Source organism: Calypte anna, chromosome 5A (genome assembly GCF_003957555.1).
Source record: "Calypte anna isolate BGI_N300 chromosome 5A, bCalAnn1_v1.p, whole genome shotgun sequence".
In the NCBI taxonomy this organism is placed as follows: Eukaryota; Metazoa; Chordata; class Aves; order Apodiformes; family Trochilidae; genus Calypte; species Calypte anna.
In genome coordinates this window covers 1,635,469-1,756,478 of record NC_044251.1, presented here as the reverse complement: position 1 = coordinate 1,756,478, position 121,010 = coordinate 1,635,469, and the positions used below count along the sequence as shown (strand labels likewise).

Sequence of the window (121,010 nt, the reverse complement as noted above, 5' to 3'; positions counted from 1 at the left end):
TGAAGAGAAAAAATGCAGAGATGCATTGAAGTGCTACTAATAGCACTGGAACTCTGGAACTGGCACACTAAACTCCATCTGGGATTGCTGCAAATACACACTGTTTCATAAGAATTTCAACAAAAGGAACATTTACCAACAATGCAGTCCGTGCTGTTAGTGACTATTCTCAAACACAGGGTTTGAAACAGTGTTCTAGCAAAATGATTTGCAAGAGCACAAAGAGTAAGTCCTGAAATTGTTTTTTAATGTCGTTTATTAACCTTTTAGAACCCAGGATCCAAATTAGGACCTTATGATTCACTAATGCCAAATTATTCAGTCCAAGTTGAAGTAGCTACACAAACGGGAGCAGGCGTACAGAAGGTGCACTCCATGCTTGAGAATACAAAGTATTAAAACTGAGAAGAGCTTTAGGTCCAGTGTGAGAAAAAAAAAAATAAAAAAGGCTTTTAAATTTACTAAACCAAGCACACTCAGGCACAGAGGCTATGAAGTGGTGGAGCACTCTCAGAGTGACAGTATTTTCTCCCTTTGTCAAACTGCTACAAAGTCCTTTTTCATCACACAAAGCAGAGTCAGGACCCTGCTGTCAAAATGTCACTGCTGAAGAAGTTTGAATTGGGTTCTCTCTCCTCAAGCAGCTACAGGGACAAGTTCCATGTGTTAACATCAAGGAAGTCCTGAGCACCCTTAATGCAGAAACAATCAACCTGTGGTAAGAGATCACATTGCTGGTGGAAGCCTTAGCAATTTTCACTCAGGTGGTCCTTACCAGAGATATTGGTATCAGATTACCTCTGATATAACAGCACCTGGTTCAGACCAGTCATCAGGAAGAAGCCACTTTCACACAGAAAAACTCAGGTGGTGCCCAGTGCAGCACTTGTCTCAGGAAAAAACAAAAACCAAAACACCGGAGGAAGTTGTAATGATTCAGGATTAGAATCTTGAGCATTAAACTTCAGCCTCACTTGAGAACTCCAGGAAAAACATTTTTCCTCCTCCCAAATTTGCTACAAATATCCACAGAATACCAGCATGAAGGGTGCTAGATATAAAACTGATGGAATGCTAGCTGGTCCATAAAGGGTTGCACCAAGTTGTCTGTAGCAAAGTAAAAGACTAGCCCAAAGGTTATGGAGATGGGAAGCGCAGGTAAGGCCTTCTTAAAGATGGCAAGAAGTAGAAGTGTAAGGCACAGACCCTGAGGGAAAGAAAAGAAAAAACACAAAACAAAAACATAAGGGAAAATTAGGAAACTCCAACAAGCACAAGATTATATATATATATAAAAACACTAACCCTAGAGAAATAAAAGCTACAGTTTATACAGTCCTACACCAAAGGCGTAAGTGATGGGTGTACAGTCAATGAAAATCAAAGCTTTAAGTCAGGTCACCAAATAAATGAATTCCAAAGAAAAAATGTGGCAGTTATGACTTTGTCCCTGATGCTGGGTCCTGCACTTTGGCCACAACAACCCCATGGGGAGCTCCAGACTGGGCACAGAGTGGCAGAAAGGGACCTGGGAGTCTGGATTGCCAGGAAGCTGAACATGAGCCAGCAGTGTGCCCAGGTGGCCAAGAAGGCCAATGGCATCCTGGGCTGGATCAGGACCAGCGTGGCCAGCAGGTCCAGGGAAGGGATTCTGCCCCTGTGCTCAGCCCTGGGGAGGCCACAGCTTGAGTCCTGTGTCCAGTTCTGGGCCCCTCAGCTCAGGAAGGAGATTGAGGTGCTGGAGCAGGTCCAGAGAAGAGCAAGGAGGCTGTGAAGGGATCCAGCACAAGTCCTGTGAGGAAGGGCTGAGGGAGCTGGGGGTGTTGAGGCTGGAGAAGAGGAGGCTCAGGGGAGACCTCATCACTCTCTGCAACTCCCTGAAAGGAGGTTGGAGCCAGGGGGGGGTTGGGCTCTTTTCCCAGGCAACTCTCAGCAAGACAAGAGGGCAGGGTCTCAAGTTGTGCCAGGGGAGGTTTAGGTTGGAGATGAGAAAGAATTTCTTTCTGGAGAGGGTGATCAGCCATTGGAATGGGCTGCCCAGGGAAGTAGTGGATTCTCTGTGTCTGGAGATCTTTCCAAAGAGCCTGGATGTGGCACTCAGTGCCATGGGCTGGGAACCACGGGGGGAGTGGATCAAGGGTTGGACTTGATGATCTCTGAGGTCCCTTCCAACCCAGCCAATTCTATGATTCTATGAACAACAGAAACTACTCCTGTTATCATATTACATTATACTCACAATTAATATGGCTACAAAGCATGCTAAAGTTGTATTCCAGTCCCCGCTTGCTGTTGCAGAGGCTTTGCCAACAAGAACACTGTAGAAAATGAAGTCTCCTAAACCTAGCTTTACTCCTCCTGCAAAAGTGAATACAAGGCAGTATTAAGCATCAGACAGTCAGTAATTGACAGAAAATAATGCAGTTTTACATTGGGTATCAACAAGTCTTGCTAATAAGAGCATTTTATTTTCAAAACTAGTAGCATTCCTTAATTAAGTGATAAAGTCTTGAGAAATAAAATGGCTTAGGGACATTACAGCACTTGATTAAGTCATGGTATAACTAGAATTTTTCTATATTCCTTGTCTCCTGTACATACAAAATCAATATATTCAATCTCAGATATAATTATGTTGGTTGGGGGGTGAGGTGTCCACTTTTGGTTGTTATGTTATATTCAACCAAATATTGAAGTACAATTTCTTTAAACAGGTAGAGGGGGAAAACAAGTAAGCTACTTCCAAATCATCTTTTATTTCTAACTAGAATCCTATGCCCCAAAAAACATTCCACTACTTTCCCAATTTTCCTATAGAATTCTTACTAAGTTAGTTCTATAAAAAGCACTTGTGTGTAACTACAGAGCCTATCTCTAAGCCTAATAATAAATAAGCCCAACTTATTTATTGCAAGATGTGAGGTTTAGGAAAACTCATGGGTTAAAGTCTTAACCTTTTAAATAGTAATGACCATCCTAGCAACAAATCTGGTAGCATAATACTCAATTATTTCTGCAAACAAAGTAACAAGGATTTTCTGAACACCAGTTCACTTTCTGAGCTTTTAGTCCAAGATATTAAGCCAAAGAAGCCAACATCAGGTCACCATCTGTTTTCATTTGGCCTATTGTTTACTTTGTCACTTGATTACAGTCCAGCTCACAACTCATTTTAGAGTTTTAAGAGGGACTTACAGAGCATCAAAACAGAGCTGTATGTCTGGTTGATCGCTGAGATAAAAAAGAAAGTACAAAAAAGGAAAAAAGGCAAAAAGAAAAGAAAAAAAGGCAACCCTACTCTCTTTCAGCAGGCCTCCAGTATATGGTTCTAGAGCAGTGCAGTCATGGGAAGTTCTTAAGCATTCAAAACTCTTTAACTGCTGAACAGATTTGGATGCTTGATTTTAATGTGACAGAACAATAGGCAAAGACAACTGCAAGAACTCTTTCCAAACAAGTGAACTCTCCAAGTGTCTACTAAGCTACTCCAGACCTCTAGTAAGCTAACAGTGGCTGACAAGTCTGACTGGATCACTGCACATCTGTCATTACTATTTGCTGTAGGAATACAGGAAGGAGACAATTCTTTGGCCAGACAAGAAGTTTAGTTACACAGTTAAAATAGCCAGAATTCCCAATGTTATTTTTTTGAGCTCTGTAATTGCAAATGGATTTGCACCACACTTTGCATTTGGAATTTTAGTGACAAACTAAATTTTAAAATCACTCTTTCAGTAGAAGGCTCTGTACTTTTAAACAGAGGGAGCACCTGAGGATCAGAGGAAGCAGTTGTACCTCCTAAATATGGCAGCATCAAACAATTTTAGAGAGGCAAATTCTAATTTATTTAGAGCTTTGCAAATCTAATACCAGCTTAAACTCCAACTGGAAATCATGAGTCAGTTAAACATCTAAGTACTGATGTCATGTGCTCTCCAAAGATACTGCACCTCAGCAAGGTGCTGGAGGAAAATAAGCAAGTCCCTGGCATTCTGCACTCATTTCAGTCTCCAATCAGGTTTTAAACATTGCTTTGTGCAGAGTGGATTACAGTAATTGAATCATGAGGCATAAAAAGGTTAAAGACTGCATTTACAGGGCCTCGAATTCCACAAGCAGAACATTGTGTGAAGCAGCCAATGCAATGGTTTGAAAGCAACTTGTGCTACTAAACTTCTGAGTCTGGTATCAAACTGAACATCAGTTTGGCCAACACTGCTCATTCCTGCAGCAAACCCAAAAGTTAAGAAAAAACCAAAACCCTCTATGAGGCATGTCAGAATTCATTACAAGCAAAAGCAGCTCTTCAGCTTGCATCAGCTCACAGCATGCTGTACCTGCAGAGTCAGAAAGACTAAGCTTCAGATTTCCTAAGTCTTACAGACACAGCAGTCTGTACTCACGTTCTTCAGGGTCCTCACTGGTTTGTGAGTTACTGGGTAAAGCCTGAACAGCAGCACGTGATTCAGGTGTTGATTCAATGGGTCCTATCCTGTTGTCCCTTTGTTGTTGCCATTCCTGACTGAAGCCACCATCATCTGCTCCAGCATCTTCATTCCGAGGCTGGTTTGCTGGAGCTCAAAGGAAGAAAGGCATTTAAGACCTGCTTCAAACACATGCCTGCTAAAGGGTGACAGTCTCTCCACAAGCAAGATCAGAAAAGGATGAGGAAAAAAAAGGTATTCCATAATATTTAGCAACACCCAATATTGGCACACACCATTACAAGACTTGGGATTTTGATACCTATTGAGACAATGAGGAGTCAATGTGAACTCTGCAGTGACAGCACCTCCACGTTGTGCTCAGATCCTAGTGTTTAGGAGTACTTGGATATAACAGAAGTTTGGGGCTGACCTGATTTAAAGATCACCATTTAAGAAAGAAACTCATCTAATATTTCATTAGCTTCTTCAGTTACTACTGACAGCTTAATCTTCCAGTAAAAAAGAAAAGTGAGTTATATGTACATTCACTCCTTTCAAGCATAAAAAACCCCAACAAAACAACAACAAAAGAAACTCTGCCCTAATAATACATGTAAATAAATCCCATGTTTTACACACCAGTTGCATAGCCAGGAGGGATAGGCATATTTCTGCTCAATGCAAATATAAATAAATTAGCATTATACTATATAATCCCAATTTGACAAGCAATTGAGCTCAGTCAGTATTTGTCTATTCAGTCACCTCACCACCAACATCCTGAATCCCAGACAAATTAATGCAAGAATAATAACTGCACAATAAGTGAGAAGTTTCTGAAGTCTGTTAAGACTGGTTAGGTCTGTTAAGACTCACCATTCTTAATGGGGCTTCCATGCTTTCACTCTTCCACAGCAACCAGAACACTTACAAAGCTCAAGAGCAAGTCTCCCTAAACACGTTTTCCAACAATACAACAATTTTAATGATTTTTTTAAAGAACAACTCACCTTGTTTATCATAAGTGGAGTTCTTGGAAGCTTTCCGCTGGGCTTCTGGATCCTCCTCAGCCATGTTCACAAGCCATATCATGGTTGCTGTTGTAAAAACAGACAAACAAACCAAAGCAGACCAGCACAGTTAATCACATTCTCAGATGTATGCAATTTTGAGATAGTGTTAGCATCAATCCCTTCTTTTTTCTTCTTCTTTTTTTTTTTTTTTTCCTTTTGATACAACTACCTTTTACAGCAGGCAATTTTATTCTCATTAAACTACAGCAATACCTGGAACACAGCCACAATGTGCATTTGCAGATTTTGATGGTTAAAAGATTTAGCTGTTGAAAAAAACTGCAGCATCTGTTGCCAGAGAAATTACTTCTATATATGGGGCCTGCTCTGAAAATCTGAATCAAGTATTTTTTTTTCCAATAATCAGTTATTTTATATGCATGTAAAAAGGCCTATTAGGACTGATACTGAGAAAACTTAAATTCAGATGCAGCATCTGCCCACAATATCACTCAGGATTCTAAAATCTTGAGGTAGTGAAACTTTGCCACACTTAAATGGTGCATTTTAAGTGAAGTATGTGGTTTTTCAGCATTAACCTCTCCTCTCACAGAACAGAACAGGCAGCATCACTAAAACACAGCAAGGGTGACAGATGAACAAACCCCTCATCTTCCTCTACTGTAAACCTGTCCCTGAAATAGCCAGTGAGTCTACAACACACTTCCTGCTTTACAAAGGTTTATGATTAACCTATTTCACTGTTTATCCATATGACTACGAGTAGCAACAAAGAACTCCAGAAAGACTGGAGTTATTATTAATTCTGCAAATATATTAGCACCAAAAGGAGGACTAAGAAGATGCAGGGGAAAACATTATTGACCAAGGATGAGAAGAAGGTGGTCAGTACCTTATGCAGTGAATGGAGTTAAAGCCAGCTATCAGCTGGTCACAAGTGGTGTTCCCCAGGACTCAGTACTGGGCCCAGTTCTCTTTAATGTCTTTATCAGTGATCTGGACAAGTGCATCCATAGGAAGTTAGCAGATGATACTAAGTTGAGAGGGAATGTTGATCTGCCTGAGGGTAGAAAGGCTCTACAGAGGGATCTGAATAATGCAAGTTCTGCACCTGGGTCACAACAATCCCATGCATCAATACAGACTTGGGGGAGAGTGGCTGGAAAGCTGCCCAGCAGAAAAGGACCTGGGAGTGTTGACCAACAACTGGCTGAACATGAGCCAGCAGTGTGCCCAGGTGGCCAAGAAGGCCACCAGCATCCTGGCTTGTATCAGAAATAGTGTGACTGGGGAAGTGATTCTTCCCCTGTACTCAACACAGGTGATGCCACACCTCAAATACTGTGTTCAGTTTTGGGCCAGACACTCTGGTGCTGGAGCAAGTCCAGAGGAGGGAAATGAAACTGGTGAAGGGTTTGGATAACAAGTTACATTAAAAGCATCTAAGGTTGTTTATTATGGAGAAAAGGAAGCTGAGGGGAGACATCATCACCTTCTACAACTACCTGAAGGGTGGCTGTAGTGAGGTGGGGGTCAGCCCCTTCTCCCTAGGAACAAGCAACTATTCATCCTAGCAAGAGCAAATGGCTTCAAGTTGTGCCAGGAGAGGTTTAGATTGGGTATCAGAAGAAACTTCTTCACTGAAAGGGTTATCAAAGACTGGAACGGGCTGCTCAAGGTGGTGGTTGAGTCACCATCCCTGGAGTTGTTCAGAAGATGAGTGGATGTGGTGCTTAGCAATTGGTTTAGCATTAAACTCAGAGGAGTGAGGTTAATGGTTGGACTCTATGATCTTAAAGGTCCTCTCCAACCAGAAGGATTCTGTGATTCTCTAGGTAATACACAGGTCATAACAGGAATTTGCATCCAGTATATTATTTTTTTGCTACTGCAGAGAGCAACAACATATTAAAAAAGACAAGCCCTGGACAAAATACTTCTGTAAATGAATCTCTACCTGGCAGTTTCTTTCCCTTCCCTTCCAATAATACACAAGTTATTAAAGCTCTGAAAGCTGATGACTATTTTTTAAAAACAAGTATTCCCCTTGACTGGGCTTGATTAATTAAAATGATATATTGCTTTGGCCAAAACAAGGTGGTTTACCATGTTTCCTGTTTGTATTTTGTAACAAAACACACTGGTTTTTATCCTTAAAGATCTTAGCCAAATGACATTCCACATCTTTTAGTCCAACAGTGAGAGGAAAACTGAGGGTCAAGTAAACTGACTAAGAATTCCAGCTAACAAGCATCACCTTAAAATGAAGAAAAATCAGAATAATCACTTCAGTTGAGTGGGTGATTGTCGGAATTTAATGAAATATACTTACAAGAGTAAATAAGTGCTGGGAAGAGAGTTTCATTTCTCTCTTGAGCTGTTTCAACTAGCATACGAAGAGGACCTTTAGGACACAGGACAGCAACCAAATCTGGAAGGATGAGCAGAGAGATGTTACATCACTGCTTGCATACTTTTAAGGTCTTTCTGTAACGCTGGCAGAGACTGGTAACAGGATAAAATGCTACCCTGAAAATAGACTTCTGAGAGAGCCACTAGCCACAAGTCAGTATACTACAGGAATACTTTTTAATAGTCTCAGTTGTACACTATAATTTACATATTACTGTAATATGTATATAAGTTTTTAAAATGTGATGTTCTTCATTAAGATAAAACACAACTGCAAATGCACCTGTGTCTGTATTTTGATTTGCAAGTTGAAAGCAAAGAATTCACAAAAGCCACTATTGAACTAACATCTTGGAAATACCCAGAAGCTTTTATCAAAGCTTTTCTTAAGCCAAGTTTAATGCTAAAACAAACTTCAGGCCAACACCTAAGTGGGGCTTACATAACTTTGATGAAGTAGGCATGACTGCTAATTTATTCCCATTTTAAGGAAAAAAAATGGATGTACATGAGAAGAGGAAAAAAACCCATGTTTATTAAGCATTGCAAAAAATGTTGTAGTTGCAAAGATTTGAGAGGTGTCAAAAGAACACTTAGAATAAGAAAAAAACAAGCAGCTTTCTGTTGCTTCTTTCAATTCTTGCTCATCAGACAGTGTAAGAAACTAGGTAAACAAGTAAAAATTAGCTGAAAAGAAGTAATTTACAAAAGAAGATGACTGTATGAGTTACTCATCCACAGCTGAAGAAGAATAACATGAAGAAAAATGTATTCCTGAGTGTGGATAATTTGTTCATGAAATCCTCAACTCCACCACCTCAGCTACTTTTCCCTTGCCTGGGTATTTGGACAGAAATCTGTAGCATTTACATATGAGTTTTGTTATTACCTTTTGCAGCTGTGCACTCACTGTGTGTCTTTAAATTCATTTCAAACAAAATCTGACTGGAAGTAGCAGCTTACTTGTCCTTCTGTGCCTGAGCTAACTGCACCCCTGCTGCTCCTGCTCCAGTGAAGAATTCTTAGCATGGGGTCAGGGCCTTTCAAACTTCCTTCCTTTTTGCTCAAAACAACAAAGTTATGGTCTTGGAATACAATCTGAAGGGTCATTCTGGTTTATAATCACTGAATGAATGCCGAATGCTTGGAATACTCAGATTTATTCCAGTGATTTGAAGTGGGGAGAAGGGATGGGCAGATCTTCTTAAGATCTATAAGCATACACACAAGGGACATTTTGCTTCCCTCTGAAGAAAAAGGACACTTAAAGAGTACACTGACCTACCAGAGCTAATTGCATTTTATTAATCCCTGCAGTTCTACAACTGGACAGATCCTTGGTCTTTATCATCATCAGTGACTTTCAGACTATCTATTTATCACACTTACATGCTTCCAAAAAAAAAAAAAAAAATCAAGTTATGAGCACATCTTCATGGATGCTCCTAATCTGCAATGATTGAATTATGTCTAAGTGACTGGATTTTTGTCTTGCATGGGAACTGAATCAGTACCTGGGGTACAGAATGATCTTCTTAGCAAAAGTATCCAGTGCCCTCTAAAGCTTTATGAAAAAATTACGTCTAGATATCTCAGTCATCTCTCTGAAAAAATGGGTAATGCAAATCAGTTTTCTTTTTATTAAAAAAAACAAACAAACAAACAAAAAAATCATCAGATCTTGCAACTATATCCTTCTAAACATAAAATGACATTGAGCAACAAAATCTGCCTTTAATCTTTCCTTGCTTCCTGCTTGTTATCTCATGAGGCATGGGTCAGGGTGTTCTTTCCATGGAGCAATTCACAGGTTGGGTGAATCTCTACCTGTATGGAACTGTACCCAAACAACACCTTGCTAAGTTCTGAACATACAATAGTTTCCAAAGATTCTTGTGGAAAATGGGAAACCAAAAGCTCTCCACCTTCACAGAAGAGAACAAAATGGTAGCATATGTCTCTTAACCCTCATGTCTTCAATCACTTCAACTGTCCTCCCCAAAGAATCTATAAAGTCCAGTAAACATACAAAAAAAGATGGCATCAAACAGTCACCCAAACCCCTCAGCTGCAGGGGACTGATCTCAATTTAGATAATTATCCTCATTTCTGCAGTCTACAATCATTTTATCCACTACTTTGGATGACACCTCCACCCCTCTCTTTCGCTTTTTGGCAAATGAAAAACAAGAAGTTAAGGAACAGAAAGGAGTTAAGGAACAGAAAGAGTTCCCACTGTGTTATCTGGTACCAGGCTTTACCCCAGATCTTACCATACACTGAAATGACAGCCAGGATAAGCCATGCAGTCCACTCAGGAAGGTACTTAATGAACACCAAGGCCATGAGAGCACTTATCATGATGAGATACGCCTGCTGGAGCCGCAGAGGACCCTTCCAGTGAATACAGATCATTCCCACAACACCAAAGTTCCAGATTATCAGTGCCACTGTAATGTAGTCCATGGCAACGTTGTACGTCTTAAAAACCTCACTAAAATAAAGCAAATACATGGGAATTAACACGGACTGCATCTGCTTAGAATAACAGAAACACATTACAGGTGCAAGCTTTGGAATATTTTTTTTGGTTTAATTAATTTTCATAGTCAGTGTAGTGGCAGAAATGTAAAACTGTATCTCAGATTAGTACTCAACAATTCTTCACAAAGGGGTCAATTTTATCAGGGCTTGCTTCACACCAACTCTTTCACCTTTCTGAAAGTTTTTGTTAATGTTCTATTTCCTCAAACAAGACAGAAAATGTCAGGAAATTACACTACTGAAAAAACAGTCATTTTGATTATGCTTATGATTTTTAAGGAATAAGAAGAGTAAGAACTTGTGAGGTTATAACAGATCTTTAAAGGCATGCTAACAGATCTCTTTCTACTTACCTGCTGCCTGTAGTATGGAAACATTTTGTTAAATTCAAAATAAGATATACATGGTTATTCTATTTTATTCTGCACTACAAACACTAAAGTAAAAGGCTTTTTTCTTTTTATCTGGAAGACCTATCCCACTCTGTTATACTAAATACTATAAACCAAGTAAGACCCTCAATAACTAATATGCCAAAACAGACAAATATGCTGTCACCAGATTTGACAGATGCTTGTAAATTCTGCTGCTACAAACACATCAAGCCACTAAGAACCTTGGAATGTGCTTGATGCTTTCCACAGGAAATGTCTTCCTTCCCTAGTTGTTAGCTAGCCTTCGGGCTGTACAGTGTTCATAGGATGCTCCTTCCTGCCATCACCTATAATTGGTCCACAACCCAGCTCCTCACTCACTGTACTTCTGCAAAATGAAGCCAACATTGCTGTGAGGCTGCAGGGACAGGTTAAGGAAAAGAGTGCCAGCTCCAACCCAAACCCAAAGAAAGTGAGCCTTGTGCAGGACACACTTTCTTGGAATTCAAAAGGTGTTACCAAGGTTAGAGACAATACTGATGCCAAACAAGGCATCACAGATAACTTTTGGCAAAAATCAGGGGCTGAAATAACACCATTTCCTTCCCCTAGAGACCAAATTAAACAATCTGCTTCGAAGAGAAGTGTGTATGCCATCAAGTGGAACAGAAACACACAGACTGTGACTGCATGGCATATCTCTAGTTAGAAACCATGGTCAGGTTGCTCATCCTGAGTATTATGTACAATTTTTCTTGATGTCTGGACAAAGGCACGCTTCTTCATTTGAAAAGAAAAACACTGAATATATTCCAGTGAGAGAGCTGGTAAATCTTTTCAGCCACTCCCATGCAAACAACCTTTGCACACACCAAAAGCCATGATATAAACAGCTGCCCTGGAATCATACTGTTGTGAAACTTTTGTCAGAAGATAGACCACCAGAATAAGCTACTCTCTGGAAGATAACTTATTCTGGTGATGCATATGTAATGGATATCTCCTGTACAGTATCAGCTGGAAGGCAGGAGGGCTCTGTAGAGGGACCTGGACAGACTGGAGAGTTGGGCTGATCCCAACGGGATGAGGTTCAACACAACAACCCCATGGGGAGCTCCAGGCTGGGGACAGAGTGGCAGAAAGGGACCTGGGAGTCTGGATTGCCAGGAAGCTGAACATGAGCCAGCAGTGTGCCCAGGTGGCCAAGAAGGCCAATGGCATCCTGGCCTGGATCAGGAACAGCGTGGCCAGCAGGTCCAGGGAAGGGATTCTGCCCCTGTGCTCAGCCCTGGGGAGGCCACAGCTTGAGTCCTGTGTCCAGTTCTGGGCCCCTCAGCTCAGGAAGGAGATTGAGGTGCTGGAGCAGGTCCAGAGAAGAGCAAGGAGGCTGTGAAGGGATCCAGCAGAATTGCTGTGAGGAAGGGCTGAGGGAGCTGGGGGTGTTGAGGCTGGAGAAGAGGAGGCTCAGGGGAGACCTCATCACTCTCTCCAACTCCCTGAAAGGAGGTTGGAGCCAGGGGGGGGTTGGGCTCTTTTCCCAGGCAACTCTCAGCAAGACAAGAGGGCAGGGTCTCAAGTTGTGCCAGGGGAGGTTTAGGTTGGAGATGAGAAAGAATTTCTTTCTGGAGAGGGTGATCAGACATTGGAATGGGCTGCCCAGGGAAGTAGTGGATTCTCCGTGTCTGGAGATCTTTCCAAAGAGCCTGGATGTGGCACTGAGTGCCATGGGCTGGGAACCACGGGGGGAGTGGATCAAGGGTTGGACTCGATGATCTCTGAGGTCCCTTCCAACCCAGCCCATTCTATGATTCTATGAGATGCAGTATAAACCCACAACATTTTCTTATGTATACTCTCATGAACCTATATAAGACAAACACAAGAAATTACAGCCATAGCTTACTCTATATCATTCTAAAGACTGAAAGGTTAGTTCTAAAAAAAATACATACACAAACTAATAAATGGAAGATAGCTTTAGTTCACTTACCCCAGGTAGATGAATGAGAAGAAGAAAAGCAGCAAAAGAGAAGAAATTATAAGCCAACCATGGATCACCTTGAAAAAAAATATCAAATATCAGTACAGGGTTTTTTTAGATTTGACATTTCAAAAATTAATAATCACTTTAAAAGGCTTTAAAGCCTATTTTCCCTTTTGATTAAAGCAAAAAATTGAGATCTATGTATTTGGTTGTATCTAGGTTCATATTTAGTCTATACATACCATATTTTAATTTAACTTACAAACTCCAAGTTCTTTGTGCTCTTTAAGCAGAGGTTCTATACAATGAAAACTACTGTTTGTGTATTTTTTGGCCATTTTGATCATAGTGGTATAACAATCTATAGCAGAAGTGACAAATATTAACACAGATGGAAAACAATTGATTTTTTGCCATTTTTTGTCTGCTCTGGTTGCAAATAATTTTCAGAAGTTAGAGAATTAATGCTGGAACTGAAAAATCTTCAGTGCTTATCTGCTGAAATTCAGACCTAGCATATCACTAATAAATGACTATATGAGGATTTCTATTTTCTTTATCAATCATCTATGCAAACAATACCTAATTTTGATATGACAGCAGATGCACAGGGCAAACAATTTAAGAAAAAGCAGTTCTGGTTGGACACAGATTTAAACTAAGAAGGACACAGCTTTAAACTCAGAACTGACAGCTACTCAGACTTTGCACTGATGAAAGTGCACAACACTCTTTGAATATACTGTGGAAAATTGAAAATTAAGATTGAAGAGCTCTGTTACATTGGTAATCTCTGAATGGGGAACGAAACATGTATTTGTCAGATTCCCAGCACAGAATCTTATCTACCAAACCAGACCAAATATTGCAAGTCAACAACCAGTTAGAAGCAATAATCTTGAAATTCAAGCTGCACAAGAAGCTCTGTTTTGAGCAGACAGGCTCAGTGGAAAATTAACTGCTTAATTAGCTATAATTGAACACCAATCACACGTACACCACATGTACATAGATCAAAGTACTCAGAAACTGGTTATCTATTTCTTTTTTGAGAGATGTGTGGTAGAGCATCCTCTGTTATAGTTTTAAAAGTATTTTGCAGAAGTGAATTTAAAAGTCAAGCCCATATGAACACAGACCAAAAGTTTACAAACACAGACTAAAAATGTTTACAAAAGGCATTCAGGACTTCCCAGCAAACTAAGAATCTTGTTACTACAGTTATAATTTAATATATTTAGCCTAATACTAGCTTTTTCATAAGCTCTTTTAATATTCTCAGCCATTTTTGAAGCATTCATTCTGCTCTTTCACACTGCCTCTTTCAAAACACTTCACAGTGTCTCTGAGTTAGAAGGATGCAGTTCCAATGGATGGGCCATTCAGGGAATAAGGAATTGGCTGAATGGTCAGATTTAAAGAGTTGTGGTCAATGGCTCAATGTCCAAATGGAGAAGTGATGAGTGCCATTCCTCAAGGGTAGGTACTGGGACCAGTGCTTAACATCTTTGTCAGAGACATGAATGGTGGGAATGAGCATACCCTGAGCAAGTTTGCTGATGACACCAAGCTCCATGGTGTGGTTGACATGCTGGAGGGAAGGGAGGCCATCCAGGGGACCATGAGAGGCTTGAGATGTGGGCCCATGCCCATTTCATCAAGGTCAATAAGGCCAAGCAGAAGGTCCTGCACCTGGGTCAGGGCAATCTTAAGCACAAATACAGGTTGGGTGGAGAATGGATTAAGAGTAGCTTTGAGGAGAAGGACTTAAGGATGCTGGCTGAAGAGAAGATCAACATGAGCCAGTAGTGTGTGCTTGGAGCCCAGAAAGCCAACTGTACCCTGGCTGCATCAAAAGAAGGGTGGGCAGCAGGTCAAGGGAGATGATTCTCCCCCTCTGCTCTGCTCGTGTGAGACCCCACCTGGAGTACTGCTCTGGAGCCCCCCAACAGACTAGAAGCACATGGAGTTGTTGGAACAAGACCAGAGGAGGGCCACAAAGATAATCAAAGGGCTGGAGCACCTCTCCTGTAAAGACAGGCTGAAAGAAGATACACTTCCAGGCCATTCACCTGACGAAGAGAGGGCTCTGGGGAGACCTTACAGTGGTCTTCCAGTACCTGAAGGGAGCTACAAGAAAAAAGCTGGGGAAGGACTGTTTACAAGGACATGTAGTGATAGGGAGAAGACCCTTAAACTGGAAGGGGTTAGATTTAGGCTAGACATTAGGAAGAAATGGTGGGGGTTGGGCTCTTTTGCCAAATGACTTTCAACAAGACAAGAGGGCAGGGTCTCAAGTTGTGTCAGGGGAGGTTTAGGTTGGAGATTAGAAAGAATTTCTTTACGGAGAGGGTGATCAGGCATTGGAATGGGCTGCCCAGGGAAGTAGTGGATTCTCTGTGTCTGGAGATATTTCAAAAGAGCCTGGATGTGGCACTGAGTGCCATGGGCTGGGAACCACGGGGGGAGTGGATCAAGGGTTGGACTTGATGATCTCTGAGGTCCCTTCCAACCCAGCCAATTCTATGATTCTATGATTCTATGAAATCCTTCACTGTAAGGGTGTTGATGGAACAGTTTGCTCAGGGAAGCTGTGGCTACACAGTGTTCAAGGACAGACTGGTCTAGTGGGAAGTGTCCTTGGCCATGCAGCAGGGCCGGGAACTACATGAACTTTAAGGTCCCTTCCAACCCAAACTATTCTATGATTTACTAAAACAGATTCAAACTCAACCTTCACCCTAATAAAACCTGTCATTTAACTTGCTAATCTAACAGACTGGCTTTCCATATTTGCTTGTGTACTCTCAAAGAGACTTCAGGATTTCTCAGATGTAATAAGCATGCTGCCTGTAAAGATGCTACAGGGAAACTGTCAAAGTATCTGTCTCAGTCCAACAAACTGTCACCACTCACAGCAGTTTAGGGAAAAAAAAAACAAACTAAAGCTAAAGAGTTTTTGTACCTGAAACAGAATCCAACTTTCAAATTTGTGAAGTTACTGATACATCTGAGCAGTGACCTGACAGAGTAATTCTATTACCTGCAAAGTGAGCTGAAACCATTTTAAGAAAATGGCAAAGCAAGCTGTGTAACTTCTTTTAATAATATTGGGACTTCTCTCTGTAGCTCTTCTTTGTTACTATGACCTCTTAAATTTTTTTACTACTGAAAGAAATAATGCAAATGCTGATGTTTAATTCAAGTAAAATGCTAAGAACATCAAAGACCAAAAGCATAGACCAGCAGATGTTTGCATACACTTTGCCTAACTACCATCAAGAGTATTAAAGGCAGTAGTTTCAAGAGCTGACATAAGTTGGCATTTTACACACAGTTGTTTGTTTTATTCTCATTTTGTTGTATCTCTTTCACTACAGCATCTTCCAGATCACCAGACTCTTTTCATGCAAGTGATTTTTCCAAAGTACTTCCTTTAAGTTTTGGCCAGTGTTTTCCTAGCAGCATACCATGACTGTTCCCTTCTTACCATGACTGGTCTGTTCCCTTCTAATTAAAGAATTTTCATTCTTCATTTGACAACAGCTTCTACACTAATTGGTTGTTGGTACAGTCAGCTTTGCCTGCTACAACCTGAATAAAAACTAAGGACTTCAGAATGGAGAGAATTAAAATGAGCTGCAGTAGCCAGATTTTGGTTAGGCAGACTTAACATTAAAACAATGAAGAATGCAGAGAATGAAATACATTAAAAAGAAAAGCTTGTCAAACAGAATCACCTTTAAAGATGCTGCTTCTGGTCAGATTTAGGAGTTGGAGTCAGGACCATGCCTAATTTATCTTACACAGGAGAAACACAGGAAACTAGCAGTAGGAAGGCTGAAATAGTATTTCCTTTCTCCAAAGGAGTTTTCAGACAAAATTCTTGTTAAGTGAATTACCACTACCAGTTGGAGCTACAACATTCTTTCATTGGAAGTTCCTTTCCCCAAAATCTAGAATACATTCTACATATACAACTGCAAAATGGAATTTAGCAAACAGGTAACTACATTTTACAGTATTCTGGTACAGCAGCATAGAAATTCTATGTAAGTAATTCTAAATTCTGTTAGTAATTCTAAAAATAAGAAGTTATTTATTTATTTAAGTTAGGATAAAACATAAACATAGGAAATTTATGCTTTCCAGTAATATGAATTTTTTGTTATTACAATAATTATTTTTTAAGGAGAATATGCAGTGTTTTGTAAGGTCAGGAGGGAAGTCAGAAATCTGAAAAGCTTAGTAAAAACCAGTTGATGCCTTCAGCACCTAAGGAGAACTGACTGGCTGCCAAGGAACCTAGCTGAGTACGTGACTTATCTGACTTCATTAGAATGAAGAGAATTGACAGTTTAAAAAGAAAACTTTGTCAGTTCAGATTTAACATTGCACTGTGAGGAAAGAGTCTGTACTTCAACAAACACTGTGCCAAGCTGTGTGCAGATTCAGGCAGAAATACTTTCCCTAGCTGCTCCACAGACAGTTCATAAAGGGGCTGCATCCACAGCCAGGAAGAAAACATTTTTTTCTCTTGAAAACAGAAAAATGGAGCAAAGCTTTGTGCCAGTGCATGGATCCCACAGCTTGTTTCACAACTATGAAACAGATTCAAGGTTCTGACTGCACACTGGGAAGTTCTGTTATGCCAAGCCCTGTCAAATAGGTCCTTAAGATCAAAAGACCACTAGGAGTTTTCATGAACAACTCCCAGGCAAGTGACATTGCAATTATTTATGCTAGGCCTGGACTTGCCTGGATTATGTCATTCTGTGACTGAAGACTTTCACAAAAGTGCCTTTAGAGCCACTGTGCTCACTATATGGATACTGCCTGGTGTGCAGAGCCACTTACACAGTGCTGGGAGCTTTCTACACCAGGGGCAGGGTAGGGAGAGGGCAAAGTCCTGAAGAGCTTTCAAACTGCAGAACTAGGTCTGTACTTGGTAGTTCTTGACTACACATTTCAGCACACAAATACCTTTCACAGAACAGAAAGCAATACAATCCTAATTAGCTAAAACCAGCACAATTACTCAAGCCAATTGTATTTATACTCACCTTGTAGCACCTGTACTTGTAAAGCACAACCAGGAGTATGGTCATGACGATGATAACGCTGATCATGATAGCGGCGTTGAGAATGGAATTCAGGGCTCGCTGTCCAACTGTTTCTGTCTCTTCTGTGAAAGGAGTGTAGATGCTACAACAACAAAGAGTCAACTGAAATGCCACTGAATGCACAGATGTTTTAGATATGAGGCCAACATCTAATGAAACTGCAGTAATCTTTCAATTCAGAGCTGTGCAGAAACGCAGCACGGTATAATATAAGGCAAACTTTAATTTAAAAGAATAAATAAACATTTTTTTTCCTTAGAAGATTTGCCTTTCCTACACTCTTAGATTACAACTCTATACTACTTTGTAAATCAAACAAAAACAACTCCACGTTGCCTAATACAATTACTCACATGCTATGAACCATGAGACTATCAGGGCAGCTGGACCTTTCTAAGCACACCATCTAGTGGATTTACAGTGAAAAGTTCCCCAGTGATTTCAACAAAATAAAATTATGTATGAGCTCAACGCTCTTCTAAACACAAGCTGGGGGAAAAAGCACTTTGTTACTAGACAGGGAGGAAGCACCATAAATATTATGTAGATAAACATAATTCTCTGATCAACAACTTAGTGAAAAAGAACTCTGTGTTTTATTGAAACTTTCAACAAGACAAGAGGGCAGGGTCTCAAGTTGTGCCAGGGGAGGTTTAGGTTGGAGATGAGAAAGAATTTCTTTCTGGAGAGGGTGATCAGCCATTGGAATGGGCTGCCCAGGGAAGTAGTGGATTCTCCGTGTCTGGAGATATTTCCAAAGAGCCTGGATGTGGCACTCAGTGCCATGGGCTGGGAACCACGGGGGGAGTGGATCAAGGGTTGGACTCGATGATCTCTGAGGTCCCTTCCAACCCAGCCAATTCTATGATTCTATGATTTAATGACATGCTTATATTATACAAACATTTCAAAGCCAAACATACTTTGAATAATTTAGTCTAAATGTTTTCCCAGTGGAACATTTAGACAGATTCACTGCAGTTTCTGACAGGCTCTTTTTTTCTTTCTTTGTCTCCTCTCTTTCAAACCAGCTTTCACTGAAAATGCTTGGGGTTTTTTGTTTGTTTTGCAAGATTAGTACTTTGCACTCCAATAACATTAGAACTACTATACAGGAAACCTGCTAGGAAAGTTTCTGTAACTGCATCAGAGGTGAACTTCATAAAAGTATCTTCCTCTTGCATTTGAATTTTTTTTTCAAACAGCATTGGCAAACCAGAACCTGTCATGTATGTTATTTCATTTAAATCAGTAGGTTAGGCTTTTTTTTTCCTTCTCCAAAATCCCTGTATTTTACTAAAGTACAACTGAAATGGCTTTAGCTCAAAATTGAGTTTATTTTATAAATATCACAGGGCATACTGAGGTATTAAAATGAAGACTAGGATTTGAAACAAGCAGTAACAACAGAGATATTATCCCAGCTGGTCACCAGACAGACAACAGACGTCAGCAGTACCACATATATATAGAGTCTAGTTTCTGGAAGGAATGAAAGAAAAATATATGTGGGCTGGTGGAGGAGAACAGGAAGGCAAGAGGGTTCCCTGCTTGAATTAAGACCAGAAGAAATGGAGATTAAAGAAAATTATCTAAGTGAGTCCAGTGAAAAGATAAGGAAAAAAAAATGATACATACAGCTGTCCATCCTTGCGTGTATAAAAGCTGACAGACTTGATGGTTGCAACAACGACCACCATGCAAAGTGTGACAGGTACAAACAACATAATCACATGTTTTGCCCCATATTTCAGCGTCAGCTCTTCATCTTCTTCTTCATCTTGTTCCACCACATGCTGAATGTTGTTTTGTGGCTGCCCGTTGGTCTCAGATTCGGGGTTGTCATTTCTTCTGCGCTCGCTATTCTCCTGGCGACGTCTTTCACTGTTGTCATTCTGCAACACATAAAAGAAGTTCCCTCAGCAACTACCCACAGTCATGTTCTTGTACACTAACATAACGATTTTGAGGAGGAAACGTGAGGTATATTTACTGCCAAGAACACCTGCCACACCAAGGACTTAACCAGCAGTAATCAACTGCATCACGTAGTTATCAAAAGAACAGGAGCACAAGGTTATGTCAGAAGCATTGATATTAGAAATAACAGCAGCTGAAAGGAGGGTTGGTTGTGTCCAACAGCCTCTGTCACCTTTCCTTTAAATAGAATTTTAGAAGCTGAATAAAGACAGAAAACTTTTTCTCTTGGCCCAAGCCACAGTTGATAGAAGAGTGTGTAGCAATAGATTACTCGTAGCTTGTCAATAATTACCTGCATCCATTCCTAGAAATAATACCAAGCAGACATTTATGAGCCTAAGTCCACAAAAGTCACAAGAAAATTTCTGTTTTCCTTACCATGCTACTCCAACTACAGTACACAGAATATATACTAAAATGGAGTTTCACAAGATCCTCTCTTCCCATGTTTTCAGTGAGAATGATGACACAGGAATGGTGAACAAACTCAAATAATTCTCAATCTTTATACTGGGATTTGATCCCCAAGTTCTAGCATGATGAACTGATCATGCAGATTCTTTCTCTCCTTTCCTAAGCATACTACTGCAACATCCTTTCACTGACACTGAAGAAATTCCACCACTCTTGTCAACAAACATGGAAAAGCTTCCTGGCCTTCCTCATACTGCCCCATGAAGCATCAAGGGTACAACTGAAATACAAGGACAGGGGTAAACTTTAAATGGAATTATATTACTATATGCAAAAACAGACACTGGAAACACCACCTGCAAGTAAAGGATCAGGTCTGCATTCCTCCTGTTGCCACAAACCTTGTGCCCCTAACAGTTTATACATTATTTTTTTTTTAGTGCATTACCATGTCCAAAGCCAATGCTGTACTGCTCTCACTCCCTCCACTCAAAAGGCTTAACATAGGAGATGTAATACAAAGATTAGTTAAAAAATTAATTTAATTTCTTCAGAACTACTCATTTACAAACAGTTCAGTTTGAGTAAACGCACTAAAGCAGCTTTAGATGAAACTGTACAATAAACTGAAAGAAAACACCTTTTGTAATACTTTTAAAATACCCCTTTTAGTAAAACTGATGGGGCACTGAACATGATGTATTTCTGCTTAAATACTCCTATGAACTTATTTTTTTCTCTAAACATGGAATTTTAAAGTCTCATTATCTATTCTTAACAGCATTTCCAAACATCATTGCTGACTTGTATCTCTTCAACTCACTGCATTTTTTTGATAAACCAATGGCAATTTTGGAGATTCTTTATCTCCAAAGATTTCCTCAGCCCCACCCTCAGAAAAGAGGTGTTGTTCTGGAGCTCATAATGAGGTTCTCAAAAGCACTTAAGTGATTAAGAAGCACAAGCCTCTGGACTTTGAACTGCAAACGCTGACAGTGCTAAAACCTTGACTGAAGCTTTACAACTTCCAGAACTCATGAAAAATCTGCTTTTACAAAACATTACAAAGTAATAATACACACCAAATACTTTATCTGTTTACTTCTTTTTTGTGGTATCCTCAGAATCAGGTTCTGTAGGGTTTCAACAACTGTCCTCTTAAGAAAAGCTGCTTTATTTTTCAGAAACGAAATGGAATATAAAGGGAGGAAAAAAACATCTAAAATTGTCTTAATTAAGCAATTAAAGCAATTAAATTAAGCAATTAAAACTAGCAGGCATCCAGACTTTTAGAATTAAACGTTTAAACCTCAATTTTAATTTAGTGTCATTAACTCAAACTATGTCCTGAAAAAGATTTTGCTTTGAATATTAATTCTTACTAAGTGAAAGATTCATTATAAATCACCTAGCATAAAGTCCTCATTTGAAACTCTGAAAGTCAGATAAAACCAGGAATATGGCAGAATGGAAGTAAAGATACTTTATTTAATATATATTTAGTTGCTCTGAGATGCTGGCTGCAAGTGAACCTCCTCCTGTTCAGACTGTAGTTCTAACACATTTCTCACTTTTATAGTGCAAATACTCCACTTCTTTCAGTCTCCAAGACAACAATAAGCTCACATGTCCAAATAAACTGCCCAAGATGATCACTACATTGGAGATGTGAGTGTGCTGGAACACTTCATTAGGATACCAGACCTAGTATTTAGGTTTCTGCACACTTGCAGAATATGCTGCTCTAATAGCAGTCCTGCATGTGGAAGCACCCCTGCCTTAGGCACAGAAACATGGAGAGTAAAATCAAAATCTACAGCTTTGCAAAGCAAACACAAAAGCAGCCAAAGGGAAAGCCTGATTAAAAAGCACTACAAAAAACCCTGTAAAATCACACGTACGGAGAAAACTGGAAGAAATCAGAGTTACATATGCTGTTTTATTCCCTCCACTAGCTAGGAACAAAGACACAATCACAGAATGCCTTGGCATATTAAAACAGTGCATGAAAGCCAGATAAGCATCAAAAGAGTTACAAGAGTTATTCTCTCATTCAGGGTTAAAACCAGACAAAGTTTTCCTCTCAGGCTACTCAAGCGTAGCTAAATACGACATGCACATGCCCCACTGCTTAAAAGAACAAAGTGCACTCATATCCTACCTGATCAGTATTAAACAGAGCAGAGGCCATGGACTCTTGCTGAAGTGGAAGCAAAGGAACAGACTCTTCACTTTCCTCAGACATAGTTAAAAGTGAAAATTCTGAAGCTAAAAAGTCAGTAACACCTGTTGTGACACCGTAAGCAAACGTAAGTAACAAGCTACGCGCTTTCAGGTGAATAATCAGTATCAAAAGCAATGATAGGTTGGTTTTATTTTTCCCTTATCTATCAGGAAAACAGTTAATAGCAAACCCAGGGCAATGCCACTGAACCAAGAGATAAAAGACTAGCATATTTGTTAAGAAGATTTTATTAATAAATTCCAGATTAACAAATCAGCAGCAGACCTCGTCTGAGAGTAGACACAGACTTCATTAGTTCTCACATACACCAGTTATGTTTAAAGACCATTACAGAGTGACAGATATTTAAGACTGGGCTGAAAACTTTGGTGCGTGACTGGAAGAAGAGAGATGGAAAAATCACAGTACTTGGTGATTTCCCATGTGTTAGCCACAAAAGTTAGGCATACTGAGGCAGGAAAGGACTTCTGTACATATGTACATAAAGCAAAGCTGCTGTGTGTAGGGGAGAAAAATCATTACAACTAAGTACTGAAACTACACCTAGAGTTACATTTAAATATGGCAAGAAAAAGCACACTTAGTAGTTATTTATCAGTAGAGTTGATCAGTGAGAAGTAAACAGAACCAGCTGTCCCCCACTGCTGGGAAGAAGCATCACCAAATTATCTACAAGGATGGTGAGCCCACAGCTTACCACTGAGCTCTGCCTCTGGCAGAAGTATTCAATAAAAGTTAATCTGTCACCTGTCCAAAATGAAGAGAAACCTTTTTCATTCCCTCTGAAGTAAAAGCACAAATGAATGCAGTAGGAAAATTTCCACTTTTCTATTTTTATAAACGGTTCCTATAATCTCTAAGGTCTTAAGTCAAACTGACTTAATTTAAAAATTACTTTTCAAACTTTTTATATTTTTACTGATACAGCAGGATGCTGATCTGAGACAAACACAAGGGTTTTTCAGAACTCTAATGTTGGATTGTATAGAAATAGAGCAGGGATCAAAATATGCTCTTAAATCAGTGCCACAAACACTGCTACAAGTGGCCCAGCCTCACAAGAGCATTCAGTGTCACAAGGAAACCTGATATTCAAGACCTACAGCAGGAACAAAGAACTGAGCAGGACATATCCGAGCACCACACCCAGGGAGATCACTATACTTGGTTTTATCAGAACACGTGCAGTACAAGTGCAGTTTTAGCAACAATTACGTGCTTACATCTTTCAAAGCAGTCAAATAAAACTTTCATGTTTGAGTTCCCCTCCTCCTTCCCCTCTCAAAACCACAAGAACTCTTGAGAGCACCTTGACAATCATTCACAAAGCAGGGCTGCTCCTCCTGCATAGGACCAGCCCTCTAGAAACAGCAACAACAAAATGCAGGCATGAAGCTCTACCTCAACTGAGTCTGACTGAGAAACCTGTGAATCAAGAAGAGCACAGCAGGCTAGATGGGGAGCTCCTTTAAAGGTCAATGTTTGACAAGGGAGCATCCCACCCCGTTTCCTATTTTTCCCCTGAAGGCTTGGTCACTCCAACACCAGTTTAAACTGGGAGAAGTGTTATCTGTACATAATAATGAGTTTAGAACATCAGGCATTTTACAGAATATTTCTTTCTGCACTACTTATCACCACAACAGCCCAGACTGAGAAAACTACTCCCAGCAAACAGATTTCTAGCATTCTGAGCTGTGTTTCCATCTAAATTCATTATCCATCCTGATTTAACAACTACCAGGCAATAAATTTCTTTTGGTTACATACGGTGTTGCTGTGGTGGTTATCAGGGAAGTTTTCTGTCAGCTGCCCATGCTGAAACTGGGGTAAGTGTGCAGAGAGTTCTGTCATTGGAGCTGTCCTCTGGAAATCGCTTCTTTCTACAGAAACAGATCTTTCTTCTTGAGATGCTGAAAGAAAAAAGATGTGTAAAAACTCTTTTTTCTTACATGATCAAGTTCTCCACCCCCTCCCTACTCCACTTTTTAGAGTTCACGCAGACCGAAGACAACTATTTTCTGCCTACACCATGATACTGAACTGTTCCACACCATTGCTAAGAGGCTGTAATAGGGATTTTCCCACATAAAAATACAAGTTTCTAGGTGTTATCAAACTAGTTCATCAGCCACGGAAGTAAGTCAGCAACAAACTAATAATGCAAAGCAGTTCTCCATTCCTTCTTGTGCAACAAATGAGGAGAAGCACTGAATGATCACTGAGAGCACAACTTCTATGTTTTTCTCTCAGCAGAGTACAATTGCCTCAAGTTGTTCAGTTTTGAAATGCTGACAGGCTTAAGGGGCATCTTCAAGCAAGGATGACTGAGTTACACTGGGTCATTTAAAATCTGAATATATCTTTAATACTATAAGGTCTAAGACTGACCTAGAGCTATACAAAACAGTATTTCAGCTGAGACTCCAGAACTTCCCCAAATGGTAGGCTTTGTGGATGAGCAAAATGCATACAAAGAGCTTCTAACAGCTTTATACATTCTTCCTTTAAAAAGTCACACACTTTTTCCTATGCAAACATGAATAATCCACGTGCTCCACAACAAAGCAGGTTGAAGGAGTGTAGGGGGAAGAGGAAGAAGAGTGACGTCACTACGTAAATTCCAGAAAGAAACACAGTTTTAAGAAACAATGAGGAAGTCCAGAAAAATCACTGGCTTGGTTACACAAAACACAGGGAAGTGAATAAACCACTGCCTGAAGGGTGGAGTGCCAGTCCTCACTTCCACCCTGAGTGGCTCTGCTCCTACCTACATTCAAAGATGAAGAAAAGGCTGAGGTATTTAACACCTTCTTTACCTCAGTTTTCAACAGAAAGACAGGTTACCCTGAAGACAGATGGCTTCTGGAGCTTATAGAAGGTGACAAGAATCTAAACAGCTCCCCTGTAATCCTGAAGGACACAGTCAGGTGGGGGTTGGTCTCTTTTGCCAGACGACTTTCAACAAGACGTTCCAGGGGAGGTTTAGGTTGGATATTAGAAAGAATTTCTTTCTGGAGAGGGTGATCAGGCATTGGAATGGGCTGCCCAGGGAAGTAGTGGATTCTCCGTGTCTGGAGATATTTAAAAAGAGCCTGGATGTGGCACTCAGTGCCATGGTCTAACAACCGCAACGGTGGTTCAAGGGTTGGACTCGATGATCTCTGAGGTCCCTTCCAACCCAGCCAATTCTATGATTAATACATCTATGATTAATACCTTGTGCCAATTCCAGCACTCATCAGTCCTCTTTACAGTAAATTTTATTCACTAAAATGGAAGAAAACAAATCTAGAAAAAGAAAAGAATATTTTTCTGCTGTTTTAGTACACTCGACTAATGTATGGGGGAAGCTCATACAAGGGAGGACATCACAAAGCAAGGCCTCTCAATTTGGGGGCAGCCACAAGTGCTGCAAGACAGCATCTTACTCAAAGAGGGAATTTAGTTTATTTTCATGCACCCTAAGGTGCAGAAGTTGTTTTTAGGTACAGATAAATACATATCTTACCAAGCAATGCTTACTAACTTCAGCAGGATTATAGTTTCCACTGAAGAGCCATTAGGAAGCAGCAACAATTTAATGAGTCTAATGGGGGCACATGAATTGTCTGGAAAAAGACAATGCAAGTATTCACTAAAATGGCTCTCTGGCACATTTGTAGTTAAAAATTAATCACATCTAATTTAAAATATAATGAAACGTAAGATTAGATGACAATAAATGGGCATTATGTTGCTTTCACCTTTTCAGGTTTTTCTCTCTAATTCTTTGGTGGGAGTACAGAATACAAGCAATGCTGTCTTAAGGCTGTTACTCATAAAAATTCTCAGTAACAGGGCCCCCATAAAGGAAAAAGTTGGCTATTTTTATCCAAACATAAATTGAGGGTTTTTTTTTCACATAATAATGTATCAAAATCCTAATTAAACTACATGAGTAAAACTAACAAAGCATCAACTCACAACATCCTATTTAAAGACTGGTGAAGAAAACCCCCACAAACTCACCAAACAAAAAACCAGCTACTGAGTAGCAGAAGGAAACTGAAGACAGGGGGGCATAAAACACAGGCAAGTTGTGCAAAAACTTGGGTGACAGTGCCTGAGAGGCCTCAAAACTTATGGTTTATTAAAACAAATCCCTTCTGATAACTCAAGAGCTCAGAAAACTGATTCAAGGCAGCTTCCCTAACAACTTCACTCTCTATTATTATTAAATAAGTGAACACTCCCAAGTCTGAAATGTATGAATGAATGAACTCTAGAAGTGAACTTTGCCTCAACAGACACGAATTTCGGTTGTGTTACCTGTAACAAGTCACAAAACGGATCTTTCTTCCTAGAAAAGCTGCTAAAACACTCTGCCCAAACAGGTTTTACCTTGCTTCCTCTGGCTTCCCTTAGCAAGAACAATTGGAGGCAAGAGGTGTGGGTTTCACGCGTTTATATTTAACCTCATCAATGGCTGCAGCATCCAGCCCAGCTTTAAAATGCCTCCTTAACCCCATGGAGAAGTCTCGGTCAGCCACAGCGAATGCGGTGCGGTTAACCCGCGCTTTATCTCCTCACCACGCAGCGGCAGCACCCACGGCTTTTCCCGGGTGGGTGACACCAAACACCCCACGGACCTCGCCCTCAGCCCCACCCCGGGACGGAGCCCTTCCCACCTCTCGGGGCTCCGCTCTCCCGTCGCAGCAGCCGAGCTGGTGGAGGTTCCCGGCCCCCCGAAAGCCCTCGGGGGTGAGGGTCGCTCCCCTGCCCGGCGCCGTCAGCTGCCCCAGCCCGGAGCCTCCTGTCCACCCCGCCCATCCCGGCCCCGCTCCACCCGGCCCGGAGAAGCGGACCAGGATCCCGGCCGTGGGTCAGGACCGACCCTACCACACACCACCGCCGGCCCGGCTCTTCGCGGCCCGGCCTGCGGGACACCCCTGGCCCGGCTCCGGCTGGCGCAGTGCGCTCGCCCCGCCAGACCCGCGGGGACGCTACGTAGGTGCCCGGGGGCACCTACGCTGCTACCGAGACCGGCGGCGGCGTGTCCGGGGCTATCTGGTTGCTGACAGACCGACCTGCTGCGCTCTGCTCTCCTCCGCTCCCGCGGGCTCGGCCACCGGCTCCTCACCGCCCTCCTGCCCGGCCCCGAGAGCTTCCGTCCCGGGCCCCGCCTTCCGCAGCGACCTCACTTCCGTCGGTGACACCCGGGAGGCACCGGGACCGGGATCGGAACCGCCGGAACGGGCTGCTCAGCGGAGGAACCCCACAGACGTGGTCCTGGGTCCAGGAACCCGCCGCCCCGACAGCTCCGCGGAAGAGTGGAAGCGGAGGTGAGGGCGGGCAAGGGAATAAATGTCGGGACGAGGAGCGGTGAGACGGAGCGAACCCGCTGGGAAACCTCAGGAGCAGCAGCCTGAGGCACCGGAGTTGTGTATTGCTGTTTGTCCAGCCAGCTTTATGGTCCCAAGAGCACGGGTATCGTGACCAAAAGCAACTTTTTTTTGGTTTTTTTTTTTACTAACCCTGTTATTAAAATGATGCCGCAAAAATGTATTGTGAAAATAACCTGACGGGCTCTGTCTTTGAATTTCAAAATGAAAGAAAAATACTCAGACTCAGTGTGGCAGCTTTTCAAGGAGCTGCGACTGCAAGCATTGGAATGGGCTGCCCAGGGAAGTAGTGGATTCTCCATCCCTGGAGATACTTAAAAAGAGCCTGGATGTGGCACTCAGTGCCATGGGCTGGGAACTGCAGCAGGAGTGGATCAAGGGTTGGACTCGATGATCTCTGAGGTCCCTTCCAACCCAGCCAGTTCTATGATTCTATGACTTAGTGGTCGACTTAAGGCAATTGCAGGCTTGAGGCTTACCTATATTTGAAGAGTAATCCACAATTCTTTGTTAAAAATGTATAACTCACTGTTACTAAAAAGTGTGACCCTATTGTAACACAAAAACCAAACAGCTTCCTGTCTGAAGTGTAAGCTTCTTCTAAAATACTACTGCAAGCAGCCATCTAGCAACTCTATTTAGTAAAAGCATGAAACGACTCACGCTTCCCTGTCAGGAAGAGGAAAGCATTAGCAGTAAAGAACAGGAATTCATGAAACTGAATTGAAGTGTTTGGAGCCTTCCCCCTGTCCACAATCATTTAGCTGCATGGTTGCTGTTAGAGCAGACTCCTGTTCAAAGGGAGGAAAAGGAAACACCTACAATTAGACTAAATTAGTACTTGAGCAAGGTAAATACCCTAACAAGAAGTCTCTTCAAATTAATGGCAATATAAAAATACATAATTCTTGGTAATGGGTTGTCCTCGTTCATTGTTTCCTGTTTCTTTTCAGTACACACTGCCAAAAGAAATGATAGTTTCTATTTTGTACTTACACATTCCAAATAACACTTAATGGCTGCTACACAGCATGAAGATCAGGAGATCAAGGGCATGTAAAGCCTGTTCCACGGTGAAGTCCAGATCACTGAGTCCAGTTCTGTTGTGTAAATACTGGTATTTTTATCCCCTCTACACACCATGTGCAGTATTTGGAGTACATTACCATCACAGCACAGATCCCACTGTGGCATGCTGCACTGAGTACCCAGGGGTAACACAGATACTTTGCTAATGGATCTCATTCTCTGGATGGGCTTCATCTGTGCATTCACTATCACAACACACATACTGTGTTATTAAATTGCATATTCAGGTGGTAAAATGTTATAAATGGCCAAAAAAGGGCTCTTTCAACCCCAAATTTTATCCCCAAGATAAACCCCAAGCTTGTCTTGCAATAAATCACTTAATGTTTGTAGAAAAACACCTGACAAAGGCACTTTCTATACTAAGAACAGCAGCATGTAATGTGTTCTACTCCCCAGCATCAAAACTATAAAATAAATTATCAGTACAAAGTAATAAAACTAATTTGAATAAGAGGTTAACACTAGAAGGGACTTGTGACTTTACAAAACATCATTCTGCATTCTGGAAGAGGAAAATTTGTTGAAGTACTTGCATAAGTCAAGCTGAGGATGCTATAGGTAACACGTATCTTCCTCCTTCCACTACTGAAGAAAACCTCTATTTACACAAAATATTATTTTTTTTTAACATGTCACCACTGCTTCTAAATGCTTACCTGGATATTTAACACTCCAGTTTGTTTTAGATTATCTTCCTCACCCAGACACATTCAGCCTCCTGACAAATGGGAAAGGACAAGCTTATGGCCAATGCATAATTATAGCTAAACACACAGCTTTAGGTTAGGGCAGAGGGCAACAAGCTGAAGTTCCACAACTGGAGCTTTCACATCAGAACCTCAACTAGGATGTTAGGCAGAATGTCACACAGTGGCACTACAATGCAGTTGTTGCACGTGGCTTGTTTTAACTGCTACTGAGGATGGCACAAATGCTCTACCAGCAGGACAAAAAGCACTCATGAAGTTCACTTTCCCTCTTCTCTGTACTTGCTAAAAACACAGCAAGTTCTGAATTTATTTAGAATCTGGAGAATTTTTGGAAATGCTGATGCAAAACTGTATGGGGAGAGTGGGGAAGTAGTTTCTTAAGGTAACATCAAGTTGCATAAAAAAAATAAAAAAAAAAGAGGAAGACTGCAGCATATGTCAAACAAAACATTCTCAGGCAAACTGAAGCACAACAGAAAAGTAACATCTGGGCATTACACTTGAAGTTAAAAAAGAACATTTTGTGGGGTGGAGTATTACAAGAATACGAAAGAACACACTGGGATCACATCTGCATTTGCAGGCTTTGAGTCACCTGGCAGAAAGCAGGAGGTAGTTTTAAAAAAACCCACCCCAAATTTGTAAAGACTTGATTCAGAAAGCAATTAATTAAGTTAAACATAATGGCATGCTGCATAAGACTCCAAAAGAATGTCAGCCCTTAAATCAAATATATACATTTTTAATATCTGAAATATTTACACAGTGGGACCTTTACATGATCCCATTTGTTAAGAACAGTGTTTTCAAGTGCCCTCTCCAGATACAAAGAACTAGTAACCCAAGGTCACAGTTATGTTTTCTGAACAGGTCAACCTGTATCCTTCAGTTAAATACAATATAGAGATACTGGAACACCTTTACTTAATTTGTTTGCTATTAAGAATTGTGTTTAAAAATTAAAAATGTTTTTGAGACAGTTTGCTCCCTGGAACACAGTTCTCCTGCAATCGAAACAACTCAATAGCATATTATCCATTTGTCTTCTTACCCAGGTATGAGATAAAAAATGCAGTTTACAGTACATCTCATCATTTATACCCTATCAGCCTACTTATAAAAAGTCATACAAACAAGGTAGGAAAATACCACCCTCTTTGTGTGGACAACAGACTGCTTACAGTAGAAAACAAAAGTTGGGGCTACAGTAACAGTACAGTCACAGATAAAAACAAGATTTCAGCTTTGAAAACTTATGGTTTAGTTTTTGTCAACTGCTATAAGCAGTTACATCCAAACTTCTTTTCCTAAATACTTAAAAAAAAATGTAAAAAAAAAATTGTTTTGGAGACAGAGGAGCTAAAATGAAATGGAGCAGAAGATAGATGAGGTTTAAAAAAAAAATAATTATTAAATAGCACTTACTGAACTGAGGTTCTGCTCTTGTTTTCACTGAGCAAAGAATAAAAGACTTCCTAAAATTTGCACTTCCTAGGAATGAAGCAGAGCATCTGCAAGAGATTAAGTTCCCAGCTTCATTAGTGATTCTAAATGGGAAAAAAAAAGTACCAAGACTACTGCTGGTTTACAACAGAATGAAGTGTCTGAGGGACATCCTTTTCCAGAGTCAGATGAGGGGACTAAATGAACAGAAAGCTGTTCTGAGAAAGCAGCTGAAGCCACTTATTTTTAAACTGTATTTTGATCAGTCATTAAATAAAAAAAAGGGAGAGTATGGAAAATAAAAAAAAGCACTGATAAATTTGCAATAAGAGAATTTGTCTTCATCTGTAACTGCCAGAGCTCCACATTAAGTGCAAAGGTCTTGCAAAACAGGGTTGTTTGGGTTTTTTTCCTTAATATTTGTGAGAATCAAGGCAACATAACAGAGTTATTACCAGAGAGCATGTACAGTAGCTGCAGCTTGTAAAACATACCAGTAATTGTACCTTGTCAATTATAAAGAGAACCGATGCAGGATATTCAGATAACTAACTGAGAAAGGTAAAGGCTGCCTCAGAGCAGAGGACAAAAAATTCACATTTTCTACATAAAAAAATACAGGTCTCAAGTCTCTGAGAACAGAGAAAATTCAAAGTCTTTGAATGATGGGGAAAATAAAAAGCCCAAAATTGAAATGGAACCCTAGAAGCAAGGAGAGTGCTTTATTTCACTAGACCAATCTTCTTGGCTTCTGTTTCGTATATCAACAATCTCCACATTTTGACTATGAAAACTTCAGCTTCTTCATCTAGTACCTGTAGGAAACAGACATACTATAGGTTATTTTTAAATTAAGCATTCCAGTTAGAAAGATTCTAATTCTAGATCCATCAGAACTAAAAAGTGGAGGCATTGTAATGCAAGTTAAGCCTTTGAGGGAGACGCTGAATAAAATATCAGTGAATTTGCCCTGCATGTATCACCTGACCTGACTAAGATTTTAATTACAGACTTGTATAATGCAGCTGTGAAGCACTAGGGGATTAAATTATCAGTCTCCTGTCTCCAAAAGTGGCTTGGAAAAAAGCAGAGGAATTGAAAGCCTGGGGAGAAAACATAACAGGACACATATGAGAGGTATTTTCTGTTAATTCTCTCCTAGTCTCTGCTCATTTTCAGCTTCAAACCTTCCCAGGTATTTATGATTTAAACCCTTGATGGATTTATCTTTCTCAAATTTATTATGCAGGCTTTTCTTGAAGCCATGCATGTTTTTGCCATGCACAACATCTCTCAGAAATACCCCAGGTCACCTACTGGTCACAACAAGACTATGAATCTGAATCCTAACAACTCCAACTCCAAGTTTCCTTGCTGGAGGAGAGTGAACAATCATTTTTTATTCACCTTTAAGTGTATGAAAACAAGGTGTAACAGTAGAGTTATTTAATAAAGTTTCTCTCTTCCAATACCAGGTGAAAAAGAACTCCTATTCTTCTAGAGAAAAATCAACTTTTGCTCATTAATTAGGAATAGACTCATTAAACCACTAATTATAAAAAAACTAGTTACAAGAATGAGAAGGAATAAAGTTATGTTTTTGTTGATTCTTACCTCTAATGTTAGGGGCAGAATATTTGTTCCACATTTCTGAGTATTAAGAGACTCAGAAGAGGGATCAGTAATTTATACCATGATGCTCTCACTGAAAACTCATGCCTGTGCTAGCACTGTTTCATCAGAACAGCTTTTACCTCTGAGTCATGTTTTCTATACATGTTCTATGAACATAAAATATTTCTATTAGGGACTTCTGCTGTTTTGTACAATTGACTATTAGCTTCTGTATAATGTAGAAGGTGTATCAGTTACACAAGTTCTGCTTACCATAGCAACATCATCCAATATGCTCTGTGGTGAGCTGTGAGCCATAACCTGAAAGAAAAGAAGGTTTTTATACTGAAAGCTCAGAGTAAGCCACATGGACAGAAAACAGTTACTTCTCAAGGATCTTGAATGCTCTGCACATACAAAAAGCATCTGCAGTTCATTAGTTCCCACTTTTAACCAGGGCAAAAATTAGTATTAAACTACACTGGATTCCACTCTGGTGAGTAGTGGCTTATAGCTGGTTACTGAGGAACAAGTTCCAGGAAGTTCCACAGATTCAACAGTCCTGTATTTGCTGGCTATTCTTGCATCTCCAATTAAGTTTCCCTAAATTAGGGTGTAAGCTCCCCTTCCTTCAACAGTGAAAGGAAGAGAAAGGCAAAATTTTCCCTCTATCACTCCTCCCAACTGAATTTTCCATCTTCTGGTTAAGAATTTCAAACTTTTTTTTTTTTAAGAACCAAGTTGCCTCTCAGTATCAGAAAATGGCATTTATTCTATATATAAATATAATATAAGCTTGGCAAATATTCAATTTCTGTGTTTTACATTTTACTAACCACCTGTGCCACAGAACTACCATTTGCTTTGCCTCCCAAACAGTAGCCCTAAAACAAAAACCAAGACAAGCCATTTAGAACACTATGAAAGCTGAGAACAGTGTTTAAAGTTCCCTGTTGATGAAAAGCCACACAGTTGTCATGACAGATTTAAAAAGGAAAATTATTAGTCTGAAGTTTGATAGAAGAGGAAGAGTTTAAACAACTCATGCAATGGTTAAGAGGTACTGCAAAAGGACTTCCAATGCTAACTTCAAACTCTTATAGTATCTGCTTACTGCTAAAGAAACATCTAACAAGATTTTTAAGAGTTTAATCTATTTAATTAAAAGATATAGAAAAGCTACTGGCTTTTTTCCACCTGAATTCATGCAAATCCTCTTTTTGAAGTGAAAAATGTTAATGGCCAGTGAACTATTAAGTCTGAAATCTAACAATGAAAGTTACAGTTTAAACAGCAGCTCTTGCCAACAGCTCATTTCTTTATTGAGATCCCTGTTTGTCTAACAGGTAACAGAGTACCTAGCATGTACATGTTGTGCTTATGCACTGAAGGCTTGTAAGGGTGTTAGGGTACACGGTGATTTAAGTGTACCAACTGTCTCTGCTGACAGTATTCTAGATTACAGCCACTGCTGCAGCTTAAATAGGGAGCAAACCCCAGATTTCAGAAAGGAAGATACTAACCTTAGAACAAACAAAGTCAACTAGTGTGGCTTCTTCCTCACCAATATATTCTATTATTTTTTTGTTGATCCATGGTCTAATTCGACGTTCCATTAGCGTCTGGAAAAATAAACATAAATAAACCAATCAAACAAAACACTTTGTTTTCATAAACTTCAGTCTTGAAACCACACTGCCAGATAGGCAGCTGGAAGACTCAAATTACTATTTAGCAGAAGATACATTTTGCTATCAAGGTGATAATCCTTTGTGATAATCTGCAAGTATTTCTGACAGCCATTCAAACCAGGTTTTCTAGGACCTTTTATCCCCCCCTTCCATAACACACCTTGACAATTCCTAGCAACAAGTCAGGAGAGACCAAACCAAAATAAGCAGGCATGCCACAGAGTATTATATATGGGCATAAAATACAGTCCTCAAGCTTGATTCCATTTGATGATAATGCTCCAATTCATTGGGGTCCCAATAATACTGTTTTTCTATCAAATTCCAAGGTTTGTTTAGAAAAAATTATGCTTTTTTGTAAATGGCTAAAGGAAATCAACTTACTGAATCCACAATTGACCAGTCGAGAGGATAAGCAAAGAGCTCTGGTTTTGCTGTGGGAATCTTCTCAATGAGACTCTTAATATGTTTGCGTTTTTCCTCAGTATTGACACTGCCTTTGATATTGCTTTTATCTTCTTCTCCATAATCCAGGGGGACAAGTTTCCTTTTCCTGGGCACATCATCACTGTCTTCATCATCAAATTTATTGAACACACTATCCACAGCAAGCTTCTTCCTTTTCACAGCATTGGGCTGATTGGGACTGTTGCAGGCACCTACAACCCAAAGACAGAACAACATCTTCACAGACTGGAACTGTAGCTTCTTCACCCATTTCTTGAGGTATATTGGTTTATATGCTACATAAAAATCTGTGCCTGCCTAGGATTAGCATTTCAGTATCTCAAAGTGTTCTAACAATGGCAAAAGAGAGAAACATCTTGGTTTGTTCAAGATTTTTGAAAAACAGGGTCCTTTTTCTCTGCCCTGCAACAAATTAGCACCTTGACTCAAGGAGAACTATAGAGTAACTTAGCAGAGGCAGAGCACAGAAGTGAGAGGCTGCAATGAACCCAGGTGTAAGGAAAAGTGCTCATCAGCTAGCTTAGTACTACACAATCTCTCTTCATTCAAGATCTAACACAGTGTGAGCTCAAACTGCAGCCCCAGTATTGCAGTATAATTTAGTTGTAATAATAAGTAATAAAAGCACAAACCTTCTGGAATACAAATATCCTTAGTTCTGTTGCTCAGAACAAAGTTTTTTTTAAAAAAATGAGGAATTGCTAAAATATTAAGGAACTCTCTACACTTATGTTCCATTAGCAGTTGTAACTGATTCATTGTGGTATTCTAAGAGGAACTAAAAACAATCTAATATTCAGTTTTCTTCTTTTAAAAGGGTCTTCATGAATAAATGTAAGATGTATATAGGACTTAAACCTAACATAAGCTTACATCAATGAAAAGCAGACATTTGAGATTTAATAGATACCTGTTAAGGTGAAAAGGCATGTATTTCCACCTGTTAAGGTGGAAATAACTATCCCTGCTCAGAACATTCTTTAAAAAACTAAACCTTGAGCATGCCTGAACTGCCTTCCCTTTTTCCCTTTTAGATTTCAGAAGAGGAGATATCTATAAAAGGTTATCTTCTGGATAAAAATAACTTGCTGTAAATGTCAAAACATACATTATGTGAGGAAAACTGTGGCTACTTAGGTTGGCATTTTTTTCATTCTAATCTTGTATGGAACATTAAAATAAAATGTGTACTTGCCCAATTTTAGGCTAAGTCCTATTTTAGGCCGATGCTCCTCTGGCTGCTGTTGATCAGGTGAATTTTCATGAGGGATAATAATGCCACAGGGAGACTCATCACCAGGTGTGTTAGGTGTTGCATTTCCACTAGCTGAAGAGACTGATGGGGCAGAACTAATGGGTCGTAAAGTTGGTTTAAGGCAGGGCTTCTGTTCAGGCTCTTCTTCCTCTTCCTCAGGCTCTTCTCTTTTTTCCTCTTTTTCTGCCTTTTCTTCCTCTTCCTCCTCAGACTCTGGCTCTTGTTTTATTTGTGGCTGCCTACGCCGCTCAGCCTCCTGCTCCATCTACAGTGAAACAGACAATTAGAAAAAAAGCTCTGAAAATCAGCACTGTTTGAAAAGAAACTAAAGATCTGTTTACCAAAGAAGTCTGTTAGCTAAGAACAAGTAGATGCAACTACTGCCATTACCATCAAAAACAGTAACTAATCCAAATTTGTTTTCAAACTCCATCTAAACATAAAACTGGAAAGTTATTTGACTGAAGTGTTCTTACTGATTATCTGGACTTCTATTTTTAAAAATAGTGATCAGAGCAATTATTAACTATCAGATCTTACACAGTTTTGCTCAACACCACCAGAATAAAAGGACTTTTTTTTTTTTTTTCTGTCAGACCAACAACTACTTACCCTCTGAAGTTCTGCATCTGGATCTGGATGTCCTTCTGCCAGAAGACGCTGCCTAATTTCTTCTAATTCCTCCTTTTCCCTTTTCCTATCCCGTTCATCTGCTTCCATCTCTTTCTCCCTGTCTCGTAGCCTCTTCTGAAGAGCACTACCCCTACAAAAGATACATATTTTGTATTTGAAAGAACATTCCAATAAGAACCCAAGAAATACCTGATACAGATGTATCTTCCACTAAATGAAAGTAAGATTCATAAGAGCATCTGGTGTCCTCTGTTTTATTAAGGTATCACTTCCCAGTATTACCATACAGAATTTACCCCATCACATTAAACAGATGTAGACTGAGTGCCAATCATCACAGAAAAAGAATCAAATGAATGTATAGTTTTTTGCTTGACAAGAACTAGTTCTGCTACCTCAGCTTAAATTTCTGTTAGTCCCAACCTGAAGAGCAGTAACACCAAGCAGTAACGAGCAACACTAAGGAGTTTCTGCTTTTCCCTCTGGTACCTACTGAGTGACACTGAAATAATTTAGGTAATTACATGATCCTTACCTCACCACATAATCAATCAAATACAAACTTCATAAGCATCTGCTGGCAAATCCCACAACTGTATTAAAACAAACAATGAAGATCTTATTGTTAGGACAAAATACAAAGACATACCTATAGTATTTGGGATCATCTCTGTCATCATCATAATCTTCTAAGAATTCTTTTAACCGTTTGGCTTCTTTTGCCTGCAAGAAATTGAAACATAAGTAATGTTATAAAAATGACTCCTGTTTTTCTCCCCAGTTTAAAACTTGTTAGTATTATTAGTAAGTGAATTCAACATCTACTATTCTTCCAACTGAAAATATGGAGTTTTCAAAAGAGTAAATGGAGCTGTTTTGGAATTGCATTATCCTCCTGGGGTCTGTCAACTTGCTATATGTTCAGCAGCAGACAGAACATCCACTGAGACCACTGGGATTGTATCTCTGATTTGCAAAACACTTTGCATTTCCAAGTGTTTTCAAATCTCTCTTTTTTCTTTTATGTCACAGAAGAAGAGGATCAAAGTTCCTGTTCTTTGCATCTGTCTGATATTCAATATTTTAACATGGCAGCTCGAGTGTATCTTATCAGTACTGTTATGTTTCAAGAGCTGTGCTTTTCCTAGAACATTCAGCTCTGCACAGAAATCCAGTGGATACTTGTAGGACAACCTCTCTCCTGCTCTGCTTCTAATCCAAACCATGTGGCACTGTATTAATGCACAGCCTTAAAACTGAAGGGGCACAAGAGGAGTAGAGGTATTTTTTCCCACTTTTTGATAAAATGAAATAAGGAAAATAAAAGAAGAATAAAAAAAAGTAAAGCAGTTCTTTAAGAATACATATTCGGACATTTTAACCTCTATCTAAGCATTGTCTTTAAACCAAAAGTAGGATATTCCTATGCTAATGACTTCAAGAAAAAAGTAACAGTTATGGTTGCAAATTCAGCACAAAATGACACTGTTGTCTACAACTGCCACCCACTGCCAGCATCCAGGAGGATCACAAAGAGATAATATCACTGAGTCATTTCAAAAAAATATTTCCCCTCTCAAGCACATAGGTGGAAAAACTAGATTCCAGGTAAAGCAATTTATTTTCTAATTCTCTGTATTTTTGTTTCTTTCCTATGTCTCTTTGTCTATTTTGCTTTAAAGCAATTCCCAATCCATCTCCAATTTAGAAATCTCCCATATCATCATCTCCTTCTCTGAGAGAACTGTGAAGTGAAATAAGAACACTATAATTTAATGTAAGTTTTTTACTCCTCAGCACAGAACTGAGAGAAAAGAACTATTTATCTTCCAAAGGTGTCTGGTTTTGTCTTTTCCAACTTCCAAGCACTACATTGGTAACTGTGACAATTTCACAACCAATGATCTGAAGACAGAAGTTTGCAAATTTAACATTCTGTAATATTTTGTATTACAGAATATATATTATTATAGAATATTACCACACCATTTTGCAGCTACTTCACTTTCTTTTGCCTTCAGAAGACCAAGTCACCAAGGCTTTGTTTTCCAGACTCTCAACAGCACTTCAATAATACTCCCACTAATTAGACATCTGTTTCAAGTCTATTAACTCTTTTTTTTCCCCACTATGGAACTACACGGTGTTCATACAAAATGAGAGTTCTATCATGACCTTAAGGATAGCAGGAGAATGTTCCACTCTAAATGGGACACAAAGAAGGGGGGAAAATGACAAGCAAAACTAAGGCTTACCATTTCCCTTCTTCTTTCTTCTTCTCTTTCAGCCTCTTTTTCATATTCTCGACTTTTCTTCCGTTCTCTGATTTCCCAGTTCTTAAGACGCTGCAACAGATGAAAAACCACTTTAATCTCAAGAACGTGGAGAAAAGTGATATTATTTTGCAATTATTTTGCATTCCTGTTTAAATCCAACTGCATTAAAACTCTGCAAATTACGTACACAGTTTAGAGTGCTGGAATAAGGAGTCCAAAGTTACTTTAACAGCGATTTACACGCTCTGTTCCGATCCATGTAGTCAGAAGGTTAAAAATACATTTAGAAAAAGGGAGGGGAAATGACAGATTTTATAGTATTTTACACAGACCCTGTATTTTATACATCCCCTGCAGAAACAATTTTGCCCCTACCTCTTGATATGCAGCTTCTTTTTCACGCAGTTTCCTCTCCAGCTTCCTGCGTTCGTAGGCATCTTCCTCATCCTCTTCCCGGTCTCTCTTCTTGTCCTTCTCCCGTTCCCTCTCTCGCTCCCGTTCTCTCTCCCGTTCCCTCTCCCGTTCTCTTTCCCTCTCTCGCTCCCGTTCTCTTTCCCGTTCACGTTCTCTCTCTCTTTCTCTGTCTCTGCTTTTTTCTCTGAAGGGAATAAAAGTCCAAAGTTAGGCCCTTCCTCACCCCTCGAGCAGTGATTTAATGTCAAATGCAGAGCACACTGCTGAGAGCTGTTCTTCTGCAACTGTACAAGCTGATGAGTTGGTACAGCAAAGGGCATAAAGCAATACTCCTAATATATTCAAAACCTGATTTACCTAAAAATAGTTCTCTGAGCACTAAACATCAAGACATCTACAGAAATCATGCCTAAGCACACAGCAGTTTTTATGAGACTGTGTTTGTAGCTCTCCATAAATAAGTTACTGTTAAAGACTTGAGCAATAAAGGGTATGCTTAATAAATCCTTCATGTTTACATGGCTTACAGAGAACTTGCATCCTACTGACAAGATGATTTAAAGCCAAACAGATATTATTCTGTGGTGAAAGCATAGAAAAGTACCAGCTAGAGCCTGATATTAGTCACAACATAATTCTGAAAGAGGGATTCCTGTAGTGTAACAAGGCAACCAGGTGCCACTAATTGCCAGGGAGTGAGCATGAGCTGGTGTCAAGCCCACCTGTGCCTAATTAGGGTGGGCCCCCACTGCGCATGAGCAGGACCAGGGCCACTCAAGCCTCACCCTAATTAGGCACAGGTGGGCTTGACACAAGCTCATGCTCAGTCCCTGGCAATTAGTGGCACCTGGTTGCCTCATTTCACTACAGATTCCCTTGCTCTTATTAAAATGAACAAACATAAAAACCCCAAACCAAAAAACACCCACACAACACAGGAAAAGGTGAAACATATTTAAGCTAAAAGATACTGCAGACATCTGAGAACCTCAATTAGGAATAAAGCTCCCCCAGAAAAACAAGAGACTTGAGATAAACCCACTATGCTCAAGTCATCGTAGGGTGGTTGTTTACTACATATTGTATTCACATGCTGGGGAGGGAATCAAATATTCTTCCAGTTTGTGTAAATACAACGTTTTCTGTAATTTTCATTTCCTGTTTTTACTCTGACCTTCCCAAGGGACTCTTGTGTTTTGAACCCCTGCACTTAGTACACAGAATTAGGAAGAACTGAAATCAATGGCAGCTCGAGTGCATTTACCTCGACCGGCTCCTATCTTTGCGATCCGAACTCCTTTCACGGTCTCGGTCTCGGTCCCGATCTCGGTCTCGGTCCCGGTCCTTGGTTCGGTCCCGGTCCCTATCTCGCTCTCGTTCACGCTCCCGTTCCTTCTCCTTCTCTCGTTCACGTTCCCTCTCTCTTTCACGCTCCCTCCTTTCTCGTTCACGTTCCCGCTCCCTTTCTCTTTCTCTGCGTTCTTTTTCAATTTCCTGTCTTTCTTTCTCCTTTTTGCCTTTTTCCTCCTCCAGTTTCTAAAAACCAACAAGAGAACTTTCACAGTTAATTCTGTAGCCGTCGGAACCGGATACCCCCGGCGCAACACACAAGGCAGGTCATGGAAATACCAAAACCGCCACCGATTTTAAAACGTTAAATAGGGTTTGGTGGGTATTGTTTGGAACTCAATTTAAGTATGAAATCAAAATGCAGCAATCACAAGACTAAAGTTTCGTGCAAAAAGCATAGATCTACGCAGACCAGCAATCTCCAACCTTAGCAGAGTAGGGCTGGCCTCATGGTATAGGCTGTCTCAACTGCACACACACAGTGCACTGCCAGTCATCATTCGGGTGGGCCACAAATTCCACGGCCCTATAAAGCCACTTGGGTACAAGCAAAGTGAACTTCTAGCAGATCAAATTAGTTCTGTTCAACTGGGAAAACGTAATTCAGTGTAATGCTTACTGGGACAGTAAAATGTTTCCCCAAAATTCTCGGCAGACCAAAATAGTCCTGTATGGAAAACTTGAGTAAAGAAATTTATCCGTTTACACATGGTGCATGTGCTTAATTAACAGTGAAGAGAATTCTGCAACCTTTCCCCTTTTCCCTCCCTAAAAAAGTTCTAACAGTTCACTGGTAAGAACTGGACTTTGCAGAATGGAATCGTTAACTTCCACCACTGCAAGACTGAGAGAGTTTTAAAAAGGTTGGAAATAGCTCTTTTGAAATACAGAAACTAAAGGGTTACCTGCTACAGTGTTACTAAAAATTGTACAAAACTGCCCCCTTTTTTTTTTTTTAATTAGAAACAGTTCCTATGACCAGAATTCCTATAAGACAATAGAAAATAACATCAACAGAATAATAGATAAATCCATCCTTGGAAGCAATTGTTATGTGTTAACTTACAGATGCTGTGCTAGGACATGGACCGCCAACACTGGATTAACCTTGCCTATAAGCTATGTTTCTGGGAGGAAGAGCAAGTACACGGTTCACAAATATACCAAATAACAACCAAATATACCAAATTCAACCTGATGGATGCCAGAATAACACTTTTTTGAACAAATATTGAGCAGAATAAACAGCTTTATCCCCTTTGGCTCCACGTTTACCATCACTGAAATGAAATTAAAAACTGGAACAATAAAACAGCATTTTCTCTGGTTTGTTTTTTTTTTTTTTTTCTTTTCTTTTAAACAAAGCATTTAAGACAACTTTAAAAAGCAATCTTACCTGATAAGTGTTCTTCTGCCATAGGCACAGGGACCAGAGAACCGACAAAGGATTACAGAAATAAAGCTAATTCACTAGTGATTAATGTATCCAGTGAAACTACACTGCATTGATAGCACAATACAGGCAAACCAATGTTGGATACATTGAAATCACAAAAGGAAAAAGAGACTAAAAATGGGTAGGAGTTGGTAGAAAACTGATTATGAAAAAACAAAACTTAGATTCTACAATATGCACTGGGCTGAAAACCAGTTTCTAAAGGACTGTATTTTACAGGAGCTTTACAGAGTTAAACCCTGGTATGGTCAGACATTAAACTAGGTTGTCAGCTTTTTAAAAATACAACTTACCTCAAATTTCATATACTTTTAATGAAAAGTTTACATACTGAAGTGGTTGATACTTACAGGTTATCTTAGATGTTCCAATAGAAATTTCTTTGGTTGAACTCCTGCTTTTTTACCACTCTCAAAAACTTTGCTGGTGGTGAGAAAATGATTTCTCAAGAGAGTGGGTCAAATTTATTTATTTTTTTCTTAAATATATTCACATGTGTAAATATACACACAGAGAAGTCTTGGTGCATTAAAATCCATTTAGTAGGTCCGCTTTCTTAACATCCAATTGAAAAAATAAACTGTTCTGTTTCGTAATCAAAATCTGACCTCATCAACTTCTATCAGCCTAAATTAGAGGATCTGGAAGGGTAATGGGATGGGAACGGTATCAAATATATTGAAGTAATGAACAGAAATGAACAGGTAGAAGAATTATAAATCTTACCTTGAGCTCTCTTCAGACTCGTCCGTGCTGTAAATGGACGCCCCCTGCAATGCTGACACCCTGACAGTCTGTGGTTATTGTTTATAAACTCATACCAAAAACATGCAAAGGTTCACTGTGCTCACTAGCCAGCTGCTAAGGGTTCAACAGCCCCTTTTAAGCATATCCAATAGAGGCAATGACTACTTTCAGTTGCTTTTCAATGTTAAGAAACCCAGAATAGCCCCCCCAATGCAGATTAAAGGCAGTAAAATGCCCGACAGCTTCTGAATCAATGAAGCATGATTTTGTTTGGTTTGTTGGTGGTTCTTTTTTAAAAAACTTGTTTGCATCTTAATACCAGTGATGACTTGGGGCTGGGAATTGAACACAATTCTACTGAAGTTTCACCGCTGACCAGTTTCACGTTCAATTGCTGAGTTTCTCCAGGTGATACATTCTAGAATTTCTCCCCAGGTTTTTACCTCCAGCTTCAGTCAAGAGAAAAACTGAGTGTGTGTACATATAACAGTGTGTATTCACTTGTGTTTACATTGATAACAGTTGGGTTAAAAAACACAGTTCCATCCCCAGTGACTGCATGTGGTAGAGCTGAATAACATGGGCATAGTTCACCTTGCTGTACCTTCAACATTTTATTTGACATCAATTTGGGGTGATTTTCATGTAAGTGCGTGCCCAAAAAAGGAACTTGACACTTCCCTAGGCCAAGGACCATTCCAGTCTTATTTGGGAAAAACTAATACCAACTTTAAGCTAAACATTAAAATAAGAACATTACATGCATAGTTGTGCTTTACTATCCACCAATTATCATTTTCCAAAGCAGAAACGTTCACAGATGGATGTGCTAGCGTTAGTGGGAACTTCTGTAAGTGAGAATCCTGAGGTGGGACTTGATCTGCACAAACATTTCCAAGCCAGTTACCCCTTTGCATATTTTTCTGAGGGGGCATCCATAAGTATAATAAAAAACAGAAGCTCATACTTACATCCTATTCCATGTTACTTTCCAAGCTGTGAGTTTCATCTTGCATTAGTCACCATATGATCTCTATCATAATGGTGGGGGTCAATGAATAGATTAGCTTTATGGGAATTTACAGTTCTTCCATGCATCTAAAGTTTGGTAAGTCTGGTAACCACTGACCTAGTTTTAATCTTCCCCCACTCTTAACTTAGAACTATTAAAATAAAAGACTTAAATTTAATTCAAGTTTCAATTCTTTGTAAAGTCTTGGATTATGTTACAAATCTACCTACAGAAACACACTCAAGTGTATGTCTCATACTGCAGCCCCATTTAGCCTTCAGTTATAAATATCTTGACTTAATGTATGTGTAGAAACTTAAGCTGCCTTTATTCATGTTAAAAGTGAGAAGACTGCAAAATACTCAGTAGCAATCAAAGTCTTAGCATAAAGATGTCAAGGGCCACTTTAACGTGGTAGCTGTCTTTTTTTTGACTTGTAAAGAACTATATGTATATTAAACCTAATATAAACATATTTTTAAGTGATATTGCAATGTAATGCTAAATTTTATAATAGTGTTTTTTTCTGGATTTTGAAAAAGTCTAATTTGTATGAAGTGCAAAAACAAGAATACTACCTTGTGTGTGTCTCTGAATTTACTGATCTCTCTTGATATCAGGTCTCTTTTGTCTTCCTCCATTTCTATAGCATTTATATCCTCCTAAAAAACAAGCGGGACAGGAGGAAAAGCATTAAGAGCCATCTGTACAGACACAGGAGAACAAGAGAAAAGCTGAAGGTTAGAAGTTTTCAACCAGTCTTGCAAGAGATAAATAAAGTCCTTCTGCAGTACCAAACCTGACAGTCTGATGTTAATGAGTGAAAAAAAAAAATAATCAGATGGACAAGAGTCACAAATCTGGCAACTAGCAGTAAACAAAGTCATTGTCAAAGCCTACAATGTAAACGAACCTTGGTGATGAGTGGATAAGGTATCAGTGGGGCCACTGGAAATCTGCGGAAAATCTGCGGAAAAATCCACGGAGATTTTTTTTTTTAAAAATAGATTGCACACTACTCTGAAAAACAATGTTTTGTATGTTTGTACTACAAAGCAATACTGTGTTGCTGTGATCTCATTTCTCTGATTCAACAAAGTTACAGAAGAACCTCGCTAATTCTCCCTTCTCTGAACTACTTCAATTACACGTAGTGAGGTCTGGTATTAGTAAAGACTTCACTGCATTACAAGTATACTGCAGGATATTAGTACACTGTGGCAGCATCATAAATAGGCCTAAGCTACACTTGCCAATACAAACGAGCAGTACATTTGAGGTGGGTATGTCTTGATTTTACTTACTCGCTAATCCGCAGAATTTGGCAGCTTGCACCTCCTCACTAGCGGTGCGAATTAGCGAGGTTCCCCCGTGCTTGTAGTTGAAAACCAGATTCCACTCACTCTCAGTTCCCCACACACATTTTCAACTCCCCCACATCAGTCATGCCTTCATCCAGAACAACTAACAACAGACTCTGTGGCCAACACCAGCGGGAGTTATCTTTACACCGAGCCCTTCAGGGGACGACAGCCCCAAAGCTGGAGAGCTTCCCTCCCGCTGCCACCCCCACACAGGTATCTGCATACATCTTCCCTTTCCCCCCACCCTCCACAATTCTCTCTCCCCTCTCCTTTAAGGACAAGAGAGCAACGAGCTAGGACCATCTCTTCACTCCCACCTCTATCCAAACAGGCCAAAGATGGCACCTTTCAAGTTTTGTTTCCTCCTTCCCAGTCTGGAAGGGATGCTGGGGTGTAATTTCAACCCACAAATGCTATGGATTTAAAAAGAGCTTGTTTGTCTGCTTGGCTAGCTCAGATTGGTCAAATTTTTCATCAGACAGAGCTAGCAGAATATTCCTCTGTCCCAGGGACGTATTCAGCACCAAGCTCTTCCAAGACTCTTACAATGTTTAACTAACTGGCATTATTCATGGCCATATATGTATATAGATATAGAGAGATATATATATATGTACCCACAGGACAATACACATTGTAACAATGTTTGTAACAAAAAATACAGCTCATAGCATTAGACAGTGACTCATTTGTAAATTCTCATCCAAGAAAGCACCTTCTCCCAAAGGGAATCAGAGGAAAGAAAAACAAGTTCTCAGCTCAGCACTCTCAATACCTCAGGTCAGCCATGGCCAACAACACTGTAGGGAAGATACACTTGTTCCCTGAGGGAGACATTGTTTCTTGCACCACACATTTGAAACTGCATTATAGCCTTGGAATAGGTACTTTGCAGAAGACTTAAGTGGGTAAAAATCTTGGTCAAAAACAACTTTCCAGACTCTTTCATATTAGGTGCATAATGGTTATGTGTGAACACCCATTTTTTCCATGGTTAGGAACCTGGCTGGAAAAGCTAAGTCTGAGTTTGCTCATTCTTATTCCCCCTTCTCCAGCTTGTTTTAATTCCATAAAAAAGGTCATCCATAGAAGCAGGTCTAAATCAGCACATGCATTCCTGCTTAGCAGGGTTTTCTTACATTACACAATATATGAAAACCAGCTGGTCAAATCCAGCCAAACTGACACGTAAGAGAGATTTTGTAAGGCAGAAAAACTACAGGATGCCTTTCAGCCCTGAAAGAACCCTCCAAGGTTTGAGAGGTATACATATAAACACAACTAATGAAGTGCTTCCACATCTCAAGACAGCTGCCACCAGCTGGATCAAGGCACACTACAAGAATGCACTCCATCAGCAGAGAGAAGAATTTTGTCAAAAACTACCAGAGCAGATTCTTGCCATTACAAAAGTGCCCTGGCATCTTTCAATGGGAATAGCTGGTATGCAGTTGATATGTACAGTTGATTTTAAAGTTCTCATCTAAAAAAATCCTAAATGCACATGGAGATTAAACTGCACTAAATTCAGTATTTCCACCTTCAGAGGGATGAAAGGTTGGTTCAATCCTGCCCAGATTCAAACCTGTTGTTCCAGGAAGTCTGGGTGCTTGGAAGCCTAAACCATCCTGAAGGGATGTCTACAACTGACTAGCTTTCAGCTTAAAAAAATGAAACTTCTGCTGACATCAATGCTTGTTGATTTGTTTTCTCATCAGAAGTTTAGGTTTAAAGTATTTGCACAAGGTTTGGCCATTATATAAAGGTGAGTTGAAGAAAAATCTGTTTTGTCCAAAATCAAAACACATACGTCCTCCTTCTTTTCCTTTTTCTTCTTCCTGGGGTGAGAGTCAGATTCCTGGGAGGGGGCATTGAGCTCGCTGGAATATTCTCGTATTAAGACTTCAATGGCCCCTTTAATGATCTGATCTCTTCTCTTGGTTTCCTCATCCAGAGCGTCATCGTCATCAGTCGTCGTCTCTGGTCTGGAGTTCTAAGGAAAAATTGCAAAGTCACATCAATCAACAAATTGAGAATGACATTACTTTTATTTCAGAAGTTCACCTTTGATCATGACATTCATGCTCCTACAGTACTTACTAAAACCAAAAAGAACAGAAAACCACAATGCCCCCCCACCACCACCAACCCAACAAAACAAAACCCCAGCAAACAAGAAGTCCACAAAAACCAAACCACCTACAAGTAGTCATCAACTGCATTATTTTAGTCAGACCTTTCCTTACCAGCAATACCATAGGGACCACACAGTTTTACATGTGGAATGGCAAGTGGATGTTGGCATAATAGAACATAAAAACGGGAGATTAAGGTGGTAGACAGGAGAAGAGAAAGCACACGCAAGCTCATAGAAGGACTCTCACTAGGAAACAGCTCTTGGTCAAAAGTTTCTGCCTTTTATCCTCCAGAACTTCAAGTCTTTTCAAACAGCAAACTCCTCAAAGCTTTCTACTGAAGTGCCATGCAATCCAAATGTCTACACCTAACTTTCAAGCTGCAACTTATAATGGGAGTACTATTGAAAAGAAACACTGTTAGGGACAACATTCTTTCTACAGCAAGCAAATTCTTATTATGATTGATCAGTTAATTTGTAGTTCCTCATTTTTTTTCCCCCCCTTTCCACCTTGTAGGAAGGAAAGGGAAAACACACAGAAAAGAGCACTTCAGGAAATGTCATATGAAAGGGTAGAACAATGATCTGCACACTGAGCCAGGTTGCCCACCTCTTGATCCCCTGAATCTTTTAGAAAAATGGAATCTCACCTGAGAATCCAGCTGGGTATCCCGTCAAGCAATAGGTGGTGGGTGGAGTGAGGGGGAGGGAAGGGTCTGATGGAGCAGCAGCTAAGAATGAGGGGGAAGGGAGGATTCAGTTGGAGCTGAAGAGACTGCCAGGCCAAGGAAGAGCAGGCTGAGGAGAGCTAGAAGGCAGTGACAGGGAGTGGAATTGAAGTGGTCCAGGGAGAAGTGATTACGGAGAGGAGCTAATTAGATAAAGGTTTGCTTGGAGTGTTTCTATAGGAAACTGTGTTGTGGTTTCATTTTTTAATAAATAAGATCAAGGAAAAAAGTTGAATCTTTTGGATCTGAGTGGCACCAGCACACTGGTGATAGTATGAAGGGAACTGCAAACAGCAGGATTACTATACACACTTCATCAATATTCCTTGGCAATTCACACCCTTTCTTTGCACCACCACAAACAAAACCAACATTTGGATCTAATTTCACTCTACAGTTGACAAAATCAGCACATTCTGTTGTCTTCACCAAAGCCCCAGAGTACAAAGGGTACTCACAACCAATCCCCCAGGATTGGTTGCAACCTGCAGGAGCTCACAAAAGCCAAAATTCACAAGAGATTTATAAGAACTCCACAAATACTTCAAGTTGTTTACACTATCAGCTGTGAAGAACAGTATTACAGGTGATGCCAACAGGGAAGTGTGGAATGGAAAGGGCTGTCAAGGGTAACAGTTAGTACAAAGCCCATGAAGTTACCTCCCTGCTTGACTGAGCTGCTCCAGTTAATCCCAGGCACTGGGCACAGAGTGAAAAAAGTGTCAAGTACTTGATCACCTTTATGCCTCTGGTTCTGGCTAAATAAAGTGAAGTACTTTTGTTCCAATTGTATTTTACATGGATTTAAAAACAATTCCAAATGGAATTTAAAAAAATTACCTGCTACAGTGTGAGTAGTATTTTAGTCTGAACAAAAGCCTCTTCTCACTTTCAGTTCACAAAAAATAGCTGTTTTAAGTATTATCTTAAGGCAGATGCAGAACTTTAAAACACAGACCAAGCCAAACAAAAACCAGATCATGATGTCAAGTGTATTATTTTAGCAACATCTATAAAATGAAATTTAACCCAAATTTTTAAGTATCTCAAGAGAATTCAACACATTAAATATCTACCATATTGTAACTACAAAATGTAAATATTATTTATAAATATCTACCAATTACTCCAAATAATTATTCCAAAACAGATGCTTAGCTCAAGAAAGAAATAATACAAAATCAATTTCCCCATCTGCCTGTTAGATGCCCATTGTCTGAGAGTTGCACCATCCACTGAATAATCTACTTTTTTTTCCTTTTTGTTTGCTTTTTCTAGATCATTATCAACAGAGGAAAAAGAAACTCCAGCTCTCCTCAGAAAGCTGATTTACAGACTCTGAGAGAGTAACCATTACAGCTAGAGTTTGTACACTTCCAAGAGTTTCCAAAAAAAAAAAAAAAAAAAGCAGCAACAGAATCATAAGGTATAGAACATACCACGACACTTCAGAATTAATTCTAGAGATTAATTGCAGCTTATAGGTGAGTCTGAATGATGAGCTTACACTTCACTGCCTTTCAACAGATCTTCAGATTCATTTAATATGTGATTCTGGCAAAATCTTAAAGTGAAGAATAGAATAGAAGCTAAGACACTCACAACCTTACGTAATACTTATGTTACATTGCCACCCTGAAAAAAATACCACAGGTCACACATTATATACCTACCCCATTAGAAGCCTTTCTCTTTGCTTTCCATTCGTCTAGCTGAGCCTTTGTCTTTGCATCAACTTTGACTAGCAGCTTCTTCTCTCCAATCTGGAGGTCATGAAGCAGTCTCAGTGCTCGTAGTGTGGATTCTGGTTCTTTGTACTCACAAAATCCAAAGGCTGAAACAGATGATTGGAACAAAACATGAAAGTGTTAATAAGGCTCTTCAGGTTATCTGCTTTGTATTAAAAAAGTGTCTTGAATCATTAAAATTAGTACATTGGCATTCTTTTTTTTTAAAACCAAGAGTGCACATCATAGGAAGTCAGAAAGATCATTTCCTGCATTAGTCTGATATAACTAATGGCCCAGTGAATGAGGTAAAACCAATATATACATTGTAGATAACCCATTCCTGGAAACGTTCAAGGTGGGACAGGACTTTGATTAACCTGATCTGGTTGAAGATGTCCCTGCTGACTGCAGGGAAGAGTTGCACTAGATAACCTCTGAAGGTGCCTTGTGACCCAAATCATTCTATCACTGTGTTTGTAAAGCTTTTGACATCTCTGTCTTAGCTAGGGAATGCAGTCTGTATGATGACATTTCTCTGGTGAATTAGTAACTGTCTGAAAACCAAGAGCATCAAGAAACCTACAGAGAGGGGCACTTCAAGGTAGGTTGTTCACAAAAGATGAAGTTGTCAAAGAAAAAACACCTTATAAAACCAAAATAAACATGATGTGTACAGAAGCTGAAGAAACTGAGTCCCATATTTAAAAAGAAAAACACCTAGGAAAGACAGGAAAACAGTAACAGCAAAAAAATGTAACCAAAACTGTTCACTAGTTTGTAGGAGCTAGGAACTGGATCACCTAGAGAAAGGTCACAACAAAAAATAAACCAGTTCAATCTGACAACAGCGAAGAAAGATTAACTTCACATCTCCTTAACATAGAAGGATAACACGTAGTAATTGAAAAAACAGTGTTGTAAATATGCACCTTTGGATGCTAAGTACAAACTGCTAAACCTTTCTCAGGAATGGCCTATAAACTCCTGAGTTAGCTTCAGAACAGAAGAAAGGTGAGCAAAATTAGGCCCTCAAGACATTTTCCCATTTAACCTCTCTCAATTTACTTTTCTCCCTCTGTCTTGACTCCAAGAACAGAAAATTCCTTTACTAGAAAGTATTTCACAGTTAAGTATCATATGCAGTACCTTAAAATACAGAAATATTCATAGTAATGTGTCAGACAGTTGAAAATTTGCCAGCTGATCAAACAGCAGTCTGACTAAACATTGTAACTTCCAATAATGTTGAAAACTTTTAAATAATTACCTTGAAGCTTCCCAGATGCCCCTTGTACTCTCTTCCAACTCAAAACCAAGCCACATTTCTGCATTAAAGATAAATATTATTACATAAATATTATTGTTTATGCTAAAAACATAGCAAAACTTCTTTGCAAAAAGATGACATGTTAAAAGGCTCAACACTATAAAGAATAAAATATACCTGTGTTCACTGACAGGTATAGTTTAAAGAAAGCAGTTTACACTTTCACTGACTTTAAGCCCAAGCCTAATGGACTGCTATAACATGAGGGGGACTAACTCTACTTTTAGTTTCAATCCACTCTGTGGGTCACAACAAAATTCCTCAACCAGGGATGAAGTTTAACAAGCAGAGCACTGTACTCACTGCTAGAAGCTGCCGTATCAGCATGTCTGAAGCCTTCTCAGAAATGTTGCCTACGAAAACGGTGGTGGTGGGCCCGCTGTTTTCATCATTCTCTTTGTTCTTTAGGCCAGGGTGTTCTTTTCTCACACCCAAGTGTTTTCCAACCATAGACACCGTGGTAGGAACTAAGACCTAAAAAAAAGGAGAGAGAATAAAATAAAGTGTTGGGTTGGGTTTTGGATGTGTGGGGTTTTTTTATTTGTTATTAATTTAAATCTGTAAGAGAAAATACTCTCTGAAATAGAGCAAAACAAAAACACTGCTGCCATCTACAAGTTTTGCTCTCCATTTTATTTTGCTACCATCTCATCCCCTGTAACTGTAATACTTACAGTGGGAGCAGGTGCCATAATGCCCATTGGTACAGGAATCATGGGGGTCCCTGAGAAAGACAGGACAATAATATTAACATGTCTTGTTGAGATTTCTGAAGAATACAAATGAACTGATCTCAGACATCATTTCTAAACCAGACAGCATTTCAGTCACATAAGAATTTCACAGTATTGATTACAAGGAATGCCTTAAGTATTCAAGCACAGCCTAAGTACACTAACATCCCAGTCACTTTTACCATATTACCATTTCAACTTTGCTTGTCACAAACAACCTTATTTTCAAAGCACATTCAAGCCATGGCATTGCTCTAGGAGACAGCTGTACAATGACTGAATCAGGGAATTCCACAGAGAGCAAAAGCAGCTAAAGTCCTACAGACAATAATTTCTCTCCTGACTTGCTCAGTTCTCACAGCACAATCGATTCTGCTCACAGCTTAGAGATGAGGTCCTACAGAGAATGCCACCAGGTTTCATGTACTATTTATGCAATAGCTTAATAAAGGTGGCCTAGAAAACCTCAGCCCAGAAGCTACCTAACTGCTTAACACTTGATAGTTTCTCAAACTTAATTTAAAATAGTATTTCATCAGGTAAAATCTGTAGTAGCTCCTTTTGCACTACCAAATTCACCAACAGCTTTAAATACTATCATGCAAGCCCACATTTGATCATAACAAATAAAGGCTGCTTAACTTCCCATGACAGCTGCCAGAAGAAGTCAAAGACATCAAGTGAATGGATTTGAAAACTACCTGCTGGCCAGCAGACATTGAGACTTAAGAACAATGAAGTCAATCCCCTGTTCTTCCTTGTAGGGATCCAATTTTTTCATGCTACAAAAAACTTCATCTTTCACTCTCAATCCTTCCCTTCTGATCCTAACTTGCTCCATCTCTCCCTCACTGCTGCATTCATAAACTCCTAACTAAACTTTTGCAGCCTTCCCCAGCTTTGTCCAGTGCTTAGTCCTGAAACAGCACTTCTCAGACACCCTCTCCAACTTTCTCCTCATCCACTCTGGTTTTCCCTTGATTCCACCTTTTCTTTTCCCTCCATCACTCAATCCTCTTTGTTAGTCCCAACAAATAGAAACCCATACTGCCTCCTAGCTATCCAAACTCTGTGTATTGCTCAATGTGTGTTGCTCTCTCATGATCTCAGTTTTAAATTACCATTTTCTTTCATCTCACAGACTGGAGGAACTACTCCAAGACTTTGGTTGCACAGCCCTATAACTATTAAAATCCAAGTTCAGTATCATGGTAATTATAAAGTTACAGCTCAGAAAAGATACATAAAGATACTTCTGTTATCACCAACAGTTCCCTGAAACTATCAGCCCAATGTTCAGCAAAAAAAAAAACAAAAAAGCCACTAAAACCCTGGGCATCATCAGTGAACATACTCATGATCTAGACCACAGGCATCAGTTGGTTGCTATACAAAAACCTGGTACACCTCTATCTTGACTAATGCCTAGAGACCTGGTCTCTGCAATCCAAGAACACCACACAGCCTGAAGCAATGAGCTGACTTAAGTGTTGATACAGCTGCTTTTCTAGGAAAATCTCTTCCAAGTGTGGAGGCCTGCAAGGTATGGAACACAGCTGAGGGGTACAAGCAACAAAATGCAACTTAACTGACTCCCACATCAAAACTGGGACAGGAGGGGAAATGCTAAGTAGGCATGAATTTAAAGACAGGCATAAGAAAGCAGAACTTCACACAGTAAGTAATGAACTTCCCTAATGTGGTGCAAGAGGTGACAGTAGAGACTGACAGTGACAGCAGGTTCAAAAAAATACAAAATATTCCTGAAGGAGAAGTACAGAAAAAACCAGAGGAAAACTGAAGGATCATTCTCCAATCTCCCAAGCACTATAGTGGTGTACCTAAAAACCATAACCTACTGTCAAAACCAGTGGCTCTTAGAATACAAAACAAAAAATCACCACCTAGCTTCAGCCCTGAGAAAAGACTTTCCAAGACAAAATCCATTACTGCCTCTAATGACTCAGGTCAGAAGTAAGCACTTTTTTGTAGACCACGAGGAGCTTGCTCCTGTGACACCATCTGTGGGTAAACTAGAAATAAAACTGCAATGTACTTAAATCAGAGTTATTGAAATATGTTAAGAACCAGTAACTTCTGTAAATAATAGTATTCAAAATACTAATAGAACTTACCAGGAGGTACAGGTGGAGGAAATCCAGGAAACTGTGGAGGTGGGATCCCAGGGGGAAGTGTTGGGATTCCCATAGGAGGGCGATTCAAATGTGGTGGAAAAGACATTCTTCCAGTCACAATCTGTCAAAAAAATAGGAAAGTGAAGTAGTCATTTCCCAAACATGAATTACAAAAGCACTGCAAATTATAAGCACCCATAATGATGTAAAATCTTTGTATAGACATTCAACTACAAACTGAAATTTTTCAACTCCTTTTTCCCCATGACATTTGTTAAATTCCAAGCCCAGTGTTAAGTCTTCTTTCACAATGGAAGAACAGCATTCCCAGGAAAGCCTTTCAAAAGTACACCTCAAGTCCTGTGTCCAGTTCTGGGCCCCTCAGCTCAGGAAGGAGATTGAGGTCCTGGAGCAGGTCCAAAGGAGGCAACCAGGCTGGTGAAGGGACTCGAACACAGACCCCATGAGGAGAGGCTGAGGGAGCTGGGGGTGTTGAGGCTGGAGAAGAGGAGGCTCAGGGGAGACCTCATCACTCTCTCCAACTCCCTGAAAGGAGGTTGGAGCCAGGGGGGGGTTGGGCTCTTTTGCCAGGCAACTCTCAGCAAGACAAGAGGGCAGGGTCTCAAGTTGTGCCAGGGGAGGTTTAGGTTGGAGATTAGAAAGAATTTCTTTCTGGAGGGGGTGATCAGGCATTGGAATGGGCTGCCCAGGGAAGTAGTGGATTCTCTGTGTCTGGAGATATTTCAAAAGAGCCTGGATGTGGCACTGAGTGCCATGGGCTGGGAACCGCAGCGGGAGTGGATCAAGGGTTGGACTTGATGATCTCTGAGGTCCCTTCCAACCCAGCCAATTTTATGATTCTAAGTCAGTGAAAAACAAAAGTAGATCTGACTCCTCACACCAGTGGCTTACAAGGAGTGCAAATTAAGCAGCACTGAAGATTGTAAAGGTTTCTTTTCTAAATAAGCTATTTTCTGCAGTATCAGAAAAGGATGGTTTGGGTTGAAAGGTCATCCAGTTCCAGAGCCCCTGCATGGACAGGGACTCCTCCTCCTACTAGATCAGGTTGCAGACAGCCCCATCCAACCTGACCTTGAATGTTTCCAGGGAGGGGGCATCCAACATCTTTCTGGCCAAACAGTTATAGCATTCCACCACCCTCCTTGTTAAAAAATAAAGATAAAAACCTATTCTGAATCCATCCTCTCATTGTTTAAAAAACCCTTGTCCCACTGTTACAGGCCCTACTAAAAAGTGAGTCCCCATCTTTCTTGTAAGCACCCTTTATTTACTGAAAAGCTGCTATAAGGCCTCCTGGGAACCTTGTCTCCTGGCTGAACAACCCCAACTCTCTCAGCCTTTTTCACAGGAGAGGTGCTCCAGCCCTCTGATCATCTTTGTGGCCCTCATCTGGACTCACTCCCAACAGCTCCATGTCCTCCCTGGGTTGTGGCCTCCAGAACTGGGCACTGTACTCCAGGTGAGGTCTCACACGAGCAGAGCAGAGGGGGAGGAATCACCTCCCTTGACCTGCTGCTCACCCTTCTTTTGATGCAGCCCAGGACACAGTTGGCTTTCTGGGCTTCAAGCACACACTGCTGGCTCATATTGAGCTTCCCATCAACCAACACACCCAAGTCCTTCTCAGGGCTGTTTACAATCCATTCTCCACCTAACCTGTAATTGTGCTTGGGATTACCCTGACCCAGGTGAAGGACTTTCTGCTTGGCCTTACTGAACTTGATGAAAGTGTCACAGGCCTACCCTTCAAACTTGTCAAGGTCCCCCTGGATGGCCTCCTTTCCCTCCTTCAACCACACGACACAGCTTGGTGTCATCAGCAGATCTGCTCAGGCTGCACTCATTTCCACCATTCAAAGATGTTAAATAGTTCTGGTGCTGATACAGAACCCTGAGAAATGCCACTCATCACTGATGCCCACTTAGACACAGAGCACAACCATCCAGCCTTATCCACTGAGAGGTCCTCCTGTCAAGCAGATGCCTCTCCAATTCAGAGACAAAGATGTTGTGCAGTACAGTGTCAATGCTCTGCACAAGTGCAGTTGCTCTTCCCTTATCCAGCAACACTGGATAAGTGGATGTACAGCCCACTGTACAATGCATCCAACTTTTCAGGCATGATTTGCTGTTAGTGAAGCCATGCTGGCTGCCAAAACCCACCCTATTTTCCATGTGCCTTAGCACAGTTCCTGAAAGGATCTGCTCCATGATCTTGTCAGGCACAGAGGTGAGACTGTTCAGCAGTTTATTTGGTTTGATTTTTTTTTCCTTTTTAAAAATGGGGGTTATGTTTCCCCTTGTCCAGTCAGTGAGAACTTCACTGTACTGCCATGACCTCTCCAAAATGACGGATTGTGGCTTAGCAACTTCACCTGCCAGTTCCCTCAGGACCCACGGATGCATCTCATCAGGTCCAATAACCTGTGCACCCGTAGGCTCCTTGCTCTTGAACATGATTTTCTACTACTGTGGGCTGATCTTCATTGTCCCAGTCCCTGCCTTTGCCTTCTGTGATTTAGATGATGTGGCCTGAGCACCTTCAGGTGAAGACTGAGGGAAGAAAAGTACTGAGTACCTCAGTCTTCTCCACATCCCAGGTAACCAAGTCTCCACTTTCCTTTCACAGAGGTCCCACATTTTCCCCAGTCTTCCTTTTATCACTGACATACCTATAGAAGCTTTTCTTGTAGACTTTGGTATCCCTGGCCAGATTTCATTCTATCATAGTTTTAGCAATCCTAACTTTATCCCTTGCTGCTCAGACAATTTCTCTAATTCTCCCAAGCCACCCATCCTTATTTCCACCCTCTGTCAGCTTCCTTTTTGTGTCTGAGTTTGTCCAGGAGCTCCTAATTCATCCATGCAAACCTCCTGGTCTTTATGCTTGACCTCCTCTTTGTTGGGATGCACTGCTCCTAAGCTTGGAGGAGGTGATCCTTGACTATACACCAGCCTTCTTGGGCTCCTCTTCTCCCCAGGGCTTTAGCCCACAATACTCATCCAAACAGGTCCCTGAAGAGGCCAAAGTCTGCTCTGTTCAAGTCCAGGGTAGCAAGCTGTGTTCCCTCCTCTCTGCCCTAAGGATCTTGAACTCCACATTAATTACTAAACCTGTAAAAGATTTTCAGTAAGGCAAGTAGTCCTCGTGCACAACTGATCACACATCATACAACTGTGAAACGAAATGAAAGGAAGAACAGGGCCATGCTGATGCATAGCATGGACAGGAATTGTATTTAAGACAACACTGGGGAGACCCTTCAAACTCCAGCAAATAGACAGTTAAAAGCTTGGAAGGGGTTCTCTTATCTATTTTTAACTTCCCAGTTCACACATTTAGAACTCACCCTGGAGGACAGCCCATGAGCTCAGAGTCAATATGCTGTCACAGAACCCCCTCCACCCTCCCCATTGTCCTTGAAGAATAGGTATGAGGCCTTGGAAGTTCAGGGACAGGATAATGTAGTGACAGAGGTAGACTTACCTACTGAACCACCTAGGACTCGTCAGTCACCCCGTGTCCTTAAGACTTCTTCAATCAAGAAGGACAGGAGAGTAGTTGTGGTGGGTGACTCCCTTCTGAGGGGGACAGAAGGCCCCATCTGTCGACCGAACCCATCCCACAGGGAGGTCTGTTGCCTCCCTGGGTCTCGGATTAGAGATGTTAAAAGGAAACTCCCTAATCTTGTGGGTTCCTCTGATTACTATCCACTGCTGATTTTTCAGGTTGGCAGTGATGAAATTATCTCAGGAAATGTAAGGACAATGAAAAGGGACTTCAGGGCCCTGGGACGGCTAGTTAGGGGATCTGGAGCGCAAGTAGTGTTTGCCTCCATCCCTCCTGTAAGAATGGGTGGGGAGGTATATAGGAAGAGTTTACAGGTCAATGAGTGGCTAAGAGACTGGTGCCAAAGACAGGGTTTTGGTTTTTTTGATCATGGAATGCTGTATGAGACACCTGGCCTGGTGGTGGCAGGTGGGATGCACCTGTCCCAGAGGGGGAAGAGGCTTTTGGGGCAGGACTTAGCAGGGCTCATTGAGAGGGCTTTAAACTAGATGTGAAGGGGGAAGGGGAGAAAACTGGGTCTGTTAAGGGACAAACATAAGAATGAACCAGTGTCCGAAGGCAGGTGGTCTAGGGAGGATTTAGTCCCACCAGTGTGCTCTGCTTGTTTCCTGAAATGTCTGTATGCTAATGCACGCAGCATGGGGAATAAGCAAGAAGAGTTAGAGGTCTGTGTACGGGCTAAGGGTTATGATCTGGTAGCGATAACAGAGACATGGTGGGATAGGTCACACGACTGGAATGTGGCCATGGATGGTTATGTGCTTTTTCGGAAAGATAGGGTAGGGAAGCGAGGTGGTGGAGTTGCTCTTTATGTGAGGGAGCAACTAGAATGTGCTGAGTTTTGTGCAGGGGGCTGATGAGGGGCAAGTTTGAAAGTTTGTGGGTAAGAATTAAGGGGCAGGCTGGTGTGGGTGATACAGTTGTGGGGGTCTACTACAGACCTCCTGATCAAGGCGAGAAAGTTGATGAGGCCTTCTACAGGCAGCTGAAAGTAGCCTCACAACTTCAATCCCTAGTCCTCATGGGTGATTTTAACTACCCTGATATCTGCTGGTTGACTCACACAGCCAGCCTTTCACAGTCTAAGAGGTTCCTCCAGTGCATTGACGATAACTTCTTAATGCAAATGGTGGACAAGCCGACTAGAAGAGGAGCGCTGCTGGATCTTGTACTAACCAACAAGGAGGGCCTTGTTGAAGCAGTGGTGGTCAATGGCAGCCTTGGCTGCAGTGATCATGAGATGGTTGAGTTCAGGATCCTGTGTGGAAGGACCAGAATGCCCAGTAGGACCAGAACCCTGGACTTCCGCAGGGCAAACTTTGGCCTCCTCAATCAACTGTTAAGAGAAATCCCATGGGACAGGGCGTTAGAAGATAAAGGGGCTCAAGATAGCTGGTCAATATTCAAAGACCACTATCTGCAAGCACAGGATCAGAGCATCCCTATGGTTAGGAAATCCAGTAAGGGAGCTAGGAGGCCTGCATGGTTAAAAAAGGAACTGCTGGGAAAACTTAAGTGGAAAAGGAAAATCTACAGATCATGGAAGGGGGGGCTGGTCACTTGGGAGGAATACAGGACTGTCGTCAGAGGATGTAGGGAGGCAATTCGGAAAGCTAAGGCCTCCTTGGAACTTAACCTTGCAAGTCAGGTTAAGGATAATAGAAAGGGCTTTTTCAAATACATAGCTAGTAAAACTAACACTAGAGGCAATATTGGCCCACTAAGGGATGAGATGGGAGCCCTGGTGACAGAGGATATAAAGAAGGCAGAGGTGCTGAACACCTTCTTTGCCTCTGTCTTTACTCCTGCAGGGTTTCCGCATGAGCCCCAGATTCATTTAGCCCCAGAAGTAGTCGAGATAGATGAGGAGCTTGACATAGTAGATGAGGATTGGGTTAGGGATCAGCTGAGTAATCTGGACATCCATAAGTCGATGGGTCCAGATGGAATGCATCCAAGGGTGCTGAGGGAACTGGTGGAGGTCATTGCTAGGCCACTCTCCATCATCTTCAGTAAGTCATGGGTAACAGGAGAGGTGCCTGAGGACTGGAGAATAGCAAATGTCACTCCAGTCTACAAAAAGGGCAAAAAGGAGGACCCGGGTAACTATAGACCGGTCAGCCTCACCTCCATCCTGGAAAGGTGATGGAACAACTTGTTCTTGTCGCTATCTCCAGGCATATCAAGGACATGGGGGTCATCAAGAGCAGTCAGCATGGTTTTATCAAGGGTAAATCATGTTTGACTAACCTCATAGCCTTCTATGAGGAAATTACTAGGTGGATAGATGATGGAAGAGCGGTAGATGTGGTTTATCTTGATTTCAGTAAAGCATTTGACACCGTCTCTCACAGCATCCTTGTAGATAAGTTGACCAAGTGTGGGTTTGGTGATCAGGTAGTGAGGTGGATCAGGAACTGGTTGAAAGGAAGGAGTCAGAGAGTTGTAGTCAATGGGGCAGAATCTGGTTGGAGGTGTGTGACTAGTGGAGTCCCTCAGGGGTCGGTACTGGGACCAGTGTTGTTCAATATCTTCATCAACGACTTGGATGAGGGTATAGAGTGTACCCTCAGCAAGTTTGCTGATGACACTAAGCTGGAGGAGTGGCTGACACACCGGAAGGCCGTGCGGCCATTCAGAGAGACTTAGACAGGCTAGAGAGTTGGGCAGAGAGAAACATGATGAAGTTCAACAAGGGGAAGTGTAGAGTTTTGCATTTGGGGAAGAACAACACGATGTCCCAGTATAGGTTGGGGGCTGACCTGCTGGAGAGCAGTGTAGGTGAAAGAGACCTGGGGGTCCTGGTGGACAAGAGGATGACCATGAGCCAGCAATGTGCCCTTGTGGCCAAGAAGGCCAATGGCATCCTGGGGTGCATTAGGAAGGGTGTGGTTAGTAGGTCAAGAGAGGTTCTCCTCCCCCTCTATTCTGCATTGGTGAGGCCACACCTGGAGTATTGTGTCCAGTTCTGGGCCCCTCAGTTCAAGAAGGACAGGGAAGTGCTTGAAAGAGTCCAGCGCAGAGCTACGAAGATGATTAAGGGAGTGGAACATCTCCCTTATGAGGAAAGGCTGAGGGAGCTGGGTCTCTTTAGTTTGGAGAAAAGGAGACTGAGGGGTGACCTCATCAATGTTTTCAAATATGTAAGGAGCGAGTGTCAGGGAGATGGAGTTAGGCTTTTCTCAGTGATTACCAGTGATAGGACAAGGGGTAATGGGTGTAAATTGGAGCATAGGAGGTTCAAGTTGAATATTCGAAAAAATTTTTTTACTGTAAGGGTGACAGAGCCCTGGAACAGGCTGCCCAGGGAGGTTGTGGAGTCTCCTTCACTGGAGACATTCAAAACCCGCTTGGACACGTTCCTGCGCGATGTACTCTAGGTGGCCCTGCTCTGGCAGGGGGGGTTGGACTAGATGATCTTTCGAGGTCCCTTCCAACCCCTAGGATTCTATGATTCTATGATTCTATGATCATTTGTTGTTTAGATTATTATTACTGTGTTCCTATTGATGGTTCTGTAACAGACACAGCCCAACAAAAAAAAAAAAAACCTCCAAGATCACTCAACACAACTAGCAAGGCAAAAACCCAACAGCTTCCTGACACTGAACACACAAGAAATGGGAAACAAGCTTTGCTGGAGACACATGTGCCTTCTATACATGTACAAGAGCAGGGAGTTAATGAGTCTTAAATACCAGAAATAAGAGCTAATGCCAGTACTCTACCATAATAACAGAAAAATTATCTTAAGAAAATCATATAGCAAAATTTTACCCTCCAGAGAATCTGGAGACAACTCTAAGATATAAATGTATATATGGTCTGGATAGGATGAAAGGGAAACTCAAATATATTTAGTAGTAACACTGAATATCAAAACTTCTTGATTTAACAACACATATATGACCCTATAGCATCATTTATATACAGCTACAGCAATTACATGAGTCCTGTGATGATGGCATTCATTAATTGGCCCCAAAGGGCATTCATCAACATCTCACCAGAAGAGACTAATGCTTTTGTGACACAAGGTCTAAGATGGTACAGGAAACAAGAGAGCAAAAGCAAACTTTCCTCCAACAATAAAACATAACAATTAATAACCTAAGTTTAATAAAATAATAACAAAACATAATTAATTAATAAAAAAACACATTTTTTCCTCCTCAGAGTCCATATGCCTAAGAACACACTTTCTTTCTGTCATTCTTGAATTTCTGAAGCTAAATGTGCAAAGAAAACCAGCAAAGGTATATTGCCAAACTATTTAATTGGAAGCACATTATTTTTTGTCTCTTCAGACTACATGCACATCAGCCAACACTCCTCTAGAATTTGATACTATTAATTAAAACCCTTAAGAATTAAGGGTTGGACTTGATGATCTCAGAGGTCCTTTCCAACCTGGCTGATTCTGTGGAACTCTGATGGTATGGAAGGATCTATCTGCCACATAACCCAAATCAAAACAAACACACACCAAAACAGCCAGTGGTCCCAGGAAATCCATAAAATTAACATTTCTAGTCCTAACTTATATTGCACACTGATAAGACAGCAAAATTCAAAGCTGTTCTAGGGCAGGATGGCAGAGCTGTAAGCTACTTGGTCTGAGATGGTTCTGAACAGCTGTGTCACACCACCTGAGGTCCACAAGACATTAAGGAATGTCTGTTAAATCAGAAAGAACTATTGGGGAAGCAATTTTCCAAGCTGCCTGTAGGTGCAGTCCATTCTCTCACTCCAGTAAGCACTTTATCTGGAAAAGCATGTCTGAGAAGCTTAAAAAACAAAACAAAACAAAAAGCAAACCTAGGCAGAAGAGGTGAAAGAGTTCTTTGAATTAAGAGATGCTGAAATACCCTGTACTCAAAGGATGCTACAAATGCAAATCTGGTTTGGGGCTTTTTTTGAATTTCAACAAAACCCCAAAGATTTGGCATTCAACAAAGTAACTGCTACTGCATAAACCCATAAAATTTACTGCATAAGATCAGTAAGAATGGATCAAATGCTTTCAATCTTCTGGTCAGATGACATGAAACACACAGTTATCTGTAGGGCATCAGCACTCTGTTCTTGTATCATCCATATTTGTACAATTACTCTCACAGCAGCTAGAAAGCTGCCCTCTCACTGACTTAACTCTTGCAGGGACCAATCCTAGCAACTCAGCTGCCCATGACACTGAAGATCAACACCAGAAATAAAGACAGCCTCGAGCTTTTTGTCACTGCTCCATGTAACTACCCATGTGAAAGTGGCAGAGACAACAGCTGCTGTTATTCTTATAAAACCAGTGACAATCAATAGATACTGAAACTGAAACTGCTCACTGGAGAAGTGAGAGATCTGGATGAGAGGAGCAGATCCATCCAGTTCCTTGCAGCAGACCAGAGTAGCACATTTTTTCTGTCAGCAACTAAAGAACACACCAGAAATGTTTATAATCAGAGGACCCTCTGACATAAAATTTATAGACAACTTCAAGCCCAGGGTTAGGCACAGAAAGTTAACAGGTGCTAAGCTGGGTCTAGGTAAAATATTCTGTAGGTATCTCAGGGACAGTACCTGGAACTTCTCTGCAGACTTGTCAGGACTTTGCCAGTACAGTTCAGTTATCAGTGTTAGATGTGTCTAACATTCTGTGATATCAGAACTGTATGTGCTGGTCTGGAAATCTCCCCAGTACATTCATGTGTGTAAGGAACTGAACAGCACTGAGATATTTTTAAAACCTTAGCTGACATATGTAAGTATTACTCAAGTGAAATTGGATGTAACCAGCAGCTCCTGGAGTCAGAGATTAATTTATGTGAAGTCACAGTGATACAGGAGTAAGAAAAGCAGTGAACACCTACACTGACATCACCCCAAATACTGATGACATCATGAGACCTCCAGCCCCCAAAATGATAGATTTGTGTCAGGTCTCTGAGTAAAAGCACAGTCAATGTAAGGTTGTCATGGATGGCAAAAACACCTAAGCTTACTCAAAGCAAACTCAGCTCAAATCCAGCCTAAGCTAGTAACTAAAGGAAGTGCTACACAAACATAGCTATAATATCTGAGGTTCAGCTTTGGCCTAAAAGTTCATTTGCTTTCACACACTGCTCTTCCAAGTTAGTAAGTCCTGCTGGAACCAAACATGCAGAGCCAGCTGCACCAATCTTCTGAAGCTTGGAGAGGGGACAGGGATATCCACAGGGCTCTTACGTTTGGAACAATCCTCTGAGACTTGTTATCAGTGCTATCCCTGCTGGGACAGGAGCACACTGCCTCTGACACACAACTGAACTTCATGTACCTTAAGCACACAGAAGAGCAGTGACAGGATGGCTAATCTAGCTTGACTTCCTTTTGTGCTATTCTAACTTCATTTTCCCAATATAATTCCTTTACATCACAAAAAAATCTGTATACTTAGCCTAGAATATGTTGCACAAACTAGATGTGCAAGCTAGTGCCTCAAGTGAGGGAACAGTAAGTTCAGAACTAGTTTGGGGTTTTTTTTTTTAATTAACTACAATCCAACCTTGATGATAATCCTAAAATTGAGGTGACAAGAGTGCCTCACAAAATGCACACCTGTGGTAAGCACACTGAATAGCTCAGTGACACCCTCACTGAACAGATGGCATGCCAAGGAATTTGATTTGTGGCTCAGTGTCATTACGTGCCACTGCAAACAGAAAAGCTTTCACACATAAAAATGCTTTTAATGCTTTTTAGGAATTAAAGTAATTCCTGTTACAAATCACACAGTGTTTTGGCATTTGATTCTAACATCAATACCCGGGCAGCAACAGAGAGTGAATAATAATAATTTCCTCTAACTTGTGACTACTTTATACATTGTATCATGTGATGAGTGCAGCCACAAAAGGATTTTCAGAAGTAAATGGAGAAAACATGAACTAAATCAACCCTTTTAAGTGAGTACTATCACACAGGCTTTTATATCCCTCTCTCCATGATGCACGGAGTTTTAAGCCATTCCATTATAGAAAGAAATAGCTCCAGAGCTTGTAACTGACTGCAGAGGTTGTTTCTATTCTTGCTTCTCACAACAACAAAGCTCCCTAAAAACAAATCTTATTTCAACCCGTTATCTACCTCTGTGTTGTGTCAATTTATTTCTGAACAAACAAAACCAGTATTTGCTCAAGTCAGTTTTTCAGAAGTGATCTAGAAAGTTTTCTCTGACTGCCATGGAATAAGTTGCATCCCAGGCTACTCTTATCAAGCAACCCCAAAAGAAACACACATATCCAAACCAAACACACTTATCCAAACCAAACACACTTATCCAAACCAAAGCATCCCTCTAAAAGCCCCGTAAGTAGTGCTCCACGTAACCAGCACTTGAAGATCTTGGTTTTAGTTCCTGAATCTGTGCTTCTGTACCCCCACATGAAGCCATAAAGAGCCTTCACTCTTAACTTGGCTAATTACTCCTCCCACACCACAAACCTGGCTTTGACAGTACAACATTTACATGCATGGGTACTCCAGAGACACCAGCACTATGTATGATGCCAGGTATTTGTTCTGGACCATGTTCCATAAATGCTGATGCAATCAACTTAAGCAACGTTTTCCTGTACCATTTAAAAAAAAATAATCCACGTGCATGTATTTCAACCTAAACAGATGGAAAACTAGACAACTCTACAGCCTCAGGATTTTATTTCCCTCTGTACAACTTACTACCAAAGCAAGTTAGTTGTGTTCAGGATGTTTGCTGTACTTAAAACAAAAAGCTCTCTCTTCCTCAGGCAGACAAAGGTCTTTTTCTACAATGAGAAGAACACCCCAATACACACATCCCAACTGCTCCCGACACAGATGATTCATTGACTCTTTTATGCACCACACGTGTCTTAGGCTGACTACCCCAGCCCACACCAAGGATATTAACTCCCCTGCCACGACACCGTCGAGTCGAAAAACGTTTGCTCGCATCATCGGTTTCCGCGACGTAAAAAAAAAATAAAAAAGAAAGAAAACCCCACGCACAGTCTCGAAGCGGCTGGCACCGGCCCAGGGCTCAGTTTTAGGCTCGGCCGCAGGTTCCCCCCGCTCAGAGTGAGCCCCAGCCAGACTCCTCTCGCCTCCCCGCGGGGCCTCCGGGAGGCGGCGGGTGCTCCCACGCTTGGCGGGCGGGAGGAAGGGGAAGGCCGCAGCCCGCCCGCTCTCCCAGCCGCTCTCCCGCCAGCGCCGCCCCGAGGCCGCACTTCCCGTCCCACCCCGCCACGGGGCCCACGCCACCTCCGCGGCACGGTTGAACCCACCGGCGCCTACCGCGGCCTAGAGGTGGCGGGGACGCGGTCGAACCGGGCTGGGCCCCTGCCCGGCCTCGCCTCTCCCTCCCCCCCCCCCCTTTAGCTGTGTCTGAGGCGCAGCTTCCCCCTCTCCCCCTCACCCCACCTCAGCCCCTTCTCTTCCTCTCACCCCTTCGCTGCGGAATAGGAGCCGCGTCCGGAACGCCGCCGCGGCTCCTCCGAGCGTCGCGGGCCGGGGATGGTGCAGGGGGACGGCGTTCGGCCGCCTGAGGCCCGGTTCGGAGGCCTCTGGGCGCCACTAGGCCGCGAGCACACCGCGCCGAACCGACACCGCCGACACCGCGCTGGGTCACGTGAGCCGCCCCTTCCGTCAGCGGCCCGACCTGCACCGCGCCCCGACACCATAGAGGCGGCCGTGACAGAGCGCCCCCTGCCACAAGCAGGGAGCAAAGGCGCCCGACCATAGAGAGGAGGAGGCCAGAGCGGCCGTGATAGAGGAAAGGGCGGGCGGGCGGCTGCCGCCATGTTTGCTGGGGGCAGGAGGCTGGGGCTGGGTCGGGGCTTCGCCATCTTGAGGGCAAATCCCGTCGTTTCGGACTCCTGAGGGCTCCGGCGTGAGTGGTTGGAAGCCCTGGAATGCCTCCCGCTGCGGGCGAGCACCAGCGCCTCTTCTGGCGGCTGCAATAACCCTCGTGCTGCGGAATCATGGAATGGTTTAGGTTGGAAGGGATGTACACAGATGATTGAAGTCCGACCCTTCTGAAGTGAGCAGGGATGTACTCAGCGGGATCAGGATGCTCAGAGCCACATCCAGCAAGTTGCAAGTTAAGCTATAAGCATAGTGTTAAGTCTTCTTTCACAATGGAAAATCAGCACTTCCAGGAAAGCCTTTCAAAAGTCAGTGAAAAACAAAAGTAGATCTGACTCTTCACACCATACAAGGGGTGCAAATTAAAGCAGCACTGAAGATTGTAAAGGTTTCTTTTCTAAATAAGCTATTTTCTGCAGTACCTGAAAAGGATGGTTTGGGTTGAAAGGTCATCCAGTTCCAGAGCCCCTGCATGGACAGGGACTCCTCCTCCTACTAGATCAGGTTGCAGACAGCCCCATCCAACCTGACCTTGAATGTTTCCAGGGAGGGGGCATCCAACACCTTTCTGGCCAAACAGCTACAGAGTTTCATCACCCTTATTGTAAAAAATCTCTTTACTCTGAATCCATCCTCTTCCTTTAAAAACATCACCCTTTGTGATGTTACAGGCCCCACTAAAAAGTGAGTCCCCATCTTTCTTGTAAGTTCCCAGCTTTCTTTATTTACTGAAAAGCTGCTATAAGGCCTCCTGGGAACCTTCTTGTCTCCTGGCTGAACAACTCCAACTCTCTCAGCCTTTTCCTTCATAGGAAAAGTGCTCAAACTCTCTGATCATCTTTGTGGCCCTCATCTGGACTCACTCCAACAGCTCCATGTCCTCCCTGGGTTGTGGCCTCCACAACTGGACCCAATACTCCAGGTGGGGTCTCACACGAGCAGAGCAGAGGGGGAGAATCACCTCCCTTGACCTGCTGCCCACCCTTCTTTTGATGCAGCCCAGGATACAGTTGGCTTTCTGGGTTTCAAGCACACATTCCTGGCTCATGTTGAGAAAAGCTGTATCTGATGAATAAAATAAAGATTTACAGAGTAAAAAGACCAGTGTCTCAGGCAAGATGGGCTCATCAAGATGTCACTGTGCTATAAAGAAGTTGGGCCTAGCCTGGGACAAGTGGTATTTTCCCTGACCTATTTCCAGCATTTAGGCTACATGAAAAGGCAGTTTCAAAGGTGCAATTCATCATGCATTACAGGCATGACAGTAAATGGTGTGGTTACCCCAATGATGGCAACCAAATGGAAAAAGGAAGAGAAAATGGAAGGAAAGTGGTCTTAGGGATGATTCTGAGGTAGACCACAACATGAGCATATGTGCACAAGGCTGTTTAAAACCATTTTGGATCATAGAATCATAGAACTGGCTGGGTTGGAAGGGACCTCAGAGATCATCGAGTCCAACCCTTGATCCACTCCCCCCGTGGTTCCCAGCCCATGGCACTGAGTGCCACATCCAGGCTCTTTGGAAAGATCTCCAGACACGGAGAATCCACTACTTCCCTGGGCAGCCCATTCCAATGCCTGATCACCCTCTCCAGAAAGAAATTCTTTCTCATCTCCAACCTAAACCTCCCCTGGCACAACTTGAGACCCTTTGTGCCCTCTTGTCTTGCTGAGAGTTGCCTGGGAAAAGAGACCAACCCCCCCTGGCTCCAACCTCCTTTCAGGGAGTTGTAGAGAGTGATGAGGTCTCCCCTGAGCCTCCTCTTCTCCAGGCTGAACAACCCCAGCTCTCTCAGCCTCTCCTCATAGGGTCTGTGCTCGAGTCCCTTCACCAGCCTGGTTGCCCTCCTTTGGACCTGTAATTTGTAATACCATAACTAAAAGCAGCCTTCAAGTGTACAGTTTTAATAGCACAAAAGGCAGGATTACATTTTGTTTTCCCTTGCTCACACCCTTTGGTTCTTTTCTTTATAACATTGGCTAAATACAGAAGCTTAGAGGAAGATCCCTTAGATCCCAAACTCCCATTGATTCGGTTCAGTGAAAGCTGAATCATCTGTTGGCTATTCCTACAGAGGTCAGCTTGGCATCTAAGGGATCTAACACAATCAAATGACAGGGAAGACAGTTACTGTGCCTATCTTCAGTCATTCATCATCCCTCAGCTGCATAGAAGAGAAATAGATAAACCACATACGTGCCTAGTTACACAGGTGTGTATATATATGTACATATATATGTATATATATTAGAATCTAGTAGAATAGTACTTCATCAATACATCTGAATTCTGACAGGACCTTGGACACTCCTAGTGTTAGAAACTTCACTGATGCCTCATTTTCATAGTAAAGGGGCCTGGTTGTTTTGGTTTTGTGTAACTTTGATGATACTTCACCTGAGGAAAGGTAAACTTGCTCTCACTGCTATCCATGTGGAAATCCAGAGATGTAGTTTGGTTCCCCCCTCAAAATTATTTGTATGCAACCAAACCAGGGGAAGAAACAACAGGGCACTTTATAGCTGCCTGGCTATGGTTCTCAGTGTTAAGTCCTCTGGAGTGACACAGTGCATCACCTTCCTTGGCTGAGGTAACCATTAGTATCTGAACCAACCATTTACCCAGAACTCTGGTTGGTTTAGAAGACGAACTGTGCACGTAGCCTAAATCACACTTCTGTATACACGTACAGCCCAGGAAAAATCACTGATGCTTTTGTTGCAGCACCCTGCCCTTTCCAGGCAGCACCGTGACCCCAGTGCTCACTGTGCTAACTCCCTCACCGCGGGGCTTCTCTGAGCATCCCTGTGCGCACCCACCGCCAGTCCCCACAGCTCCAGTTTCTGATGGACATTCTACCATTTCTCAGGCAGTCGTGTGCCTCTATTTCAGACCTGTTTTCTCTTTCAGCTAAACAAATGCCGGCCCTTCACCCATGAGTCGTAGAAAAAAACCGCGGCAATTGCAGCAGCACTCCCGGCGGGCTCCGTTTGGACCTGTGCGGCACAGGCGGGCCGGGTCCTCAGCGCTCTCTCCGGCTGATACCCCAGCCCTCTGATTTGCCAGACCTGGAGGGCTGGGAGAAGAAGAAAAGAGCTTGGCTACGGATTCCATCCCTCAAACACCCGCTGGAGGCTATCCGTACTCCTCTGGCGCAGGGTGGGCTCAGGGGAGCCGGTCAGGCCCGGACGGATGGAGACACCCTGAGCCCGACAGCCCCGAGGGAAAATAAAAAGGGAAAAAAACACAAACTTCATGGGCTCTCAGCCTCTCTCTGCTCCGCCTCACTCCGCCCCGGGATCGACGCTTTTGCCTCACCGCCCCTTCCCGTCCCGTCCCGGGAACTACACCTCCCAGCAAGCGCCGCAGCGGGGCCCTGCGGGGACGGGGCGGCTCTCCGTCAGGCAGCGCCGGTACTCTCGGACTACATCTCCCAGCCTGCCAGCGCTGCGCTGCCCCGCCCGCCTCCTTCCCATCTCTGCCAGGAGAAAATAACCCTGAAGTTCCCCGCGATCAGCTGATCCCGGCTGGCAACGAGGGGAGCGGGCGGAGGGCGGCGGGGGCGCGGGTCCTGCCGTGCCCTACCAGCCCTCCCGGGTGGCCTCGCCTGCATGGTCGGGGTCGCCGCTCCGGCCCCTGGGGGAGGAGAACCGGGACACCCCCCCCCACCTGCCCCCCCGGGAGCGGAGAGGGCGGGCGGTGGGGAGGGAAGGAGGAGGAGGAGGAAGCAGCCGCGGGCCGGGACCCGACTCCTTAGTCACTGGCTGCCGGTGGGAGGAAGGGGAAGAAAGGTGGCCGCCGGCTTGTAAACAATAGCCCGGCTCACGACGCCCGGTGCCGCGACGCCTTTGTTCCCCGCTCCGGCCCAGCCGCAGACTCTCCGCCCGCTGTCGCCGCTCGGTAAAAAGAAGCCGGCGGCTTTCCCCCCCCCTTCCTCCCCGGACGCCGCTTAAGCACAAGCCGGCGCCGCGCTGGACGCAGCCCCCAGGTAGGTGCGGGGTGCGGGCGGCGGCGGCTGCCACCGGCGTTACGTAACCGCGGGCGGGGGGCCGCCCGCAAAGCCCCGCTTCACCCCCCGCCCCCGGCCGGCCCAAGGGGCGGCCCAGCCGCCAGTGCCGGCTGCCGCGGAGCCGGGTTCTCTCCTCCCTCCCGGTGTCCGCCCCGAGCCGCCGCTCCTCTCTAGGTCCGCGGAAACGGCTGGCGAGGGTCAGCCAGGAGCGGGAGCAGCTCTGAGCGGGCTGGGAGGGAGCGAGGGACCGGAGGGGAGGCGGGCGGGGGCCGCTGTGGGCAGGCGAGGCCGGGGCCCCGCAGCCGGGAGGCGGCAGGGAGGGAGACAAAGGCGGCTGGGTGCGCAGCCTGCCCTTAGCGGGCGCTGGTCCCGGGGGCCCGCTTGGCAACTTGGGTCGGAGAGAGAGAGAGGAAAAAAAAAAAAAAAAAAAAAATCGGTCGCCTGCCAACCCGGCCGCGGTGACCCAGCGTTACTACTAGAAGGAGCGCACAAAGAAAAGTGGATTTTTGTTTATCTGTCGGAGCACATCAGGAAATTCTCAGCAATTAAATACTGTGAACTCTGAAGGAGGAGCTTAGCTGGGGAGTAAAAGCAGAGAATTTTCTAGTATCGACACGGTCCTGTGTGTATCCGTACATGTATACACACTTGTGCAGTTCTCATGCCTCTTTTTTTTTTTTTTTCCTCAGTATCATCACCCTCGGATCTCTGCTTCAGGGAGATACTTGCCCTGTCTGCTGAAGTACACCGGGCTCAGTGTTTGGGTCTTTTTCTCATCACTGAAATTAAGTTCTACAGCTAACTGGAGAAATAATGTGTACCAGTGTATGAGTGTAACCACACACGAAGCCAGCCACTTTGTTTAGAGAACAAAACCTTCACCTGTGCGTAACAAGACTCTTCCTGGGAGGCAGATTAGGGTGTGAATCTTGCAGAAACATCTGTTAATTATTAAAAATTAAGTGAGGACACAATTCCTGTTGTGTTTCTTTCCCCCTGAGAAAATCCTCAGTTTGCAACTGACTCTTACAGAGATCCTTGTTCAAAACAGAACCAGGAGGGGAAAATAGTGCTTTAAAGAAACCTGAAGATGAGTGCCCACACACAAACTGCAGAGAAAGGACAAAACACAACACTCCTGTGCCAGGAAAGCTATGTTTGCAGTGGGACAGATGAAGCAATCTTTGAGTGTGATGAATGCAGGAGCTTACAGTGCCAGCGCTGTGAGGAAGAACTGCATCAGCCGGAACGGTTACGGAACCACGAACGGACCCGTATAAAACCCGGCCATGTACCCTACTGTGACTCCTGCAAAGGTGCCAATGGGAACATAATGCATGCCAGTATGACAGGCTCAAGGCAGATAGCAGCAGTGAGGTGCCAGGTGTGCAAAATCAACCTCTGCGTGGAGTGTCAGAAGAGAACACATGCTGGGGGGAACAGAAGGAAGCACCCTGTCACCGTGTACCATGCTGGCAAAGCCCAGGAGCAGGAGGAGGAGGAGATGGATGAGGAGACCAAGAGAAGGAAGATGACAGAGAAAGTTGTGAGTTTCCTCTTGGTGGATGAAACTGAGGAGATTCAGGTAAGAACTGCTGTGGTGTGTTTGGATGGGCAAGATCCTTTAGTCCCTTACTCTAACAGGCTGCTGTGATGCACACTTAATATTTGAAGTGTGACTGGCAGCAGTGGTAACAAAATAAGGATACCCAGTTTAATGCACTAAGTGAGCATTTTGGGACAAAAACACAGTGTCTTGGAGTGGCTTTGCTTATGAGTTCTTCAAAAGGTCAAGTTCATTAAAACCTTATGTGTGGCAAGAGCCTCCTCTAAGAGGCTTGGTAAGTGAAGCTGGTGAAAGAATTGATTCTGTACTGACACACACAACTAAGGTAAGAGCTCTCTGTGCAGGATGCTGATGATTCCTGAACAAAACCAAAGTGAGAGGGTGGCTGTAGATATCTTGCTGGTAGCCAGTCTACCTCATGACTCGGAGCAGGCACTGTACCAAGCAGTTCTAATGCAACACCACAGACCTTTGCTACCTTTCTTTAGTATCAGTAAATCATCTGATTTTCAGGAATAGGATAAAGTAGAAGTAAGGGTCCAAAGTCTTCCATCCATGTCCTATAGACATTGTTGTTAAGCTATATTGCTTGTCACAAATACTATTCCACATTAGCCTTTTGCTGAAAGAGGACAAAATTGGACATTAGTTTGGAGGAAACCTGCTGATAATAGCAATAGAAATACTCGTTGAATAGGAACTATCTCTCAGGAGGCATTATTTTAGAAAGCATGTAATGTGTGCAGTTAATTAACTCTTCTGTTTGCCCTTATGTTTAGTGAGCATAAGCAATGTACTAATATAAAAACAACAATGTGTGAAAGTCACAGAGTAGATTCAGCTTCACATTCTGGTTTCCAGTTTGCATCCTTCATGTTAAACTCCATTCAGGAGACAATGAAAGAAAATGTGTAGTCACCTGAAGACTCAATCTTATTGCTCTTAATTGAACATATTCATGCTACCAGTGGTAAAAAGAATTGTGATGATAATCTGATTGCTGGTAGATTAGCTTTTTGTATCCATGGTAGTAACAGTCAATGTGTCTACCATGCCTTGCAAGGGAAAGTGTCTTATCTATACTACAGAGAAGTGCATACATAGATATATGCTGGTATTGTACCATATTGTAGGAGTCACAATTTGGTCAGTTCAGATGTACTGACAAATTCTCACAGCTTTTGGAAGGGAAAAGGAGGAAAGGATGATGGTCTTTATGATGCACTGGCATAGGAAACACACTATGCAGGACACAAGTGGCTGTAAACTGAGTGATTGAGTTTCAGGTGTAGAAGCTGTCCTTAATTTTGTATGCCTCTCCTAAGCAAGCAGACATTTCCTTTTCAGCCATGGCAGATACAAACTTCAAGGTACAAACTTTTTGGTAATCTTCATCTAGCCACTAGAGCAAGTTCTGAAATCCCTTGGAAGAGGGTTGCCTTGGAAAGCTGCTTACAGTCTGTGGCTGTGTGTGGTTCTACCTACTGAAGTTACTTTATACCTGTGAATCTCTAAGACTTACTGAGACAGACTTTTGGGTGCCTCTTGCAGGCAAGTGCATTGCTATGTGAATGTCATGGACATTATTGGGACATAATATTGGAGGACAGTGGGGGTCCATTGTCAGATCATAGCAGGATGATCAGAACTGAGTTGAAAATGCTCTCTAAAAACCCATCTGGCTTCACCATCAAGATGTTGAATCAGAGCTCTTCCATCTTGAGTGATCTTTCCTTCCTCGTAGCTGAATACTTACATCTCGTAGCCAGTGTCAAAGCAGTTTGAGAGTTTTCATTTAAAATATTTTCTGGTGGCTGGACCAAGAGTGCTTGGTATTATAGTGATATTTCTGTTAGTGAGCACACAGACCTTTATTCAGAGAGGGCTGTCAGGTGACTAGCTAGCTTTGAAGGCATCTTCTGTAGCATCTTTTGCTCAGCTGCTAGAAAGTGATCATCAGTCTTTTTTTCTTCTTGTCATTAGCAAGATTATTGCTGATTACTTGGGAATAAATCCATAGAGCATTCTTTATTTAAACCAACTTTTTGTCCCAAAATGCCAAAGTGGTAATAACTTGAAATGCAGAGATTCAGGGTTTGAGGGTGTGTGGCTTTTTAAGCTTGAGCAGACTGGAGGAGGATTTATCAGAATTATATAGTCCAACTATCTCTAGGAGTCTGTTTTCTGACCTGTGGAACCTGAAGATTGTTGTGTTAGGAAACGAGAGGAAACTGCTGGTTTGCTGTCAGTGGTAGATTCTGCTGCAGCAATGTTAAATGCTTGTCCTACAAAATTAGTCAGAACAATTTATGCTTCTGAGCAAATGTGATGGATTGAAATACTCACAGATGTAAATGTGCTTACAAACCTCTAACTTGAAAGTAATTCCTTGAGATGGCAACATGAGACAAAGAGATTTCTTTAGTTTCCTTTGGAACTTGGAGCTGTTAAGCAAAAGTGGTTAAGGTTCATCTTAAGGTTGTTTTTTTGGAAGTGGTTGCTCTGAAACTGAAGGACATTTTATAGCATGTAAGCAATAACTGAGCTTCCAGATCCAGAAGGAGTGTGGATGAATCCATAAGGAGCTGTGCCTGAGCAAATGAGTTCAGCTGAGAGGGGGAGAGTCTCAGCTTAGGCTCAGCACTGCACTGATACAGCTATGATAATTCTGGGATCTGCATAATTGTCTTTCTGCCATGTTGTGCAGATGTGCTGGCCTGCTCAGAGCTGGTTTGAAGCTTTCTGTGCTTTGCAGGCACAGCCATAAGAAGAGAAAGCTGAGGACTTGTGGTTCTTTTGAATCCCCCTTAGTTGGGAACGGTCCCGTTTTAACCCACTGCTCATAAAGCAATTGTTTGTAAAGAACTGATGGCAGTTTAAGTTTAGGTCTGTGTCAGACAGGCTTCTCTCATGTTCCTTGTAACAATACTGTGTCTGAGAACCCCAAAAAGAGATTTGTTATCTCGTGTTAAGAAAAGGCTGCTAAAGGCTAAATGCAAGCTTGCAGTGCAAGTCTGGAAGAACCAGAGAGAGAGGCTGCTCCTGAGGGAGCCCAGCCCCAGCTGTCTCACATGCCATGCAGCATGTCCTGTGACTCTTGTGAGTCACTCTTCATCCACCTTGACCTACACCACAAAGTTTTCTTCCTTTGTTCCAGGACTTAGCACCCCTCGTGAGATCATACTGATGATTTCTATCAGAAAACAGCATTTGTCAACATTTTGCAAGCAGGCATTACATGCAGCTCAGACCTCATTCTAAGTACTTTTCATTAGGTTGTACACGTTTTCTTTTTATGCAGTATTAAACTTCTGGCCTTAAATACCACATATGTAAAGCTAAGACTTTGATCAAATTGGTCCTGATAACTGCAGCATCTCTTATCAGCTGGCTCTGACATGGTCTTATTTTCCTTGCTCATCTCTATTCAGAATGATACTGTGGGGATCACTTCCTCAGTCAATTTCTTTGGTCCTGTCACTGCTCTTGTTACATCTTCTGCATCTTCTCTTTGCCATGTTAGACTCAAACACGTGTCATCTTTTTTTATGTGTGTAAATCCCCCAGCTGAATTTCTTGATCTGCTCTGTCAAGATGTCAGCTCTCCTTTCTTATCTCTAACTTGCTGAAGTTCAAACAGTTTTGCTGTTACAAGTGCTGCTCCTTCAGCAAAGGAGACACTTCCCTTAAGAACCTACAGAATCAATTCATTGATCTTGTTTAAAACTCCTCAGCACTCGTGGATCTGTTAAGAAAAACACAGCAAAATGCAACTATAAAAATATGAGTCAGGTAAGGATAGTTGTTTCAAGTCCTGATACTATCTCACTGTGTCTTGAACTTTTCCTGTGGTCTGTATCTGTTTTTGTATTTTTATGCAGTTTCTGGAGTACTACCCATTTTTGCTTTGCCTTTATACATCACCTTTGCAATACAGCTCTTTAGTATAAAGCAGAGAGGTGTGTATCAGTTGCATTGTGAACTCTATTTACTACTGCTTCTGAGGTAAGGGAGAAGAAATGTTTAGCAATGCATAGCAACAACTTGGGGACAGTTTTTATCTCGAGGGACAGATGTTGAGAGTTCTCACCACAGGATCAGAATTTGGTTGTAGTGTCACCAGTGGCTTCTATGATAACATTTGATCCAAAGCTGTAATTAAGGAGTTGGTGCATTTACTTTTATATAAAGTAGAGAAAGCCTTTCATGGACCCCTGAAGATAGGAGACTTGTTTGATTGTTATTACTCTTGCCTTAAGGAATTGACTGATCTTTGACCAGAGACTGGCTGCCACAAGAAATTACCCACTCTCTGGGTTACAAAGAGAAATGAAAGGTACTAACTTTGTAGCCTGCCTCACCAAGGAGACAGGAAGGAAGGAGTTTTTCCTCTAGCTAGTCACAAAAATAATAGTCCCAGCAGCACAATTTTATGTAGGAATAAGGAGCATACACTTATTACTGGGGCTACCCTGAGGTACCCACTATGATCTCCTTTTCTTCAGTTAGCAAGGTCCCTTTTTTTTGTCAGTAGACATCTCAACTTCCTAAATCCAGCTCTGTTCCTTGAGTTCTTTATATTCCTACTGGCAGGGCTAGGCACCTAAAGGATTAAGCTCTACCCAGCAAGTATTGAGCAGCATCTGTATAACAGTTTGCAGTCAGTTCAGGTGATGCAGGATGAGCTGTAGCCCTTATTTAAATGCAGGCCAATATATACAATGACTAAAGAACCAGCCTGGAACAGCACAACACTCCTTGTGTCCTCCTCTGGTCCCTCATGTTAAGAAGTTACAGACACAAAGTGATAACTCTTCAGGGGTGCTACCTGCTTTGCTTTTCTCACACCCACTGTAAAGCTGATCAAAGTACTGTAATTTTTCCTTATCACCTACTGATTTGAGCCTGGCCAAAGTCTAGGGATGAGAGAATGGAAAATGACTAGGAATTCTTTTTCTTGTCATGTATTCATTGTCAGTCAGTGCATGCTAATGATGTCTTCTAAGAGATCACATTCTCTTAAGACTTACTGCTTGCCACTGTAGAAAAGGATTTGTAGAGCAAGTAGTATTAGTTCCTATGACACTTTTGGTTGGTTTTAGGGTAGCACAGTTAGCTGTAAGCTACTGGGAATTTTAGTCTGTATCCTGTAAACTGAAGAGTCACAGCTGGTTATTTGCCATGGATGTAAAAGAGGAAGAAGTGTAGAAGCATCAAAGTTTTTTAGATCAGTGTGATCTATCAGATCAGGATATGTAATTTCTCTCTCTCATCACTGTTGCTGCACTGTTAATGAGTTTTCCTCCTCTGTGATTCAAAGAGGTTTTCTTGCCAAAGTGTTTTTGGGAGTTTGCTGTCCTACACTCCAGGAATTTTTCTCTTATTACTTTGATATTATTCAGGATACCTCCTATCCTAGTCTGTTACCAGTTTTGCAGTTCCCTTTCCTACACTAAAGGTTTTTCTGTCCTTGCAATAAAACAGTATAAAAACTACTTATCCAGTTGCTGGTTAGTGTTCTTTCTTCCACTGGCCATACACCAGTATTTTGAAGAGTATTTTTAGAAGATGGGAGAGGAGCCATCTATTCAACAAATACACAGCTCCTTTAACAGGCTCAGGCTGACTCCTAGCTCATTTGAACAAAGGCACTTAGAAAACACTGCTTTTCCCTGGAATTGCTCTTGAAAGCCCATAATCAAAGTAAAATCTCCTGCTTGCTTCCTGTCTCTTTTGTGCATGTGAGGAAATGGAGGCAGGTGTGGAAGCAGAGGAGAGAATGTCATGGGTGAATCAAGCTGCTGTCAAGCTCAAGCCACTCTGGGATTACCCACAGTTTGATTTGAGGAGTTCCTGAACTAAATAGGGTTAGTGGGGAGAAAAGAGTCTTCTAGTCCTCTTTCCCTTATGCAGTGAATTCTTCTGAGCTCAGGTGCTGCCAGCAAGAGGTAAATGCTTTGGGGTGCAAGAAAGAAAAGGGAGCTGTCAGCTTGCTGTCCTCCAGCTCTTCTGTCCTTTCCCTCTCTGCTTTCTCAGGTCTGCAGGGTCACCAGGTAGCAGCCATTACTGCAGTACACCTTTACATTTATTTTTTTTTACCTGGGCTGTTGATGCCTTGCTTTAGGATTGCATAAATGCAGAAGCATCCCAGTCCTTTGGCCTGTCTGTCAAAACACCCTGCAACTGGGAGCATAACTTTTCTAAGAAGAGTGAAACTGTAATACAAGTTAAGTCTGTAAATGCCCCTCTTAATAAGGGCAGTGGTAGAAATTAATGTTCACTAATTAGTGTCCAGGGAATCTAATTATCCTTAGAGGAGGTCTAATAGTTACAGTGTGAGCTCCCTCACTGACTTGCTGTCTTCTGGGTGAGGTCTTTGCTGCTTCAGCTGTGACACAGGAGTGGTAATTGTTGGCTGTGTGGCCAAATTAACATCCATGGAGAACTTTAGAGGTACTTTGCATAGAGAATAATGATTTCTGCTTCATTGTTTTCTCTTCAAGGGTTAGATGACACTCTTAAATTAGTGTTATTTCTGCAGCAACTGCATTTACCTTGAAGTCTGTATTAGTTTTTAGTTGACACACAAGTGTTTTTTCAGCTAGAAAGCAGGTTAGTGGGCTGTCTAGTCTGCTCTAATCCACAAGAGCAGAATATCTAGTAAGATTAGCAGTATTTTGGTCAATATTGCCTCTTGGGTTAGAGAGGAGTCTAGTCAAATTGAATTACCTCCCATCCTCTTATGTTTTTTCCACTATTGTCTTAACACGTGTGAAGTAGGGTCTCTCACCACAGGTAGGTTATTAAGTAGGATTTAACTCCTATTTCTTCTTTTCTTTCAGGGAAGAGTCCTGTAATAGCTAGAGGTGGGCTTCAGATGTGGACAGCCTCCATCCCTCATGCCAGGGAGCTGTAGGTCTCCTGGAGACTCCTGCTGCTAGGTTCTGTATAATCCCATGAAGGTGTTGTCCCTGGATTACTTTGCCAGAGATGTGGGAAGAAAAAGGATAACTTTGGTCTGAAAAAGAAATTCAGTTCAGGGACACTATTTTCATGGGTGAATCCAGAGCCTAATAAAACAAACCTCAACCAAACCCATAGGTGGTACTGCAGTGAAGGCAAATAAGGAGGTACAAAAAAAAAAACACCTTCAGCTTAGAAAACACCCCTAATACAAATGGTTTTCTGTAGTTGAGCCAGGCCTGCACCCAGCATGGGGAGTAAGACCAAAACTAGCTGAATTTGAGGAGGTGTGTTGGAACCTACCCTTAAATCTTTAGAATGTGTCTCTCCCTTCCTTTATTTTGCCCTCCCTGCATCTGCTGTCAGGTCACTCTGTTTGGGCTTGAGGCTCTCTAGGGCTCCAGTCATGAAAATGCTCATGTCCACTGTCAGCTTTGCTGAAGTCTTGCTGTGGACATTAATGATAAATCTATTTAAGTGGTTGATGGCTCAGTGATTAATAACTTACTCTTGAATAGCAGATTGTAACTACTGGTATGACGTGCAATTTGATAAACTAATGCATTGCCACAGCCCTTTTGGGAAAACTCTTCAATGTTTACTTAGTAACAGGTAATTAATTGAGCAGTAGAATTAATGAAGTCTGATTTCTGGGCTACTGTCCCTCAGTGCTCATCAGCATCTTTTGGGTAAAGCAATATGTGTGCTGTCATGCACCAGTCATGCTTACTGGCTGGCCAGTATGGGTGTGAGTGCCCAGCTTAGTACTGTGTTTTGGAGGCTGTCTGGAGTGCACAAGAGACAAGCAGGAAGGTTGTTAGTCTTTCTTTTCTACTCTGCTGTTTGTTTCCATGAAACTTTTAAGAAACTTATGTTTGAGGCATTTACCTACCAAATATGTCTATGTAACTGGATTATGGCTTTTATATAACATGCAGAAGACTCAAGTGATGACATATATGACATTTTCCATGGGATTTCATGTAGGAGAAGAGGTGTGAGAGACAAACTAAGGTAGGAAACTGGGTCTGTCTGGATATATGTTAGCCTTGACTCTTCCTGAGCATGTTTATGATCAAAATCTTCTTTCTTTGGAGGTCTGTAAAACCTGAAAGGTAGTAATAACCCCCTGAGGTCCCTTCCAGCCTGTTAGTCTATGACCTTAGCAGAAACAGCTTTTGAATTGTGATTCTTCTCACTTGGTAGCAAGAAACATTTGGGAATATCAACAAAAGTTTCTCCTGGGGCTTTCCAGACTGGATTTTCCAGCTGTTTGCCCTTGAGTTGCTGGGGTGTGCCAGTTGCATTCATGCAGTTTGCATTCGTGCACTGACTTTCTCAGAGTGATCGTGAGGAGCTCTGCAGAGGTAAGAATTTGGGTCTCAGCACTGTGGTGCAGGTTATTCTTCTCAGATTTGTCTTACAGGAAGTTAAAGGAAGGAATATTGTTTGTAGGTCTCTATTGTTTGTTTCAATGTATACTGAAATTCTCATGTAATGATCTAATAGTAGGACCTGGAGCTTCAGGTGTGCACCCAATAGATTTATGTATGAATCTGCCTCTGGATAGGAACTCAGTTTTCTTAGAGTTACAACACAACTGCCAGAAATTAGAAGCTGTGTCATAAAGAATTGGTCTGTGCTGAGGTTGTCTGATCTGACATGCTTGTTTTGTTTGGTTTCTGTGCTTAGTGTTTGGTATGATACCATCTTCTGAAGATCAGTTACCTAAAATTCTTTCTAGAAGTTCAGGGCTGTTCAGAAGGTCACAGATCTTCTTTTAAGTGCTTTTTTCTCCCTCCAATCTCAGGTGTTAGTCTGAATTCTTGCAAGCATTTTTTAAAATGTTTTCTGAACTGTGAGCAGAATTGCTTGCATCACCAGTGCTAAGTAACACCTAAAGGGAAATAGTATTTTTTTCCACTTGCTTGTTTTGACCACTTGTACTTGAAGACTGATTAGCTCCAGATGTTTGCAATTTTTCCCTGGTATATATTTGGATCTGCTGTTGTAAATCATAAACCTTATTTTTCCATTCACTGAAAAGTGTGTTAAATTTGTATCCTCTTAATTGATGTAGTGGTTGTGTGTCAGAAGACACTGTCATGTGCTGGTTGACAGACTAGTCTAATGACTCATTAATTTAATTATTTATACAATAGTATCTTATTTGATTGCAGAAGATGTGTTTTAATTATTAAAAATACTGCATTAAAATCAGGTCAAGCAAAGAGTAAGATTTTGAAATGCAACAACAAAAGCACCAATGTAAATCAAGATTACAGTGTAAGACTTAGCAAATGAAGGCACTCTGAGCCCTGTGCCAAGCAGGCTGATTTGTTTTGAGCTATTGTGTCATCGTGGAACAGCTCTGGCTTTGTGCACTGCTCCTGTCAATATGAGCAAGCCTAAAGGCTCATATTCATAAAGAATAAAACTCATAAAGAGTTTTAAAAGGAGAAAGCTGTGGTAAAAACGTCTGATTCACCTAATGTGTTTGTTTTGCCTGGAGGCAGAGTTAAAGTTGTATGAGTACAGGTCACTGGAAACTGCATTCTATTTTATGGATTTTGTTCCTAAGCTTTTTGGCATGTTATTGTTTTAATAGCATTGTTTCCAAGACATTCATAGGCAGGAATGTCATTTTAGCAGTTCTTGGGTTTTGTCTCATCCTGAGCATCTCTACTTTTATTATGGCTTGGATCAAGGAAAGTTACTATGTTAAGTGTAATAGATTTCCAAGGATGGTTGACAAGGAGGTTTCAGATCTGAATGTGTTCCACAGCAGCATGGTATGAGTGTTTGTCTTCTCCTTAGAGAGGAGTTCAGGTATAAAGTTCCCTGTTTTTCCTGCTGAAGATCTTCATCTTTGGTTCAGCTCAGCTTGGATGGAGTCATTGCATGGGGGGCTGGGTAACAGTTGCCAAGAGAAAGGTAATTAAAGCTATAGAAGAAGATGAACCATGATTCTGACTTGGGATGGAGTAGAAACTACTCCTAGAAAATAATCTTCTTAAGATGTATAACAAAAGTGTAAATGAGTCTTTCATACTAGAAATGGCAAAAAAGAGAAGGGCTGGAGAGAAACACTTCTTGTCCTAGGTTAGACAGGCAAAGTTTTCATTCTTAATTGACATTGCTGTGGAATTTAAGGAAAGTTCCATGTTTACCCTCTGCTGTTAGTATCAGTTGTGGAGCTCTTGGGCAATGTGGGAGTGGACACAGCTATGGGAACATGAATCCTGTGCACATGCAGAAGGTGATACTGTGCAAACTTCTTTTGAGATGAAAAGCAAAAGAGAGAAATGGGACTTGAGCCCAGTGGGGTTTAGTACTTCAGCATACTTATTATACATACCCTGGTTTTGAATGTCATAAAGGAACTTGGTCAAAGGAAATCAACTTGTCTGCTGTTATGGGGTTTGTTCTTCAGGACTGTTAACACTGTCATCCACTCATCTGTGGTTAAATAAGACAAGTGCACAAGAGCATGGAGCACCCATGACATAGAAGCTTATTCAACAAAAGGAAGAGGGTGTTTTTTTTGTTGTATTGGTGTTTGGTTTTGTTTATTCAAAACTACCATGACAACTCCTGCAGAATCCAATATATGGAATTTATTATAACAGGATGTTGCAGGATTCAAAACTATGACTAGGTTTAGAAAAGGGTTAGACAGCCTCCTAGAGAATAGGTCTGCCTGTTCTGTACCAAACCTGAGCATCTGGATGCAGCCACTGCTCAGGATGTCCTTTGACATCTGACTACCTAAAGCTGGTAAAGCATGCTAGGAAACATCTACTCTTTTAAAGCCTACGTTCTTTTTCACCTATTACCAAGTCCTGTAAGACACAATGTTGGACTATCTGGACTTCAGTACATCCTGATGCTCCTGACTGACCTGCTTGTCCAAATCACTCCTGGGTTTTGTCCTGCAAGGAAGTCTTAAAGAACTTAAAACCTTAGAAGGGAGTAACAGCTCAGTGCTTTGGGTACCTGATTTGATACTCAGAGTAACTTCTCTGCTGGAGTGATCAAGATTATTGATCTGGAGCCAATTTCTCTTCTGTCTGGCTCAGCAATACCTCTGCTCTTCCCACAATAAATTGTCCTGGCATCATCAACTGTTAAAGTACATCAAATGCAAAAGGAAGCTGGTGGTGTGGACACTTGCATTGGTTCAGCCTGGGACAATTTCAGCTGCAGTGGAGTTTGTGTGAGTTGATTGCTATTTCTTGCTGATGGGAATGCATTGCAGAGCTCCCCTTATCCCAGTGCTCCCTATTATCCTTTGTCTTCTGACATTACTGGCTCAGTCCCTTCCACATCCTCTCCAAAACTGACATCAGAATAACTAACCAGTGCTGCCTGAAAGACCTTAGTGATTAGCTGTCCTGCCAATGCTTAAGCAGCTTTAGGAAGATGGATGTTTTGATTTGGGCCATCCAGGAGGTCCATAACCAGAATGATCAGGTCTGGCCAGGCACTGACTAGCAAAAAGAGGGTCTGGCACCCTTATGGTGAGAAGTTTGGAAGGCATGAGGTAAAGTGAAAACAGTCTGGAGAAGATGTTATATTCCTTTTTTCTTACATAGACATAACATCATTATATTATCAAATCTGAGTGGTTTTTAGAAGCTATACCATGAACCAAGAGCGCCCTTTAATTCGCGGAGACATCTCCAGAGAAATGGAGAAACTGTGTCTGTTATCTAAACTACCTTCCTGATGACAAACTAATAGTCACAGATACCAAAAAAGCAGACCCTGTCTTGTGCACATGTAATTTGAGTATACCTTGGTGGTGTCCCTCAGGTAGCAGAAAAGATTATTGAGACCATTTTTGTTTCTCAATTTCTTGTTTTCTTTCACGTTGTGAGGCTGCCTTGGATACTTTGAGTCTGTGAGAAGCTAGTGGAGCCCCACAGTCCACAATTTTTCATTTTGAATACTTGTTTTTAACCACAATCTGGCACATTGATTGTTTTTTATTTTTTGGCACAGTGGCTGTATTTTATTTGCCTTCAAAGTCTGGCTGCTGCTGATGCATTTGACCAAAGCAAATGTGGCTGGCTAAGCTTTAAACTAATTTGCTGATCTAAGAATAAACTTGTTCAAAGAAACCACATATTACCTTCTGGCCTCTGTGGATCATGTATCATGAGACCTTTTAACTACACTTGTTGGAGGTGGGGGGAATAGCAAAGGACCTTCCAGAAGTTGAGAGGCAGGTGAGAGGGGATGGCAGCCCTATGGCTTTCAGCTGGTGGGAATTCCTTGAGGAGGAAATGATGACAGAGGAGGTGAGTTTAATCCTTCTTAAAAAATTAGTCTGTCATGTTCTTCTATTTCACCTAACATGTGGATAAAACCTGTTAGAAGAAGAAAAAGCAAATAATAAACAGTCATAGCCAGAAGCATAAAACCTTTGAAAGTCAAAGCCATATTCTGCAATGGAAACAAAACAGGCTTAGGTACAGAGCCCTAACCTGCTTTGTTGCTTGTGTACCTGTTCCCTGTGTCTGTAGGATCTGAACAGAAAATGCTCTATTCTCTAGTCAAAATACCATAACATTTGTCATTGCAATGCTACAGGCTTGGGGAAGAATGGCTGGAAAGCTGCCCAACAGAGAAACAGAGAAAGACCTGGGGGTGTTAATCAAGAGCTGGCTTGAATATGAGCCAGCAGTGTGCCCAGGTGGCCAAGAAGTGCAACAGCATCCTGGCCTGTATCCTGGCCAGCAGGATAGGGAAGTGATTGTCCTCCTGGTTAGGAGGGCTGTCTTCCTGCCTCACCTCAAATACTGTCTTCAGCTCTGGGCCCCTCACTGCAAGAAAGACATCAAGGTGCTGGAGCAAGTCTAAAGAGGATCAATTAAGCTGGTGAAGGGTCTGGAAAACAGATCCTGTGTGGAGCATCAGAGGGAACAGGGGTTGTTCAGTCTGGAGGAAAGGAGGTTGAGGGGAGACCATATCACCCTCTACAACTACCTGAACAGAGGTTGTAGGAAGGTGGGAGCATCTGTCTCTTCTCCCAAGTAACAAGCAACAGTACAAGAGGAAGTGGCCTCAAGTTGTGCCAGGGGAGGTTTAGTTATTAGAAGAAACTTCTTCACTGATGGGTTATCAAACACTGGAACAGGCTGCCCAGGGAGGTGGCTGAATCACCATCCCTGAAGGTGATTCAAGGATGTGTAGATCTGGTTCTTAGGAACACGGTTTAGCACCAGACTCAGAAGAATTAGGTTAGTGGTAGATTTAGGTTAATGGTTGGACTTAATGATCTTAAAGGTCTTTTTCCAATTGTTTCAAAATAATTCTGTCATTCCACGAGTTAATCTCTGTGAAGCTGAAGAGAAGCCTGCTGAAGGCTGTCTGCTCTCTTAGTTTTGTGTTTCTATGTGTGTTTTGTTGTTTTGGTTTTATTTTGTATTTTTTTAAATGAAAGTGCAATACAATAAATTATGAAATGGATCACTGAGGTAGTTATGGCACTTATGTAAAAGCCAATTTGACCTGCATCAACCACCTGACTCTGGTGCTCAACTTTGCTTTCTTCTCTGCCCCTCCTTTCAACCAGAGAGCAGCAGGAGTGGGACAAACTGTGTCAGAGAGCCCCTGGGTGTGGATAGATGCAGCACAGCTGCATAAAGGAGCTTTTTCTCCCTATAGAAGGGGCAAGTTAAGGTGGCAAAAGCACTCCCTTGTTTGAATTTGGATGCTTGCCAGGAGACCAGAGCTACTGAGAGTGTCTGCCATGCTCCTGGTAGCTGTGCTGGCAGACTTAGAGCTGGGGTTGTGCTCCCTTCTTTGAAAAGATTGCCTTAGGCCATGGGGTGAGGTAGAAGAGGTTTCACTAGACAGGTAATTACAGTGAGGTGTCACTTCCAAAACATCTGCCTGATGGAACAGCCTAAATCCCATTGATGTGTACATGCTACACAATTGCTTTCTAATACTCTGCTTCGCACTTCTTGTTGCTTCAAAAACTTACTATGAAATCTGAACAGGAAGTCATTACTCTTGTTAATGTTATGAATCCTGACACGAGCTGTGTTTTCAGTGTTGTCTACTCCAGTTGCATGGGTATAATGTTTTTCTCTTTTTACTTTGAAGGTAAGGAATGAAGAAGACTTTATTAAGAAACTGGACTGTAGTCCTGACCAGCATCTAAAGGTAGTGTCCATCTTTGGGAACACGGGGGATGGCAAGTCTCACACCCTTAACCACACTTTCTTCTATGGCCGGGAAGTCTTCAAGACGTCTCCAGCCCAAGAGTCTTGCACAGTTGGAGTCTGGGCAGCCTATGACCCTGTCCTCAAAGTGGTGGTAATTGATACAGAGGGGCTCCTGGGAGCCACTGTCAACCTGAGCCAGAGGACACGGCTGCTGCTGAAGGTCCTGGCCATCTCTGACCTTGTCATCTACCGTACTCGTGCTGACAGGCTCCACAATGATCTCTTCAAATTCCTTGGTGATGCCTCGGAGGCTTATTTAAAACATTTCACCAAGGAGCTAAAAGCTACCACAGCCCGCTGTGGCCTAGATGTTCCTCTGTCAACTTTGGGTCCAGGTGTCATCATCTTTCACGAGACTGTGTACACCAAGCTACTGGGCTCTGGTGAGTAGGCAGTAAGATCATGAATTTCAATGTGCTAAACTTTATCTATAAATTATCAGGTTGCACTGAATATTCAACGTTCTTTAGTACCATGTAGAAGATGTGGTTTGGGTTTTGCTCTCGTTTATTCCAGTCTGGGAAGCAGAGCATTCCCTGATGACAATCTGACTATCCCAGATCAGCTAGAATAATCCTCTTAGCCAGCTGGAAATCAGTCCTGACTCGTTATGATGGGAAGGAATACTGTCAGCTGTGGAAGGGGTCATCATGCAAGATCTCCAGTTGTGGGTATACAGGTGAAAACTGAGATTTGGGTAGGAATGTGCAGGATCCTGTTGTAAAATATAAAACTGTAGGTAGAAACTAGGATGGAAAAGAATGATGGACTTTAATACTGACAATACCCTCATCCTGCTGTCTTAAGTTCTGTGTATACCAATGCTATTCTGAGGTTGGGGTTGAGGTTGTTGACAGAGACAGAGAACTGTTGACTGTGACAGAGAACCAGTGGTTTAACACCACTTTTTTTTCTGTGCAAGTGTCTGATATGGCCAAAGCAGCAGGCCTGGCACAGCATTATTCCCATTGCTTTCAGTGTTCTGCACTAGAACCTTCAACTTCAGTCAAGTATTGGGTTATGCATCAGTAAATTGGGTACTTTATATGTATGATTAAGTAAAGTACACTCTCCTGTAAAAGCTGAGTCATGTTTTGATTTTGACTATACAGGGATGTAAATTTGTTCTTCTGGCCCTGTTTTTCCCATGTTTCAGAAGGCATGATAAAAACCTTTCTCCATTCTGTGCATTTCTGATGCTTTGATGAGTAAGAGCCCTAATGAATTGGCCCACAGTGGCTGAGGCTCAGTTCTTCTGTCTGTTCCCATCTGGGAATCTTCTGCCATGTAAAACCACACCAGCTCCCTGCTGGCCCACGGTCTCATTTTGGATTTTCTAACCAAAAAGTGAGGTCTTGAGCTAGTAGAAGAACTTAGCATTCTTTCTGGTTGCTACTAGAGTGCCTTCTGAATTTCTTATAACTTACTTGCCAAAGCAGTTCCTTTTCTTACATACCCATTTGCTGATCAGCAATTGAGTTTCATCTAGTTGTTGAAATTTGCTGTTTAAGCAGGTTGGATTTAGTGACCCACAATGAGAGTTGTACCAGTGTGCAAAGTTAGGGTAGGAAAAATACTGTATTTTTATGATCACTTCTGATCATGGTAGGAATAGGGAAGAAAGCTCTTAGCAGCTGGATTTGCAGCAATTTGTAACCATCTGTCTTGATGGATAATTGAGGTGTGTTGGAGGGAGAATGGAGAATTGGCATGGAGAATAAGCATCCCATGTGTGAGGTTCATGTCCTCCACTTGTCAGGTGCTCTGACTAGCTATACCATGGTCAGATGAGAAGAGCTAAGAAGTGTGCTGACATGGGGTTTCCTCATATTATGTCATAAATAGCATATTCTCCTGATATCTGTGTTTCTAAACCTAGATGTTTCTGGGTTTACCTGTGGAACTTGGTCTCAGAATCTAAAACAGAGACAGTTTTTGGAAGCAGTTTGTTTCTGTTCCTACCTGTAAATTATAAGTGCATTCCAGATGTATTAGAAGGTTTAATGAGGGAAAAAAAACCTAGCACTGTGTTGCATATGAAAGCATTGTGCAATTTAAGTGCTGGTTTAAACAATCAGTTCTTTCTATACTTGCTGATACTCTCGTGTACAGATCATCCTTCTGAGGTTCCTGAGAAGCTCATTCAGGATCGGTTTCGGAAGCTGAGCTGTTTTCCTGAGGCTTTCAGCTCCATCCACTACAAAGGAACAAGGACATACAACCCTCCAACAGATTTCTCTGGACTTAGGCGAGCTGTGGAGCAGCAGCTGGAGAACAATACTACTCGATCACCTAGACAGCCTGGGGTTATCTACAAGGCACTAAAAGTAAGTGGAGATAAGTTCTTCCCAATCTTTATCTGTAATGCTGTTGCTGGTAACTGTCAGCTGCAGCTAATAAAGGCAGGGCATAAGAACCAGTGATGCAGACCTGCAGATATCTGGAGATAAAGCATTATCTTCCATGAAGATGATGATTTTTGTGTAACATCGAGTAGGGTGGGTATTTTTTTTTTTTTTACTTAAAACAAACTCCTTAGCAAAGACTCTGAAAGGGCAAGAAAAGCTGAAGAGCAAAACTGAGTAAAATCAGAAAACTGAGCCAGGCAGAAACTGGCAAAGAAAAAAATAACTTATGCTGTGAGTGGCAGGGACTTACTGTGATTTACAAACAGGAGGCCCAGAAGGAGTTATTGGTGAAGTTCTAAGGATGGCTTCATCACAAAGGGAGGGAATGCAAGAGACTTGTAAGGAGTTGGTGGTTGGCAAAACCTAGCACAGAGTGTAGTCTAACCAAGGGCTCAGAGACAAAAAGGAGAAAGGGGCTATGTTGGCAGGTAGTAAACAAGATGGGATCAAACCAAGTGATGTGTTATTTCAGAGGTGCAGCATCAGATCAGAAGGCTGATGAAGAGGAATTGGAGGGCACCACCAATGATTTTCTCAGAAGGTTCACCTAGAATCTCAGGGATTTTTGGGTCTTCAGATCTGCAGTCTGTCCTACAAGTTTTCACATTGCTACCACTACATTAGCATTGTATTTTCAATGGCCTGAAGAGCAGAGCTGTTATCAGGGAGGGGCTGGCAGAGCTGGGGCATATCTGCAGAAGAGGGTAGTGTTAGCAGTCTTTCCTGATGTTAGTCACAGCTGTTGGAACAGATAATTCCAACTCCTCTGTATTTGAGGTAGCCAAAATACATAAGTGTCAGGATGGCAGCTACACAGTTCCTTGCAATAGGGAGCAGGCAGCAGGTGAAAAACAGTTGGAATGTTTAATTCCAGTTTGATTTCTAGGACTTCATTGCAATAATCAAGTAGTGCAGTATCAGATACAGCTTGTATACTTACATTCACATCTAATAAAGTGGTTGCTGTGTTCAGATCACTACTAACTACAAATTAACACTTGTAACACGAAGGACACGAAGTTTGCTAGAGATCTGTGTCCATCTCCTCTAGCTTTTGAATCCCTTGACCACTATCAGTCAAGCTTGAAAAAGATCATAGAGGCAATTTCCTTGAAATTCTGTGAAATCACATGTTGATACAGGGATCTTTATCTGGGAGCAGCTGTGCTAAGAGGGAGATGTATGTCTGTGTGTATATGCAGTTAGTCAGTGAAGATGCTCCCCCAACTCCCTGGGAAGGGAGGGGGAGGAAGAGAAAGAAAGGAACCCCCCCTGGTTACCTCAGCTCAGTTGCAGTTAGACCTTTTGCTTTAAATATCTCCATCAAGAAAAACTGTAACCATTTGCTTTGTTCCAATGCTTGCTTTTAAAAATTTTTTTTAAATTTTATTTTATGTAACACCCAAAAGAACTGAAAAAGTTAAATGTGCCAGGCTAAGGACTGACTTAATCTGAGAACAGATGCTCACAGGGAAGGAAATAAATCCCTTTGTATCAGTCTTGCAGTTTCACCAGGGAAGAGCAATTACTCAAGGGGCCAGAGGAAGGCTCAGGGCAGCACTTTCTGAGCTTAGGAGCAAAGAATTTATCTTGATATACTGTGAGAAATGACTATTTGAGTTTCCTTCTGGACATTTTGCCCCTGTGCTCAGCCCTGGTGAGGCCACAGCTTGAGTCCTGTGTCCAGTTCTGGGCCCCTCAGCTCAGGAAGGGGATTGAGGTGCTGGAGTAGGTCCAGAGAAGAGCAAGGAGGCTGTGAAGGGATCCAGCAGAATTGCTGTGAGGAAGGGCTGAGGGAGCTGGGGGTGTTGAGGCTGGAGAAGAGGAGGCTCAGGGGAGACCTCATCACTCTCTCCAACTCCCTGAAAGGAGGTTGGAGCCAGGGGGGGGTTGGGCTCTTTTCCCAGGCAACTCTCAGCAAGACAAGAGGGCAGGGTCTCAAGTTGTGCCAGGGGAGGTTTAGGTTGGAGATGAGAAAGAATTTCTTTCTGGAGAGGGTGATCAGCCATTGGAATGGGCTGCCCAGGGAAGTAGTGGATTCTCCGTGTCTGGAGATATTTCAAAAGAGACTGGATGTGGCACTCAGTGCCATGGTCTAGCAACTGCAAAGGTGGTTCAAGGGCTGGACTTGATGATCTCTGAGGTCCCTTCCAACCCAGCCAATTCTATGATTCTATGATTTTCAGAATGCAGGTGCCCTTTTAACAAGCACCCTACTATTTTGGGCACGGGTTGTTTGCACAGAGGTGGATGCAATCTTCTACCACCCACTAACCACCACACCTGCTATAAAATTCAAAGTAGGGGCAGGAGGAGAGGAGAAGAAGAACCTACAAGTCCTCAGGTCACTTCCATACAAACACAAGGTTGTTTTCTTGCTTGGTTTCTAATCCTTGGCTTGGTTTCCAGGTTAGTAAGATAACACTCCTTAGCTGTGTACTCTTTCTCTCCCTCTTCCTCCAGTAGATGAGGAATCAGTGCCTTTGCTTGCAGAAGCTTTCATGAAATGTCTGCGTTGCTCTCAGTCCCTGACTGGTTCAGTCTGTTCTGTTTGACAGGCTCTGAGTGACCGGTTCAGTGGGGAGATCCCTGATGATCAGATGGCTCACAGCTCTTTCTTTCCAGATGAATATTTCACCTGCTCATCTGTGTGCCTCAGCTGTGGGTAAGTAGATGAGATATGCACCTTCATCCTCTTAGAAGAAATTGTTGCCCTGGTCTGCTGCCACAGAACATCTTGACCTCACCTATCATCAGATAGTACTTCCAGGAAGAATTGGCTTGAAATTCAGTCTTTACTTGAATTGGATGATTGTTATTTCTGTGTCCCTGCTGGATGCATGGTCTCTGCCTACTCTGTTTTTGGTTATGACTACAAACATGTTCTGCCTGTATCTTTGTACACTGGGCAGGAAGAAAGGAGTGCTTAAAGAAATCCCCTGACATTTCCTATTATTATTTTTCCTGCCATTTTTGTTACCTAAACAGTATAAACAACTCCAAACCACACATTATCATGGACCTGTGCTATGTTCAGTGACTCCAGATTGATTAGAGCTTGGCTTGTAGTTCTCTGGTAAGAGTCCAAAGGCTGAGTCTGGGGGGGCATTAGATTACATCCAGTGCTGAGCCTGCAAGGTACTATAGCAGCATGATGTTGTGGATGATTATGCTTATGGAAACATTTTCTCTCAGATGTGATATAGTGTTATAGTCCTGCTCTTTTATGCTTAATAGAAAATTTCTAGCAGCTCCTTGCAAAGGCTGCGATGTTATTTCTGTCCTGATCAGTCTCCAAACTCGGTCAGTCCTTCCTAAAATTCTCTGTGAAATGTAAATTGGCTACAGTAATAATTTCCTGCATTGAACTGTTGTGTGCTGCTGCTTCATATCGTGGCACAGTTGCTACAGCTCCTTCCAAAGAGCCTGCTCTGCAATGATAAATGATGTCATTTTTGCACATGGAGTTGTGAAAATGGTTTATGGCTTTACAAGTGCAAGATAGTAACATAAAAGAACTCCTAGGGACATCTGTCATGTGTCTAACAGCATCAGCTCCTGGTTGCTTTTGCATACTCAGGTGTGGTTGTAAGAAGAGCATGAACCATGCAAAGGAAGGAGTCCCTCATGAATCCAAAAGTCGATGCAGATATTCTCACCAGTATGATAACAGAGTTTACACTTGCAAGGTGAGTAGTGACAGTGACAGAGTCTGAAAAATGGAGAAAGATGGAACTACTGTATTCCTTATTATATTCCAATAAGTAAGGAATATCACAGGCACGTGTCTGGTTTTCAAATGTGAGAGTTGCTCATGGTCTTGACAAGAAAAACCAATCCCAGTCAAACCTGTATTTCTGCTTGGAGAGGTCACCAACTCTGTGTGCTCTGTGTCATTTGCTAGCTAAATTCTGAACCTAGCTGCTCACAAACTGGGTGATGACCCTCAGTGTGGTTACTCTTCTTATTTGCTTATACCCATTGCTTTGTATTAGCAAATTTTTCTGAAGGATGTGTGAAAGAAACAAGGACATTTTCAGCTCCCATCATGTTTTTAATTGTAGAAATATTTCCCTGATGTCACTCATTATTCATAGTGGGTTGGGTTTTGTTTCGTTGTTTTTAAAATCAGTTCTGATGAGTCTCCTCCTTTGCTGGGGACACCCCTGCTTGCCAGTTATGTGCTCTGTGTACACAAACAGCTGCCAGACCTGAAGTCTGGGATTCCTAATAATGCAGTTTTAATTGAGCCTTTGTGTTCCAGGCCTGTTACGAGCGGGGGATGGAGGTCAGTGTGGTGCCAAAAACCTCTGCTTCCACTGACTCCCCTTGGCTGGGCCTTGCCAAGTATGCTTGGTCAGGGTGAGTACAGCAGCTAAGATCTCAGCTTTCTGTTGTCTCTACACTGCCTGGTAACCTGTTACTGAGGGAACCTGTTGTCCTCTTCTGCAGGTATGTGATTGAGTGTCCCAACTGTGGGGTGGTGTACCGCAGCAGGCAGTACTGGTTTGGCAACCAAGATCCTGTGAACACTGTAGTGAGGACAGAAATTGAACATGTCTGGCCAGGGGTGAGTAGTCTGGTTGCTGGACAGTCTCTGTGTATGTGTCTAGCCACACACATTTGGTTTTTTTTTTTTTCTGAACACTGAGAAAATTGACTGGGTGTCATTCAAGCCAGTCCCTGTCTCTGCTCTTTAAAAGATCTTTGCAAGAGCTTTCAGTCATCTTTTGGCTAACTTGAAATGGCTAAATTGCCAGTTTATGAACACTTGTATGAATGATAAAACCTGTTTTTCAAAGCAGGACTACTGTTTTTTTTTTTTTCTCAAGTTTGCCATTCAGTTTAACAGGAGCAGTGGGTCACAGAGCCATCTGCTTCTTCAAAAAAATCAGCTTTCCTTGGTTTTATTCCCTAATGAGTATCCATTTCTTTCCAGACTGATGGATTCCTGAAAGACAACAACAATGCAGCCCAGCGTTTGTTAGATGGGATGAATTTCATGGCACAATCAGTATCTGAACTCAGCCTGGGACCTACAAAAGCTGTGACCTCCTGGTTGACAGATCAGATTGCCCCAGCTTACTGGAGACCCAACTCTCAAATCCTGGTAAATTGCAGCTGCTGTAGAGCAAAGTGACCCTTTAAGTAATATAGATTCCAGTGCTTCTTGTTTATTGCAGCAAGCCCTTCTCCTACAGTTTTGAGAAAATTGAAGTGCTTGCAGTTCTTCCCATTCTTGACTCAGCCAGAGGAATTACTAATGGAGACTTTGCCCAGCCTGGCTAAAGAAAACATTTCCTCCCTACTTTTTGTGACCACCTCCCCAGCAGTATCACTGAAAATCCTTCCTTGCTTGTACTTGCTCTTCAAAGCAAAATATCAGTGTTTTAAATCTAGCTACTGCAGTTGATGGTACTCTTTTTATAGGTACAAAAATCAAACTGTGGTTTCATACCAGATGCAAAAAGCTGGTCCCAATAACTCAACTAGTACTAGTACTAGTTCTCAAATACTAGAGAGTACAGATACTTCTTCAATGAAAACAGTTTTCTTAATCCTTACCCCCCACAAAGAACACATACCCATCGTTCAGCCCTGCATGATACGGCCCTAATTATTTGTGGTTGTGAATGAAGGGATCATAGCAATCTCTTGGTTTAACCACTGTACATCTACCTCTCTGAATCACTTGTCCAGGGTAAAGTTATGGGACTGGTAGCACCCAAGACTTGGGTATAACTATATTTTTCAGAATTTCAATCTTGAGTCTTGCCATCCTGGGATTCTGCTCTGTTTTTCTGTTCAGAAAGCTCGAACTAACAGTTTTTTGGTTTTGTTTTTTGTTGTTTTTTGTCGTTTTTTTTCTTTCTATCTTGTTCTGAGTAGAGCTGTAATAAGTGCAACACACCTTTTAAAGATAATGACACTAAACATCACTGCCGGGCCTGTGGAGAGGGCTTCTGTGATGGCTGTTCTTCCAAGACCCGTCCAGTGCCTGAGCGAGGCTGGGGACCAGCACCAGTGCGTGTGTGTGACAACTGCTATGAAAACAGGGGCATCCAGTTAGGTAATTTTGAGTTGATTGTGACAGAATTATCCCCAGGCAATAGTTAGCCTAAAGTCTTTGTCCCTGGCTTCTAGATCACAATCATTCCCATCGGGTGCCAACAGTGTTGTTCCAGCTGGGGTTTGGCACGGAGTTTTTAGTAGGGAAGCTCAAGAGCTCAATGTCTTTTGGCAGGAAGGTGACACTTGCAATAAGCTACCAGCACCCCTGACAAAACTATTTTCTAATTGGATCTTTTCTTTGCTTTTCTGGCACCTGCTGGTGCTGTAAAGCCACCATCAGAGCAGGGATGCTGCTGTTTCAGCAGACCATGTATTTTCTCCACGATTGTTGAAATGAAAACTCTCCAATCCAAGACTGGGAATGTGGGGCGTAAAGGCTGAGCAGTGGCTTCAAGCTGTCTGTTGGGTTTGCTGCTGTTTTTTGCTAAGGTGAATTAAATGGCAGAAACTGTGCTGGACTGGGGTGTTGAGCCTTTTATTCCTTGTGTCATGCAGATGTGGCTGAGCTGCCTTCAGATGAGGAAGGGGGGACACTTATTGCCCGGAAGGTTGGGGAAGCTGTGCAGAACACTCTTGGAGCAGTGGTGACAGCCATGGACATTCCCTTAGGTGAGCTCTGTTCTCTTCTGATGGTTTGGGGTTTTTTTTGGTTTGTTTGTTTGTGTTTGGTTTGGTTTTTTTTTTTCTAGAGGCTTTTTTTTTTTTTCAAAGAGCAAAACTTCAAAGTTTGTGTGACAGGCTGGCACCTCCACTAGGATACCACTGCTGCCTGAGCATTCTGCAACTCCCAGCATCTCTTGCTTGATGTTTCCTCTTGGTTTTCAGCATATTGTTTCTGCATTTCATACCTTTTCTCCCTATTGTGCAAATCTGTGCTCCAAGCTGTGAGTAATTCATACTCCCCTGATGCATCACTGCAGTGACCTGCCAGCTGGAATTCCCTAAAGCCTGGCCAGTTAGGAAGCATTTTATCAGGTTTGTTTTTTTTTTCCAGAGATGCTGAGTGCCTTTTAAGTATTTCCTTGGATAGTGCTGGCACTCTGTACTTTTGCAAGGGAAAACTGAGAATCTGAAACTTTCCAGGTTGGTAACAGTGGGAAAGTAATCAGTAATGTGATCTTTAATGATGAGCTTGGTACAGTGAAAGTTTGCTGCTCTTTCATGTACTGGCTAGCAGTTCAGGTATGTCAGCAAACACTTTCCATTTGAACCTTCTGTTGTTGGACCTGACTTCCTACTCACTGTGCAGATCATTATTCCACTGCTTTGGCTGCAGCATGTCCTGTCATCACCCTTGTGGGTGTTTGTTGTCTGACTCAATGAAAGGAAGAATAAATCCCTTTCTCAGTTCAGACAGTACATGTGTTTCTGAATGGTTGGTTTGGTGACTCTGGGTTTTTTTGGCCACAGCTGAAACTGAAGGTAGAGACAAGCAAGTGTTTCAGCATCTGGAAGAGTGTATGTAAGGGAGATGCCACCATTTAAGAGGAAACAATCTGTCCCTTTGCAAAGTGGGAGAAAGGCAGAACGGCCTGAATGCCTGCCCACTGCAATGAAGTATTCTGTCAGCATTCTTCCCCTTAATTCCAGTGCTCTGACTTGCAGTGTGTGGGTGCTTCCACCACAGCACACCCTTGACACGCTCACGTTCACAGACAATTTCCTTCTCCCTCTTTTCTCACCCTCCAACCTCGCTTCCTCTGTAGGTCTGGTAAAAGATGCTGCCCGACCTGCATACTGGGTACCAGACCATGAAATCCTCCACTGCCACAACTGCCGGAAGGAATTCAGCATCAAACTCTCCAAACACCACTGCCGGGCCTGTGGCCAGGGATTCTGTGATGAGTGCTCACACGACCGCAGAGCGGTTCCCTCTCGCGGATGGGATCACCCAGTCCGAGTTTGCTTTAACTGCAATAAAAAGCCTGGTGACCTTTAACACCAGGCTCTTCTCCAGATCTTGGCAATTCCTTATGTTCTCAGGGTTACAAATGAAAATAGCTGATCTCCCTTTCACCTCTTAACCTGTTACAGCCAGAGTGCATGTTTCCAGTTTCTGGCCTCCTCTCGTGTTATGTCCATCTTGGAACGCTGGGAATGAGCTTACGTTTAGCCTCTAGGTTTTAATTTCAAATTGACTGGGGAAGGGAAGGAGCTCCCTTGTAAATGAGCAAACCAAAATCCAGTGTATTTTATTCCAATTAAAAAAATAATATATATATATATATATGTATAATTTAGTATATTAAGAATGCGGTTGGCTAATGAAGCTTTGAGTGTTCCTAGTTCAAATGATGGATGATGGTGTTCCTTGCCATGTTGGATCAGACTCACAGCCTTCTGATTCGTCTTTTGGAATGTCTTGCTGATCATGATGTCCTGTGAGGAAGGTTTGGACTCTCTGCTGCCAGGAAATCTCCAGTGTTGATGTATGAATTACACCTGGTAATTCAACCAGCCCTGCATCTGGAGGTGCCGTACGTTTGGCCGTGGAAGGTTTAACCCAGATTCATTACCTAGTTTGTTTGAACTGCTCATATCACAGTGGTCTTGCAGTGCAAGAGGTATCAACTTGAAATAGACCCACGGGTAGAGACCAGTAGAGCTCTGAAAGGTAAAGCAGATCAATGGCACAAGGCAAAGCATTCTGACTTTGCCATTTCAATGTCAATAGCAGATCAAAAAGGTAGCAGGGTTTTGCTCTCTCTGACAATGTTCTCATGTACTCAGGTTTTCTTCAAGTTTCTCTGCCAGCTTGTTGCAGTTAAGTTTTGTCCAGAACAGAAACAAGAAAACATGTAGGCAATTCTGAAATACAAAGTTTGAGTTGTTTGGGTTGGGATGACTTTTCCCCCACTTTTTAAGTGATCCTGGAGTCTCTGGAGCCTCTGTGTTCTCAGACGTGGTTGCGTGAAAACCGCGCAGCTTTGACTTAACCTTTTTCTAGTAATCTGAACTTAAAAATCCACCTGGAAAATGGGAATCTTTCTTCTTTGCTCCTAGCAGCTGGCACTCACTGGACTTCATTATTTGATTAAAGGACTGCAATGAGTTCACTGATTTTGTTATCAAAAGCACCATTTAACCTAACTAATACTGTCTTGTACTGTGGATTTGTGGTTCCAGTTTTAAGAAGTAAGAGCCCATTGTGGATTGAACTGCCTAAAATTCTCCCTTTTTGGCTTATATAGACAAGAATTCTTCTACCACATGAGGACTGTCTCCTCTTGGAGTGGCTGGACTTTGATGCAGTGTCCTGGAACTGTGGTATTTTTTTTCCCCAGCTTATTAAATGTGCTCTTATGTAGATGACTGCCCCACACCCTGTTTCTGGACTGTATTATTAATTAACTGCTATAAAAGACTATCTTCTGAACAAGTGTACTGACTTTTTCCTTGTAACAAGCATTTCTCACTTTGTCTTTGAAAGAACATACCCACAAAGTGATTGCCCCTTCACAACTACATCCAGCCTACACATGGAAGTAAACTTGGAAGATGTTCCAGGACACCTTCGGTATTGGCCCAGTTTACTGGGGACTGTCTAATGATTTTGTAAGCAGAGTCTGCCATAAACTGACAGTTGCCCACGAGAGGGCATGAGTAGGTATAAATCATCTATTAAAAGACATTCTGCACATCCAGCATAATTCTGTGCTTCAAAGTACTTTTATTTTTTTTTTAATGGGTGAGCAATGTGTTCTTGATTTGTAGGCTGTGCCTGGTGTGCTGTTTATGCATGTGGCTGTACTACCATGTTAATGCACAAAGAAAAAGCAGCCATGACATTCCTTGTATAAAATCTTTGGCATCTGTTTCAACAACTTGTGTGCTTTTTTTCTCTCTTTTTTTTTTCCTTGTCACAGACAAAATTACTGCTCATCTCAAAGAGAAAATATTGTCTAAACATCTTTAGTATCTATGCAGTTGTAGTAACTTAGCAACCTGGCAATATGCAGAGTCCATTCTTGATTGATTATCCTGGTGCTGAATCTTTTATGCTGTTGCTCAACAGGACAAAATCTTACATGGTGCTTACACCTGCAGCAGGCTTGGTGTTACTTTTTCTGGACAATGCTGAGAGGGTCATATGGGTTCTTTGTTTCCCAAAATGAAAAAAATAATATATGTAAGGCTTAAGTTCATTGCTGTTTTCTGTACACAAATGCTTTCTTTTTTTTCTGATAGTTTTGGGTGCTCTGAGTTTGCAGATTCAGGACATGGTAAGTAAATGGATTAGCTATTTAAAAGGGATAGGTGCATATTTTCAGAGAGCCCAGTGCTATTTAAGATGAACACACTGGGATTCAGTAAGCAATGTCTGTGGACAGAAAACTCTACAGGAAACTTAAGTGAAGGAAATAAAAATCCTGAAAAAACTTTTGAAAGCAAATAAGGTGGGAGCAGCTTGTTCTTGGGGTGGGACTGTCAACCTGAAGACAAAAGTTAATCCTAGCAGTAGAAACCTGTGAGAGTTTTATTCCTAAACTCTTGGTAAAAATGCTTCATATGCAGAGGTAGTGGTAGCATCTAACCAGAACCAATCTTTTTGCACAGCCTGTCATCAATTAACAGCAGCCTTGCTGGAGCTCTGCAGAGCCCAAATGGCAGTGTCAGACAGATCTGATGCTCCAATTAAACTCCTGTGCAAAAAAAGTCTTGTTTATTTACAAGGGCCAAGGATATGAGTGGACAGTTTTCCAGGAAGCATCCAGAAGATCACTATGTGTCTTTTATTAAAGACAAATTCATTACTTACCATGAAATTGCAGCTGATCATGATAGTGTGTCCCTTGGATCAGCTGAACTTTATTGTAATATTACTGTTTCAATATTTAAAACCAGCACAGGGTCTTGGGAATTAATTCTATTGGTCTGAGATGTGGCACAATAATAGGATGTTCTGACTTACAGAATGAAGCTGACTGTTTGATGTGAATGTCTTGCCAGAAAGGTGATGTCAGGTTGCTTATTGGCAGACCAAGCAGCTTCTGCACCTCTTCTGATTAGGAAAAGCTACAAAAACATGGAGTAAAATAAGAATCGTGTGAATTAACTGATATGCAAGGATGTGCCCTGGTGAGAAACTATTTCCTCACCCAAAACATGACAAAATGGGCCTAGGTTTGAGGAGGAAAGCACATCTGATATGATTGCTTTACTCTGATTAATTTATTTCAGTTGTGGGTGTCTATGGCAATTCACCATAAAAATCCATCTTCAAATAGTTGATGTGGGTTTTCCTCTCTTTCTGGGAATCAGATACATGTGACCTTCATATAGATGTGCACACTTTTAACTAAAACTTGTGAGAGAATCTGCTTTGTCTTTCACTTCCCTGTCACCCCAGTTATTTTCCTCCTCATTCATCCCCCTGCCCAGATCCTCAGAGGTGAAGCTGCACTTCCAAGGTATCCCACATGGGTCACTTGTGGATTGGGTCTTGTGTTCTGGAAAAAATGACAACTCTTGCTAGCTTTTGATCTCAGCAAGAGTTGATTTGTTGAAATAAACACTATCATTGTGTTAGACCTGCCTGCCATGTATGCTTAGGGGTCTGTCTGCTGCATCACTGCTGAGATCCTCACCAATGCCCTTGTTGCTTTGGGCAGCCTGGGCTTAGACACTGTAGAATGCTTGGTTTCCCATCTGGTCATACTGACTTTGCTCTTCTTCATCTTTTTGCCTTGAGCATCATTATCCCAATGAGGTTTGAAACTGTCTTTATGCTGCAGCTTCTCATTTGCATGTTTCAAGTCTCTTCACATTGTGGTGTTGTGCTTGTATTTGATTTATTGCTGATGGCTGTAATATCATTTGGCACCAACAGATACCTCTTTGCATGCCAGTAATCTGAGAAGAGAGAATGATTTGGACAAGTGATAGAACTGTCTGGTTTTTGTTGCCTCTGTCCCCTCCTCACTCCCAAGTTTAGCTGACCACTTTTTCTGGTAAAGCAATGCTGACATGTATATCCTGTTGATCACAGTATGTCTTAAAGTGTTCTTATTTTCCAACAATGAAATCGTGGCAATGCCAAAATAAATATAAACTTACTGTGAGGGCTTTCAAAACCAACAGTAAGATGTGACAAAGACAAAGCCAAACTAGACTGGCAGCTGGTCAGTTATTGTGGGCCAAAATTAAAGTGCAATCAGCTTTTAAGCTTGATTTTTATTGGATATGACTCAAGCAAAAATTAAAGCAGTACAGATACAAGTTTTATTTATAGAGAGAGGTTCTTATGTAGGATATGTCTCAGTGTGTAATTACAAATATTCTGTCAAGACTGCTGGGGTATTTTGAAACACTTTGCTTTCTGACATTCTGAAAAGCTACCTAAACCTTTATTTCTGCATCAAATGCTGTTTTACAGCAGCACTATAGAGAAGTAGTGGTGTATGTGTGATCATGTACAGATGATGACTTGGCAGTAAGGCACTGGAGTGCTTCACAGCTACCATGGTATTAATAGAACTTCAGATAGGAAACAAGTTGATTGAACAAGAAAAGGCAGGTGATCTTGATGGTATTTTCAGTAATTACCTAAAGCAGTTTATCAGATTCTTGCCTTGGCTTCCATTTTCAACCATGAAATGAGTTCATAAAGTGCTTTAAACACTCAGGTGTTTAAAGGTCTCTCAATGCCCTGTCCCTCTCTCCAGAACCCCTGTCTAGCAAGTACTCTGGGTTGGTACTGATTACTGGATTCAACTTGATTGCTTTGTATGTATATGTATATACATAGCATGTGTAAGCAGGTACCACCAGCTGAAGATCTGGGGACCAAAGCTGAGTTGTCCACTGTCAAATTTATACCTCTTCTCAAAGCAGCTACTCTAAGGGGTCATCTCAAGACTATGAACACATTCCAGTTGGAATTCCCACTTCTTGCAATGCTTAATTTTCTAGTACAGAATAGGTCCTTAATAGGCTCAAAAATATAAAAATTCCAGTGTTGAATTGTGTCCAGTAAACTGATTGTTTTAACCTCCTAGTTTAAGTATTCATCAGGATAACACAGGAGGAATGACCATGTACTGAAGTAAATCAGGGTCTATGGAAAGACAGAACCTGTCTCCCCCAGGAGACCCAAAAGCAAATCCCCTCCTTGCTTTAGGCACTTGAAGTTAAAACTGTAGAAGTTTAAGTTGCCATCTGTTATGTCTTGGAACCTCCTGTGGCTGGAAGGGCTTTATGGGCCTTTTTAATCAGGGTTGAGATGGAACAGAACAAGGGTGAGACTGGGGCTTCTGAAGCAATGACATTGAGGGGTGGGACGGGGAGTTGGGTCAGGGAGCCTGGTGGTCTGCTCTGAGCCTTGCTCCAGTGAGCAAAACTGTGCCTGGTGGATGAGGAACTCTGCCATATGTCTTGGAGATCAGGTTTGGCCTTTCTGAAGTTTCCTACTAGATTCAGGACATCCTGAGAAGCTGGGACAAAGAAATACAGTATTTTTATACTGGAGCAGAAGGAGAAAGAGTGTTGCAGTTCCTTATTTTTTTTAGCTGCCTTAGGCTCCTATCTATTGCTGCATAAGGAAATTGTTGATTTAATATATTTTAGCCACTGTCTGAAGGCTGCTTGCTGTTAGTCAGTGAAGTCAAATTGCCTCTCTTCTTGCCCTGCTTTCCCTCTCCTTTCAGACTGCTCTTAAAGGCTTAATTAGAAGTGCTGGCTGAAAAAGAGCTAGTTGGGTGAATGGGTTTGCAAGGACATGTGTGTGCATTTGACTGCTGGAAACAACAGAAAGCAAATGAGCATCTTTCTTTTGTTTTATGAGCTTTGCCTAAAAGAAAACAAACTATCTTCAGTTATGTAAGATGCCTTTCTGCCACAAGTCTTAGTTTGTGTTTCCCACAGTAACTGTGCACAATTGTGGTGTTCTTGCAGAAAGGGCATTACTGGAGTTAAGGGCGCTGAAAACAGTTAATTTAAATTTTGGAATTAGTTCTGATTTAAGGGAGTTTGTGATCTTTGTGGTTTCCTACCTGCAAGCATTTGAATCTTGCTAGAAAGTGTGTTCAAACTCAGCTCTGAGTTAGTTACAAGATCCAGCATCAGGAGTTTGCAGTCAGTGTCGATCAGCTGGAAGGCAGGAGGGCTCTGCAGAGGGACCTGGACAGACTGGAGAGTTGGGCTGATTCCAGTGGGATGAGGTTCAACATTCCAAGTGCCGGGTCCTGCACTTTGGCCACAACAACCCCATGGGGAGCTCCCATGGGCACAGGCTGGGCACAGAGTGGCACAAAGGGACCTGGGAGTCTGGATTGCCAGGAAGCTGAAGAGGAGCCAGCAGTGTGCCCAGGTGGCCAAGAAGGCCAATGGCATCCTGGGCTGGATCAGGAACAGCGTGGCCAGCAGGTCCAGGGAAGGGATTCTGCCCCTGTGCTCAGCCCTGGGGAGGCCACAGCTTGAGTCCAGTTCTGGGCCCCTCAGCTCAGGAAGAAGATTGAGGTGCTGGAGCAGGTCCAGAGAAGAGCAAGGAGGCTGTGAAGGGATCCAGCAGAATTCCTGTGAGGAAGGGCTGAGGGAGCTGGGGGTGTTGAGGCTGGAGAAGAGGAGGCTCAGGGGAGACCTCATCACTCTCTCCAACTCCCTGAAAGGAGGTTGGAGCCAGGGGGGGGTTGGGCTCTTTTCCCAGGCAACTCTCAGCAAGACAAGAGGGCAGGGTCTCAAGTTGTGCCAGGGGAGGTTTAGGTTGGAGATGAGAAAGAATTTCTTTCTGGAGAGGGTGATCAGACATTGGAATGGGCTGCCCAGGGAAGTAGTGGATTCTCCGTGTCTGGAGATATTTCCAAAGAGCCTGGATGTGGCACTGAGTGCCATGGGCTGGGAACCACGGGGGGAGTGGATCAAGGGTTGGACTTGATGATCTCTGAGGTACCTTCCAACCCAGCCAATCTGGTAGGACTCCCTGGGAAGCAGCAGCTCTGCTGGGATCTGAGTGGATCCCAGAGTGGAAAGGCAGTTACTGCATTCCTTTTCTAGGAATTTTGGAAGACTTGAATGCACCATGGCTTTCCTGTCAAGCTAATCAATAGCCCCACCTAGCTCATGAGGGCCTCCACCCCCTTGTAGAGCCTTGATCTCAGTGCTTCCTACATCTGCAAGTCTTGGCCAAGCCAGACTGGTTACCAGGAGGGTGCTGGAAGTACTGAGACTCCATGGGATGGTACTTGTTCTCAAACACTGTGACAATCCAACTGGTGCCACAACTTCACAGCTGAAGGCCCAGTTGTACCTCTCTTTGCAAAAGCCCTGGCCCTGCACAGGTGATCTCACACCCCAGAGGATGTGATCTGTCTTGTGTGGCAGCTGCATAACCCAGCCTGCCATTCCAGACTCCAAGTGAGGGGTGTTGACTTGCTTAGGGAACACTGATAAATTAACATGGAAATGGAGCTTCACTGCTGAACCAGCAAAGGGGATTTGTTCTAAGCATGGTGCCTTTGGAAAGACTGGTGGCAGGGCAGTGGCACTGCTACCATCATCTGAAGAGGACAAAGCAGAGGTGGTCCAGCTCAGAGGACTGACTGGCTGTGTGCCTTGGAGTGCTGCCCAGCAGAGATGTAGGAATCAGCCATGACCCAGACCAAAGCTACTCCAAACAAAGCCCCAGGAGCCCTGCAGGGTCAGCTTCTCAACACCAACTACTTCACTCCGCTACTCCCCTCAGCTGCTGATGGAGGTGTAACCACACTTCAGTGGTTATATGACCAAACCAGAATTAAGCTAGAGCAGCCTTTTGATAGCAAATTCTGCTAGCACTGGACAGGCCTTTACTGTTAGTTATTGGCCTTTCAAAGCTTCTAGCTACATTTCAAAGGGGCTGAATATTGTCTAGGAAGTTAATCAGCATTCAGCTTTTATTTACAAGATGTATACAGCAAGATCTGTTGAACCTGAAGGCCATTCAGAATCTCTTGGGTCAAGCAGATGCAACATAGTGACTGGTACAAAAATGTTGAAGTGATGGACAAGCTGGCAGCTTTGTAGGCCAGGTCTGAGGAGAATATGGTGTCAGTTATAGGAGAAGTGGTAAAGATCCTGTTTGACAGCCATGAGTAAGCCAGGAACTCCTTGGCTACCCCCAAGTCTTGAAGAAAACACCACACTGGGAATGGCATCTTTGGAGGAGGGGTGAGGGGAAGGGATGGTTCTAAGCAGATGGGCATCTTGGAGACTCCAAATTCTGGTGTAGCAATCCTGACCAACTGGAAAGGATGACAGAATGCAGCATTACACAAAGAATACTTTTTACACATCTCTGCAAGATTATTATCACAGAAGCAGAGGTTTGAAGGGGAAACCCCCCCCTGACCACTTCTACACAAACTAGAGGCAAAATGCTTATCACTACTTTATGGAACAGAAGTTCTACACTGAATACTGCAAAACTGGGGAAAAATGTGTATTTCCTACTAGTCAGTAAAAGGTATTAGTATTTAGAGTGCTTTCCTCACTATCAGGCACCAAAACAAAAAACAGGAAGAAAAACTAACTCTCAGATTAACAAGGTCTCTTCTCATTATTCCACCACTTACTGAAAAATTCAAGGAGATGACACAGCTATGCTTACAGTGAGACTGTGAGACCTGGCAATACTCTGAAAATTTAGGAGTTTTGCTTCATTTGTTGTTACTCCTCCACCCCTCACTTAAAATAAAATATCAGACTGTAGCCAAGTATATTTCAAAATGAACCTGAGTGGTGTACACAATTTAAAAGGAATGATGCTCACATGCCAGTGCTTCAGTCCAGCATGACATTACCCACATAAACACCAAATAAACACATCCAGTCTTTAGTGTATATAAAATTATCACCCAGTCTCCTGTTTACACATTGTTTCCCTGAATTTCAAAATAAAGAAAATTCAAAAACTTTTTTCTGCTCTACTTGAGACAAACTGTGGAAAGGACAATGGGACTTCTGCAGGACACAGCCATTTAGCACTACACAGAGGTGATTATAGTAGGTGTGCATCTAGAACATCATTTCTTAATTTTCATCATATATTACAGTCTGCCTGAGGCTGAATTTCTTCTGAATTTTAAAGAATTAACAGGTTTACAGCTTCCAATAGCTGCTAGCTAGAAAACAGTCTTCTGGTGTAAGAAAATAACTGCCATGCACTCTGCAAGTAGAGGTGAAAAGGTTAACTCACCTGCTGTAAGAAGTCCTTCCTCCTCATTTACATGCAAAGGGAGAAGAGCATATTCATTGTGATGGCCTTTATACTCCTTCACACATTTTGCTGTTCTCAGGTCCCACAGTTTTATCTGCAAGTTGAAGCAATTGTTAGAAAGAGGATAAAGTAACAAAGCAGAGAGTGCTGGATGACTGGTAAAGGAGTGAATTTGGAAGTGGACTCACACATGGCACCATCAGCTCCCCAAAGAAGAGACACCCACCCCTGGGACTGCATCTGTCAGTGCTTAAATACTAAAAGGAGAATACCCTAAATGCAAGAAATCCATACCTTTCCAGCCATATCTGCTGCCAGAAGGTAATGTTCAGCCTCCAGAAGGTGAACAGAGGTAACTGCTGAGCCATGGAAGAGGCGAATTGCTTTCCAGCTCTGGCCCTTGCGGCTGCGCTGCCGCACGTCGATGCTGAAAACCTCCCCTGACCGGCAGCCATTGAACAGCACTGGGGTCTGGGGGGGTTGGGGAGGAAAAAAAGAGCACTCTGGAACACCTGAAAGGATCTCAAGAAGTTATGCAGACAGAAAGCTATGTCAAGCTTTTGAGCTCTCTGGTGCAGTTGTCAGATTGACTTTGTGAACAAGTCCATCAGTATTTTATAGAATCAGAATTGTCAGGGTTGGAAGGGACCTTAAAGCTCATCCAGTTCCAACCCCCCTGCCCTGGGCAGGGACACCTCCCACCAGATCAGGTTGCTCAGAGCCCTGTCCAGCCTGGCCTTAAAAACTACCAGGGATGGATGGGGCTTCCACCACCCCTCTGGGCAACCTGTGCCAGTGTCTCACCACCCTCATGGTGAAGAACTTCTTCCCAACTTCCAACCTAAATCTCCCCTCCTCTAGTTTGAATCCATTCCCCCATATCCTATCACTACTGACATCTTAAAAAGTCCCTCCCCAGCTTTCTTGTAGCCCCTTCAGATACTGGAAAGCTGCAATAAGGTCTCCTCGGAGCCTTCTCCTCTCCAGACTGAACAACCCCAACTCTCTCAGTCTCTCCTCATAGGAGAGGTGCTCCAGCCCTCTGAGCATCCTTGTGCCCCTTCTCTGGACAAGCTCCAGCCTGTCCATGTCTTTCCTGTAATAGGGGCTCCAGAACTGGATGCAGCACACCAGGTGAGGTTTTCTCCTTGATGGAGACAATGCACTGAGTGTTAACAAAACCAGGTTGATTGCCAAAGCAATTTTATGGCACATTTTACTATTTATTTCTACTTAATTTCCTTTTTTCTGCTGTACAATGAAAAAAGAATTACCCCTCTTGCTACAGAGCTTGAAATCAGGTAATCCTTCTGTTGCTAACTCAACTGTTCAGCCTGGAGAAGAGATGGCTCTGGGGAGACCCTAGAGCACCTTCCAGGATCTGAAGGAACTACAGGAAAGCTAGGGAGGAGCTTTTGACAAAGGCATGGAGTGATAGGATAAAGGGGGGGTGGTTTCCAGCTGACAGAGAGGAGATTTAACCTAGACATGAGGAAAAATTCTTTCCTGGGAGGCTGGCCCAGGTTGCCTGCAGAATCTGTGACTGCCCCATTTCTGGAAGTGTTCAAGGCCAGGCTGGATGGGGCTTAGGAGCATCCTGGGCTAGTGGGAGGTGTCCCTGCCCATGGCAGGGGTATTGGAATGAGATGATCTTTAAGGCCCCTTCCAACCCAAACCAATCTGTTAACTATATGCAAGCATCAGACCAGCTCTGCTGTGAAGCAGCAACACTTGTAATCACAACCTGAGGTACAGGATGAGTCCCATCATCCTAAAGAGAAAACAAAGCCCACCCATGAGGCAGCACTCTATAAAAATGGAGTCTGATTCTTTTTACCTGTCTGGCAAACTGTTGTGCCAATACATCACTGCTGGTTCCAAAGGTCTGTCGATGACCTGTCACTACATTGGTCACCAGAACTCGTCGTGTCAGGCCTAAGGAAGACAGATTATCTTCATTTAGCTGTAATTTGGGGAGCAGCTGGGAGGTTAATGCAAGGTGTCCTTTTCCCTCTGAGACAGAAGGGGTTGCTAGCCTTGCAGATCACCTGTGCTGAAGCAGTTGTCTGCTTGGGGATTCAGGCACCAAGCACAAGACCAGGCAGTGGATATCTTGAAGCTGCAGAGCATCCCAGGTCTGTCACCTATGAGTGAGAAGCAACACATGAAGCATCCAGCAAATGGTAGCACAGCTTCCCTGGATTGCCACACTGCTTTTGACACTGCAGCCTGAAGCAGAGAAAATGTTACCCAGTCAGTGTCCCTGTGCTACTCAAGAGACCAGAAATAAAAGTGGGACTTCATGACTGAAAACTAGACAGTTGTGAGAGACTGTTAAATTTATTCAGTAGTCAGAGGGCTGACCATGACAGAAAAAACAGCACTTGCTTTACAGCATTAAGTAAGCCATTTTTTAAAGACAAGTGGGCTAAAATACAAAACATTTACTTTATAAGCTAAAAACTAACCAAAATGCAACCTTTAGGTTCTTGGCCTATTTAAAATAAAAAGGTTTAAGAAACAATACTTGAAATTTGATCCTTATGTGGCTCCTGCAAAAAGTCCACTAATTGACATAAAAGCTAAGTCCTCAGTTTTCATTTCCTTTATGGCACAAGCACTACAATCTTACATATCTCAGGTAGCAGAGGTGACATTTCCATAACATGGTTAAGTTCTACTTTTCCCCCAGCAGCTACTTAAGCAATGTTCCCTCAAACAAAAAATTTAGAAACGTGAAGTTAAGTCAAGAAACTTGGAAATTCCTAAAACAGTCAATGGGAAACACTAGACAGGAGGACTTTGGTGAGACTCCAGGTGTCTGACTATGTTGAAGGGCTAACAGAGCAACTGAGCATGCTGGCCTCGTAGCCATCCATCTTCAGTGACTCTTCAAGCTCATGGTGGGTTTTTTTTTTTAATATAAAAAACTTAAAATAGGCCCAAAACTTTTATCTGTCACAGATTTCCTCTGTATAAACTTAACTGATCATGTCTGAATGGCAACCAGGCTAGAGGACTGTGATTCTGTGACTGTACTGTGTGACCTGAAGAAGCATGGTTCTGACATTTATCAAGAAAGTCCAATTAATAAACTCTTGCCTCCAAGAACAGTAAGCAAATATGCAGAGAGACAGCTACAGTCATCTGTACTTAAAACACAGAATTCTCTATAACAATCATGCTTACACAGGAACTATGGGCTTCAGCTTTCCACTTTTGATTAATCCACTGAGCATACTTGAGTAGCTACTATGAGAAGGGATGCTGCAACTCTAGATAGCCTGTAAGGAAACTTGAGTTCTTCTGGAGTGCAGCTTCTAACTGCTAGTGACAGGCCAAGCTCCTCATGAAAAATCTCAAATATTTACAAGTAAGATGTTCTCCTGCCAAGATCAGGTCCTATATCATCACCAGCTAAAATAACCAATGCTTTCAATAGTGCTTGTGAATTAATTCTGAAGGCAAGTTCCTTCATCTGTTAACTTATTTAATGGTTTAGGACTCAGTTTTAAAAGAGTACAAAAGTCTCACCCACTACTGAAGAATAATCTTCAGCAATAATCTTTCCCTTATGCTCTTGTTGTGCCATAACTGCTACTGGAAGTTGGAGAGAAAAAAAAACACCACCAAAAGCATCCTACCTGGGTTAGTGCTGCTGAACAATGATGCTGGAAGCAGACTGGCACAGCCTGGTGTTTCTGCAATTCCCATGAGACACAGCTTGCTGAAGTGACTTAAGGAAAATAAAGATTTCTCCCTGGAATGGAACAGGCTGCCCAACTTTTATAGCTGGGAAAAGCAAGGTACTCTGACACAGCCACAGCTCCTAATACTTTCTCTTGGAGACTTCTGATGTGCCTTACAGTTTACAATTAAGTCTTTAGTCTTCAAAGAGCTAGAAAGAACCCCCATTCCTGCTTCTGTATTATGACTATCAGAAAAACCAGAAAGTAAGAGGAATACTAAGGCATCTTCCTAGTGATAGAAGAATGTTCCTGGCCTGCATGGATCACTATTCTCACACTGATGACACTATATTAATATGGATCTGTTTTCCATGGAGGCAAGATGGAAAAAGGGCAGCACACACTGGGAAGCCAAGGAAGACTCACTTTAGATTACACTAAAATATTTCCTACAGATTACATCAGGTAGATAGAGGATTTGAAAGCTGCATTTCAAGTTCAGTGGGGTCAATCTGTTACACGACTGGAGGAAAGCACAAAACAACCAAACCAAACAATCCCCAACTCCTAACCAGCTATGGGAAAGCCTGATAAGCTCCTGCCACCTTCTGGATCAGTCCTGCATTACTTGGATTTTCCCAGGAGCTTCTGCATACATTTCTGTATAATCTCCTCTTTTGACTCTTTAATAACACTGCTGACTGCCCTCTCCCATGCTGAAATCCTCTTCATTTCTTCTGGTTTATGCCATTGCCCATTACTGATTCCTCTACTATCCTATCAACCTTCCTCTTCTTCTAAGAGAACTGCTACAGAACACACTCTGAAAGTTGCAGAGAATGATGCCAAGGAATCGGTCCCATTCTATGCTAACCCCAACCAGATTGGGGATGGCTTACAACAGAAACCAACCAACCCAGTTTCAAAGAGGTCCAATTCACAGAGAAAGTTAGTTCCCTCATGTTCTTTTGCTCCAGTCAATTTCTAACCATCAGATAATTCTGGGTATGGGATCTGCACTATTCACAGAGTGTGTTAATTCCTCCAGAGCAGGGAATGTGGTCTTTCACCTATGATTACACTGAAGCAATTCCACATATATGTGTAACAGACCCACACAGCTCTTTCACTAGCTCCAACATCTTTCAATTTTTTTCTAACTTCCTTTCTTTTCCAGAAAATAAAGTTTCTGGAGTAACTACATGAGATGTCTTCCTGGAAGTTAGTTGTTCTGTGCAGCACACTGCAGACTTGTGAAAGCTGAACTGAAAATCTTTTTTTAAAGGATATAAAACATGAGAATCCGGATGAGTCAATGATGCCCAGCACACAGAATTCACCTTCAGAAACAAAAAAAGACACCATTTTGTAATTTCTTATTCAATTCATGAATGGGTATTTCCATAGAAAGAAGACATAAAACTATGCACTGGGCACACCTTCTTACACCTCTAAATAGCCCAGGAATGGGTCACAAGCATTTTAACATCACATTTCTCTTAAATGCAGGAGACAGAGCAGCACTGACAAGCCAGTCTAAACACAGACTCAGGCACCAGGCACATTGTATTATTTAAGTGATCATCTTTGAAAGAACCTGAGCATGAAGAGATCATGAGAGCCTGCTTTAAAAATGCTTCACGTCCAAGGATGAACACATATTCCAAAAATTATTCTAAAGAAAGAAGCATGCAAATCTTTGGAATCTCTGGCCCACAACACCAGTTTTGTCAGCTAATGGCAACTCTGAAGTGAGCACTCTCCTGGGAATCATAGAATTAGCTGGGTTGGAAGGGACCTCAGAGATCATCAAGTCCAACCCTTGATCCACTCCCGCTGCAGTTCCCAGCCCATGGCACTCAGTGCCACATCCAGGCTCTTTGGAAATATCTCCAGACACGGAGAATCCACTACTTCCCTGGGCAGCCCATTCCAATGCCTGAGCACCCTCTCCAGAAAGAAATTCTTTCTCATCTCCAACCTAAACCTCCCCTGGCACAACTTGAGACCCTGCCCTCTTGTCTTGCTGAGAGTTGCCTGGCAAAAGAGCCCAACCCCCCCCTGGCTCCAACCTCCTTTCAGGGAGTTGTAGAGAGTGATGAGGTCTCCCCTGAGCCTCCTCTTCTCCAGCCTCAACACCCCCAGCTCCCTCAGCCTTTCCTCACAGGGTCTGTGCTCATGTCCTTTCACCAGCCTGGTTGCCTCCTTTGGACCTGCTCCAGGACCTCAATCTCTTGCCTGAACTGAGGGGCCCAGAACTGGACAAAGGACTTGAGGTGTTACCTCACCAGGGCTGGTACTCTCACACAGTCTTCTGCTCCAACTGCACCATAACATTACTGAGAACAAACACTGGTAACTGAGGACTTGTAGAGTCAAGTTTGCAGGGATTCTGCATTTACCCAAGTTTCCTGTTGCTGGATTCTTCCCTTCTCTCCTCCTAACCCTTTCCCCAGCACTCACACATCTCCACCTGTCCCTCCCCAGCCACAGTATTCCCAGAGGACAACAGAAGGAAGTGGGAACAGGACACAGTACTTTGCGGTTTGTGAAGTAGAGGTTGTCATACATCTCCACAGTCAGAGACTCCTTCCCCAAACCTCTGAGGTTGATGATCCCATATTTACATCCTCCATGCTCCACATCATTCACAGTGAATATCCGCTCACAAGCAACATCTGCCTGTAAAATAAAAGCCTCCTGGTCATGCTTCCTAGAAACCTGACAGGAAAAAACACCTTGAGGTGGAGGCATAAAGTCTAAAATTAAGCAGTGCATTAATTTTGATCCCTTGAACACAATCCAATTTCCATTCACCTTTAAAATAAGTGGCCAACTCCTTTTTTTATATATGAGTACCCAGAAAAAAACGTAAGCAAGAAAAGGATTTAGTCCTTGAGTAACAATAAATACTCTTTCCAATTTTATCAGTTCTAGACAGTTATTCTATTAGCAAGCACAGCCTGGTATTGGTAGAGGACCCAAAATGTTTATTTTCTTGAAAGTCAACATGGAATTCTCCTTCTGTTGCATCACAGCAAAGAAGGTTGGTGCTACATTTCAACTATTTTTTAATGACACCCATTTTCTGACTCCTGGCTTCAGCTACCACCTCTGCAGTGCTCTGTTACCAGGGCCAGCAGATCTTCCTTCACAGATCATGTAGATACGTGCTCCAAAGATATCCCTGGCACACTGAGTACCACCAAAGACAGCAGAAACTGCCTTCTGATCATAAAGTATATAATAATTACTAATGTTTACATAGATTCTATGGACAACAGACTTGGACACTTGCAAAATTCTTCATTTTTCTTCTTTCTCTTAATCCTCTCCACTCCCCCCATAGTCCCACACTAATTATCCACTAAGCTGATTATTTCTAAGAGTACATGTGGGTCATCTTAAAAATAAGCAAACAACAAACCAAACAACAAAAAAATAAAGCCACACAACACTTTCATGTCCAACCTCTTCATCATCTTCCCTCTTCCTGCCTATTTAAAATTATCAAGCACAGATTCTGAGAACTGACATCAGGAACAACACATCTCTGGAAGCAAACTTTGACCTATGAGATATTGCAGTGTTACAAGACCCTGAATTTTCACTGAAGAGGGGCTCTCTTGATCCTAAAAGCTTACACAGCTCTCATAACATACCACAATTATTTTGAAGTTGTCGGTGCCAGCAACTGAGGAATCTGGACTGTGAATTTCTATCTTCCTCCTCCGCATGCAGTTCACTTTCAGCTCATGCACCAGCCTGTAAAAGCAGGGGGTGGGGAGAGAGGAATTGGGGTAAGCCCAGGTTTAATGCCAGGAAAGGAATACTGGATCCAGAACTGCTGGATCCAGTGTATCCAGAACTGCTTCTCTGTCACAGAAGATAAAATGCCTGCACAAATGGCATGCTGCAGTTCACTGATATAACCCATGAACACATATCTTCCACATCCATGGAATTTCATCCCTGTTATTGTGAATCCCAGCACATCAGCAGCAGAAACATCCACACAGCAAGTCACTAACTTGTCTTCTGTGCTGTTCCTGAATCTAAGCAGTGATTCTAACAGGGGACAGCAGGGGGAAGAGTCACACCAGTTGAAAAGCATTCATCCAAAGAAAATCTGCACTGTTTTTATAAGACAATCTGGCAAATCAGCATATATAAGAAAAAGAGAGAGAAGTTTTAAACTCAAGATGGGAAACATCATTTTTCATTTGAATTCCCACCACTGTAATAATCTGATTATTAAAGAATATAACTATATTTTAAATAACATAAGTAGTATGTTCCTCTTAGCCTAAGTGGAACAACAAGAAATGCAAGAAACCTGACAGGAACAGAAGCACCACCAGCAGAACTTTGTATTGCTAACACAAGACAGAGCATTGTACCTGCAGTAACTTGTGGAGCTAAGCAAACCCAGCTGCCTCTTCTGTAACAGCAGAGATGAGTTCAGTCCAACCCTTGTTGTTTTCTGGAAGAGAGTAACATGAAAGTACTCAGTTATTTCCTTGCTTATGATTCAAACTCAGCTGTGGTCTTAGGTGTTTGAGAAAGTTAAAAAACTTTTTCCTCTAGCCTACATAAAGTAAAATTTTCACAATGTCTATAAAACACATTCCAATACCATCTCCCTGGCCTGCTACAGTAAGAATCATAGAATCATCGAATTGGCTGGGTTGGAAGGGACCTCAGAGATCATCAAGTCCAACCCTTGATCCACTCCCCCCGTGGTTCCCAGCCCATGGCACTCAGTGCCACATCCAGGCTCTTTGGAAATATCTCCAGACACGGAGAATCCACTACTTCCCTGGGCAGCCCATTCCAATGCCTGATCACCCTCTCCAGAAAGAAATTCTTTCTCATCTCCAACCTAAACCTCCCCTGGCACAACTTGAGACCCTGCCCTCTTGTCTTGCTGAGAGTTGCCTGGGAAAAGAGCCCAACCCCCCCCTGGCTCCAACCTCCTTTCAGGGAGTTGCAGAGAGTGATGAGGTCTCCCCTGAGCCTCCTCTTCTCCAGCCTCAACACCCCCAGCTCCCTCAGCCCTTCCTCACAGGAATTCTGCTGGATCCCTTCACAGCCTCCTTGCTCTTCTCTGGACCTGCTCCAGCACCCCAATCTCCTTCCTGAGGGGCTGAGGGGCCCAGAACTGGACACAGGACTCAAGCTGTGGCCTCACCAGCGCTGAGCACAGGGGCAGAATCCCTTCCCTGGACCTGCTGGCCACACTGTTGCTGATCCAGGCCAGGATGCCATTGGCCTTCTTGGCCACCTGGGCACACTGCTGGCTCATGTTCAGCTTCCTGGCAATCCAGACTCCCAGGTCCCTTTCCGCCACTTTGTCCCCAGCCTGGAGCTCCCCATGGGGTTGTTGTGTTGAACCTCATCCCCTTGGAATCAGCCCAACTCTCCAGTCTGTCCAGGTCCCTCTGCAGAGCCCTCCTGCCTTCCAGCTGATCCACACTTCCCCCCAGCTTAGTGTCATCTGCGAATTTGCTGAGGATGGACTCAATGCCCTCCTCTAAATCCTCCCTCAAGATATTAAACAGCACTGGGCCCAACACTGATCCCTGGGGGACACCACTAGTGACCGGCCGCCATTTTGATGCAGCCCCGTTCAGCACCACTCTCTGGGCCCGGCCCTCCAGCCAGTTCCTAACCCAGCACAGGGTGCTCCTGTCCAAGCTGGGGGCTGACAGCTTTTTCAGGAGGATGCTGTGGGAGATGGTGTCAAAGGCTTTGCTGAAGTCCAGGCAGACCACATCCACAGCCTTCCCCTCATCCACCAGGCAGTCCCCTGATCATAAAAGGAGATCAGGTTGGTCAGACAGGACCTGCCCTTCCTAAACCCGTATGGCTTTCATCTTATAACCTGGCAGAGCACAAGAAAGCCTAATTGCAATCTTTTTCAGAATATACCTTCTTTTGTTTTTCTTCCTCTTCTAAGAGTCTCAGCCTTTTGCACTCCATTGCCTTGTGCTGAATGCTCTCCTTGGTGAGTGGGTTGTAGTTATTGTGCCCAGGCAGCAGGCGAAAATATCGGTTCTTCTCTGAGTCATAGTAAAATCCTGGCAGTTCTTTTTTAAAACAAACAAACAAAAAAAATCCAAGTGTCAAGACCCAGGCAAAATCAGATGGATAACTTAAGTCTGTTTCTTGCGTTTTGCTATCCCACACTTTACAGAAATGTCAGTCAGGAGGCTCAAAGGTTCTGCTCCTGGCAAGTCCCACCTGTGATACAAAGACTGGGAACAGATGACAGAGGGAAAAATAAGATTATTTGTAGTTTTCAAATGCAGTGCCATTACACAGCTACAGAAGGGAAGTCACCACTGACCAAGATGACATTTGGACAAATCAGAGTAGTGGAGAGGAAATGTTTTGCTCAGAAGAAAAATTACATTTCTTCATAAATCAATCATGAGGGGACACTCTCAGTTAAAAGAGCAAGTAGGGCAGTCCCAAACAAACAAATAAATTTTAAAGTTACAACGAGGTATCACCCAAACCAAAATAAAGTGATTCACATCCTAGAACAAGCCACCTTTTCTTTAACACCCATTTTCTTTAATAGGAGAGTTTTAGATGCAATCACAAGTATATTTGACAATACACAGGGGGTCCTTCCAAAGATGACTTGGGATGAGAGAAACATTCCATTTTCATCATTCACTGCCCAGGTAAATTCACAGATGCAAAGAGGCAAAATACTTTGACAATTTCATGACAGTTCATTGTCTCAAGACAGGATTTTATTCAGAAGAGGCAAGTGTTAACATCTCCAGCTCAAGAATTTTTATTTAAACCTTTACTTACTACCAGTAATTGTGTTTCAAGTAACCTCTTTGTGCTGCTGCTTATAATTCAGATCCTTGTCAGCATCGTTTAGGTGTCAGTTTAGCAGCAAGTGACAAAGATTTATTCAGGCCCATAAGAATCCTGAATCAGTAAGGTTCATAAAAGCACACTGCATTTAGCAAACAATCAAAGTACACAGCAACAGATCTTTCACAGGACACAGATCCTGTTATGGTCACAACCTCTTAAGCACAAAAGAACAGAAAAGGTCTCTTTAAACTCTGGCTTTGTCTGCCATTAGGAGGCTACAGTGTCAGTGGTGTTTCAGGACTCTCCTGTTGTGAAGAAATACATCTTCCCACAGGCTTATCTTTTGCTAGGGTTGTGTCATGAGTCAGGACACCAGACTGCCACGGAGACATCTTCCTCAACAGAACTGCTACTGAATCAAGTCTGGTGTCACTGGTCAGCTCCCTAATAATGAACATTTAGTCAGAGTCTAGTTCTTCCAGACTACAAAATCCATGGAAGGCACAGAGAGAGGTGGAAGATGTAATTTATGTCACCTTTAGCACATGAGAAAATGAAGTTCATTGTCTTCCCAAAGCAAAGGGAGAAACAGATTTATTTTTTTTTCCAGTTTATATCAGCTTGGCTTAGCTCACAAGTTTTGAAACATGAGAAAACATTTGTGGAGCTGAACAAGAGAGGCATTTGGCTCTGCTCTCTAGATTCTCACTTAGTACACCTTTTTATATCACTTGATTTTACTTTTCTCTACAAACTTCTCTGCTTAAATCCTTCCTTTATTAACACACTTCCACTGTATAGCACAGAGACACTGATTTTTCACCTATAAACATGGTCCCTTACCTGGTACTACAGAGTTCTGTGTTAAACTGGATGAAGAAGCATCTCCACTGCTACTGGGGCCTGCATCCACTGGAGTCTCTGATTCCTCCTGTTCTGGCCTAAAAAAAAACCACACCAACCATAGCATTGCTTTGAAGACAGGTTCATGATTGTCCTACAAATCCTTCCCACAAACAATCCAGAAAGCAGCTTGTCACTGACATTAATGGAGTACAGTTTTGCAGGGCTGTGATAAGCACTACACATACACTAAGCAACAAAAACAAGAGTAAAAATATCCAGCTTAAAAACCTCTCAGTAACTCTGGAGATACCAACATCTTAAAAGCTTTAATTACTTGTTAAAACACTACCCCTGCAAGTGTGTTTCACTCTTCTTCATGCAAAAGATTGATGCTTGCTCCCTGATTAAAAGAAAAGCCACCCCTGAGAATATGTAAATCTTCATGGCACTGAGTGAAAGATAATGTGGGTAAAACATTGATGTCAAGTCAAAAATATTTTGCCATTCTCTTAATGACAATAATTTTATAAATGAGATTCAGAAAAATAAAATAAAATTTAATAAAAACTCCAAGAAAAAACAATATCTGATTTTGTAATAAACAGCACAGTTGACAGGGCTCTTCTTTTTGCAGTAATTTAAATGGGTACATTCACTACTGAGGAGCAAAACTTCTCTATGATGTTTTTCAGAATAAGTTCTTACTTCTTAAGAAGTATTACTAGGTGTCAGGTTAAAAGCATCAGGCCAAGATGTTCTGCAAGAGTCACAATTGAATAAAAACAAAATGACTATGAAATTCCAGGTCCAGTTTCAGCTCTCTTGCTGTTTGATTATATAAATTTGAAAATACCTACAGAACATAAGTGATCTACAAGGGGGAAAAAACACCACACCAAACCCAAGCACTTCAACTTAAAGCTTTTTAGTAAAGTTGTTTTAATTTTATATTAATGGAAGGAGGGCCTAATTGCAGTTCTAACTTTCCTTGCACAAATGCAGCTAACTCACATGTAAATAAATGGGTATGTGCCTCTTTCTCTAAAAATACTTTAGAAAAAATTCTTAGTTTAAGATGTATTTTCCTGAAAGATTCAGTTTTCAAGGCAGTGGATTATTCCTGAGACCTTGTTTCAGTTTCCTGATCTGCTAGATACGGTATAATTACACTGCTTAACCTAGTTTTAAACATTCAGGGAAATCCTTTGATAGTTTTTACACTGGTAGACACTGAGGCATAAAAGAAATGGGCATGTGAATCAAAGATCTTAGAGATAATTTCCTTCTCTGAATTATCCATGCAGACTGATGAAGGATTTATGAACAATCAGGCACACTTGAAAGGAGCAGCTTAAGGAAACACCTCTCAGTTTAAAATCAACATGAAGTTGCAAAAATATGACACATTTCCAGAAATAAATGCAATTCCACTCCCACCAAGGACAACAGATATTGTGTACCATCCACTAAAGTTTTAGGTGGCAACTGTCCCAACTCTGCACAGCCACCATTCTCACAATTCAATTAGCATTAAGAGCTAACAGCTGGACCCATGCTAAGCACAAGATGCATAAACTTGCCTTTCATTACAGTTATCAGGGTGGGACCTGCTGTGATGGGGACGATAGCTGTGCTTCCCATTGCTCCATCCACGCTTTTTTCTGCTTCTCCACCGATTTCTCCTCATGCCTCCCTTTAAAACAAACACACACACACCTTGTTACACGTCCAGAACGCTGGAATACTCTCTTTTAACACAGCATCTTTTTCAGCCTGTTTCAAACACCTTTGCAACGGCCTAAAGATGAAAACCAAGGAGGCAGGGTGAAGACAACAAGTGACTTTTAACCAGAAACTCTTCAAATTCCTAACGGCGTCAGAGCTGAACGGGAAGAAAGGCCAAAAGCAGCCTCAGGAGGGCTAAAGGGATGTCATAGAATAGAATCATGGAATTGGCTGGGTTGGAAGGGACCTCAGAGATCATCGAGTCCAACCCTTGATCCACCGTTGCGGTTGCTAGACCATGGCACTGAGTGCCACATCCAGTCTCTTTTGAAATAGCTCCAGGGAAGGAGAATCCACTACTTCCCTGGGCAGCCCATTCCAATGTCTGATCACCCTCTCCAGAAAGAAATTCTTTCTCATCTCCAACCTAAACCTCCCCTGGCACAACTTGAGACCCTGCCCTCTTGTCTTGCTGAGAGTTGCCTGGGAAAAGAGCCCAACCCCCCCCTGGCTCCAACCTCCTTTCAGGTAGTTGTAGAGAGTGATGAGGTCTCCCCTGAGCCTCCTCTTCTCCAGCCTCAACACCCCCAGCTCCCTCAGCCTCTCCTCATAGGAGCGGGGGTGACGGGCAGACAACACCCTCTGAGGGGGTTCTGAGGCGCCGGGCACCACCGAGCACCGGCAGCAGCCGTGTCCCCGGGGCCATTCACCTCCTCCCGACGGAGGCCCAGGGCATCGGGCCGAACCGAAGCGACCAAGCCCGGCCTGGCCTTCCCCGCCCCAGGCCCTGTGGGGACACGGCGGGACGAGCAGGCGTCCTGCCGGAGGGGTCCCCCTCATCCGAACCGCAGCCGAGCCGCTCCGGCGAGCCGACACCGCCGGCCGCGTTTGTAAGCACCGGGACCGGCTGAGAGCCCCGCAGGACGCGCGCTTCCGCACTCTTCCCCGCTCTGCGGATCGGACCGGCGCGCTGAAGATCAAAGTCCTTACGGAAGAGGAGCAGCCACCCCGCAACACCTCACCCAAGCACCCCCGTCCCTCACCGACACCGTCCCGGCCGCCGGACTCCTCCGCTCCCACCCCGCCGCTCCTCGCCTCTCCGCCCACGCCCCGCTGAGGGCGCCTGCCCGGCCCCGCCCCTACGGGTGACGGACAGCTCGCTCGGCAAATGGCAGGACGGCAACCAGGCGCGTGCGCCCTGAGCGGTCCAATCGGCGGGCAGAGAGAGAGGTGGGGGGCGGGGCTTGGGCAGGGAGTGCGGGGGAGGCTGAGGGACGGGTCTGAGGGACGGCTCTGAGGAACGGGGCAGGGCGGGAAAAAGGGTGAGGGGGGGAAAGGGGGTGTGTGGTCTGGTTTGGGGTTTTTGTTTGAGTGTTTGGTTTGGGGTTTTTGTTTGAGTGTTTGTTTTTTTGTTTTGGTTTGGTTTTTGACTTTCTGGGGGTTTTTTTTTTTTGGTTTTTGGTGGTTTTTTTTTTTGGGGGGTGGTTGGTTGTTTTTGGGTTTTTTTTTGAGGTCTTTTTTGTATTTTTGCTTTTTTGGGTTTTGTTGGGTTTGTTTTTGCAGTTTTTGTTTTTTCGGGTTTTTGGGGGTTTTTTGGTTTTTTTTTTGGTTTTGGGGTTTTTGGGATTTTGGGGGTTTTTGGTTTTGGGTTTTCAGGGGGTTTTGTTCGGTTTTTTGTTAGGTTTTAGGGTTTTTTTGGGTTTTTTTGCGGGTGTTTGGGTGGTTGCTTTGTTTTGGGGGGATTTTCTG

General features: G+C 42.5%; 4 protein-coding genes across 11 annotated transcripts; 1 reads left to right on the top strand and 3 right to left on the bottom strand.

The window, feature by feature from the left end:
* Positions 1–230: 230 nt before the first annotated feature.
* PSEN1 (presenilin 1) lies at positions 231–27,713 on the bottom strand. Of its 4 annotated transcripts, XM_030451982.1 has the most exons (12): positions 27,607–27,713; positions 24,308–24,450; positions 22,454–22,578; positions 19,537–19,793; positions 17,839–17,980; positions 12,782–12,849; positions 10,147–10,367; positions 7,794–7,892; positions 5,438–5,524; positions 4,404–4,577; positions 2,240–2,358; positions 231–1,207 (listed from the first exon to the last, which is right to left on the bottom strand). In XM_030451982.1, exons 3-12 carry the CDS (start codon positions 22,535–22,537, stop codon positions 1,052–1,054), a joined length of 1,407 nt encoding a protein of 468 aa, XP_030307842.1. In that variant the 5' UTR covers positions 22,538–22,578; positions 24,308–24,450; positions 27,607–27,713; the 3' UTR covers positions 231–1,051. The 4 variants fall into 4 exon arrangements, with proteins under 4 accessions (XP_030307842.1, XP_030307841.1, XP_030307839.1 ...); XM_030451981.1 differs by lacking the exon at positions 22,454–22,578 and having other exon boundaries at positions 4,404–4,571; positions 27,607–27,712; XM_030451979.1 differs by lacking the exon at positions 22,454–22,578 and having other exon boundaries at positions 27,607–27,690.
* A 2,736-nt stretch (positions 27,714–30,449) lies between these two features.
* Positions 30,450–66,496, bottom strand: RBM25 (RNA binding motif protein 25). Its single transcript, XM_030451940.1, has 19 exons — positions 66,290–66,496; positions 54,238–54,358; positions 52,043–52,092; positions 51,672–51,842; positions 51,309–51,366; positions 49,985–50,145; positions 47,257–47,439; positions 44,996–45,049; positions 44,661–44,744; positions 40,782–41,053; positions 39,479–39,701; positions 39,083–39,172; positions 37,477–37,550; positions 36,807–36,957; positions 36,135–36,459; positions 34,856–35,130; positions 34,304–34,402; positions 33,054–33,101; positions 30,450–31,981 (listed from the first exon to the last, which is right to left on the bottom strand). Exons 2-19 carry the CDS (start codon positions 54,341–54,343, stop codon positions 31,889–31,891), a joined length of 2,517 nt encoding a protein of 838 aa, XP_030307800.1. The 5' UTR covers positions 54,344–54,358; positions 66,290–66,496; the 3' UTR covers positions 30,450–31,888.
* Positions 66,497–70,201: 3,705 nt separating this feature from the next.
* Positions 70,202–98,791, top strand: ZFYVE1 (zinc finger FYVE-type containing 1). Of its 4 annotated transcripts, none has more exons than XM_030451860.1 (12): positions 70,202–70,701; positions 71,412–72,307; positions 86,369–86,873; positions 88,603–88,817; positions 91,457–91,563; positions 92,479–92,587; positions 93,163–93,260; positions 93,351–93,468; positions 93,838–94,008; positions 94,788–94,968; positions 95,466–95,579; positions 96,677–98,791. In XM_030451860.1, exons 2-12 carry the CDS (start codon positions 71,813–71,815, stop codon positions 96,907–96,909), a joined length of 2,346 nt encoding a protein of 781 aa, XP_030307720.1. In that variant the 5' UTR covers positions 70,202–70,701; positions 71,412–71,812; the 3' UTR covers positions 96,910–98,791. The 4 variants fall into 4 exon arrangements, with proteins under 4 accessions (XP_030307720.1, XP_030307724.1, XP_030307722.1 ...); XM_030451862.1 differs by having other exon boundaries at positions 70,229–70,701; positions 98,162–98,791; XM_030451864.1 differs by lacking the exon at positions 94,788–94,968 and having other exon boundaries at positions 70,228–70,701; positions 98,162–98,199.
* Positions 98,792–104,809: 6,018 nt separating this feature from the next.
* DCAF4 (DDB1 and CUL4 associated factor 4) lies at positions 104,810–120,356 on the bottom strand. 2 transcript variants are annotated; one of them, XM_030452587.1, is made up of 14 exons: positions 120,305–120,356; positions 119,117–119,229; positions 117,534–117,631; positions 115,782–115,939; positions 114,251–114,333; positions 113,513–113,615; positions 112,389–112,532; positions 111,141–111,190; positions 109,806–109,885; positions 108,210–108,305; positions 107,999–108,096; positions 106,456–106,632; positions 106,141–106,255; positions 104,810–105,187 (listed from the first exon to the last, which is right to left on the bottom strand). In XM_030452587.1, the coding sequence occupies exons 2-14, from the start codon at positions 119,221–119,223 to the stop codon at positions 104,994–104,996; spliced, it is 1,503 nt and encodes a 500-aa protein (XP_030308447.1). In that variant the 5' UTR covers positions 119,224–119,229; positions 120,305–120,356; the 3' UTR covers positions 104,810–104,993. The 2 variants fall into 2 exon arrangements, with proteins under 2 accessions (XP_030308447.1, XP_030308448.1); XM_030452588.1 differs by having other exon boundaries at positions 120,284–120,336.
* Between the last annotated feature and the right edge of the window lie 654 nt (positions 120,357–121,010).

Excerpts from the sequence above, each read along its gene's own strand:
- PSEN1 (XM_030451982.1), bottom strand. The coding sequence starts at position 22,537 with ATGTCTGAGGAAAGTGAAGAGTCTGTTCCTTTGCTTCCACTTCAGCAA. Across the intron at positions 4,578-5,437 it reads CTCCACTTATGATAAACAAG|CTCCAGCAAACCAGCCTCGG; the intron begins GTGAGTTGTTCT and ends TCTTCCTTTGAG. Across the intron at positions 2,359-4,403 it reads CAGTGAGGACCCTGAAGAAC|GAGGAGTAAAGCTAGGTTTA; the intron begins GTGAGTACAGAC and ends TCACTTTTGCAG.
- RBM25 (XM_030451940.1), bottom strand. The coding sequence starts at position 54,343 with ATGTCTTTTCCACCACATTTGAATCGCCCTCCTATGGGAATCCCAACA. Across the intron at positions 51,843-52,042 it reads TTATGGCACCTGCTCCCACT|GTCTTAGTTCCTACCACGGT; the intron begins GTAAGTATTACA and ends CCTTTTTTTTAG. Across the intron at positions 36,460-36,806 it reads CAGATGCAGAACTTCAGAGG|ATGGAGCAGGAGGCTGAGCG; the intron begins GTAAGTAGTTGT and ends GTTTCACTGTAG.
- ZFYVE1 (XM_030451860.1), top strand. The coding sequence starts at position 71,813 with ATGAGTGCCCACACACAAACTGCAGAGAAAGGACAAAACACAACACTC. Across the intron at positions 93,469-93,837 it reads TTGAACATGTCTGGCCAGGG|ACTGATGGATTCCTGAAAGA; the intron begins GTGAGTAGTCTG and ends ATTTCTTTCCAG. Across the intron at positions 95,580-96,676 it reads AGCCATGGACATTCCCTTAG|GTCTGGTAAAAGATGCTGCC; the intron begins GTGAGCTCTGTT and ends CTTCCTCTGTAG.
- DCAF4 (XM_030452587.1), bottom strand. The coding sequence starts at position 119,223 with ATGAGGAGAAATCGGTGGAGAAGCAGAAAAAAGCGTGGATGGAGCAAT. Across the intron at positions 113,616-114,250 it reads AGCTCCACAAGTTACTGCAG|GCTGGTGCATGAGCTGAAAG; the intron begins GTACAATGCTCT and ends CTGCTTTTACAG. Across the intron at positions 106,256-106,455 it reads CAGCAGATATGGCTGGAAAG|ATAAAACTGTGGGACCTGAG; the intron begins GTATGGATTTCT and ends TTCAACTTGCAG.